Source organism: Nycticebus coucang, chromosome 7 (assembly GCF_027406575.1).
Source record: "Nycticebus coucang isolate mNycCou1 chromosome 7, mNycCou1.pri, whole genome shotgun sequence".
NCBI lineage: Eukaryota > Metazoa > Chordata > Mammalia > Primates > Lorisidae > Nycticebus > Nycticebus coucang.
The window spans coordinates 96,773,379-96,915,078 of record NC_069786.1 but is presented as its reverse complement, the minus strand read 5'-3'; the positions used below and the strand labels follow the sequence as shown (position 1 = coordinate 96,915,078).

General features: G+C 40.1%; 1 protein-coding gene across 12 annotated transcripts; it reads left to right on the top strand.

Annotated features, from left to right (window-relative positions):
• The first annotated feature begins 48,905 nt into the window (after positions 1-48,905).
• FTCDNL1 (formiminotransferase cyclodeaminase N-terminal like) lies at positions 48,906-119,916 on the top strand. 12 transcript variants are annotated; one of them, XR_008381160.1, is made up of 8 exons: positions 48,953-49,121; positions 51,630-51,751; positions 54,420-54,515; positions 55,726-55,878; positions 86,701-86,886; positions 88,077-88,144; positions 94,013-94,546; positions 97,443-97,468. XR_008381160.1 is itself a non-coding variant. In XM_053596844.1 (7 exons), the coding sequence occupies exons 2-7, from the start codon at positions 51,637-51,639 to the stop codon at positions 94,175-94,177; spliced, it is 783 nt and encodes a 260-aa protein (XP_053452819.1). In that variant the 5' UTR covers positions 48,953-49,121; positions 51,630-51,636; the 3' UTR covers positions 94,178-94,632. The 12 variants fall into 12 exon arrangements, 11 of the variants coding, with proteins under 11 accessions (XP_053452815.1, XP_053452819.1, XP_053452820.1 ...); XM_053596844.1 differs by lacking the exon at positions 97,443-97,468 and having other exon boundaries at positions 94,013-94,632; XM_053596845.1 differs by lacking the exon at positions 94,013-94,546 and having other exon boundaries at positions 48,956-49,121; positions 97,443-97,605.
• The last annotated feature ends 21,784 nt before the right edge of the window (positions 119,917-141,700 follow it).

Genomic DNA, 141,700 nt, shown 5'->3' with positions numbered 1-141,700 from the left:
AAAACTTGGCTACTTACCAGAGGATGAAAACAAAATGAGAACCAAATCCCTGGTTCTAGTCCTTTAAACCTTGGACTTTTGGTTTGGAAAATTATCTCAGCAGCCTTTTTTAAAGTACAACTTTCATACTTTATATTAAAGTGCGTGAATTTTACATTGCTTAATAAATTTTTAGTTAATAACTATTTTAGAATCGTTTTACTTTATAGAAAATTGAGGGCGGTTCCTGTGGCTCAGTGAGTAGGGCGCCGGCCCCATATACCCAGGGTGGTGGGTTCAAACCCGGCCCTGGCCAAACTGCAACAAAGAAATAGCCGGGTGTTGTGGTGAGCACCTATCGTCCCAGTTACTCGGGAGGCTGAGGCAAGAGAATCACCTAAGCCCAAGAGCTGGAAGTTGCTGTGAGCTGTGATAGCACAGCACTCTACTGAGGGCAACAAAGTGAGACTCTGTCACTAAAGAAAAAAAAGAAAAAGAAAATGGAGGGGGAAGTGCTGGAAATTCCTATACACTATGCATTATTAACCCCCCTACCCCAGTTTCCCTGTTACCTATTATTATCTTTCATAAGTGTGGTATATTTGTTATAATTGATGAGCCAATATTGTAACATTATTATTAACTGAATGTCATACTTTACATTAGGGGGCAATTTTTGTGTTATCTATTCTATGGGTTTTGACAAATGTGTAATGCCATGCACCCACCATTACAGTATTACTACCCTAAACATCCCCCGTGCTCCACCTACTCATCTGTCCCTCTTTGGACACCTCTGATACTTGTTACTGTCTCTGTAGTTTTGCCTTTTCCAGCATGTCATATAGTTGTAATTATACAGTATTAGCCCAGGTGGCTCCCATAGCTGAATGGGTAGGGCGCCAGCCACATACACCAAGGTCGGCAGTTCGAACCCAGCCCGAGCCAGCTAAAATCAACAAAGACAACTGTAGCCAAAAAGTAGCCAGGCATTGTGGCAGGTGTCTGTAGTCCCAAGTACTTGGGAGGCTGAGGCAAGAAAATCACTAGGCCCAAGAGTTTGAAGTTGCTGTGAACTATGATGCCATGGCACTCTACCCAGGGTGACAGCTTGAGACTCTCTCTCTCTCTATATATATATAACAACAACTATATATATAGTATTAGCACATTCAGATTGGCTTCTTTCACTTACAAAGATGCATTTAAGTTCCTTTTTGTCTTTTTGGCATGATTGTTTCTTTTTTTTCTGAATAATATTCCATTGTCTTGATTAAGTTACTTCCGTATCAGAATTAACATATTTATTCACTTATTGAAGGACATCTGGGTTATTTCCAACTTTTTGTTAATTATGAATAAAGCTGCATTTATGTGCAAGTTTTTGTGTTGAAATGTGTTTTTAGGTTATTTTAGGTACCAAGAAGTACAATTGCTGGCTTAAATAATAAGAGTACATTTAGTTTTGTATGAAAATGTCAAACTATCTTCCAAAGTGTCTACAACATTTTGCATACTCACTAGCAGTAAATGAGAGTTCCTGTTGCCCTGAATCCTCATCTGCATTTGGTGGTGTCGTGTTTGGATCTGGCCATTCTGATAGGTGGATGATGGTATCTCACTGCTGTTTCATTTTGTAACTTCCTGATGACATATGATTTGATTATCTATTCATATGTTTATTTCCATATAAATATCTTCTTTGGTGAGGCATCTGCTCAGATCTTTTGCCCATTTTTTAAATTGGGTTGTTTTCTCATTACATAGCTTTTAAGCGTTCTTTATACATTTCAGATATCAGTCCTTTACCAGATATGTGTTTTGCAAAGATGTTTTTCCTAGTCTGTGGCCTGTCTTTTCATTCTCTTAACAGTATCTTTCACAAGGCAGAAGTTTTTAATTTTAAGGAAGTCCAACTATCATTTTTTCTTTTATAGACTGTGTTTTGGATGATGTATCTAAAAGGGCATCACTAAACCCAAGGTCACCTAGGTTTTTTCTTGTCTCCCAGGGTTCAGTGGTTTTGCATTTTACCTTTAGGTCTATGATATAATTTCAGTTAATTTTTGTGAAAGCTGTAAAATCCATGTGTATTATTTTGTTTGTTTTTGCATGTGGATGTACAGTTTTTCCAGCACCATTTGTTAAAAGACTATCTTTGCTCCATCACATTGCCCTTGCGCCTTTGTCTAAGGTCAGTTGACTGTATTTGTTCCAGTCTATTTCTGGGCTTTCTAATTTGCTCCATTGAGGTAGTCAGTAATCTTTTAATAGTTTCTTTTTTATTTGCTTATGCTGATTTGAGTTGAATGTTTATCAGTAGCAGCTGAAATATCACAATTAATTCAAGCACTGTGCTAATCTCTTTACATAAATTTAATCACAACATTCTTTTGAAATAAATGAGGAAACTCTGACTTAGCAAGGTTAAGCAAGATGTTCAAAATCATAATACTAATAAGTAACAGAACCAGCATTTGAACTCTAGTCTGTCTCCCTGAGTGTATACTCTATTACCTGTCAGAGATGACCTCATTATTCCCTACACAGACTAGCACAGCTGCTCTAGTAGTCTGTCTTGTGGCAATTACTACCTTTAATTACAGTACACTTGCCTTCTAAATTAAATACTGCCTCTTTAGCCAGCATTGACAGCCTAACCTACTTTTCCAGCTTTTTCCAATATTCTATTAAATGCTCAGTGAGGCTACTCTATGATCTTATGTAACACCCTCTGTTTTATACATTAGTACTATGACATAACCTATTCCTTACACCTGTTAATTAATATCTCCAAATATTAATTTTTTTTTTTTTTTTGAGACAGTCTCACTCTGTCACCCTGGGTAGAGTCCTGTGGAGTTATCATAGCTCACAGCAACCTCAAATTCTTGGTCTCAAGAGATCCTCTTGCCTCCCAGGTAGCTGGGATTACAGGCATATTATTCTATGCTGGGCTAATTTTTTCTGTTTTTAGTAGAGATGGGGTCTCGCTATTGCTCAGGCTGATCTCAAACTCCTGAACTCAAGGGATCCTCCTGCCTCATGCTCCCAGAGTACTGGAATTATAGGCCTTTGAGCCATGGTATCTGGTCTACTAAAATTCTTTACTTCGGAGTCACCTCAATTGCCATCTTCTCCCTTGAACTTTCCTAATTCTGTTCACTTAGCCCACCCTAAAACTGGAATGAAAAATTCCCTCCAGGCGGCGCCTGTGGCTCAGTGAGTAGGGCGCCGGCCCCATATGCCGAGGGTGGCGGGTTCAAACCCAGCCCCGGCCAAACTGCAACCAAAAAAAAAATACCCGGGCGTTGTGGCGGGCGCCTGTAGTCCCAGCTACTTGGGAGGCTGAGTCAAGAGAATCGCGTAAGCCCAAAAGTTAGAGGTTGCTGTGAGCCGTGTGACGCCTCGGCACTCTACCCGAGGGCGGTACAGTGAGACTCTGTCTCTACAAAAAAAAAAAAAAAAAAGAATTCCCTCCTTAAAATAACTAAAGAATTCCATCTGAACCTCTTTTGTGGTACATCTTATGCCCTGTGTTTTGGTTATATGAATTTCATGTGTCATTAGAATGCCATGTAGAACCTGGCATTCTTTTTAAAAAATGTCTTGAGTCCATATTATTTATACCAAAACTGTACCAAATGCTGAGGTTGCAAAGATAATAAACGTGGCCATTGTATTAATGAAAATTTAGTCTCGTAGAAGAAGGCCAGAAAATAATTACTTTTCTGTAATTTAAGTTCTAACATGTAATTAAATCATCTTAGTCTAATTATGTAATATTCATCTATTCCTTTCTCTTTTTATTCTTTTGTTTTCTTTCTTCCATTTTAAAGCAATCCTAGATGTCACGCTATATATCCTCTATATTCTTCAAAGTCAGTTGTTCTGTTAAATATCCACATTCTAAATGTGTCTGTTTGCTTCTTTACAGGATCATTTAACATTTTCCAAACTCTTCTACATTTCCTGTAAATTTTGGATTTATTCCATTGTGTTTATATGACATGTTGAAATATAGGCCTTTTCAAAGATGGTTTGAAGATTGTTTAAAGATGGTTAACTTAATGTATCAAATTTACCACAGGGTGCCCAGATATTTGGTTAAACATTATTCTGGATGTGCCTGTGAAGGTGTTTCTGGATGAAATAAACACTTGTTTGGTAGACTGAGTAAAACCGATTGCCCTTCTTAATGTGGATAAACCTCATTCAAACCCCTGAAGGCCTGAATATAACAAAAAGCTGAGTAAAGGAGAATTTACTCTCTCTGCTCTTGTCTTTGACCTGGGACACCCTGCCTTTAGACTTGAACTTGGACTGTAACTTAAACCTTGGCAGTAATGGTTTTGAGATCTTCAGATTTTGACTGGAATTATACATGTACCACCAGCTCTCCTCAGTCTCCAATTTGCCAATTGCAGATCATGGGACATAGCCTTCATAATTGTATGAGCCAATGGCTTATAATATCTCTTCATCTTCATCTCTGTCTGTCTCTCACTATGCATGTATCCTATTGATTCGGTTCTCTGGAGAACCCTAACACAAAAGGTTATTGGTTTTTATTAATGTATTAGTTATTAATTAGCTATTTTGTGTACAATATACCACTTCTACATTTCCGCCTTACTTTCAATATATTTTTGTTTGTATGAAATAGAGTTTTCACACTAGGCTCTGCTATACGCATAATACAAGTCAGTTAATCTTGCCAAATCACAGATTTACATTTGGAAAAATATATATAAAAGAATGACAATTTTTTTTATTTTGGATTTATATGAGGGTACAAACCATTAGGTTATAATGTTTGCATTTGTTAGGGAAGGTCCCTGTTATAGTTGTGCCCCTCACCCAGGAGGGTATATCTGCCATATACCCTTACATTGTGCCCATTAGGTGAGAGCACACCAGTACCCCTCTGTCCTCTCCCCTCACTCCTCCCCTCTACTCCCAACTTGAATTAAATTGAATTTTTTTCTTGTGTTGAGAGAAGATACCTGGAGAAATTAAGGTCTAAGAGAACAGAGGTTTTCTCAAGGAGACCCCAAGGATACACCTGCAAGCTCCTCCCTGTGGTGACCCAGCTCTTAGGAATTTATAGACCTAACTTCCTGGGACCTGAAAACTAATGCTTGCTTCCCCTACTGTAAAAGCTGGAGCCCACTTCTCCAACTTGATTCAAAGGTAACCATGGGCCAAAACTTTTTCACTGTGGATAAAAAGAAGACTGAGCCAATTGGGGAGCATGGCCATTTTGAATTCTTCTGGGCTGTCACTTGGCCGGCTGAAATAAAGCCCTTCCTCTTTTAATCATGGTGTTTGGGTGCTTGTTCTCTCCTTTGGGCCTCATCTTCCCGCAACATTTCAGGCGTGTATTAGTTCATTTACTGACTTCATATGAGTATTGAGCACATTGGATACTTGCTTTTCCATTCTTGCGATACTTTACTAAAGAGAATGTTTTCCAACTCTATCCAGATTAATTAATTAAGATGTAAAGTCTCTATCTTTTCTATGGCTGAATAGTATTCCATGGTATACATATACCACAGATTATTAATCCATTCATGTGTTGATGGGCCCTTGGGCTGTTTCCACATCTTGGTCATTATAAATGAGCTGTAATAAACAATCTAGTGCAAATGTCCTTATGATAATATGATTTTTTTCTTCTGAGTAGATACCTAGTAATGAGATTGCAGGATAAAATGGAAAGTCTATTTTGAGTTCTTAAGGAGTCTCCATAATTCTTTCCAAAGAGGTTGTATCAGTTTGCAATCCCACCAACAGTATAAAAGTGTTCTCTTCTCTCCACATCTGTGTCAGCCTCTACAGTTTTGGAACTTTGTGATGTGGGCTGTTCTCAGTGGGGTAGGTGATATCTCAGAGTGGCTTTGATTTGCATAAGAATGATAATAATTTAAACTACAGGGAAACCTGCAAACCCTGAAGGTTAAATTTAACATCTGCAGCTTTCCAGTCTCACTAAAAAAACATATCCAGCTGGTTCTCTATTTTTTAACACCTGCTTTGTGAATGAATTCAACATATAATTTGGTGATGGTGTAAGGTTAATTCTTCAAGATCTCAAATTCTCTACACTTGGGAATTCACCTAAAAAGTCCTTTCTCATGCCAACTTGAAGAGATTCCACTGTATAAATTATCGGAATCTATCTTCTTACTTTCATCAGCAATTGCCACCTTGCCATGAGAGCCTCTACGCCAAAGGAACTCTCCAAGGAGGTTCTGCCTTATCACCAGAGGCTCTGGTACTGATAAAAGAACCCCTGCTCACACTACCAGAATTGAGACAGAATGTTTTTCCAAAATGAAAATTAGAATTTTTTTTTTTTCTTAGAAAGAACACTAAAAGCTAGGTATTTAGGTACATCATGTGTTAAATGACTTCTTTATGGTCTGTTCTAGGAACATAAGACTGTTTATGGCACTTCTATTACTAGTTCTGAACAATCTTCTCTTAAGAAAAATCTTTTAAGGGTGGCGCCTGTGGCTCAGGGAGTAGGGCGTCGGTCCCATATGTTGGAGGTGGCAGGTTCAAACCTAACCCCGTCCAAAAACCACAAAAAAAAGAAAAATCTTTTGAAAATTAAGTTGAAGGCATCTTATATATACTGGTATACCAAGGAGTGGGGAACAGATTAACTTAGGATACTTCATTGCTGGCTTTGAATTGATGTTCTAGGATGATAGTCTTAAAAAGGCAGACGTATTTTTAGTCTGTTTTATTATTGTTTTTAAATTTTCTTGCAGATAATGTGCATCTTGTTGCCTTCTTCCAGAGTGTAAGGCTTCCACTTTCCCCTCTGCCCCACTACTGTACCTCACTGCATATATATGCATTAGAAGTTGGGGAATAGGAATTGGAGTTATGTTGTTTAAGAGGGAAGAATTAGGAGGAAGAAAGCCTGGACGTGAATGTATGCTCTCTATTTTACCAATGAAATGACCCAAAGCTAGTAACATCCTCTCTGAGCCTCAGTTTTCCTTTCATTAAAATGAAGTTAGGCTGGGTACAGTGGTTCATGCCTGTAATCCCAGCACTTTGGGAGGCCGAGGCAAGGGGATCACTTGAGGCCAAGAGTTCAGCACCAGCTTGGGCAACATAGTAAGACCTCATCTCTACCAAAAAAAAAAAAAAAAAGTAAATTAAAAAAATAATAAAATAAAGTTAAAGATCTATTTTTATGAGTATTAAATAATGTAACTTAAACCATCTAGTACTTGGCGTATACTCTTATCCAAAATTAATTTTCTCCAGCCTGAGCTAGAGCAAGACCCCGTCTCTAAAAATAGCTGGGCGTTGTGGCAGGTGCCTGTATTCCCAGCTACCCGGGAGGCTGAAGCAAGAGAATTGCTTGAGCCCAACAGTCTGAGGTTGCTGTGAGCTATGATGCCACAACACTCTACCTGGGGTAGCAAAGTGAGACTCTGTCTCAAACAAATAAACAAAAAAACAAAATTAATCTTCTCTTAGAGCAAACATTTTCATATTTTCCAGTGGCCCCGGGATATTTTCTATGTTTAGGAAATATTTTCCTATGGTTTAGGACCATATTTTCTATGTTTAGGAAATTTTTAATCTTAATGTAAGTGCTGCTTGCCCAATGTAAGCTCTGAAAATGTTTTTAGACTCTCAAAGCTAGTCTGCAGACACAACGTAGATTTCACGTTCAGCACACGTGCAGAAGACTTTGATTTGGAATTGGCATATACTCTTATCTTGGTAGCTTGAGGAAGGAAAGAGTCTCCTTAGAAAACAAGTTGCAGATGAAGGCATCAGTGAAGCAGTGGCCTTACTGGGTAGTGGACATGGCAGCAGTTACAGTTAATGTTTGGTGGGGCGGTGACTTCCTCATTGGGCCATGTCTATGGGGTGGTTTTAAGCATTGCTCGGGGAAGCTGAGTTCCATGCCTGCTCTTCCAGCCTCCCATTGATTCTCTGAGGTCTCCCATCTCCTTTTTTTTTTTCTTTTTGCAGTTTTTGGCCGGGGGTTGGGTTTGAACCTGCCACCTGCATCATATGGGGCCGGCGCCCTACCCCTTTGAGCCATAGGCGCCGCCCTCTCCCATCTCCTTTTAATAAACTTCTTTCCTGCTCTCTCCGTCAGAATTAGCTTTTGTTGCTTACAACTGTGAGCCTTGACTAGTAACACACATTTGTATTTGAAGTATTCTTCAAGAAGAAGAAGAATATCAAGGTAGGGACGGCAGTGGTGATAATAATCTGAAATGAAGGTACAAAGGCTGGAAAACAAAGCCTAGAAAAGTTTAGCAAGCTATTTATTGTTGAGTCGAGATTGAAGAGTGTAGTTCCTAAGGAAATTAAATGTATTATCGGAATTTTTTTTTTACCACGTTTCTCTTTATCACTATTAGAACTAGTAAAGAGATTTTAGATGTTTTTGTCTCCAAAAAGAAATTATTTTAAACCCAGTTTCTAAAAAATTTCTAATCCATGATTAGTGATTCTGTTTCATAGTCCCAATTGAGTTTATCAATTCATGTTAAAGCCAGAATCAAAATAAATCAGGCATTATATGGCATATTAAATTTCTAGAGCTCAGCTCAGCTCAGCTCCCCTAATCTCTTAGCAGCAGCAACAGAATAGCAGCTCTCACTCACTGCAGTGGGGAAATTACAAAGCAAGGGTAAAATTGCTATTGCAAAATGAAGCATATCACCACATTTCCATCTATTGCATTATACTTCATGAGTCTCCCAGGAGCTAGAAAAACACAACAAAGTCTTTAAAAGTGAATCCAGATGTCAGCCATCACCATAGCAGTGCTTTAATTATCAAAAAACAAAGAAATAACTCCTTAGGTACATTCTAAGCAGGTGTTTGTTCACAGAAACCAGCATAGCTGAAGAAACAGCTGTGGCATTATAACTGCCTCAAGACTAGGGAAGAAAACCGAACCCAAATGGCAGAGGTTACCTAGAGGAGTGTAGGGAAATCACAATTTTTAGAATTTTGCAAGTATTAATCTATACAACATAGACTGATTAATATTAATTACTCCATTTTACAGATGATAAAACTGAGTATCTTGTATTATAGTGATTTCTAATCCAAAGTCTGTCAGTCTTTGACAAGTTCACTACATCATGAATTTATTTTATAAGGTCCATTATGCATACCATATAGCATGAGGCTGGCTTTTAAAAAACCATTTATATATTGGGTGGTGCCTGTGGCTCAAAGGAGTAGGGTGCCAGCCCCATATGCCGGAGGTGGCAGGTTAAAAAAAAAAAAGAAAACATTTATATATTTTAATACAAATTATTTTTTTTCATTTTAGGAAAATTAGAAATAAAAATTATCAAGAAGGAAGCTTTAAACCAATCTCTTATAACTGGTAAATTTTTCATATTGAGAGAATTTTGAATTGAGGTCCATGGCTGAGTTACATACCATCTGTGAGCTTCTGAAACTAAGCAAAAAAAAAGTAATATCCTTTTTTTCTGGATGAAGGTCTATATACCTCTCAACAGGTTCTCAAGGGTCTATCATTCAAAAATTAATGACTCGCTCTATCCTAAGGCTTTATATATGTGACTGAAAGTGCAAAGACTCCTAGCACTTATGAGTCTATGAGCCACAGCCTGAGAAGGAAGGTGGTCCTTGTCTAACACGTTAAATGGGCCCAAACAAATAGTAATTTCTAAAATTTGGATTAGCATTTATATAGAGAAAATATTTGGGAAAATATTTCCTTTATATTTGGGAAAATATTTCCTTTCTTCTTTAAGATTTTTTAATTTTTGTTTTTAATTTTAATTTTTTAAAATTAAAAATGTTTTAATTTTTAATTTTTTAATTTTAATTTTTGTTTGTATGATCTAACACATACCTGCTGGACCAAAGAATACACAGATGCTTTTGCAACTTACATTGGTGGGAAGATCTGGCATAAACAATAAAATATCTACAAGGAGCAGCAAAGTTAAGGTAGTAGCGTAGTGGATGAATAACTAATCCCTGAATATACTTGACAATGTTAGGGAAAAAGCCCATTGACAAGGAGAGAGTAAAGAGATAAGCAAATAAGGAAATGGAAGAGTTAAGTCCCTTGGATGGGTAAAAACAACTGAGAGTAAGGGCTTTGTGACTGAACATGAGAGGGAACTGAAGGACCATTTTCCTTCCATGTTAATGAGAAAGGAAACAGGAAAAATACTGAGAGCTACATTTTGGTGAAAACACATAGATGGATATGTCATTTGATGCATTACAGTATTTATTCAGCAAACCCTTAGCGAAAATTTACTATGTATGGAACATTATGGATTGAAACCTATATAGTAAGTAACATTTGGCAAAAGGAATTTACAGCATAATTGCTACAAATGTAAATCAAGGTAGCAGAGTCACAGATGAGGAATTGAAATGTTTGTGAGATCAAAGTAGTGGAAATAGTCAGAAAAGTCTTTAAAGAATGATACTCACAGCCGGGGCCGGGCGCAGTGGCTCACGCCTGTGATCCTAGCACTCTGGGAGGCCGAGGCTGGTGGATTGCCCTGAGCTCAGGAGTTCGAGACCAGCCTGAGCAAAAACGAGACCTCGTCTCTACAAAAAAAAAGAATGGTACTCAAAGTGGATCTCGAAATAGGGATATTCCCTGGCAAACAAGGGAAGAAAGGAGAAGATAGCAAGTACAAAGGCAAATAGGAGGGAGAAATCATGGCATGGATGGGCAGAAAATGCCCGGCAAACTGACATGGTGGAAAAACTAAGGGCTTAGTGGGGGAAGGGGGACCATGGCAAGTACTGACTCTGGTTTCTGCAACAGCCCAGGTAAAAGAAAATGAGGTCCTGAACTACAGCAGTAACAGTGGGAAGAGGGGAGAGAGGATTCACTAGAGAAATATTCTATACACTAAGAATCAGGATTTCGCACCTGTTGGGAAAGCCAGCATGAATTCTTGCCCCAAAGCTGCATCAACAAACTAAGATATTGATACCGCATTGTTAGAAACAAAGTCCATCCTCCTTTAAGAGACTGTAAGAAGGGGGCGGCACCTGTGGCTCAGTTGGTAAGGCGCCGGCCCCATATACCCAGGGTGGCGGGTTCAAACCCGGCCCCAGCTGAACTGCAACCAAAAAATAGCCGGGCGTTGTGGCAGGCGCCTGTAGTCCCAGCTACTTGGGAGGCTGAGGCAAGAGAATCGCTTAAGCCCAGGAGTTGGAGGTTGCTGTGAGCTGTGTGATGCCATGGCACTCTACCGAAGGCCATAAAGTGAAACTCTGTCTCTACCAAAAAAAAAAAAAAGAGAGACTGTAAGAAATAGTTCTATCATGTTTCACATCTCTTTTTACCTCTGTTTCTATTTTGGGGTCAAGCTTCTCCCAGATGTTTATTCTCATATAGCTCCAATTATTACCTCCCCGGCCCTTGTGTTGCAGAATCCAGGGAATTCATTGCAGTGTACATGAACTGAAAATAGGATATCAGGTGAGTGATGCCCTGCTTAATTTCTTCCTTAGCTTCCAGGTCCTTTCACTGTTACTTGGAAGTTAGACACTCTGGCGGGCAGACTGGCCCGGTGGCCTCAGCCTCTTCTCTGAAGTGGTTTGTCCCATGTACTGAAATCTGCCTGAACTCCATATCCCCGTGCTTCTTGCTTCTTCTGGAAGTTGTTTTTTTCTCAAACATACCAAGTACCTCAAGGCTAACAGAGGTACTTGGTGGAGTAGATACCTTTGTGTCATTGTTGCTTTCAAACCATTTCACTCCCTTCTTCCTACACATTAAATCTTTCCTCAGAACGCCTAACCCCCTCTACTCCCTCACTGTTAATGTTTAGTGTCCTCCCATCATCCACTGAAGACTTTAGCTTTTAGTTCAAAGATTTCTCTCTCTCTCTTTTTTTAGACAGTCTCACTTTTTCACCCTTGGTAGAGTGCCATACCATCCTAGCTCACAGCAACCTCAAACTCTTGGGCTCAAGTGATTCTCTTGCCTCAGCCTCCCAAGTGGCTACGCCCAGGCTATTTTTTAGAGACAAAGTTTTGCTTTAGCTCAGGCTGGTCTTGAACTCCTGAGCTCAGGCAGTCCACCCATCTTGGCCTCCCAGAGTGCTAGGATTACAATCATGAGCCACTTCGCACAGATTTCTCTTCACCTCCTTCTGCTATGTCATCCTTAGAATTTTATCCACATGAATAACTCATTCTCACCTGCTTTCTCAGTTCCTTGATCTTCTCACCTCCAACACCTTTTCTTCCATTCCACTCAAGGCACACTCCTAGATGGGAATTGGAAACAGCATTCTCAGAAACAAAGCTTGCACCATCTCTGAAATCATGGCTGAAATATCCGACTTTTTGACTAATATCCTTTTATCCTTTGCTCTTGTTTTCTTTCTACACCCATCCCTCCTCCTGCCCTGGGTAGAGTGCCGTGGCATCATAGCTCACAGCAACCTCAAACTCTTGGCCTTGAGTGATCCTTTTGCCTCAGCCTCCCAAGTAGCCAAGACGACAGATGCCTGCCACAAAGCCTGGCTATTTTTAGAGATGGGATTTCGCTCTTGCTTAGGCTGGTCTGGAACTCCTGTGATCAGTCTGGCTTAGCCTCCCAGCTGCGAGCCACCATGCCTGGCCCTCTGCTTGTTTTCTGCTGCACTTCTACAGCCACAATTCGTTGCTTTCATGGAGACTCCCTATACCTTGACTCAACTACACACTGTCATTATCAACCCCCTCTTCCTTCTGTCTGACTTAAGTTCTATGGGTGATTATAATAAGACTCCTTTTGTAATGCCTATTTTGCTTCTTTATTCGTTCTGCTTGGAGAGGTAGAGAAACTAGTCTGAGTGGAAATTTTAGGAAGATATACTGGACGTGCTCAACTCCTCCCTTTTGCCCTTGGTAGTAAGCCTGCCTGCAGAGAGCACGCTCTAAACTAAAGGCAGGCTCTGCCCTTGTGCCAAGATGGCAGGAGGCCTGCCTGGGCTGCGCTGTGGGTGGTTGAATATGCTAATTCTTTAGTTCAGTATTAGGAACCTACATATATGTAAAGTACATTATAAAAATGTGATAATTTGGCTTTTTCTACCTTATTTCTTTGTCTCCTTTCTCAATTGTTCAGAACTCTAGAAAGGAAGATGTTGGTTTGATTTCTCTCAGACTTCAAATTTCTGTGTATCATTAATGTAAATGTGAGCAACAGTATATACATTATTCTCTTTCTTGTTTGTTTACTCAGTTATTTATCTTGGAATCTTTCCCTATCATCACATACAAGTTTGCTTATTTCTTTTAGCAGTTAACCTAGCATTCCATTATGTAATGGTGATACCAGAATTTCTTCTTCAGTAGGTCTTTGGTCTCAGGGATTCAAAGAATGAATCCTGGGGCGGCGCCTTTGGCTCAGTGAGTAGGGCGCCGGCCCCATATGCCGAGGGTGACGGGTGCAAACCCAGCCCCGGCCAAACTGCAACAAAAAAATAGCGGGTGTTGTGGCGGGCGCCTGTAGTCCCAGCTACTCGGGAGGCTGAGGCAAGAGAATCGCGTAAGCCCAAGAGTTAGAGGTTGCTGTGAGCCGTGTGACGCCACGGCACTCTACCCGAGGGTGGTACAGTGAGACTCTGTCTCTACAACAACAACAACAAAAAAGAATGAATCCTGGATGGTGCCTGTGGCTCAGTGAGTAGGGCGGGTTCGAACCCGCCCCGACCAAAGCGGAACAACAACAACAAAAAAATAGCCAGGCGTTTTGGCGGGCGCCTGTAGTCCCAACTCCTTGGGAGGCTGAGGCAAGAGAATCGCCTAAGCCCAAGAGCTGGAGGTTGCCGTGAGCTGTAACACCACAGCACTCTACTGAGGGCGACAAAATTAGACTCTGCCTCTTAAAAAAAAAAAAAATGAATCCATGGACCAAAGATCAGTGGTAAGACAGGATTTATTTTACAGAAAAGAATGCAGAGAAAAAGCATCAGAGCTCGGGGCAAAAGGAAAAACCCAAGTGGGAAAAAATGTCTCTCTCTGCCTGGGTTCTTTGTCTAGCGTATATGTAGTCACACCGGTCCTTTGTAGTTACACTAGGCCAGGACTTGGTAACTAATGAATACAGGGCCTTCGCTGGGGCAAGATGAATGAGCTCAGCAGTCAATGGATACAGTGCCTTCGCTGGAGCAAAGCGAATGAGCTCAGCAGTGAATGGATACAGGGCCTTCGCTGGGGTGAGGCGAATGAGCTCAGCAGTCAATGGATACAGTGCCTTCGCTGGAGCAAAGCGAATGAGCTCAGCAGTCAATGGATACAGGGCCTTCGCAGGGGCAAGGCGAATGAGCTCAGCAGTCAATGGATACAGTGCCTTCGCTGGGGCGAGGAGAATGAGCTCAGCAGTGAATGGATACAGGGCCTTCGCTGGGGTGAGGCGAATGAGCTCAGCAGTCAATGGATACAGTGCCTTCGCTGGGGCGAGGAGAATGAGCTCAGCAGTGAATGGATACAGGGCCTTCGCTGGGGTGAGGCGAATGAGCTCAGCAGTCAATGGATACAGGGCCTTCGCTGGGGTGAGGCGAATGAGCTCAGCAGTCAATGGATACAGGGCCTTCGCTGGGGCGAGGAGAATGAGCTCAGCAGTGAATAGATACAGTGCCTTCACAGGGGCGAGGCGAATGAGCTCAGCAGTCAATGCATACGATGCCTTCGCTGGGGTGAGGCGAATGAGCTCAGCAGTGAATAGATACAGGGCCTTCGCTGGGGTGAGGCGAATGAGCTCAGCAGTCAATGGATACAGTGCCTTCGCTGGGGCGAGGAGAATGAGCTCAGCAGTGAATAGATACAGTGCCTTCACAGGGGCGAGGCGAATGAGCTCAGCAGTCAATGCATACGATGCCTTCGCTGGGGTGAGGCGAATGAGCTCAGCAGTGAATAGATACAGGGCCTTCGCTGGGGTGAGGCGAATGAGCTCAGCAGTCAATGGATACAGGGCCTTTGCTGGGGTGAGGCTAATGAGCTCAGCAGTCAATGGATACAGCGCCTTCGCTGGGGCAAGGAGAATGAGCTCAGCAGTCAATGGATACAGCGCCTTCACAGGGGCGAGGCGAATGAGCTCAGCAGTCAATGCATACAATGCCTTCGCTGGGGCGAGGTGAATGAGCTCAGCAGTCAATGGATACAGGGCCTTCGCTGGGGCGAGGCGAATGAGCTCAGCAGTCAGTGGATACAGGGCCTTCGCTGGGGCGAGGCGAATGAGCTCAGCAGTCAGTGGATACAGTGCCTTCGCTGGGGCGAGGCGAATGAGCTCAGCAGTCAGTGGATACAGGGCCTTCGCTGGGGCGAGGCGAATGAGCTCAGCAGTCAGTGGATACAGGGCCTTCGCTGGGGCGAGGAGAATGAGCTCAGCAGTCAATGGATACAGCGCCTTCGCTGGGGCGAGGAGAATGAGCTCAGCAGTCAATGGATACAGCGCCTTCGCTGGGGCGAGGAGAATGAGCTCAGCAGTGAATGGATACAAGGCCTTGCTGGGGAGAGGAGAATGAGCTCGGCAGTGAATGGATACAGTCCTTTCCGCTAGGGGAATGGTGAATGAACACGTTAATGAATGGAATTGTCCAGGCCTAGGAAACTTACATGAAATGGACCAAGCCTGGGAAATGGGGGGTTCCCTGTTCAGCCGTAAGTGCAAGGGGAGAGAGACAGAAGGCCAGGGCAGAGGCACCAAGTGCTGGTGGTGTCTCCTCAGATTTTTCTGGCCCATCTGGCTACTGGAGCTTCCTGCACCTCCCCACCCCCATCATCCAACCTGCTGGTTCCTCTGCCAGAAGCCCCCACACCTCCACCCCCAGGGCGGAGAGGGCAGATCCTTCGCTCAGCTCCTCCCAGCTGGCTGCGGCGCCATGCACCCTGTATCAGTGGCACCTCAAAAGCATACCCACTTCCTTCCTGCTGAACGTTTTGGTTTTCTGCTATTTCATAACACAAACAATATCACAATTGAAATTACTGTGTGTGCATTTTTGTGTACATGAGTACAACTGTAGGAGAGAAAGTTTCACATTAAATTCATAATTATAAACCCAAATTGAGACAATTAATACTAACAGTAAATATTTACCAAGTAAGTGTAGTTTTCTACTTTGAGTCAATTATTTCATACCTTCCCCAGGCCAACTGATAATAATATCTCATATTTCATTTAAGGAAATATAGTTCATCAGACAGTAACACTGTCCTCTTCTACCACCAATTCGTAAACAGCACTGTGATACAGGGAGGGTGGCGCCCCAGTTACAGCTGCGCGGGGCTCCCCCATAGGACCTGCCTCCTCTCCTGGGAGGCCACCCCAGGCTGTTGGTGCAGCGGGATGCAGGGAGGCAGGGCTGGAGAACTAAGTGGGGCAGAGAGGGGTGAGCCCAGAAGCCGCCAGGTCTCTAGGAAGTTTAAGGAGACCATGGTACAGCCTGCAATGCTGCTGGTGCCAACCCCAGAACCACCCGTGGACCTAGAGAGCCCTCCTCTGGCTGCTACCCCTCTGACCATTTCACAGGCCTAACGGTTGGGCATTCAGAGCTGAACAGGGACTCCCATTTACTAGGCCTGGACAATTTTGTGTAAGTTTCCCAGGCCTGGACAATTTTATGAAGGGACCATATCCATTGGTTAATGTGCCAAAGGGGAAGGGACTGTATCCATTCATTTGTTACCAAGTTCTGGACAAATCTAACTCCAAAGGACCCCAGTAACTATATATACCTCTAACAAAGGACCCAGGTGGAGATCTTCTGACTTGAGTCTTTCCCTCTCCCAGAAATTCTGTATAATAAATCCAGTCTTACCACTGATCTGGGGTCCATGGGTTCATTCTGTGAATCCCTGAGACCAAGGACCCACTGAAGAAATAAATTCCGGTAACAACTATGCGGAATCTTTTCTTCCCTTCCCTAACAATGAAGACGTTCCTTCTCCCACCATTAATGTTCTGGATCCTGTCTCCACCCTCCTCAACTCAAGGACTTGATCTTTACCGTTACCACTTTCCTTGTCTTATATCACCACTCCCTGCCATCCACATCTAAAAAGAATATTTTATAAAGCCATCCAGTACGTGTCATCCTTTAGCTACCATTATTTCTGTGAATCCCTTCACAATTAAAAAAGAATTTTTTTAAACGGAAAAAGTTAATTTTTTTCCTTCTTCTTTTCTGACAGAGTCTCTATCTGTTGCCCAAGGCTAGAGGAGTGACCCAACCTCAAACTCCTGGACCGAAGCTGCTCTCCTTCCTCAGCTTCCCAAGTAGCCAGGACTACAGGCAGCAGCACGGCCCAGCCAATTTTCCTGAGATGGGATCTCCTTGCTTAGGCTGTCTCCAACTCCAGAGCTCAAGTGACCCCCTCAACGTGGCCTCAGAGCGGAAGGATTACAGGCCTGAGCTGCCCTACTGGCGATGAAAACATTGGCTCTATCTCTCACTTCCTACTGACTGTCCGGCTCTGTCCAGCACGGTTGGTAAACTCATCATTCCGCTGGCTTTGCGCTTATCAGAATCACTACCCTGTTTCCCCGAAAATAAGACATCCTCCGAAAATAAGACCTACTTACAGGAAAGATAAGACGTCCCCTGAAAATAAGACCTAGCGCATCTTTGGGAGCACACCTTAAAATAAGACATTGTCTTATTTTTGGGGAAACAGGGTAGCTATGCTCTTGCTGCTAAAAGATGCTTCTGTATTTTCATTTATCCCAGCTTCTTAGCACTCTTTGAAATAAACCGTCTCTCCTTGGACACTCCTCAGGTTGTCTCTTTGCTTCTCAACTTACCCACTAGATAGGCCTACTTGGTCTGTTTAATCTACCCCTACCTTATCTAAATGTTGGAGTTTTAAACAAAAGACCATGAGATCTGCAGAGGCCAAAAGGAGAGTTTTTATTTTCTTAGAATTTATTATGCATCAATAGATAATCCTGAGCATAAACAGAACAAGCAGAAGTTCCAATAAAGACAACATGGATTAGTTTATGACTTCAGTAGAATGATTTGGGGAGTAATATCTAGTATGGACTGAATTACTTATTTTCACATTAGCATGAATGGAAGTTAAATATAACAAATATTACCATATATATGGAATTAATCCATCTCATAGTGTCTTATAAAGTAAATCAGAATACTTTATCCCAAAGTATATTTCTTTGACAAGTTTGAGATGGCTGCCACAGATCCAGCAGACAGAACTAATGCTGCAAATCTGACTTTTGTTGGGGGGGAGATTATTGATGAAATTGGGTCTTTCCTTACCGTATTCTAGGAAAGATTAACTGAGAATCTGACACCCTAAAGGTCAAAAAAGAAACATATGCCATCTAGGCTCTCTGAGGGGTGGTACCTATAAGGTTTCATTTAATAACAAGACCACCTTTGCTAGTCAACCCTATTCCTTTTTCCCTCCCATAACCTGTCCTTCTACTGAAACCTATTTTTTTTTTTTTTTTGCAGTTTTTGGCCAGGGCTGGGTTTGAACCCACCACCTCTGGTATATGGGGCTGGCGCCCCACTCCTTTGAGCCACAGGCGCCGCCCCCTGAAACCCATTTTTGCCACAACTCATTCTTTTTTTTTTTTTTTTTGCAGTTTTTTTGGCCAGGGCCAGGTTTGAACCCGCCACCTCCAGTATATGGAGCCAGCGCCTTATTCCTTGAGCCACAGGCGCCGCCCATCACAACTCATTCTTATAAACTTCTCTATCTCATTGGGAGATTGAGTCTTCATTCTCAAGTTTCCCATGTATATAAGTTAAATAAATTTATGTGCTTTTTTCCTACTATTAATCAATTTGCCTTATGTCGGTAATTTTTCAGCAAACCTTAGGGGATTAAGGGCCTTGCTCCCTATAATTGTAGACTGTAGAAAAACAGATAAATTGGTTAATTTAAATGCATCTGATAAAATTTTCAAGGAATATTTCACTAAATCATATCCTTTAAAACTTATTATTTATCAATTGATGTTTAATATATTATTCAAATCAATCCTTTTTATACAAGTTAATTTCTACCACACCTATGGTATATTTTACAAGAGTACATGTTAAATCTACTAAGTGTAGAATATAAATCTTAACACAATAACTAAGAAAATGTGGTGAAGGCTATGTTAACCAGTTTGATGAAAGTATTTCAAATTGTATATAAAACCAGTACATTGTACCCCATAATTGCATTAATGTATGATTAATGCTATGATTTAATAAAATAAAAAGTAATGAGTAAACTTTTCAAAAAAATAAAAATGAAGTTAATTTCTGTGTAGCACTACAATTAATTATACATTCTAACATTCTATATTTTCAGTATTCTAGATAAAAAATATTCGATTTTATTGCTTTGTCCATTATTATTTTGATCTAATAAGCCTTCTGTTAATACCAGTATTCATCATTCTCATATTCTTATGCAGGAGGAGCTAAGTTGTTCTTAGGAAATGTTTGTCATATACTGCTTGATTGCAAAAGTGATTATCAAGTTTTTTATACCCTGAACTTGCTACTATGTATTATCAACCTAAAAGAAAGAAGCTGAGACAAAATTAATATAAGTAGAGAATTTATTTGAGTCAAGATTGAACATATGTTCCTGTTAGCAGCAGTTAAGTGAATTTTTAAAGGAAAGGAAGAGCCAGTTTCTAAGTCGTTTACCAAGAATTTACATTAAAATAACGTAAGTTCTTGATTGTACAAGGTTCTTTCCATCACAATCCTGGGAACGTGAATTTGGGGGAGGCAGCTAATCAGGTGTCTTGTTTTGGCTCCAAGCATGGGGGTGGGTGGGGTGGGGGTTGTACAGTTGAAAGTCTCATACTCCTGGAGCTCTGGGCCTCATGCATTGTGCATGCCTCACATAGCTGGGCTAGTTTTCTTTTCTCACCTGAAAAGTATCTTTTAATAGTTTTGGAAGTTCCACTTACATACCTGATGGATTTACCTATCAGAGACAGAGGAAGTGCACTTGATGGGCAGTTTAAGACCAGGAACATCTTTTCTTGACTCCCAGAGATAAATCTAAACTGTCAAGAGAGCTTGGCTGAGTTGTTTTTCTTATTTGAATTTTGCTCTAGATTAACTTTGGTTTTAGTTTATCAGGGGTCCTCAAACTGCAGCCCGCAGGCCACATGAGGCTGTGTGATTGTATTTGTTCCTGTTTTGTTTTTTTACTTCAAAATAAGATATGTGCAGTGTGCATAGGAATTTGTTCATAGTTTGTTTTTTTTTTAACTATAGTTCAGCCCTCCAACGGTCTGAGGGACAATGAATTGGCCCCCTGTTTAAAAAGTTTGAGGATTCCTTATTTATGGCCAGTAAGTTGTTCTTCATTGGAAACCTGATTTTATGGTTAAATTATTTGATAATCTTTGTAAACAAATTAACAGTTAATGGAGGCTCAGCGCCTGTGGCTCAAGCAGCTAAGGCACCAGCCACATAACACCTGAGCTGGCGGGTTCGAATCCAGCCTGGGCTGTCAAACAACAATGACGGCTGTAACCAAAAAATAACTGGGTGTTGTGGCGGGCCCCTGTAGTCCCAGCTCCTTGGGAGGCGGAGGCAGGAGAATCACTTGAGCCCAAGTTGGAGTTTGCTGTGAGCTGTGATGCCATCAGGGCGACAGCTTGAGGCTCTGCCTCAAAAAAAAAGTTAATGGAGATCTCTCTGTTGGATGAGAGGTGACAGAACAGAAGGTTTGCTTCTCTTTTCTGTTTGTTTGTGTATTTTTAACTCAAATTGATAATCTGTACCCACTGGGAATAGAACAAGACTATGGCACACACGGATGAATTTATACATTTATGTTTGCTCATAACCATGGCTGAACTTCTAAAGTTGAAGCTATAGTCCCTCTCTACTTGTGTCTGTATGTCTTTCTATATGACTGTGACTCAGTAAGGTCTTTAACTTGTATTGCATGAGGGTATATTTTCTACCTCTGAATGAAATTAGTAAATTAGGTTATAAAATCTCTGGAATGAACTCTATTCTGATTGGCTTATAGAGACAATTAAGTAATTATATAAATCGAATACTCCCCAAATCCCAGAAAATAAAGAAATTAAACTTTTTTTTTTTTGAGACAGAGCCTCAAGCTGTTGCCCTAGATAAAGTGTCTTGGCATCACAGCTCGCAGCAACCTCCAACTCCTGGACTCAAGTAATTCTCCTGCCTCTGCCTCCCAAGTAACTGGGACTACAGATGCCCGCCACAACGCCTGGCTATTTTTTGGTTACAGCTGTCATTATTTGGCGGGCTAGGCTGGATTTGAACCCGCCAGCTCAGGTGTATGTGGCTGGCACCTTAGCCACTTGAGCCACAAGGGCCAAGCCAGAAATTAAACTTTTAATACTTTCAATATGCTATATTTAAAAAGTATTCTGGAGTGGCGCCTGTGGCTCATTCGGTAGGGCGCCGGCCCCATATACCGAGGGTGGCAGGTTCAAACCCGGCCCCTGCCAAACTGCAACCAAAAAATAGCCGGGCGTTGTGGCGGGCGCCTGTAGTCCCAGCTACTCGGGAGGCTGAGGCAAGAGAATCGCTTAAGCCCAGGAGTTGGAGGTTGCTGTGAGCTGTGTGAGGCCACGGCACTCTACCGAGGGCCATAAAGTGAGACTCTGTCTCTACAAAAAAAAAAAAAAAGTATTCTGGGGTCTTCACAGACAAATGGAAGTGTAGGTTATAATCCAAGACATCACTGCCAAGTTGAGAACTGGGGAGATGGTTGGGACTGAAAGGTGTTGGCTGCGGACCCCAGAGACAAGACCAGGAGCAGAGATGTTTGGGTCAGGTTTATTGAAAAGGAAAGGTGGGAGAAGATGGTGTCTGTACCCAGAGACAGTTAGAAGCCCCATTTACATGGGGCTGCAGGGGATGAGCAAATTCCACAGCTTGCCAGGGGGCTTTGGTGGGTTAGGGCCCTTTCATGCAAACTTCAGTGGTGAGGCTGTGTCCTGTGTCCTTCATGTTAGGAGGAGAGGACTTACATCTAAGTTCCAGAAATCAGAACAGTAACCACTATCACTTTCCTGTTAGAAATTATTTTAAATACAGAAAATAACAGAATAGCCTGATGTAATGAGGTGTTCGTTTGCTAAGGTTTTACGTGATATTCTAATACTTCAGTGGGACCCTGCATTATTTATCTACAATGGTGATCATAAAAACATCTGTCAGGATTTAAAAATTCAATTGCTCCATCTTTTCTTAGAGCAAGAAAGGGAGAAAAGGAAAAGAGACAATGTTAAGTCCATGTCAGTCACTTGGCTAAAAAAGGATGAATGACTTATATAGTAGGCTCAAGTTTTAAGAAGTACTATTTTACTTAAACCATTTCTTGCTTAAATTCTTGCAGAATACGAATGTATTACTGATTATAGAAATCAGGTAAAGTAACTCTTGCCACTCAAAAACACAGCGTCCGGTGTGCCAAGCCTAGAGGCCAATATTGATGATCTGGAAGGCAATCCATCCGGTGATCACCACAAAGTTATCTTATACTATAAAAAGTGGAAAAAATTGTAAAAGTTGAGCAATGGTATGGCACTTTATAGAGGGAAACTCCTAATGAAAACAGTACAATTTTTTTTAAGTTTCCTATATCACTAATCTTGATTGTTTGTATTGCAAAGATATATTAAGAAACAATTTGTCCTATTTGTAATTTACATAAGAAACAAAAAGAAGTAAAATCCTTCTGTAGTCAAAAGAATTCTCCACTATTACCTAACTACAAAACATCCACTTATGGGTCCGGTTGGTTGTGCTGAAGATTTAGCTCCTGAATGTCCCACTCAAGCTGGCTGTGACCAGACTTGCTGAAACCTGAGAGCAAAATGTACTTGGAACCTTGTAAATGGCAAATGAAAATGATATGGTGATTGCTGTTGTAGGAGAGTCAGGACTTTAGGCGGGTGGATTGCTTCAACTCACAGGTTCAAGACCAGACTGAGCAACAGTGAGACCCGGTCTCTAAAAATAGCCAGGCATTGTGGTGGGTGGAGGGTGCCTAAAGTCCCAGCTACTCAGTTACTCAGGAGGCTGAGACAAGAAAATGGCTTGAGCTCTCTATCAGAGGTGACAAAATGAGATTCTGTCTCAAAAAAAAAAAACAAAACCCAAAACCAAAACAAACAGAAAAGAAACAAAAACAAAAACAAAAAGCAGGCCCTTGGAAGGAGAAAAGTGAGACAGGAATTTATTCTGAATGGGTTGGCTAAGTATACACATATTCAACAGGTTGGAGAAGGATTCAGGAATATTTATAAGGAGGGTATGCTCACATGTAGTAAATAAACATGCGTATTATACACGTCCCGTGTTCACTTTGGGGTGAAGTCACATTTAAAATGCATTAAAATTTGGCTCTGTAAACCGAAAGGTAAAATGGCAGACGCAGAGGCATCCTGTGCACAGCCTCTGTAAACTGGCCAGAACCAGCCCCGGGGGTGGTCTCTTTTCAGGACTGAATTCTGGTCAGTTGTGTCCAAATAGCAAAAAAAGGAGGGGAGTCTGGCTGTACTGTCCAGTGGTTAGTTGAAATCAGCAGTGCAACAAGTCTTTCAAAAAGGTTGGTTTGTGTTTAACCTTTAGGGAAAAAAGTCTAATGGTGGTTAGCAAGGGCCGGAGTATGTCGAGGCGTGTGTGACCGTTCCTCCTGTCATGGTCAGGAACTCAGTTTTTAAAGTTTCTCTGGGGTTCCCTTGGCCAAAAGAGGGTCCATTCAGTAGGTTGGGAGGCTTAAGACTTTATTTTTATTTCACAGCAACAATTATGGTTTTTTTGTTTCTTTTTTTTTTTTTTTGCAGTTTTTGGCCGGAGCTGGGCTTGAACCTGCCACCTCCAGCATATGGGGCCGGCACCCTTCTCCTTTGAGCCACAGGCGCCACCCAACAACAATTATGTTTTATAGTATGTCCACTTGGCGATCATTTCCAAGATCTATAGATAACTTAAAACCTTGGACTGATGTTAAATTGAATTAATTAATGGCTATTCATTGGATGCCTGCATCATTTCTAAGTAATACTGAATAGTGAAACATTGATTACAAAGCGTACTTTTAAGATTGTGCTTTTGCTTCTTATTTTTATATGACATAGAGAGGCAACATGTTAGTGTCTGTTACCAGGTTCATTTTTGACATCTTGAACATTTACATGAAATACAGCGGTAAAAAATTGTGTTGTATGGATGTTCGTGAACTCTGCAGGATGACAAGGATGCTGGTAGGTCATGCTCATATGTCTACCTCCTTTACTTTCCACCCTCAATTTTCTCTGAAGATAAAGATTACTTTGTTTAAAAATGATAATTAACATATGTAAATGAGATGTTACTTAGCCAACGTTTCAGAGAAGTAGTAGACCCTTGAATAACATGGGGTTGGGGCACTCACCCACCTTGCAGTAAAAAAATCTACATATAACTTTTGACTCTCAAAAAATTTAACGATTAATAACCTACCGTTGACCAGAAGCCTTACAAATGACATAGTTGACTAATACATATTCTCTATGTTATATATGTTATGTACTCTATTTTTATAATAAAGTAAGCTGAAGAAAATGTTTTTAAGAAAATCATAAGGAAGAGAAAATATATTTACTATTTATAGTGGGAATGGATCATTGTAAAAGTCTTTATCCTCCTCATGTTCAAGGTAAGTAGGCTGAAGAGGAGGTGGTAGAGGAGGGATTGGTCTTGTTCTCAGCAGTGGGCTGAGGTGGAGGAGGGGAACAAGGAGCCAGGACAGGCAGGCAAACTCAGCGGGACTGTCATTGAAAAAAATCCACATACAAGCCAGCCTATACAGTTTAAGCTTCTGTTGTTCAAGGTCATCTATAAAACTGCATCTATAAAATTTCTCTCTGTTAAGGAGAAGAGTTTTATCCTAAAAAAGTGTTTTTTCCTCCAGACGTCTTTGCTCTTTTCAAGATTTTTTGTGTTGACTTTAATATGTTCTGCGTTATTTAAGAAAACAAAGGTTTTTCACTTGGTAAGAGTTAAGGTTTTTACATCATATTACCATCTGTTTATTTTTTTAAATGTTTTACTGTCACTTTGAAAATGAGTAGCCAAGTATTTCTCAGGTACCCATAATCTGATTCCTAAAATGTTAAAATGTTAGTCTTCCCTAGGTTAAATTTGTATGGATAAAATAGCACTGATATAAACCTATCATAAATTATAGAAGTTCCTAGAGATTTGTCAATGCCCTCACCATCCATGAGACGTTTCTATCAATCAGAGTCTTGGTGCTGCTTTGACTGGTAGTAGATAGCATGGGCTATTGGTCAGAATTTAAATTGTTTGTAAAAAACAATTTACTTTGTCACTCTTGGTAGACTACCGTGACATCATAGCTCACAGCAACTTCAAACTCTTGGGCTCAAGCAATTCTTTTGCCTCAGCCTCCCAAGTAGCTGGGACTACAGGTGCCCGCCACAATGCCCAGCTATTTTTAGAGACGAAGTCTTGAAGTCTTGCTCTGGCTCAGGCTGGTCTCAAACCTGTGAGCTGAGGCAATCCACCTGCCTTGGCCTCCCACAGTGCTAGGATTACAGGCGTGAGCCACCTCACCTGGCCTTTTTGTAAACTTTTAAACTAATTGCAGCTTTAATTTGACTCTGGCATTTTCTAATTGGGGATTCATAGCATTTGTCTACAAATTTTTTATTAATGTTTAGGATCTACTGCAGGCTTATTGAATCTTTTTACTTCATATCATTGAATATTGTTGAAAGAATATTCTTTCTATATCCTTAATATATTTATGGTATATCATGCTCAGGATTATTATTATATGTCAAAATTTTTTTCTTTGTAAAGATTATCATGTTCATCCATTTTTTTTTTTTTTTTTTTTAGTTTTTGGCCGGGGCTGGGTTTGAACCTGCCACCTCCGACCTATGGTGCCAGCGCCCTACTCCTTTGAGCCACAGGCGCCACCCATGTTCATCCATTTTTATGCATTAAATGTAATATTCATTGTCTTCTTTGAAAATAGGGCTAATTATTATGTTTATGATTTTTTTTGTCTAAAATGTTTTTGAGTTAACTTTATCTTATTTACATGGTACAGAAACAGTCAAATTTGTCAGCTGCATTATTCTTGTGATGAACTCTCATCAGATCTTTCACTTTTGAAAATTATTGGCATTTTAAGTGTGGGCTGTCTCCGAATACCATGGAAAAGGACTATGCCAGGTACTTTTGGGCACAGGCTCCTGATGGCATTGCTTAAACAACTTTAAAATCATAACATATATATAAGGGGACTGAATCTGGATTTCCTGAACTCTACTCAAGAGGCTGATAGTCTTGTGCTAACTGAAGATACAGTGAAATAAGAATTATTTACATAAGGGGTAGTGTCCATAGCTCAGTGGTTAGGGCACCAGCCACATATACACAGGCTGGTGGGTGTGAACCCAGCCTGGGCCAGCTAAACAACAACAACTGCACCAAAAAATTAGCTGGGTGTTGTGGCAGGCACCTGTAGTGTCAGCTTCTTAGAAGGCTGAGGCAAGAGACTTGCTTAAGCCCAAGAGTTTGAAGTTGCTGTGAGCTATGACGCCACAGCACTCTACCAAGGGTGACATAGTTGAGAGTCTGTCTCAAAAAAAAAGAATTAATTACATAGGATTGGATGAACTGATGGGTGAGCATTATAGTTTTTGTTTGGAATATTGTTGATGTTGTTTTAATGTTTTATTTTCCAGATATATAAAGAAGCCCTTTCTCTTTCCTTTCAAGTTATTTATAACTCATAAAAACTTAGTAAACTCTATTTTGGTAAATTAAGATTGAACTCACACATGATATTCTCCCTGTTTTATGCCATGATAATTTAAAAACTCTTATTGAATATTCTTCTACGTCCAGGTAGTGTAGGAGAGGAAAATACTTTTTCCTTAGCCCTGTGAATTGGATTGACGAAAAACAGATTAGTAAGCGAAAAACAGGCCAGACATAACGGGTGACACCCTGTAATCCTAGCAGCCACTCTGGGGGGTCAAGGCAGAGTTAGAGACCAGCCTGAGCAAGAGCAAGACCCCATATCCACTAGCCAGACATGGTGGCATATGCCTATAGTTCAGCTACTCAGGAGCCCGAGGCAGGAGGATTGATTGAGCCCAGGAATTTGAGATTGCAGTGAGCTACGATGACACCACTGGACTCTAGCTGGGGCAACATAGGGATATGCTGTCTCAAAAAACACACAAACAAGTGGAAGTTTATTAACTTATGCCTTGTTTATAGACAAGAAAGAACTCAGTTATGAGTAACTGCAAGGGGTGGTTCAAACTTAGGGCTTATATGATATTTTAATAAAGAGCCTTGAGCTCCTAGGGGCAGCAAATTGTGGGAAGGCAAATGGAGAAAGGTAGATGGTTGCTAATTTTGTGTGTGGACCTTTCCCAATGCCATCTCGTCTTCAATGATAACGTCGTTATTCACATCGTGGTACAGGAAAAGATGGGAGGGGGGCGTATTCACAGGAGAATTTACATTCTGCTTCAGGCGGATGGGGAAAGGCAGAAAGCTCATCCTGTGTCTGCTTCTCTTCAATTGTCTTTATCTCAAAATAATCCTTATGCTAGAGTGACATATTATGGTGTGGCATATTCAGAGTCCCTCGTTTTGTCATTTGAAACTCTAAGAAATGTCATATATTAAAAGCTAAGTTGGTAGCTGTGGAGAAAGATTTGGGGTAAATGTTGTGAGATGAGGGATCTGTAAAGGATGAGGAAAATATATTAGAACAAAGATGAATAAGCAGAAAATACCACAGTGTCTCCTATCTCTGTAAACTAGTCTTAGTCTGAGAACAGGATAATCCAGTTAAACACTGCGTCTCATTTCAGAAGGCATTGACTAACAACGTGTCCTTCTTTTTACTAGGCTGTGATTGGAAACAACAGTTATGTAACCAAAGCCTTGACTGTGATGTCTTACATAAGAATGATGCTCATTAATCCAACAGGACCAGACACTTTTGAGGAACTCAAGTTGTTTTCTGGTGCCAGTGCTTATACAGTTCACTTGAGAAAGGGGTTGGTACTTTGCTTACAGGGTTCCTAGCCTTATAAAATCCCCAGCTTTACAGGTGAGAAAAGAAGGTCACTTTCTGGAATGTACAAGAACCTTAGAAAGTCACCCCAATTAATAGGTACTGAAAGCACAATCTGGTGGTGACCTCTTTCCTAACCTTAAGAGTCTCATCTGAGGTTCCTTTTGAAAACTTTCAGCAAAGCAAACTTAGGAAGGCCCGTATAGAAAATTAACATTCTTGCTGTACTTATGTAAATAATCAGTCCAAACATAATGAGATCAATCTTGTGATCAAGAATAATACTTCTCGGCAGCACCCATAGCTCATTGGTTACGGAGTCAGTCACATACACCGAGGCTGGTGGGTTCAAACCCCACCCGGGCCAGCTAAACAACAATGACAACTGCAACCAAAAAATAGCCGGGTGTTGTGTTGAGCGCCTGTAGTCCCAGCTACTTGGGAGGCTGAGGCAAAAAAATCAATTAAGCCCGAGAGTTTGAGGTTGCTGTGAGCTGTGACACCATGGCACTGTACCGAGGGTGACATAGTGAGACTCTGTCTCACAAAAAAAAGAAGAAGAAGAAGAATATTTCTTGAGATTATTTTTCATCAGAAGTGGGGAGATTGTAGAAAAAATAAGTTTCAATGGAGAACTATGCATCTGACATAGCACACCTTCCCGGTTATCAGACTCTAGGCTTCTTTACTTTTGACCTATTTCGCCACCCATTGTAGAACGTTGGTATGAGACAGATATGTAAGTTCTGTCCTATCTTGTATTAATTTAATTTACTATCTCCCCTCTTACCTCATAAAGGGAAGATAATTTTGTATCGATTTGCAATACATCTCAACATTTCTTTACTCCTTATAAATTTTTGCTGTTATGGTATGAGTAAAATAAAATCTTTAACATGTGTTCATTTTTATATTTATATGGGAGACGTGATTTTACCTTTTCCTGAAAATTATCTTTCAATAGTAGAAAATATATGATCAAACATAATGAAAAAAGAATTAAAAATTATGAATATACTAATGTAGTCATAGAATCATGATCACATACTAGTCGTAATGATTGCAATGTGGTATTTTGGGTGAAACATGCCCCTCTTTTTCTCTCAGCTAACTGGACTATGAATGTAATAGCTGGACCTGGAGCAGCCACCTTGAATCATGAGTTGGAAATTGAATACATGTACTAGGAATGGTATGAAAAGCCTGAGTCTGTTAATACATAATATCAGTCTTGAACGTCTTTCAGGATTTTGTCTGATAAAAAGCTTTTATTTATTAAAACCCTATAATTTGGGGTTTTCTGGCCCTCACAGTAGAACCTGATCCTAAACAGTACTTTGTTAGAAAATTCTAAGGGTAGATATTAATGTGGAAGTTCATAAAGCCTAAGCTAATGATGAGAATGTAATATTTTGATGACAATTAATATGGTACCCTTTTTTAAATAGGTTCTCAGTCATAATTATTAAGAGTCTGTTTTATGGTTAGCAATACAACATAAAAATTGTTCAAATTCAAAATAAAGAAGATGGTGGCCAGGTGCGGTGGCTCACGCCTGTAATCCTAGCACTCTGGGAGGCCAAGGCCGGTGGATCCCCTGAGCTCAGAGTTTGAGACCAACCTGAGCAAGAGCAAGACCCCATCTCTATTAAAAATAGAACAACTAGTCAATATTGTGGCAGGCACTTGCAGTCCCAGCTACTCAGGAGGCTGAGGCAAGAGGATCACTTGAACCCAGGAGTTTGAGGTTTCTATGAGCCATGAGGCATGGCCTTCTACCCAGGATGACAGAGTGAGACTCTGTCTCAAAAAATAAAATAAAATAGCAGGGGCTCACGCCTGTAATTCTTATAATCCCAGCACTCTAGGAGGCCGAGGCAGGTGGATCGCTTGAGCTCAGGAGTTCAAGACCAGCCTGAGCAAGAGGGAGACCTTGTCTCTAAAAATAGCCAGGTGTTGTGGTGGGCGCCTCTAGTCCCAGCCACTTGGGAGGCTGAGGCAAGAGAATTACTTGAGCCCAAGAGTTTGAGGTTGCTGTGAGCTATGACGCCATGGCATTCTACCGAGGGCAACAAAGTGAGACTCTGTCTCAAAAATAAAAAAAAAATGAATAAATAAAGTAAAATAAAATAAAACAAAATAAAGAAGACAAAAAGGACATAAGTAGGTCTAGTACTAAAATAATTATTTTTAATTCCATGGTGACATTTTAAAGACAACTTTGTTGTATCAAAAATAAAATTAAGGGCAGTGCCTGTAGCTCAGTGGGTAGGGCACCGGCCCCATATACCAAGGTTCAAACCTGGACCCATATACCAAGGTTCAAACCTGGACCCAGCCAGCTAAAACAGCAGTGGCAACTGCAACAAAAAATAGCCGGGCATTGTGGCAGGCACCTGTAGTCCCAGCTACTAGGGAGGCTGAGGCAAGAGAATCGCTTAAGCTCAAGAGTTGGAAGTTGCTGTGAGCTGTGATGCTACAGTACTCTACTGAGGGCAACATAGTGAGACTGTCTCAAAAAAACAAAACAAACAAACAAAAGATAAAATTAAGAGTTTTCCATGATGAGTACCACATGGAGACAACAGGACTCTCGGTTTCCCCAAAGTTTCTAACCAGGTTTCTGACTATTGCGGCAAGCCAAATGTCCCATGTAGGTATAAAGTACTCTAGCAGATTTAGGATTGGAATGCAAAAATTACTTTGTAACACTGGATAAAACCGGGGCTAATGGGAGGAAATATGAACTCTTGGAGAAAATCCAAGTGTCAACTAGTCATGGAATTGTAGTTTATCATTCTAATAGATACTTAGGGGGAAAAAGTCTTAGGAAGAATAAAGGTGAAACTCTTACATTCTGGATTCTAGAAGTTGACACATTGTTTCTAGTTCTTCCTGTGTTTTAATGTTTTCCACTTCATTTCCTTTGCAGACAGACAGCATCACAGGCATAGGCGCTGTTACTGGTTTTTTTTTTGCAGTTTTTGGACAGAGCTGGGCTTGAACCCTGCCCGCCACCTCCGGCATATGGGGCCAGCACCCTACTCCTTTGAGCCACAGGCACTGCCTGGAGCTGTTATTGTTTTTTTATCTGTTTCTATTGTGTTCAGTGAGTGAGGAAATAAAGGAGAGTTGGATTTGGGAATCTGCAGAGAACATGAAGAACCAAATATGGTTTGATTTAAAGGAAAACTTTAGTGTTTTATAACTAAGGTAACAAGTTTTAAAGAATTCATCTTTCTTGTCATTATTGTTGAAGGCGAGATGCTTTCTTTGAACAGGTTGAAATAGAGAATCGGACTTCAGTGGACTAAGCTTCTGCAGTTAGAATAAATACTATCTATATTTTTCTAAAGATTCAGATTTTTTAAAAATACAATTATAATTTTATGAACTTAAATAGTTAGATTTCCCACCTTTATAATTTAGGAAAAGTATAAATTTCACCAAGGAAAATAAAGGTTGTCTCTGAAGCTATTAGAGTGACTGCAAACCGTAACACAAGGATTCCATTTTAAAGTCTTCCCTAGAGTACACATTTAGTGAAAGCTCAGTGTCTGATTTCCCTCCTATATAATGCCAGAAGACCAAACTGACCCTGTTGGGATTTGATCCTTTAACTTAGTGATATCTCACCTGAGATTTGGACCATTTAAGAGTGTTTTAAGTACTTTAGCAAGGCGTTCTTACGCTGCATTTCTAATCAGGGAAACATAAAACAAGGTCTGTCTTTAAGCTGTTTGACTTTGCTTTATAATGGTCTCTATTTCCTTTCATACAGCATTATGTTGATAAATTGCTATTTTTAAATATCACTTTTTGCCTGGAAAGTGGGCAATAGATCAAGCACCGAGGGTTCTTGTTGAGGTTGATATTTGGGACAAATTTTGCATAATCCCACTGCATACTATATTACTAGGCCACATTATTCCCGATTTTGCTCTTTGTTGTAATTTGTATACTGGATATTTTAGCAAATTTGTGTGTATTCTCCCAACAATAAAGCACATTTTTTTTTGTAGAGACAGAGTTTCGCTTTAATTGCTCTCCGTAGAGTGCCGTGGCATCACACAGCTCACAGCAACCTCCAACTCCTGGGCTTAGGCGATTCTCCTGCCTCAGCCTCCAGAGTAGCTGGGACTACAGGAGCCCGCCACACGCCCGGCTATTTTGTTTTTTGTTGTTGCAGTTTGGCCGGGGCTGGGTTTGAACCCGCCACCCTCGGCATATGGGGCCGGTGCCCTGCTCACTGAGCCACAGACGCCGCCCAATAAAGCACATTTTTAAGCTAAAATAGGGCTAAAAACCATGCAAGAATATTATTATACTAAAAAAAAATCTGTAAAGTACTGAAACTCTGTAGAAAGGAAGAAAGAAGGAAGGAAGGAAAGAAGGAAGGGAGGGACTAAGGGAGGAAAGAAAGAAAAAGGAAGAACAAAGGAAAGAAAAGAGAAAGAACAGTCCTATAAGTCAAGTCACATACCTTGAATTCAAACGTTAATTATTTCCAGTGGAAATGACTGTGGTAATTGATTTTTAGTGTATGTTAGAATTTGAGTAACTTACTTACATTCATCCCTAGAAATCTAGCCATAGTTTAAAGAAAACTTACATGGTAATTTGTCTGTACTTATTACACTTCCAGGAACACTTTAAAAACACTACACATAAAAAAATATATATATATGAAGCAAGCACGTCGCTGAGAGTACAAGCTCCTTGGAGTGACAATAACAATTAGTACAAAAAGAGCAGCATTGGCTTCATTGAGGACTACCATTTCCTCAAAAGCAAAGGAGCAATTTTGAGGAAAGCTATCAAAATTAGTCACCATATCAGTGATGTGATTGTTAAATAAGGCCTTGACCTGACTTTGAAATAACACGTAGGTATAGCAATGCTACTACATATGGGCAAATAGTAAAGAAACATTTTCTGAATTCATCTTAATTTACCTGACTTTTTTGTCAAATGTTTCTTTTTTAACCACCAAGAAGTCAAGAAAGCACCTGTCCCTCTGTTAATTTTTTTATAGTATTAGATTTATACCTCTATAAGAAGACTTCAAAACTGCTTTGTAATTATCAAAAACAGATCTCAAATTCTTATTTAAAAATAAAGTTAATGTCATGCCCAAAGTTATGCAGAAATTTAGAAGTGGTGTTTAAAATAGAAATTTAGACTACTGACTTGAAATCCCATGCTCTGACCACCAGACCACACTCCTGCCCAAAGATACTTAAAATTTTTACTGAGTTATTCTTCTTTGTAATTAGATGCAGTGATTAGAGTGTCTTTTGCATTACTCTGCACTTTTCTCTTAAGTCCGGGTTGTAAGCCACATAGGGCACTGTCCCTTGCAAAACTAAACAAGGGATTTTCAGTTTTGCAATACAATCTCCTGATATTTGTTTATAGGTTTCACACATCAAAAACAATGAAATCTGTAATTTTTCAAATTGCAATCTTCTCATTCTCTGAGAAGAGAGAATTTGCAAATCTTCTGAAGAGAATGTAATCTTTATGCTTACAAAATGTAGGCTTTCATATTTGGGTGCAATTACAAATCAAGGCCTTTCTTTCCATAATAATCAGTTTCTCCAAATTGTGGGTTTTCCTCATTTGAAAATAAATTAATGGGAATTTTTAAATATAATTCATCCAGCTATTCAATCTTTTGAATCTTTAAAATTGGAAACCATTTCTATTCTCAGTCCCCAAAGAGGCAATGACAGAAAATACTTTATGTTATAGTATATTACAATTTAATCTTTTTGATTGGGGAAATAAAAATAAACAGCTAAAACCAGCCGAGCTTAAGTTAAAAAAGAAACTTTTATGTGATTGCTAATTGTTTAAGGTTTTTTCCTGACAGGTATGTATCATGTGACTTAAATATTGAGTTTATTTCTATCAAGTATTTGTCATGAAAGAAAATCAATTTTGAAACAATGAAAATTCAAAGTGCTACAGATGGCTTTCAAAGGAATTTGAACTAGACAGAAAAAAAATGATATCTTTTATAGCTCTAAACATCAGTTTTTAAATTAGAGATTGATCTATAAAGGAGCTAATTTTGCATAATCATTATTCATTTTAAGATAATACATGATAGTTACCAAATTATACAGTAATTTTATGTAGAGATTTATACATATTTTCTGAGTGTCATCATCTAATTACTTAGAAATTTTAATCTAAAAACCATGAGTTTTGGACATAGGTTTTTTTTTTTTCAATCTTACTTTATTTTGAGATGAAAACATGGCCATTCTCATTTTCCCAGACCTGCTTGGAGCAATCTGTAGGGTATGGGGAAGGGTGGGATTTGAAGGAGTGAGGTTTCAAAAGACACACATAAAATTTGTTAACTTCCATATAAGAAATGTGGGCTTTAAAGAAAACATTATCATTGTTCTACATCATATTTATTTGATTCACTAGTTTGGGCTTTTTGTGAAGTTATAAAGGGTTTCCCAGAGGGAATATAAAGTGGAATGAAAAAGAACAATGCCCACACAAAGAGGTAATCTCCCATGTAATAAGTCTTCGCCTGCTGATCAGGAAACAAACTGGAGGGGGGGTTCTTTGTCTAATTCACTCAGCTCTAGTATCTCCAGGGTCTAGGACAAACACAGGTGTGAAAGAATGAATAGCGATTCCCTTGGACACCTTTTAAATCAAGTTGCCAAATTACCCTTATGCTGACAGTAAGGCCACTGACGAGTGGTGTAGGACACACATCACACACCAAAGATCCAGGAGAGAGCAGAGCCAAGGCCGGGGTCAAGGATCTTGGGGGCACAGGGCTCCCTGCCAATGTGACCACTTGGGTAACCTGAACTTTTCCGAAACACACAGAAGTCATGGAAAGACCAATGATCCTTACCTGAGGGCGGTACAGTGAGACTCTGTCTCTACAAAAAAAAAAAAAAAAGACCAATGATCCTGTCATCTCTAAAACCTCTCCTCTTAATTCTGTGGGTGAAATGTGATAGCTGGGCAGGGTGGAAGTGACAGGAAAGTGAGATGAGGTACAGATGAAATAAAATTGGCCACTTGTTAATAATTGTTGAAGTTAGGTGCATGGGATTCCTTGTACTTTTCTCTCTTCTTCTGTATTTGAATAATAAAAAGTCAACAAACGTATCCTCCTCCACTTAAGAGCCCGACATCACAAACATTTATACTGCTTAATGTGTAATTATAGGATAATCTTAGATATTCCTTCTTATAACAAGTAGATTATGGTTATTTTCTTAGAAAAAGTTGTTTGTCTTCATGTTAAGAAAAATTACTTTCACTTCGAGACACAACAAATTGGGCATTGGTACATATTGTTGGCAGCAGGTTTATAACGATCTTGGAAATAACTAGGGTATGCCTATTACTTACCTTTATGCACAGTCTAAATGATCCTCAGCCTGCATTATACTCCCCAGGACAAAGCCTGAGTAAGTCAGGGAGAGTTAACTGGAAAAGTGGTGGTGGAATTTATCAGGTTGTAATATTTTTGTAACTCTCATTGCTTGATCATGAGTTAGATCTACTTATCAAGTAAAATGAGTCTCAGATTCTTGTTTAACAACCCTTGAATAATTTTCCATTTCTCTTAAAGTCTGATTCCTCAACATGGGATACATGTATTTCCCTGGCTCTTTAGAGGACTTGTTCAGGTCTTTTATAGCTCAGTGATTAGTGACTTCATAAGGAAACATTAGTCTAAAATATATTAATTGATGAAAGGTGAGTTTGAATTCTCAGTTTATCTTTAGGCACCATTAGAAGTGATGTGATTTATTCACAGAGTAAGAGTTGACACCTCCTGGGTATGGGACACAACTACAATAGGGACCTTACCTAACAAATACAAACATTGAAAACTAATCTGTAATTTATTTTTATTTATTTATTTTTTTTTTGTAGAGACAGAGTCTCACTTTATGGCCCTCGGTAGAGTGCCGTGGCCTCACACAGCTCACAGCAACCTCCAACTCCTGGGCTTAAGTGATTCTTTTGCCTCAGCCTCCTGAGTAGCTGGGACTACAGGCGCCCGCCACAACGCCCGGCTATTTTTTGGTTGCAGTTTGGCCGGGGCTGGGTTTGAACCCGTCACCCTCGGTATATGGGGCCGGCGCCTTACCGACTGAGCCACAGGTGCCGCCCGAAAACTAATCTGTAATTTAAAAATAAGAAAAATAATAAAATATTTTTTAAAAAGTAGAAAAGTAAAAAGAGTTGATTAAACAGAGTAAAGGAAGTGATTTTTCTTGCCAGTCCCCACACTATCCCATTCAAAAGATAGCTTCAAGATTGATTTGTGAATGTTTGACATGAAAGCTTAAAAAAGCCATATGCTTTAGGATCCTAGAACTCAGGAATTATAATATTTCTAATTCATAATGTTTTCACTTTCTCATACCACCTAATAAAGAATTCGGTTGGGTGGTACACCCCAACACTTTTCTTTGAGATTATTACATCACTACCACCACACACCCTGACACAAAATGATTCCAATCTTTTATAGCATTAATCTGAAAATGCTGAAGCCAATGTTGATACTGAACTAAGAAAATATAAAATGACATCAGTACTAAGACCACAAAAAACTTTACTATAACAGAAAATGTCAAAATTTAGTGAGCTGTTCACTTGAAACTGTACTTTAACAGTCACACAGTATATTTTGTAGTTACCAGTTGACCCCTCCACCCCAAATTTATCTACTTAGAAAAAGAGGAGCTTATAATTCAAATGTTAGAGGAAGAGGAAATCTAATTTTGACCTTGAGTCAAATTGATGCCAAAGGGAGTTTACGGTTTTCTTTACTTTATAAGCTGTAATTGCAAATATAGTTTCCTTCATCTAAAAAACTATTCCACCCTAAAATTTTCAAACAAAAATAGTTTTCAGAAACATTGGCAAAAGCCATCTTCAAAGAAAACTAACTAGTTTGAATTAAAAGGAAAGGGAGGAGAGAGATGGTAGATATTTTTAAAGGGATTATGTTTTCAATATTTTGGGCCCAAGATGTCTAATTCCTACTTTTTAAAAGCATTTCTCATTTACAATTTAAAGTAATTTAAATGTGTTTAATTTGTAAATAAGACAAAAATAGCATGAATGTGTGTAAGACAACAGAAAAAAAACAGTAATATGAAAATGCTTTCTTAAGTATTAACTAGAAAAAAGTTGTCATTAATAAATGCCATAAATACTAAAATATAAGGGTTAATATTATAGAATTAATAAAGACCTAGGAATAGTTTGAAATCCAGTAACTAAAAGTATTTTGGCTATTTTTATTAAAATATTTGACAGTATAACTTCATGTTTAATTCCAATAAATAAATTCTGTTACTTGCCCCCAAAAGTATTTATTATGGTGTATCTATAGGTTAAATTTAAAGTCATGACTAAATTTGAGATTAACTGATTAATCACCTTTGCCACAACTACCAGCTAAGACATATTAGAATTCTAGTTTTATGAAGTTAGGATAATACATGAATATTTGAATTTTGGGGTGGGACAAGAGGTAAAGAGTCAATAGAAGTTCACTTCTTGTTGCAAGAGATTTCAATTTTGCACAATCGTCTTATTCCTTATTAATAGATAACCCTTTTCTTTGCATATGTGTGTGTTTATTTTTAAATTCTCACACTCAACTACTTTTGATTACAGGGATTATTAAACATGGACTTTTATTATCAAAACCATGTTTGGCCAAGGTAGAAAACCTACCTTGGGAATTCACCAAATTAGTCTCAAAATGTTTTTACTTTACTTGTGAATTAAATATGTCAAATATGAAGTGACAGCTGTAGTAATAAAAACAGGAGATACCCAAATCACTGACAGTACCTAAATACTGGACTGAAGACGTTCATTTTACTGTTAAATAGCCATCCTGATGGTAAAGAGAAAGAGGTTGACAGGTTTACCAAGTTTACAGGTTCTTACTTTTTTCTAGAAGGAAATAATTAAATGCAATAAAAAGAAAGGAGCCAGAAAAGATATCCAGATATCCAGAAAAGCATCAGATCTTCCCAGAAATGGTTCTGTGTTGGGACAAAGCTGAAGCAATGGATTTAGAATGGTAAAGCCATTGCCTAAAACGTTAGCAAAAAAAAAAAAAAGAAAAAAAAATCCTGCCAAAAAGAAATTGACTAACCAAAACAAATAAACCAAACTTAAAACAAAACCAATCAAAAAATGAAGGCAAAAATAGCTTTCAGAATTGTTAAAATTATAGCAGCCACTGTGAATGTCCAACAAGCCAATATGCCACGTGATAAGACCCATAGTTGACCATGACCATGGGACACTCCCCAGGGTGAGTGTTCTGCAGGCACCCTTCAGGAAAAGACTGTATGATGACAGCCTGTAAAATCCGTAAATTTCAGGAATTAGAATCTAGATTTTTGAACAGTAGAATTAGGATATATCCTCTGAAATTTGAAGAACATATTTACAAGTAAGATGAAGCCTTCCCAATGTGGCATAGGTGGAAAATAAGTGGTCTTAAGAAAACCTTTGCTCACCAGGAGGGGAGGTTAAAGACAGTCTTGTGAGATCCCTCATTTGTGCAGGACAACACTATTCAAATCATTCCTTGGTGTCACTCTGATACAGAATATTAGAGCTGGGCTATGCTCCTACCCAACAGAACAATTCATAGAACTTTAATATATTTAGCTGGAAAGAATATTTGAAAAACACCAATCCAACTGGCTCATAATTACCTATGGGAACTAAGATGCAGAGAGGCTGAGTCATTTGTCCAATGTGACAAATCGCTTGGTGACAGGCTGGAAATATGGCTTTGGATCCCAGGTCCCAAGTTCTTTCCACTAGGCAAATATTGACTAATCAAGCTATGTTCACTCAAAGCCAAGAACCACTTTGTTCATAGCATTCTTCTTACAGAGGTGAGTGGGTTAAAGGGAGCTAAATGTCATCACAAATACTGTGATCCTCTGATCATGCTGATCTGATCCACCTGCTGGGGCTCTATTTTCAACCACATAGGCAGGCACAGTAGTCCACTATCTTGTAATATAAAATGGTTACTTTGGGGTTGTATTCTTACCATTTCCCAAAGAAATGATATCTCATCTTAGAGAAGAATAGAGTTTAGATACCCACACATGCTGGGCTGAACCCAGTTGGTAAATCTTGATGTCTCCATGTGGAGAGAAAAGCAAAGGAGATAATCAAGGAACAGAATCTTTTAGTAGATGGCTTTGCTCAGTTTCTATCATAGAAAAGAGACTGTCTATTGGGATGAAAAATAAAAAATAAGGATCAATTAAACATTTTGCCTATAAAATTAGATTTTAGTTACATCTGTTAATGGAAATGCTTTTTTCCATATCAGTGATGCCCTACAGGCTCCTCATTATAGTCCTTAACATTTCATGCTCCTGGCATTTTGTGATGAATATTTTCTTTTAAGTCAGAAAGAAAAATCTCACATGTTTAAAAAAGAGGAAGGTACTTCAAATCCATTATGTTTGACATCATCTCCTTGTACTTCACTCTTCTTTTAGATGTAGATGGACATCAAATACATATTTAGGCTGAATGCCAAATGGCTAAGAATTAGATCAACATTTTTCAGAGGCTGATGCCAGATATCATTATAGATGAAACTTTGCATATAAGAAAAGAAATGTGAAATGTAGTTATTATTACATTTTATAATAAAAAATCTTAGTAATCAAATTGTAAAAGTTTGATGTTGCTGGGCTCAGTGGCTCACGCTGTAATCTTAGCACTTTGAGAGGCCTAGTCAGGAGGATTGCTTGAGCTCAGGAGTTTGAGACTAGCCTGAGCAAGAGCGAGACTCTGGCTCGGTGCCAGTAGCTCAGTGGCTGGGATGACAGCCACATACACCGGAGCTGGTGGGTTCAAATCCATCCTGGGCCTGCCAAACAACAATGACAACTACAACCAAAAAAAAAAAAAAATAGCCGGGCATTGTGGCCAGTGCCTGTAGTCCCAGCTACTTGGGAGGCTGAGGCAAGAGAATCACTTAAGCCCAAGAGTTGGAGGTTGCTGTGAGCTGTGACACTACAGCACTCTACCAAGGGTGACTTAGTGAAACTCTGCCTCAAAAAAACAAAACAAAACAAAAACAAGATTCTGTCTCTACTAAAAAACAGAAAAACTAGCTGGGAGTTGTTGGGGGTGCCTGTACTCCTAGCTACTTGGGAGGCTGAGGCATGGGGATCTCTTGAACCCAAGAGTTTGAAGTGGCTGTGAGTTATGATGATGTCACAGCACTCTATTCAGGGTGACATAGAGTGAGATTCTGTCTCCAATAAATAAATAAATAAATAAATAAAGTAATTAATTAAATTAAAAAACCAAATAAAAATTTGACATAGTGCAGGGATAAATATTATTAATCTATATCCCTATTTCTCAATTTAACAGTTTAAAGAATATTTTTTTCTATATAAGATTACCAACTTTCACAATATTCCTTAATTTTGCAACAAAATTCTAATACTTGCAGTGCACATAAACAATTTAAGTTAAAGCTAAGTTGTATCTGTTTATTCAGGATTTATTCAAGTGTTAAACCAGTGCATAAGGAAAAACTTTGTTCATGTGACCTGCTTTGTTAACCTCCACAGGGTAGACATGATGACCAGGCTGTAGGTCTGTGGCCACTTAACTTTCCAAAGGGCAAAGAGGAAGCTGAAACTGAAGCCAAAAACTAAATCTTGGCCAAATATCAAAATTGAAGTAAAACTTCACTACGTTCCTAATTCAGAAAGTTTAGTAGAACATTTCAAAAAACACAACTTTTTTTGTTTTTTTATACTTTCTTTATTCTCTTTTCCTTCTTTTGGGGGGAAATAGCTAAAGATTTTAAACTGAAATCAATGAATTCTTCTAAGATCCACAAGATGGTGCTATGAAGTGGCATTTAGAAAAATTTTTAAAAACCACAGTACTTCTAGGAGCAAATCGCAGGCAGGGTCAAATAAGTATCATTTAATAAAATTAACTACGGATAAATACCATTTTTAAAAGGCAATTGTAAATCATATTAATTGCTGTAAGATATCTAATGTTGCTTTTAAATAGTTTTATTGCATTAATTATGTTCTGTTAGCTCTTTTGGATCTTAGGTTTTAAGAATATTTTGTGAGGAAAAAAATCACTTACTATTCTTTTAATGTCTTTAAAAATTATGTTGTGAGAAGATTAAGAATTGAATTTGAATGTCAGCAGGGCTAAATCATAGTGGGAAAAGTACAGGGCTGAGACACAGATCAGATTGCTAATCCCCGTCCTCCATCTGAACTGTTGCATATGGCCATCTTTCCCTCGATTCTAGTGATTCTTGACCAGCGGTGACACTGTCTCTGGGGGGTATATGTCTAGTTGTCATAGCTACAGGGAGTAGGGCTGAGGGGAGCTGCTACTGGCATCTGGTGGGTAGATGTCAGGGACATTGCTAAACATTCTACAATGCACAGGACAGGCCAATACAACAAAGAATTATCCTGCCCAAGATATCAGGAATGGCAAGGTTGAGAAACCTGACCTATTCCTTCACTTCCTTGTTGCTTTGTTTGTTCATTCATTCTTCACGTGTGCATGTACTTACCTACTCATCAATCCATTAATTCATTCCTTTAACAAATTGTCATAAATTGTCTGCTGTGATTCAACACTGGACTAAGCTTTAGAGATAAAAAGAAAAGGATTATCTTATTCCTACTGTCAGGGGAAAGAGATGCTTATGAAATAATACAATAATAATATGATATGGTCAGCGTTTCATTCTTAAGTGTAAGATGTTCTGGGAGCAAGGAAAGTATATAACGAATCCTGGGGAAAGGAAGAATTTAAGAAGACTTCATGAAGATAGAGGTTGTTTACTGAGTAGTTGGGTAAAATCATAGGATAAAATTTGGGGCAAAGCACAAAGTCAGAAACCTAAAATAGACAAAAGTGTGGCAAAATGTAGGTAAATAGATGTGACAACACAATTTTTGTATATAAAATTTTGCAACAAAATTAGGGTATGAAATTAGAATGAGGGAGGTTAGAAAAAGGAAATGCAGAGAACTCTAAAAAAATCAGATAGGGACATTCTGGGAAGGGCCTTGGATTTCACCCCCCAGAAATTTAAAATTTAAAATAGAAGAGTGAGGCTCAGTGCCCGTAGCTCAGTGGTTAGGGTGCTGGCCACATACACCAGGGCTGGTGGGTTCAAACCCGGACTGGGCCTGCTAAACAACAATGACAACTACAACAAAAAAAATAGCCGGGCGTTGTGGTGGGCGTCTGCAGTCCCAGCTACTTGTGAGGCTGAGGCAAGAGAATCGCTTAAGCCAAGAGTTCGAGGGTTACCACAAGCTGTGACGCAACAGCACTCTACCCAGGGTGACTCTGTCTCAAAAAAAAAAAAAAAAAAAAAAAGAAGAGTGATACTAGACATGTAGCAATCACTAAACCTCTTTAGGACTGAGTTTCACACCTGTAAAGTATTTGATGACAGATATGTCAAGCTTCCTTTAGCTTTAAAACTATGTTTTGTAGTGACAAGTCAATCTATTAGATATATTAAATACTGTATATTATTAGATTTATCTACAACTATCAGTAAAAATCACATCTATAAAGAAAATATTTTTTATATACAAAAATTGTGTTGTCACAGATATTTACTTTCATTATAGTGAACAAAATATTACATATTTCTATTAATGTAGTTGGTGTTTGTTTGAAGACTGGACACTCTTGACAAGATCAAGTTATTCTGCAGAATACACACAGCCTTCCAACTGTTTTATTACTATTCAAAAACTAATTGAGGTTATACACAGAATACATTTAAAAAATATTTTTCCTTAACTTTCTCTACTGTTTGTACTTTTTTTTTTTTTGAGACAGAGTCTCACTCTACCCTTTTTAGAGTGCTGTGGCTTCATCATACCTCACAGCAACCTCAAACTCCTAGGTTCAAGCAATTCCCTTGCCTCAGCCTCCCCAGTAGCTGAGACTTCAGGTGCCTGCCACAATGCCCAGCTAATTTTTCTATTTTTAGTAGAGATGGGGTCTTGCTCTTGCTCAGGCTGGTCTAGAACTCCTGAGCTCAAGCAATCCTGTGTCTTGGCCTCCCAGAATGCTACGAATAGAGGCATGAGCCACCAAAACCAGCTGTTCGTAATATATTTTTCCTTACCCATTTTTTATATTTATAATTTAAATTCAGCTTTAAAATATGGTAGCTGAAAACCATGGCTGAAGACAGTTCTGGAGTCATTCAGAATTTAAGATCATAGATTAAATGGAGTTAACACGAGACATAACGTAAAACAGTAATGAATGGAAGTGCAGAATAAAAAATGGGCCCCCATCTGAATAAAATACAGAGAACCCAGAAATCTTTCACAAGGATCACTGCCATCCTTTTGCCCCAAATAGAGAAGTGAAAATGCTAATGTTAACAGTGACGGAGGCACTGGGAAGGGCAAGGCTGTATTACAGCCTTAGAACTGGCTAATGACACAGTAACTAAGCCACTTTCATCCTTGCTCGTTGTCTGAACTATAATTGTCCTCCTTATTTGATTGCATCTTTTTGAATCCTCCTTCTTCCTTCCCCTAAATCTTTATCCCTCTGGTTTCTGTACCACATTTCCTAGAGTATTAATTAAAGTCTTTGGTGGACAGATTTCACTATCCACTCGTCTTTACTTCCCTCCATAGAGATCATTATTAAGACCCCTTCCACATGTTACAAAGTAGTGTGGATTTTCCTCAGCACTTGCATTTGAGACTGCATCATGGGTGTTGTTACAAGAGAGAGGATTAATTTTCAAAAGGTAATAACTTCCTTTGATGGGATAAAAGGGGTCTGGAGCTCAAGAAAAGTGGTCAGACTAGTTCCTGGTTTTCCAAGTCACCTTAGGGTCAGGGAGAGGCGGCAAGAGTGTGACTGCAGGGACAGCCCAGCTGTCACCTCCCCCTGCTTCCACCAAAGCTCTGCTTCCATCTCTATCACTCCGGTCCGGGTGAGATGTGGAGAGGCCAGTGGATCTCCAGAGTCCCTTCTGCCCCGAGAGACCTTATTATTTTATTTTCAAGTCTTTTCCATGAGCACAGACCTTCAAGTTAAAAAGGGTTGATAATTGAGAGGCACAAAGTAGGATAAAGAAAACATTAAAAAAAATCAGAACCAAAACAATTCATCTTTTCTATTTCCTAAGGAATTAGGCATTTTACTCTTTTTTACATTTATTTTATTTTTTTGAGACAGAGTTTCAAGCTGTCGCCCTGGGTAGAGTGCCATGGCATCATAGCTCACAGCCATCCCCAACTCTTGGGCTCAAGTGATCCTCTTGCCTCAGTTTTTCTGTTTTTAGTAGAGACGGGGGTCTTGCTTTTTGTTCAGGCTGGTCTCAAACTTGTGAGATGGAGCAATCCACCTGCTTTGGCCTCCCAGTGTGTTAGGATTACAGGCATGAGCCACTACATCCGGCTGGCATTTTCCACTTAAATGTACTGAAAAGGTACATTAAAAAAGTTAAATGCCTGCAAACATCGAGATACACAGTAAAAGACAAACCAACTAACAAGAAAAACTTCATTTAACCCTTCAGTTTGAATGTCCTTGGAGATCTACCTAAGAGCCGCAGAACTGGTTTTCTCCAGAAGGGCTCCTTTCCAAAACAAGGGATGTTTCTGAACACACCTGAATTAGGACATAGCAAACGTTACATGATGCTCTGTTCAGAGTTTCTGATTCCTGTGCCGACAGGACCTTGCCCTCTTCTGTCAAGAAGAGTTGGCACTCATTTGCATGTACGTAGGGGCATTAAAACCAACAACAACTGGACTGTCACAAAATGTGTCATCATTGTCAGTGCAAGTTGGCAGTCACCACCCACTGGTTGGAATTTTAAAGGAAATATTTATTGACAAGACCTCATAATACAACAAAAGTTCATGTTACTTAGGGGAAATTATCTCTAAATATTCACAGCATTTTTCTGAATATAGTAATACCTTTTGTAGAATATGTATCCTATTACAATAGCTTTAGAAATAAAGCAGTCTCATAAGTTAAAACAAATTCTCAACACAAATTCAAAGTTTATTTTAGGAATTGCTTTTCATCTGCGGCATAGCTGATAGTTATGAAAAACCAGCTTTGGAGAGAGGTTCTAGGAAGTGCTCATTTCCATCTCTGCCTAGGTTCTATATAACAAAGCACGACTTCCGTGACTGTACGACCACATGGAAGGTGCAGAAAAGCAAGGAGTAAATGAAGGGGTGGATAGGTAGACTTTTAGCCTTTGGCCAGTGACATGAGATATTCCAGCTGCGAATGAATAAAATGTGGAACAAGTGATTCCAATTTAAGCTAATAACTATGCTTACATTCTCGTCTACTGGTCTTTCATGGTAAAGACCTCAACAGACCACAGAGAAAGAAACCAGTCTATATTGGGTAAAGGCAAAGACATTTCCAAAATATTAAGGTAAAAATGAATTTTTAATTCTAGAAATTCTACAGTCCTCCCCTTTCATTAAGACAAAAATGGCTAGAGGTCGCTTCATATAATTAAGACACAGATGTGTGGGCAATGGAGGTATTTCTGTTCCTGCTGTAACTTCTTTCTGGACACCAAGCTCCTTTTCTTCACTTAAAATAAATTAACAGCATAGCTTCCACCACTCTAAGCTAAAAATGGCAACAGTGAAACCCATTTGCTATTTTAGACAATGACTAATAGGATGCATATTTCATAATAACATGATACAAATAATTTAAAATTCACAAGTAATTGAAAACACATCTTTACTTAACTTATCCTAGAATGATAACTAAGGTCACTTTTTAAATTCCTTATTTATCAGACCACATGTATGCGAAAGAAATAAAAGCTTTTCATGTTCTATGAGGAGGGAAGAAGGCAGAATGAAATTTGACATAGTGCAAAATACGGTGGAAGTGAAATCTTCAAAGAAAAAAGTTGCATTAGGAATTAGTCTTTCTAAAGGTAATTCTCTACTCACATTTTTCTGAGCACAAATGCTAGAAAATGGAAATAGACTGTAAGTACAGAGAATTAATTTAAATTTTCTTTAAAACATTTTGAAGTTCCACAGCATATCAGGAAATATATTTATCATATTCTGAAATGTATCAGGCAAGCAGAGTTGATTCTTTTGTCTGTACTAATAAAGGTTTGCTTGCTTTTGAACTAAGTTGGCCTTCTCCTATATATGGAAGGCTAGAAACTCTTGAACAGAGTACAAATTATATGTCTCCACTGGCCTGGAAATGTCTACCCTTGACATTTCTGGTTTTGTTGCCCATTTTGGGGGCAGAAGAGAGGATGCAGGCTGGGCCGAGCAGTGCAGTTTCCTCTCAGCCCCCAAATCAGAAACAGGCCAGCACAGAGGGAAATGTAACCGCAGGGCTGAGTCGAGGGCAAGTGTAGGGCAGAATCCTGTCTTTGCTTAAAATTTTGATATTTTGTTCATCACAAATTTCTTTTTTGCATTAATTTTAATTTAAAAAACTATAGCATCATTGAGATTTTTGGCACCCACTTACATTTTGTGCCTGAGGGTGATTTGCTCACCTGCCTCACCCCACCGCTGGCCTTGCTCAACCAGACCCCAGGCTGTGGACTCCAGTCCATCTGTAGAGCCACAGGAGAACGCAACCCTCCCCTCACTTCTACCCTTCTCTGCTCAAATGGGTCAGAAAAGGCTCTTAGAAGAACTAAGAAAAATGAAAATGAAGGGTAAAGGAAAGTGTCCTTTTTGCAGAAAAAGGAATCAATAGGCATGTCAAGAAAAAGCAGTTGTCATTGACAGCACTGACTGTGGGAGCATTAATGGTTCTTTGTCCCAGTGCTTATTTGTTTCTGGATAGGAACCTTAACGAGAAAAGAATTAACACCCAAAAGGTGGACTTAGCAAGAGAAACATGGGTGATGATAATGCATTAACTCAAAAAGTATGCACGATCCTTCCAAAGAATGATAAGGTAAATAAAAATGAGAGGATTGATTTACACACATTATAAATGTGACCAAAAGCTCTTTTAAATAATGAAATGGGCAGGATTACATGCGGCACAGCTAAACTAATACCAAGTACCTTTTCGTTCTTGAAGGGAATGAAATACTACTTTCAGTCTATTGCTAAACTTTTCACAGGATGGGCTGGTCAGTGTCTCCTTGTATTTTCCAGAAACATTTATTACTGTCCTCAGGCAGGGGTAGCCACTGCCTGGCAGGAAAAGCCCTAGGCCCTGTTTTCTCTCCTGCGTAGAGTGGAGAAAGGGAAGCTTCTGAAAAGGTTATCTTGCTCCATGCCCTACTAGCCCTGTTAACGAAGAGGAAGTCTCTCGGAGAGGACTGGGAGATACTGGGGAAAAGCTTTCCTTTTGGCAGTTGCTACAGCTAGAACCAAGAAACCCCTAGGTGTCATGCTGTTTTCTCTGCAGGGTATGATAAGACGATAACGTTATTACAGTAGCACGGTACTCTCATTTTAGTCAGTAGTCCCATCATATGATTGTTTGGAAAGGTGAAATACAGGGGTTTTAGTTCTTTGCCCTACCGTGGAAGGATCTTTTGGTCACTGCAGTACTTTTTGGAAAATAGAAGCTAAACTTACAGGCAATAAAAGGTCTCAAAAGAAAAGACAAGAAAGTTAGGGACATCACTCTGGTTAAAAAACTCTCAAAGTGATCTAGTGAGTGCCGACATTAGATGAGTGTGGTCTTTAGGTATTAACATAAGTATATATGTACTTTATGCATTTCTATGGAGACTTAGTATAAAAAATACCTAAATATATATTTAATTCCATAGGATCCCAAAGCACTTTGGGGATTTAAACAGATAAGCCAACCTCAAAGGGACTGATTCTTGCAACTAAAACACAGACACCTCTGGGGTGAAATGTGGCAACAGTTTGACAGGCATAGCAGTAGCTTAGGCCAGAAAGGATTTATCCAATTAAAATTATGGGATGAATTTTGGCTGGCAGAATGTAATTACCAGCCTTGGAATGGGTCCAGGATCCTGAGGTTAACACCCCTCCTCTTGCCAACCACCCTCCTACCTGCCAACACTCTGAGATGGAGAAGGCTGGATCTGACAGAATCGCACATAATACTGTTGTGACATCTAAGTACAATGATGATGATGTGAGAAGCATCATGAACCTGATTTTTTTTAACACTCATTATGTTACTTATTTTTATGCCACATTAGGCTAGAAACCAAATGTCCACATAAATGTTAATTTCCTCAAGTCTGTGTTTAAAAATTATAATTAGAAAATAAAAAATAGATTTAAAAATTAATTTATGCCGTCAAAGTAGTTATTTAGTGATTATTTCACTACAGGAACAAAATTGGATCAAAACGGTGACATTTAATCCTTGCTACATTACAAAAAAACAAAAAAAAACAGGTCTTGATTTTTTGGAAGAGAAATGTGTTCTCAAGGTTGAATGGCCTAGAAAAAAAGGAAATGAGTAAGCCCGGTTCACATTCGTTGTAAGTTTAACTAAATGGGTATGTTCAGGCACTGCTTCTGTCCTGGGGTGAGTCCAGTTTATAGTTACAGGCACTTGGCGGGCAGTAATTTCTCAGGAGGGAATTTACTAGGAGTTGGGGGTGGTGGTGGGGAAGGTGTCCCTCCAAAAGAAACCAGAGAAGAGCCCCCTGCTGGTGCGTGATCAATGAGCAAGGACCTCATTATTAGATTCCCATGCCCTTTTAAAAAGTCATTCATTTACAAGAGAGGATTGTGGAGGAGAGCTCCGCGATGAAGAGCAAACAGGAAGGTGCAACCAAAAAGCCCTCGGAGCTTTCCGGGCGCGGGGGCCGGGAGGGCCAGGCCGAGACGCAGGCGGTGCGCGGCCGGGGAGCGCGCCCCGATCGCCCGGGAGGCGGAGCCGGCAGCGGAGGCTGCGCGCGGGTTGCGCTCAGCGACTCGGCTCGGCGGCCACGCTACTCCGCGGCCTCTCGGCGCGCGCAGGTCGGTTCCTGTCTCTGGCCACGGGCGGCAGGCGCTGCCGCTGGCTAGAGAGCCCGGCTGGGGCCGCGCGGCCGCCGGCCGCCCCTCGCTCCCGGGCCGCAGCCCGCACGCCCCGCGCCCCCGCCCCGCCGCTCCCAGTGGGCCTCGTGGGGCCCGGGAGTCACTCGAGTTGCCCCTTAGCCCACGTGGCCCTGGGATACTCCACCCAGGGAAAGAAGTCGGGACAGCGCGGTGGTGGTGGGGGGTCGCAACGGCCGGGTTCTGGCGCGGAGCACCGGTTCCCGCTGCCTCTGCGAGTCTCTTTGTGGCCTCCGGAGTGACAGTGGGGGTGCGTGCGCCCGGGCTGGCGAACTTCACTTTGTACTTTGCACTTGCCGGGCTAGCTCCTGGGGCGGAGGGGGTGGGGTGGCGGACCGTGTTTGTTCCCTTCACCGGAAGTCGTGAAAGGGTAATTTGAGGGATGGCTGGCCCGACTGGGGCTCCCTGTCCCCTGTCCTCCACCACTCAGAGAGAGAGAGAGAGAGAGAGAGAGAGTGTGTGTGTGTGTGTGTGTGTGTGGGGTGGGGCTTGCCTTTGGGTCATTTTCTTGAGAAAAGCCCTGTCCTCCACGACAGAGAGAGAGAGAGAGAGAGAGAGTGTGTGTGTGTGTGTGTGTGTGGTGGGACTTGCCTTTGGGTCATTTTCTTGAGAAAAGCCCTGTCCACGACAGAGAGAGACAGAGAGTGTGCGTGTGTGTGTGTGTGTGTGTGTGTGTGTGTGTGTGTGTGTGTGGTGGGGCTTGCCTTTGGGTCATTTTCTTGAGAAAAGTGCTGTCCAAACTCCTGTTTCTGCCGCTTGTTTCAGCTTTTGCTGTGAAGGTGAATTTTCTAACACCATCCTTGTGTGATTTAGCTGTCCACAGGGAATCAAAATGTGGAATGAGAGGATGAAACTAATCCTTTCTTTTGCACTGTTAGGGGTTGCCATAAACACCATTTGTTAAAAAGCATAATTATGTTGGGAAAGTGCCTGATGAGACAATTAAGCTACATAAACACTCTGAAAACAAATGAAAACCAGAAGACGCCCACACCCCTTGTGTAAAGCAATTTTTTGTTTACATAGAAATGAGAGGTCTGGGCTGCTTTATTACAACGATGTTATTAATGTCTAGAAGAACTTAATGATTATGTCTTCATGAATTTTCAGTGATGAGATGATGGTCACAGTATGAAAACCTACCTGCAGATCTGAACTAGCCACAAAGCCCTAAGTTTTCTCTGAGTTGAGATGACTAGGCCAACAAACAGTACTAGAGAAAGAATGGAAGCCCATGGGTTTATTCACAGAGAGGACCATTATTTGCACCAGAGAATTTTAGCTTAAACTCTTAAAGTTTGTCTTAGAGTTGGGCATTGTTCACTGCAGTGTTTTCCACATGGAAAACGTTACCTGACACAAAGTGATCATAAAATATTTATTAAATGATCTCATGGGGACCACATTCTATTAGTTGTGATATTTAAAGAAGGCCAAAATTATGATCTCTTGATCTGGAAAAGGGGAATTATTTTCTTACTATTTTGAGATATTTTGATTCCTTTAAATTATAATTCCATTTGAGGTATGAAAGATAAGTCAAAAAATGCCGTTCTAGAATATTAAGATTTCTAAGCAACCTCTAAAACTTGTGTAATTAGTCCATTTTCAACCTAAGGATCAGTCACATTTTTGGCATTGAGTAATATATTTCAGGGTATGTGTCACTTTTCAAGGCAGAGTCCTGTGAAAAGATTTAAATTGACTTAGAAACTTTGGAGATTAAAGTACAAGAAGCAACTTAGTCAAACAGTCATCATTTAAAGCTCCCAAATGGGTCCCTTTTAATTATTTATATATTGTCCATAGTATGGCCCATAGGGATATCTTTTCTTTTTGTCACAAGAAGAGTTATTTTTATAAGAGTCAGTTTATTAAGTATCACCCTCATTTTTCCTTTTTCTGTATTTCCCCAGTAAGTCTAACTTAACAAAAACAGCAAACATGCCTATTAAACAGCACAGATCTCCAAAACAGGGGTAAACTAAGGAAGTCCATGCATAAGGGTGGCTCCTGTGGCTCAAAGGAGTAGGGCGCCAGCCCCATATGCTGGAGGTGGTGGGTTCAAACCCAGCCCCGGGCAGAAACTGCAAAAAAAAAAAAAGTCCATGCATAAAATGGGGATAGCATACTTCAATGAAAAGTTTCATTTATGTGACAGAATTCAGGCTAAGTAATTTGCCAGATATTTTCTGGTGTTGTTTATACACATGTGCAAGGCCGTGTAACATGATTTTCTATTTGAGTCAATCTGAGCATTTTATCCTTTAGATGGTCTCTAGGAATGATATAGTGAAGTGTTCATGTTTATGACGGCCTGCTTTCCAAAAACGTTGTGACTTGTATAGTTAAAAAAAATGGATCAACTACAGCTGAAAAATGGATCAACTACAGTAGCTGAAATTAAGAATCATTTTTCTCCTATTCCAGAAAAATCATGTCTTCCTCCAGACTGGGGCTCCGTTTGGCTGCCTGTTTACTAAACATTTCAGAAGCTAGAAGAAAATGCGTTGTTGAGAACATAGCAAAAGCAGCTCTTCTTGACAAAAATGGTAGGAGCAACAGACAATTGAAGCGAATGTTGGAGTGTTTTGATAACATAGTAATTTTTGTACACTGCACAGTGTTATCTATAGAACACTTTTCTTTCTTCCTAGATTTTCCACCTTGTTACAGCTTCTGCACAACTCCAGGATGCTGAGATAGCTCACTCAGATGTGCACATATGCTCTTTTCCAAATGCCTGCATATGCTCAGCAGTGCAGCTCTTTACATTTGCCTGCGAGTCTCTGAGATGTGCGTTGTTCAGGATATTGACAGGCTGCTGAGGAGGATATATTTACATAAAAGTATAATGCTTCCCCTGTGGGCCATTTATTTGATTATTAATAGAATAAACATAATCATACCTTATTCTTTTTATTCAGCAGGTTAAATGAAAACTAAACTTGCCAAATACCAACTACTTTTCAAAGCACTCCTGCCAGCAAAGGCCATGCTGTCATTATAGTATTTTTATTCCTACTCCATTTTCTCCGCGTAAAGACTCTTAGGCAGTCGCATTTAAGTGATGCACAGTAAGATCACTCAGCAATCCCGTGACTGTAGACTGGAACTCAAGCCTCCTTACATGCGGGGCCAGTCTTACTGTGGGAGAGACTACTCTTCTTCATCCTTCTTAAAATGTTCATGCGATGGCACACAGCTTAGGTATCATTTGTGTTTACTTTCGCCCACATGTGCATACGCTGCACTCAGAAAATGGTGCAATTGCAGACTTACAATTATTAAAATAGAATTGCTTTGTTATTATATCAGTAGCTTTTTGGCAACAGGTGAGCATGAAGGTCGTAGCCCTGAAGCATTTGAGATAGTGTATTTTAATTTCTGATGGTTATTTTTGGCGTCTGATGTGGTTACTGCTTTTCATGAGAAAGACGTGTTTCTCCCCCATCTGTCTCTGAATACGAGCCCATATAAGTTACTGTCCTGCAACTTTGTGGGAGCTGGGAATGGCTGTGAAATTTCCTGATACTGGCTGATAAGGAAACTCCTTTGGAGTTAGTATGCAGCTGTGCTTTCTCATGCTCTTGGTGGAAAGAGCCAGCTTGGGCTCTTCATTGTCAGACAGTACGTCTAATGGGATTGAGTTGCCTGTCTCCGTGATTAAGTCAATGGGCAGAGACATTTGTGGAAGACATCCACTGATGGACGGCTGGGTCTCAACTCACGGTTTTTATCAGCTTATTAGTGGCAGCAGCTCAAATGGAATTATAGCTATTATACTCCATTACAAATACCAAACAATTTACTTCTGCTGAGATTCATACTGACAGCTTCTCTTGCCAGCAGTAATTTTTCCCTATATGCATGCTTAAGAAATTGCAGGAGAGAGTGTTTCATTCTTTCAGCATTTGATTCAATTGAATCGTATGAAACTGAGAATAAAAGCTTTTCAGAAGAAATTTTAGGATGAAAAAAATTAAATCATATCTCTTTTCTTCCAGGAGCTAGAATATGTTGAAAAACTAAATAAAATAGAAGGTCGCACGATCTCATTCTTGTTTCATCTTTATAGTTTTAAAAATGCATGGAAAGTAGCAGTAGTTAAGAAAATGAACCTGTTGTTTTACAAATATTTTAAAGGTACTTATTTTTAAGTGAGTGAAATAAAACTATATAAAGTTGCTTTTTTTTCTAATTAAGCAATGTGAGCACATTTAAATGGCCTGGAAAGGTCTTTGGTAAAGGAACTGAGTTATAAATTTTAGACCTACACCAGAGCAGGGCTCTATAGATGCTCGTTTGGCTATGAGTGAGTGACACATGTTTATCTTCTCACATTATTAAAATTAACAGTGTAGGGCTGCAGTAAGCTCTATAATTTCTCGTTGTAACTTATTTTCCCTTTCCTCTGAAAAGAATAATTGTTAGGCTGCCAGGGGACAGGGGACAAGGTATAATAGCAGAGCTAAAGATTTAATTACCGCCTGAAAACTTTTGTCCTTCACTTTGAATTTGCTTTTGTAGGCATAAGGAGGACTTGGAAGGAGCCTGAGCCAGGCTCGTAAACTTCAAAAATAACTTTGGGGTTATGTATGGCTGCCATACAACGGAATGGCAGCTTTCTCCTTCAGGTTACACATATTCAAGTGAGTCACAAGTCACCAAAAGCTGGAAGTTGTTAACATCTGAAGGCTGTTGGTGGCCTCTGAAAAGGAGATGGTGAAGTCAGAAGTTTCTAATGCACAGGTGCATGCGTCTCAGAAGCCTCTGCTCTAGGCACTAATTGGCCGATTCTAGTTTTTCCAGATGTCAGATTTTGACCCAGATAGTCTGCTATTTCTGGGCTGTGGAAGGAAATGTTGACAAGGAGACGAGGCTGATAAGGAACAGAATTGTGAGTGATATGATTTGGCCATTGAAAATAGGGGCTATCCTCTTAGACTGAGTTAAGAGCACTTTGGCAAATTCATTTCCAGGTCCAGGAGAAAGGTCTCTTACAGACATCAAAGGCTTGGGTCTGAGCTGAGCCATCTGGTTATATAATAAGGGGCGGTAAGAAGTGAACATTACTACTTCTGTGTTTATACCATGTTACTAACAAAGGTTACACCCCAGAATTTTTCTACTAAACTAAATTTAATTATATCAGAAGAAATAAAGCATTGAAGGTTCATCACAGAAAAACATTCTGGCACCTTGTGTTGTTTTCTATAGGACAGAAAAATCCTGAAGTAACAGTGCTCAATGTATTTTCTGATGAAGACTATAACAGATCAGTCATTACAATAGCAGCTTCTATTGATAAGTTGGGTAAGATTTCAGTTTTTTTCTTTACATATATTATCTTTTTTTTTTGATGAAGAATAGGCTTTGGTACCTGAATGTTCTATAATCCTTGATTTCCTGGATAAATCTGAATACTCCTCTCCATTAAGTAAAGAGTCTACTATCAAACTACTTTTCATGATTTTTCTGAACATGTTCATCACAAAACATTCTCCATTTTTCTTTATTACAATGAACCTTGGGGACCAAGATTTAATGACATTCTTTTCCCGAAGGTGATCACATATCCCCTGTGGCTAAGAAAAACATTTTTAGGTTTTAACCTGTGAAGTAATAGTGTTGAAGTCAGCCTACCTCACTGAGAAGTTGGCAGACAATGAAACATGATGAGCAGTGAGTTTTGGGAGCCTGAGCTGTTGAGATGTGCCATGGGTTGAAATGAAATGGGCTCTAGATCTCACAGGGATGTTGAAAGGAAGGTTTAGTAGGATAACTTAAATCAAAAGAATGCAGTTGTTTAACCAATAACCCATATTATCTTAGTACCACTTAGTAAAGAATGTTTGATTATTTTCAAATAAATATGTTTTCAATTTGGCAGATTGTCTTCTTTCAAAAGGCACATTTGCTTGGACGAGAAGGAAGAGTTAACTGATAATTCCATGCAGGCATAGGACAGATTATCTTGTAGTTACTCTCAACATAAGACTAAAATCTGCTTTTATCTGTCTCGCTGTACTGCTAATGAAAACTCAGATCTATAATATAAAGCTCTTCTGTGTCTAGAATATGTATTTATATATAATGATTCTAAGAAAAATTTAATCACTAGACAAGAGCAAAAGTAAAATAAGTATGGTTTTAAAAATTTATGTTTGTGTGTATATAATAATTACTCATAAAGCATGCTGAACATAACAAGGAATTTGATCAGATTGGAAAATAGAAAAAAACTAAAGTAACTACTTATAAAAAAATAATAATATGGTGCGGGATCAATACACTTTGCATAGTTTGTCCACTTTGGGGCAGAAAAAGCTAGAAGAAATGTCAGGTTTTGTCTCTGTTGAGAGATGGGGACAAGGAGAAATGTTGGATCATTTTTGTTATTTTAGGTGAAAAAAATCTATGCAGATTATGAGAGAAAAGCTACTAGTGGGACAACAAAATCAGAGCTTTTTCTTTAGATGCAACGAAAACTTAATGATTATTTTTCACAATTTTACATTTTTAGGCAGCTCCGTTCTGGCTACTTGCTTGGAGGCCTTCCATGCTATTGATATGGAAGTTCAGGAGGGAATCCACCCTTGCCTGGGCGCTGTGGACCTGATTCCGATTTACCCTCTCTCTGGTGTCGGAGTGGAAGAGTGTGGAATGGTGGCAAGAAGTAAGAGAAAGTTTGAGGTTGTGTGTTATTCCTTCCTGGAAACTGTTCTTACGAACCAAAGCAACTGTGACAATCTAATCATTCCTCAACTCCCTGGGAAAAGTTGATCTTGAAGAGTTCTGTCAATAAGTGCTCATGGGTTGCTGTGGTACCCTGTGCCTTTGTGACCCATCCTTCCACTTTCCATTCATGACATTACAGAACACTATTTGCTGTGAGATGTGGCAAAGAAAAATCAATTAACAATATTTTTTTTCCCTTACAAATTCACAACAGAGCATGAGGCAACAGCCGTAGTTTCTAATGAGTCCCTTGGACTCGTCAGGGCAGAATGATGGTGTGTTTTGGCCATCTGTGTCCTATTTTCTTGAGCAGGGGTAATGATGAGGTTGAAAAACCACTTAAATGTTAACTCTTACCCTTTTCTCCTCTGATATTTTTTCTTCTTTCCCTGTGTACAACTCTCTCTAAGATTTTCTTTAGAGCCCAACTGTAACATACCTGATTTCAGCCCCGGGGGTAAGGTTAATTTGGAAAATTTGAGCTGTGTCACTTAAGGTGTTTTTGAATTAGGCAAATTGGGAGAAAAGAAAGACCTTTAGGTTGGACTGACTCTAGCGGTACCACGGTTAATTATGAGATGCAGAAGCTCATAATCTTTGGGGGAAAGTCTGCCTTAGGATAATTGCGTTCTTTTCTGTATGACCTCAGAAACCCTCTATGATGTAGCTTCATTTTTAATTAATGGTGAATTGTCTAACATTTGGGATGTAGATTTGGACTTTAGCGGAGCTACAACAAGCACCAGAAATAGGAAATGAGACTTGTTTCCAAAGGAGTTCCTCACTGCTGTGCTGCATTTTAATGTGACCTGACAGTTGAGGGGTTATTTCCCAGGAAAATCTTGGCCCCTGCATTAGGTTTATTTTTTGTCAAGAAATAGTTAAAATTCAGATTGGGGGAAAATAGGTTTCACACAAGAATGAAGAGTTCAGAATTGTCCAGACCAGAATAATGATTTTAATTGTCTTCAAAACAATTACAGACAATTACATTAAATCTCAAATTAGCTGGTACATGAAGTTCTTCATTACATCAGGACTAGTCCACCCCAGATGTTCATCCTGTGCAGTAGACAGTTGAGGATCAGTCGGCCTGGACACAGCGTCTCTCCCCTCCCTGCCCTTTGCTTCATTGGCAGCTACTATACCTCATGATTTAAACATGGACATTTCTAATTAAATGAGAGCTCAGCTGCATTCTTGAACTAATTTATAACATTTGATTTGAAATGTAATAGCTTCAATCTTCATCTGATTAAAAACAGTCATATACTGTACATGGTTACTATTTTGATGCTCCAACATGCAGTTTTTATTTTTACATTCCCTTTTCTACACAGCTGTTCATCTAATATCATCCAAAAATTTTTAACTTTTTTTCTTTCTTTTTTTTTTTTTTTTTGGTAACAGCATGCTCAGGCATTCTTATGAGGCCGAAGTATTCACATTCTAGGATCCCGCTGTTCTCGGAACAGTGAAAGGATGTTTTCTACTAGAACCAGGCTTTCCCAGGGAAACCAACTGTAAGATAGTTTAGCTAACCTTTGTTGGTCAAAGGTCAGTGGATAATACTCTGGGGGCATGAAAGATAGTTAATATTGATATGTATAACTTATATGTGCTTTGTATGCAAAAATGATGAATAATATACTATATTTCAGAACTTTTTGATATTAGTTAGAAGCTTGCTTATACACTTAAGGAAGGAGTTTTTGAGGTGGGTCCAAACTTGGCGTTTAGGGGATTTATAAGTACTGTCAACATTCTTTACAAGTTGTTTTCTTTTTTTTAGAGACAGAGTCACCCTCTGTTGCCCAGGCTCCAGAGGGCCTGATCATAGCTCACTGCTCACTGTACCTTTGAATTTCTGGGCTCTGGTGATCCTCCCTCTTCAGTTTCTCAAAGCACAGAGATTACAGACATGAGCCACCTAGGCCCGCCAAACTCGAGATGTCTAAATATCACGCTTTATATTGGGACTTGTTGGTCTTTCAGTTTTAAAGCATTGTCTATGATTTCTCACTGCAGAAGTTGAGAATTTACCTCCCTCCTCCCTGTCCCCTTACTTCCAACACACACGTACACACTCTTTCCAGTCTTCCTTTTTCTATATATGTTTATATTAAAATTTGGATCAACAGTTAGTGGTTATATTAAAACCATGGGATCCTACCTTTGCTGTTGTCTTAAATGTTCCTTTCATCTTTCTCCTTGTGAGACCCCTGGTCCTTAACCTGAGTCCCTTTTCTCTCTCTTTTTTTTCTTAGTTTATATTCTTGTTTCATCCTCTGGTAGCTTTCTTTAAAAAAAAGTAAAGTACAATTTTGAGACCTAGCCTTAAATGTCTGAAATGCCATTATTTTGTCTTCACACTTAATTGTTAGTTTGGCTAGGTATAGAATTCTGAGTTTGTAATAATTATATTTTGAACACATTGTATCATTGACTTTTTATATCCATGTTGCTATTGAGACTTCTGAAGCCTTATGATTCCTGATCTTTTGCACGTGACCTGTCATTTCTCTCTGGAGGCTTATGAGAGCTTCACTTTTGTTTTCAGTGTTCCGAAATTTCTACGATGTACCTTTGTTATGGGTCTGTGACGCATTGTGCTGGATACTTGCTGGGCCCTTTTAAGCCTTGGAACTCTTTGTCTTTCAGTTCTGGAAATTCTCTTGAATTATTCCACTCATGATTTCTACCATTTTCTCAGTTTTTTCTGGAAGCTCCATTATTTGGATGTTAGGACTTTTGTATTCTATATTTCTCATACTATCTCTCTTATTTTCTATCACTATATATGTATACATATATATATATATATATATATTTTTTTTTTTTTTTTGGAGACTATGTTGCCCTTGCTAGAGTGCTGTGGTATCACAGCTCATAGCAACCTCTAACTCTTGGGCTTAAGCTTTTCTCTTGCCTTAGCTTCCCAAGTAGCTGGGACTATAGGTGTCTGCCATAGTGCCCAGCTATTTTTTTGTTGCAGTTGTCATTGTTGTTTAGCAGGCCCGGGCTGGGTTCGAACTCACCTGCCTCAGTTTATGTGGCCGGCGCCCTAACCACTGAGCTATGGGTGCTGAGCCTCTATCACTATATATTTTATGATACTTTCTGGCAAATTTCCTTTACTTTATATTTCAAGCCTTCCATAAGTTTAAAAATTTTTTCTACATTCATTTCCAAGTGCTTTTCTTGAGTCTCTAAATGTTCCTTTTATTTTCTTTTCTAAAATAGCATCCTTGTTTATGTCATGAATGTATCATTAGTGGATAATTTTGGCATTTCTCTTCCTGGGTCATCCCTCTCACCACCCTACCCCTCCGTCCTGTTGCTCTTTCCTGTTGGCTTTACAGCCTTTCCTCAGATGTCTGATGATGCCTGGTTAGCTGCTTACTCTAAGAGTAGATGCTAGAGGCTGAATGGATACTCTGAGTATGTAGGTGGGGGTTATCACCTCCATACTGGGTTTTTTTTTTAAGTGAAGTCCACTTAAATACTTTTTTTGTCTTTTCTCTTGAGCTGTTCAAGTTCCCCAGAGAAGGAACTTCTAGTCTTGAGCTTGGAGTGTAGATGCAGCTGCCAGTGGTTTAAAAGCTGACTTGCGGAAGAGGCTAATTCCTTTCTTTCCATTACACATCAGTGCCCTGAGCTGTGTCCAGTGCTCCCCAGTCCGGACACTTCATGCTTTACCTCTTGCGTCCTACCAGGGTGGGGCAGAGATGGGATCTGTCTGCTGCTTACACGGGTTTCCCATCAGTCCTCCTGTTGTGAGCTCCCCCTTTACTTCCCTTACGAAGTGGGGTTGTCCCTTCTGGCCATTGTCAGGCTGCTTCTCTGCGTCTCGGGTCTTGTTAAATCACTTCCCATGGGTATGTCTGCTCTCTGACTTCCAGTGTGATTTCCTCCACCTCCACTTCTGTTTGTTTGAGCAAATGCTTGAAAAAATATCCCTTTACCATCTTTCCTTGGGGTTTTTGGAAGAAGTGAAACAAAAATAAACATTTCTATCTTTTTCTGGAACTCCCTACTTCTTTAATTCTTGGCAATTCTTGAATCTTTCAAGAAGAATGAATCCACCTAATTTGGAATCATTGCTCCTTCTCAGGAACATTCTCCTTTTGTCTGACTTCTGACTTAAGATTGAGAATATTTCGTTTTCATCTCTGGACTGCCGTAAGGTTTTCATGGACAGGTTCTCTGCAGGATCACTGAGGGGCCGAGTGCTGCCTGTGTGTTTTCTGTGTCTTCCTCACTCAGGGTTTTCACGTGTGGAGCCAGTGTTTCTGTGATGTGACCCTTTTGCGCATTCACGTACAACGTTCTGTGAGAAGGACTGAAGGAAAAAGGAGAGAAGGGGACAGGGACGAGGTTCTTAGGCAAATTCTCCCAGTGACTTTCCAGTGAAGATAAGCCTACCTCACATATAAGTTCATAGTATTCAGCTTTAAGAGTCTGGACCACTGTAGTCCCAGCTGCTCGGGAGGCCGAGGCAAGAGAATCGCGTAAGCCCAGGAGTTGGAAGTTGCTGTGAGTCCTGTGACGTCATGGCACTCTACCTGGGGGCGGTAAAGTGAGACTGTGTCTGTACAAAAAAAAAAAAAAAAAAAAGAGTCTGGACCAGAGTTAGGAATTTTGTAAAATGATATAGAAACTTGATTTTTGTTTTATGTCATTGATCAAATGAAATAATATTTGCACAATGCCCTGTAAATTGAAGTTATTATTTAGAGGACTGGAAAGATAAAATGCTAGCTAAGTAAGTTATATGAATAAAAAAGTAGCTTTTGCATTGTTGATTTTTATTTTTTGATTTATCTTAAAATATATAAAACATTAATGAATTTGATCAGATTCATCAGGCTTATAGATGTTTTTCAAAGTATTTTTATGACTTAGAGGACATGTGCCATGACAAATTCACACAGCAGTCAACACTTGTGTGGTAATCTTGAGACCCTTTGATTACCTTATTACAGATTGTCAAAACATGGGCTGATCTGGCAAATCGGGAGCAACTTTTCACTTTAAGAATTTCTACTCTGATTCTCCAGTTGCTATGGAGATTGTCTCATAAAACAGTATTGGATTTGGTTGAGACCAGTCAATTTAGATGCTGGATCCTGACATTGTTCTTGCCACCATCAGTGTTACCCTTGTGGCCACAGCATAAAAATAATAGTTGATTTTACAAGTGTGTGTAAATGTATTTAGATTTAGTATTTGACGTGAGAATTAAAGGATACTGCTACCATATAAAAAGCTGAAAAAACAAGGGATTGTGCATTGGGAAAGTACTTAACATATTAAGATTGATTTCTGGTGACTTTAGTACATTTTAACTATGAAGGAGCATTACCAGGTTATTCATAAATGCATGTATAGCCACAGGCTTAATAAACGCAAGAGGATTTTATCTACCACTGGAAAACAAAGGTACTAATGAGGAAGGAAAGGCCAAATGGAAGAACCAGGAAAAACTAACTTAATCTGCCATAAATGATTATGGAGGAATCGGGCCATCCCATGTTTGGAAAAGCTGCACTCTGCTCTCTGACTCTGGCTCTGCAGCAGCCTGAAGTGCAAGCAAGTCAACACCCCCACTTAACCAGTGGGGACCTGGAGGTGGGGGATAAATGCTCTACTCCTTTGCCCCTGAGATGGACAAACTCCTAAGCCCATCCCAGCAAAATAGTCTTAGTTGCACACAGCTGTGACCGGTTTGGTAACACACCCTTGTACTGGCTTTTTCTCTTTCCCTGGCTCACTCTTGATATATACCGAATAGGGTTTATTGAAATGTTGATGAGAAAAAATATTCTATAACAGTCTCCTAACTGGGACAAATAGGTGGAGTACTTGAAATCTTCCCTGCCTGACTGTACACTTCTTGCAATTTCTTTCCTAGTCTAGAAGCCACACGTAAGATTTAGAGTTTGAAACGAGTCTTCCCTCCCCCACCAACCACTTCACCTAAGAAAAGAGTCTCTTAGAATACTCAGGTGTGAGCCTGGGCCACCGTTCCATGCCTGAGACATTAAACATCTGCCCCTCACTGACCAGGACAGCCCTGACAAGCCTCAGAGCTTAGGGACTTCAGGTTTTCTGATTTTCAGTAGGTAACTACATCACACAGAGGTTAGTATTTTATATGCTGGCTGGTTGTGTTATTTTTTTTAAAGATAGAGTCTCACTCCATTTCCCTGGGTAGAGTATGGCATCACAGCTCATAGTAACCTCAAACTCTTGGATTCAAGTGATCGTCTTGCCTCAGCCTCCCAAGTAGCTGAGACTACAGGTGCCCACCACAATGCTCAGCTTCTTTTTGTATTTTTAGTAGAGATGGGGTCTCACTCTTGCTTAGTCTGGTCTCAAACTCCTGAGCTAAAGCAGTCCACCTGCCTCAGCCTCCCAGAGAGCTAGGATTATAGGTGTGAGCCACTGCCCTGGCCGCTGAGGTATTTTAGAGAATGTGGACCTAGAAGGGGATTTATAGCAGGTGACTATATACCAAGCACATTTTTTGAGCCCAGGCTGTCTAACTTTGGAGATGCTTTTCCTGAATTCCATTTCCTTTTTATTTCATCTTCCTAGCCTTTATACTGACATCCAGTGTCAAGGGCACTAGGATTAGATAACTCTGAAGAAATGGCATAATGATATAGGTGGCATTGATAGGCCTGCAGGATTAAGTGCATAAGCCCAGTTCTCCTCTCTCCACACCCTTATGCACCCACCAACCTGTCCACCTGTTCTCTGTTTGGTGTAGTAAGGCTGTACTTCTCAGGAGACTCAGAGCATATAATAATGACAACATAAGGTTATAGTATTTTGAAATCACAATAATTATAGCATCATTATTAATTAAATTAAGTAGTCTTCATTAAGTGACTATTAAAATTACATATATAGGTGGTGCCAATAGCTCAGTGGATAGGGCGCCGGCCACATACACCAAGGATGGAGGGTTAGAACCGGCCTGGGCCAGCTAAGACAACAATGATAACTGTAACGACAGAAAAAATAGCCGGGCGTTGTGGCGGGCACCTGTGGTCCCAGCTACTTTGGAGGCTGAGGCAAGAGAATTGCTTGAGTCCAAGAGTTTGAGGTTGCTGTGAGCTATGACGCCATAGCACTCTACTGAGGATGACAAAGTGAGACTCTGTCTCAAAAAAGAAAAAATTACATGTATAAAATAACTCATTCATTTTTTTGTTTTTTATTTATTTATTTATTCATTTTAATATTTTGGGATTCATTGAAGGCACAAAGAATTAGGTTATATGGTTTGCATTTGTTAGGTGAAGTCCCTCTTGGAATTGTGTCCCACCCCCGTGAGGTGTGCCACATGCCGTGACTCCCGATCCCCACTCCCTCTTCTCTTCCTGCTCCCTTGTTCCCCTGCCCTCCACCTTGAATTGATTTGAGTTTTCCTCCCATGAGGGTATGTATTAGATCATCTCCGGGCTTCATATTAGAAATGAGTAGATTGGATTCTTGCGATGCTTTACTGAAAAGAATGTGTTCTACCTCAATCCAGGTTAATACAAAAGATGTAAAGTCTCCATCTTTTTTAATGGCTGAATAGTATTCCATGGTATACATATACCACAACTTTTTAATCCATTCCTGGGTTGGTGGGCATTTAGGTTGTTTCCATATTTTGGTGATTGTAAATTGAGCTACTATAAACAGTTTAGTGCAAATGTCCTTATGATAAAATGACTTTTTTTCTTCTGGGTAGATAGATGCTTAGCAATGGGATTGCAGGATCAAATGGGAGATTTAATTTGAGTTTTTTGAGTTCTCCATACTTTCTTCCAAAAAGGTTGTATCAGTTTGCACTCCACCAGCAGTGTAAAAGTGTTTTCTTCTTTCCATATCCATGCCAGCATCTGCAGCTTTGAGACTTTGTGATGCGGCCTGTTCTCACTGGGGTTAGGTGACATCTCAGAGTGGTTTTAAGTTGTATTTCTCTGATGATCAGGGATGATGGACATTTTTTCAAATGTTTGTTAGGAATTCGTCTGTCTTCATCAGAGAAGGTTGTTCATATCTCTTGCCCAGTGGTAGATGGGATTGTTTAGTCTTTTTTTGTTGATTAAAATAACTCATTCTTGGGCAGTGCCTGTGGCTCAAAGGAGTAGGGCACCGTCCCCATATACTGGAGGGGCCCCGGCCCTGGCCTAAAACTGAAAAAAAAAAAAAAAAAAAAGAGAAAAAGAAAAGCTAAAATAACTTATTCTTTAAAGTTAATTAACCAAAAATACATGGTAAGATAATATCCCCAGGTATTAATTATGTGTTTTCTTTTCCCACTAGCCTATGCAGGACAATCTGAGTTATCTGCTACCTCCAGGGGCTTATAGGATTGTTGTAGTGAGAATGAGGATATCAGTCAGTGTTCCTGTTTCAAGTTTTGACAGTCAAAGGCAGAGTGTTTGGGAAAGCAGGCTACAAATTTTATACCATGGTAATAGAATTAGAAGGAGAAAGCAAAGGAAGGAGGCCCCCTCGCTCCTTAGCTCCCTGCCCCCAGGAGATAAGAAGTTAGGGTGGGTGGGGGTTCAGAGAAGGGCACCATAAAATAGTTCACTTCTTTTCCCAAATTTTGAACTAAGTTCACAGGAGACCAAGACAAATGAGAAATAGAATACTGCCATTATCACTGATAAAACTAATATCAGCGGCTGTACCTACCCAACTGGAGAATTAGACAGGCTCAGCCAGCCAGTCACAGATAGCGCTGGCCAGCACAGGCTGCCGCTGCACAGCTGTCTGGCAAGGAGGAATAGCCTGGATGTGTCTCCTGCGGGCAGCTTGTGCTAAGAAAGAAGAAGGTGGCAGGGCCAGGCCTGTGCTCACCAGTTTCTCTCCCCAACTCCCCATCAGAGAATGAAAGTGGGGAGGGAGCAAGGCCAGCATTTTAGGTTTCTAGGGCTGCAGTAACAAAGAACCACAGACAGACGGCTTAAACCAGAGGTGTATCACAGAGGTGTCTCGTCTCAGTGTGGAGACAGGAAGTCTGCTGTGGGGTGTCACAGGGGTGTCTCTGTGAGCTGTTCCATCTTGGCTTTCTTTTTTTATTTTTTGAGACAGTCTCATTTTGTTGCCCTTGGTACAGTGCTGTGGCGTCTTAGATCACAGCAACCTCAAACTCTTAGGCTTAAGCGATTCTCTTGTCTTAGCCTCCTAAGTAGCTAGGACTACAGGCACGTGCCACAACACCTGGCTATTTTAGTGACAGGGTCTTGCTCTGGCTCAGGCTTGTCTTTCTTTTTTGAGACAGAGTCTCATTATGTCGCTCTCAATAGTGTGCTATGGCATCATAGCTCACAGCAACTTTAAACTCTTGGGCTTAAGCGATTCTCTTGTCTCAGCCTCTCAGGTAGCTGGGACTATAGGCGCCTACCACAACACTAGGCTGTTTTTTTGTTGCAGATGTCATTGTTGTTTAGTAGGCCTGGGCTGGGTTCAAACCTGCCAGCCTGGGTGTATGTGGCTGGTGCTCTACCCACTGAGCTACAAGTGCTGCCTGAGGCTAGTTCAAGCAATCCACCTGCCTTGGCCTCCCAGAGTGCTAGGATTATAGGTGTGAGCCACCATGCCTGGCCTATCTTGGATTTCTTCATGTTCATGTAGCATTCTTCCTGTCTATCATATGTGTCCAAATCTCCCCCTTTCCATTGAGAGAGGATATCTGAAAAGGGTGAGATCTAAGAGAATAGGTCTTCTCAAGGAGACCACAAGGACACACCTGCAAGGTCCTGTCCATGATTACTCAGCTCTTGAGAATTTATAGACTTAACTTCCTAGAACTTGGAAATTTCCACTTCTGTGAATTCCTGTAGTTCTGTGAGGGCCGGAACAGCATCTCCCGCTTGATTCAAATTGGCCAATGAAGGAGGTACCTATGGGTTGGAACTTTTGGACTAGAGATAAAAAGGGAAAGACCAAGCCAATTGGGGAGTGCGGCCATTTGGAATTCTTATGTGCCATAAGCTCCTGGACGGTGAATAAAGCCCTTCCCCTTATAAACGTGGTGTTTGGGTGCTTTTTCTCTCCATTGGGCCTCGTCTTCCTGCAACATCTTGAGGGACACCAGTCATATTGGATGAGGGTCCCAACCTAGATTAGTTGACCTCTTCTTAACTAATTATACTTGCAATGACTCCGTTCCTTAATGACATCCCACTCTGAGGTACTAGGAGCTAGGACTTCCACATGTCAGTGGGGGTACACAACTGGGGGGACATGCTTCACCCTGTAACAGACAGCAAGCGGGATGCTGTTTACACAGAAGGACACATAAGGAGCAGGCAGGAAGCACTGAGCGTGTGGGATGGGCGTTGTCTGAGACATGCCGAAGATGGGTGTGGGAAGGGGGAGGGCAGGGCTGTACATTTCTAGGGGGCAGATGGTGAGAGGCAGGGCCAGGTTTGAGCCACTGAGAGATAGTTGAGCACTGTCCACAGCCAGGGAGATGCTTGGGAGTTGAACTCACCTCTAACTCATGTCGACCATTTGTTTGCCATTAGGGAGAAGCACTGAATGGGTGGAAGAACCAAGTCAACTCTTTGTTGCTGTGGGGAGTGGGCTTTGTGTTGAAGGCTGTGTGCACCTTGCCAATACGTTGTCCAGCAGAGGGATTTCTGGCCATCCTCAAGGCTTTGCCATGGCCCATCTGAACTACTTTTGGGGGCGCCCTCAGCTTTGGTACAGCCCCCTTGAAATAGAGAAAGAGGACCTTAGCAAGGGGCAAGCAGTAGACGGAAGTGAGTAACAGAGTAATAGCATCCTGTTAGAGTGGTTATGAAAAAGGTTGGCTCTGCCTCCTCCTAGCTGTTACCATTTTTAGATTCTCTGTGGTCTTATTGAGGAGGCTGAAGATTTGGGGCCTAACCTATTCCCTTCCCTCCTCTCTGTTTTATGTGTCAAGATGCCAAATAAGGAGCTTTTTGAGTAAAGGAATTGCATGACAAGATGTTAAATGTTGAGTAGGAGCTATCTAAAGTGCTTTCAGGCTGGGTGTGGTGGCTCTCTTTTGTAATCCTAGCCTTCTGGGAGGCTGAGATAGGAGGATCATTTGAGGTCAGGAGTTCAAGATCAGACAGAGCAAGAGCGAGACCCTGTCCCTACTGAAAGTAGAAAAATTAGCCAGGCATTGGTGGTGCTTGTCTGCCATCCCAGCTGCCTGAGAGGCTGAGGCAAGAGGATAGCTTGAGTCCAGGAGTCTGAGGTTGCTGTGAGCTAGCCTGATGCCATGGCACTCTAGCCTGGGCAACAGGGTGAGACTCTGTCTCAAAAAAAAAAAAAATGCTTTCAGTTCCAAAATTCTAAATTCTATAGCAAACATCTTCTTTATCAGTTCTTCATTTGCAGAATGATATTCAGTACTTATTTCAGAGAAATGTTATGAAGATAAATGGAGAGGTATTTGTGAAAGTCCAAACAGTACTGGAGTGCCTGTTATGTTTTTTCTTCTTTTTTTTTTTTTTGAAGAGACAGAGTCTCACTTTACCGCCCTCGGTAGAGTGCTGTGTCGTCACATGGCTCACAGCAACCTCCAGCTCTTGGGCTTCCGCGATTCTCTTGCCTCAGCCTCCCGAGCAGCTGGGACTACAGGCGCTCGCCACAACGCCCGGCTATTTTTTTGTTGCAGTTTGGCTGGGGCTGGGTTTGAACCCACCACCCTCGGCATATGGGGCCGGCGCCCTACTCACTGAGCCACAGGCGCCGCCCGGAGTGCCTGTTATGTTTAATTTCCTTTAGTAAATGCTACTGTCAGTACTTCTCCCAACAGAGCTGGGATCATGAAATCTGTACATGAAACAATTAGAGAGTATCACAGGACAGAATAAAATAAGTTGCTGAGAACAATAAATTAAATATGTTAGGTCACTCAGGAAAATGTATTTCTTTAAAGAATGATACCGTGTCAGCATGAAGTGGTAAATATTTGCACATTCCCTGCAAAGAAATAACAAGCCTGTTGTGTATATACAGATATCCATGAAAGTATTTGTTACATAGAAACAAGGGAGTAACAACTTATTTGGATTACTGGATATGAAATATATATGTAAAATATGTCCCAGACTACTAATGAATGGACATCCATATCTCCATGAAAGCATGTGATATATTAAAAGTTTTGGAGCACATCATTCTTCTGTGTATAATAAGGGTAGTGCATAGTTCCAGTTTTTTCATTCTGTAGCTGCAAAACAGGCCTAAACACATCAAGAAACTCACTCATAGTTTTCCATAAAGATAGCAGCAGAACAAAGGATCCTTACAACCATTTATTTAGCCTTGCCTGGAACTTTTTTTCATTAATCTTCTTTTTCAAAATTTCAAGTATGAATAGTAAAGTTAAAATTCACCTGCGATCTCCACTCTCATTGCTGATTCCCTGAATCACCCCTTGCCAAGTTATGGTTGAGTATAATATATCCCAATCCAGCATTTTTTACATGCATGTACTTACATATACGTATGCTTTGGGAAAACACTTCTTAGACTGTGCTTTCCTCTAAACTCCATAGTAGGCAACGCAGAAGAGGACTTCTGTGACCAGATGTGGTGTTTCCCCCCACACAGCAGAACATCAGCTGGGTGTCCTTTATCTCAATCCTAATACTCTACCCAGAGATGGTGTCAGATCCTACAGGGTCTTAGCCCCCCAAATGCTCCCTCACCACCATCACAAGCCCAGGCTTCTGGAGCTACTGATTGACCAACCCGTTGGGGCTCCCATGACCCTTCCCTCTTTGTGTTAAGTTGATTTGCTGGAGCAGCTTACAGAACTCAGGGAAACATGTTTACTTATTTATTACAACAGCCATTACAAAGGATACAGATGAAGAGATGCAACTGGGAGGTGTGGAGAAGGAGTGCGGAGCTTCCATGCCCTCCATAGGTGCACCACCCTGCAGGAGCCTTCTGTTTTCAGCCATCTGGAAGCTCTCCAAAGCCAGTCCACTTGGGTTTTCAGGGACGCTTCATTACTTAGGCATGATTGACAACTGTGTAGAAATGTGATTGGACAGAAAGCACAAGATCTAAACCCAACAAGGCCTGTCTGTTCAGATTCTTCCTGGGATTCTATGTAGCATCCTTCTTCCAGAGTAGGAGGCAGGACCCTCTTTGGAATGAAGGTCTTTTAACTCACAGTCAGGTTAGAGTCCTGCTTTGGGCAGTGAAAGGAGGACAGGAGAAGTTTAGGGAGAAATTCTATCTCCTGAGATACTGCTTCTGAAGCCTAAAAGAACCTAGCATCATAACAAGGACTATGGGAGTTAAGGAACTCCATAGGAACTGTGGATGAAAACCAATGTATATATATATCATAACAGCACTATATATACACCATAAATCCAATATAGTGTTGCTTGTATATATTTGTATTACAAATGCTATCATATTATAATTTTTTCAGTCACTTCTTCGGTACAAATAACTGCCTCTTTGAAGGACAACCATAACTGATTGGCAGCATGAATTAGCCTTCAGCTAATCGGCAAGATACCTTGGAAATGTATCTGTCTTACTTTGCTTCTGGTTCTAGTTCAGGGGTGGGGAGCCTGCAGCCACAGGTGGCCTTCTAGGTCCTGAAGTACAGCCTTTCGACTAAATCCAAATTTTCTGAACAAATCCTTTTATTTATATTAATACAGTTTTGTTTGGTTTTTATGTTTTTGTTGTATTTTAAAAATGGACATATTTAAAATTCCAAAGAATAAAATAAGTTCCAACAAAATAATCCTCCCAGATCGACCAGCACAATTAGAACATTAGTAAGCCATAAGGGCTAAATTGGCGGCTGCCATACTCACAATTTAGTTCTAGCTTTCCCTGCCTGACTGGTACCACTACTGCATGAGACTGGGTGGTGAGATTGTGAGGATCCTATATACCAGTCTGTTCACAGCTGTTGGCAACAGTGCACTGTGTTTCTGTTTGAAGTGGAATTTGTGAATAATTGCACAGCTCGATAGTATTTTTCAATTCTGCCTGCTTAACAGCCCATCATGTCAAAGAAGAACGAGAATGCTGAAGGAAGAAGACAGATTTTGTAAAGAAGATTGGGAATTGCAATATTACCTTGTTTCTGCTAACCATAAGTTGATTTGCTTGCTTTGTGATACTGCAATATTGATATTAAAGAAATTCAGTGCTCATCAGCATTATAACACTCATAAGAACCACACATATTTTAAATCAGAAGGAGAGGCACTCAAGGTCGTATTGCAGACATTAAAAGATGAAAAGCAAAAGCAAAGACAATTCTTTCAAGCAGCAACAAGACCTGGAAATAATACCACTGAAGTAACTTATAAAACAGCTTATATACTTGGGAAAAAGGAGCAGCCACTCAATGATGTAGCAATTCTGAAAGAATACGTTGTCAAAGTTATAGGATGCTTAGGCCCTGACAGTGCTTCAAAAGTGCAAACAACTGCCAGTCGGTTATGGTTGTCTTCCAATGAATTAGCCTTCAACTTTATCACACCAACTTCATACAAGATTTCAAAAGGAAAATACCTGTATATATTATTCAATCGTTTTGGATAAGTTAACAGTGCTACTGACTTGGCACAGGTTTTATACTCACTTTGGGGACTCTTGCGTACAGAACACAGAGAATAGATGCCTTCGACAACTTTCAAGATAAATGTCATGAAGTTGGACTGAATTTGGAAATTTAGTTGAGTGTATGTGAGGACCGTGTACCTTCAATGACAGGAAGACATGAAGGGTTCATTGCACAGATTAAAATGAGTATTAACAGATGCAGATGCTCTCATTTCTTTTCCTTGTAGCTTTCATCAGCAAAATCTCTGTGTGAAAGCTACTGTTTTATAAGTGACACTTTGCAGTAAGTTTTGTTAATTATATTCATGGTAATGCAACACAGCATTGTCAGTTTTATAACATGTGGATTTCCCATATCATTTAAGGTGTGTTGGGTATCACAGAGACAGATGTGAGCCAAAATTTTATCTCTGTGAGTACAGATAGTTAAATTTCATGAAGAACAGAAACAGCAATGTGAATTATTGAAAGAAGATTTCTATAGAAATTGAATGTTCCTAAGGTAAAACTAAGTCTATATTATGATATGTGGCAAAAAATGCAAGCATTTTAAACAAAACTCTTTTTCAGAATACTTCTTGAAAAGGAACTTTGGGGTGAATATTTTCCCCAATTATCAAAGGTCATTGAAGACCGGGATGATATATATGAAACAGTTGAAGAATATGCAGCTCTTAGAGATTGTTAATTGAAGAATACAATGAAGGGTTCATTGATTTGGAGAATCATGACATCACACTCAAATTAGCATTTCAGCCTCACTTAGTTGATCTCACCAAGGCATCTAAGGAACTACAGATGGAATTGGTTGAGTTCTCAGGAGATGACATTTTAAAGTCAGTATTTGATGCTAAGAAAGATCCAATTAAAATATGGAAAAATGAAGTAGAATACCCACGCTTCCGTCAACATGCGTAAAAAATGCTTTCCTGCTTTTCAACCACTTCTTGCTGCAAATCTTCATTTCTCCTACATAACCCAGATCAAGACAACTCTTAAGGTCACAAATGACTGATACTTACCTAGAGGATCAACTGAGACTGTGGACCACCTTGCTGCCACCAAATAGTCAAAGGCTTTCCACAAAAAGATAATGAAGTCATTGAAAGGTTAGTTAACTTTAAAATTAACAAATAGTTTTCATTTTTTGAAATTATTAAATACATAGTAGTTCAATTTTTAGCCAACAATGTACATTTTTAAGTGTATCTCATTGACATTTTTTGAATGCAGCCTTGTATGTTTACAGCTAAATTAATGCGGTCTTCCAACATGAAAAGGTTTCCAACCCCAGTTCTAGTTCTTTCTTTTTAACTACTGTATAATTATCAAAGTATGAATATTTCACATTTTATCTATTCCCCTATTTCTAGGCTTTTAGATTATTTCCCCTTTTTCCTAGTGCAAATAATGTAATGATGAACACTCATGAATAGTCTCTCTGGTGCACAAATGCAAGGCTTTTTCTAGAGCAACTATAAAGGAATGGAATTTTTAGGTTCAAACACTTAAAAATGTTTTTCTGCAGATTAATTTTACATGAAAATCAATCAAGTGCTTATCCTGACCTCATTTCCATAATAGATAACAAGTTTTTTTCTTTGCATTTTATTTTTTACTGCCGTGCCAATAATAAATTGACAACTCAGAGACACAAGTGAAATTATTTTTTCTTAGCAAGGCCTGTTCCTTTCAAATCATAGATGTTGTCAGCATATCATTATTTGTAAGCTTGTTATTTATCCTTCGGAAGTGAAACACGACAGAGTAAACAGTAGCATCCAGTGATATACAGTGGAGTTTTGTTGCCCCCTCCTTTTAAATTGTTTTCGACTACCTCAAGAAAGAGCAGGCAACAGAATGCGTCAGTTAAAATGTGATTTAGGAGTTGCACTTGATCTCTTTTTTTCGGCCTAACATTTCTGCTCTTTCATCATAAGGATCAGCTGCATTTTATTTTTTCCAGTCCCTTAGAATAACATCTAGTTCTAGTCAGCATGTTTAATGTACTTCTCACTGATGTTCTAGCACAATAAATTTTTGTATCTCGTGCCTGTGTACATATGGTAAAAATTTCTTCAAGTTCTGGCCATGTGGGGGAGGAATATTGCGGTTGCTTTGTTAATGCAGTGTTTGTGTTAGCGTGGTTAAGGCCCCACGCTTTAGCTCTCAGCACTGGGCGTAATGAGACGGCTTTGATGGTGGTGTAAGAGTCTAGAGGGATGGTCACAGCTTCACACTTCAAAGCGGAGCATATGGGGCGAATACTGGTTAGCTTTGTACTCTTTGGGGATGGTTGGGAGACAATTCTCAACAGCTCTGTTTAATGAAGACATTGGAAAAGAAATGTTCTATCTTTAAAATAATTTTGAATTGCAAAAAGAGAAATTTCTACCAATCCCCCCACCCCTTTCATAGACTAAACTGAGAATAATTTTTCCTAGTCTGCACTTAATTAGAGGCAGTGCAGCGCCACACTGCTATGCTGTATCTCCAATGCCGCTCTTTTTAAATGTGCTGTAGTGAGATCAATTGGCCAGTTTTAGTTTATGTGTATGAGTTTAGGCAAAACCTTTCAGGGCTATCTGTTTTGTCATCTGGGATTTTTATGGCTTCTGGTGGAAAATTTTTTCCCCTTTCTCATTAAAAAATACATAAGTTAAAAAATCAACTAAACAAAAACTTGGCTATAGGAATAGAGCTGTACTAAAACTAGAGGATGCCTGTAAGATTTTAAGTCTAGCACCCAGTTTAATTTTTAGATTTTGTGCTTTTTCCCTTCTTCTTGATTTGAGTATCAGGTGAGAGGGGTTGGAAAATACTCTTTTTGATTGGTACGTGCTTAGGAAAAGATTTGATACATTTTTGAGTATCATTAGACTTCAGGTTTAAGAATAATAATGACAAACCACCTATTCATGCAGTGCATCACCGGACAGAGAATTTAACCATTCCTAGGGGAAAGGGATTGACAGACTTGAGGGCTTTTTTTCTAAAGGGTATTTTTTTTGGTGCATTTTGGCTGGTATCAAACATGTAACACAACTAATGCGGTATGTTCCTTGAGTGGCTGAAATGCAATTCTGTTTAACAGTTCGGTTTCAATTCCATTTATAACAGGAATGCTAATAGCTCCTGAAAGAAACTAAAGCTCCTTTTCCAGAAAGGAAAAGGATGATACTAAATACCAGTCACCGCAGACATGAAGCTTGTGTTAGAGTGAAGCAGGCAGATACATTTAATTAAGCCGAGTCTCACGTCCTATCTTCATGGATCACTTTTACTATTGCGTATTCTCTATAAAATACTACATTTCAGCCTCAGTGTTGTCTGTTACAGGCTTAGAGCATACATTTGTGTTAAGAATATGAAGCTTAAAGTTCTCATCACACTGAGAAATGCCTCACTGCACTGATTTTTCTTTGCAAAGAAGAATAGAACCAAACTCACAGACATCTCTTAACGTGGAGCCTGAAAATAAAATGCTAAATATACACGATAGAAATGGCTAAAAATATTTTTTTAGTAAGTAATGTCAGCCAAACATGACAAAAAAATGTATTTTTAAAAAGTATTGTCATTAAATACTTTCAGAGTATGACTAGAGAAAATGGAAGCATCCAAACTATTAATACTGGTGATGGAAGAAACTCAAAATAGAAGAAAAACCAAAAAAAAAAAAGAAAGGGGGTCTTTTATTAAAGAGTGATTAAGGAAGCTGCAAGAGTTTTGTTTTGCCTATTTCAAATGGTAGCATCCTAGTCTTTCTGAACAGGTGATTCAGACGTATGGCTTGTCTGACCAACTGGCTTGGTTATCCCACGGGTATGTGTGGCTTTGACAGCTGCAGATGGGACCAGTATTCCTAAGACAATGGTGGAAAATTGATGCTACGGTTTCTCACTAGGGAGATGATATCCTCTCGCGGATGCTGAATCTCGTTCTTGTTTTTTAGCATAGTGACTTCTTACTGTCACTCGTGAGTTTGGAAAGCACACTGATATCCCAGGATTGCAATATCCAGTGTCTGCAAAGTCGGTTCACTTAACAAACATCTATTGAGTCACTACAGGGCACTGCCTTCCAGGAGTGTGAAACCGAGCATGGCAAACAAAAGCCCAGGATCGATGATTTAATATAAGTAGGTTAGATTTGATGCGATAAATAAAAGCAAAGAAAAGCTGTGAAATATTCTGCAGCACAAGAGAGAGAGAGAGATGAATTCCGGTGGAGAGAGAACGCAAGTAGGAAACCAGGCTGGAGTTCTGCTTTTTTGGGACTTGTCGAGAATGCCAGAGAGAAGTGGGGCAAACAGTTAAGGAGCAACAGTGAACAGTGGCTTTACAGCAGATGTCCACAAAACCATTGCTTTAAATAATAATTCCACTCAGCCGGAAACTAATGAGACGTAGTTTCCCACAGGCTTGACCTTTAGAATTTTTATATTTTTTTAAGAGACCTGTTGGATTTGTTTGCTGTGGACATTTGAAATTACAAGGGATGAGTTTTTACTTAGGTTGAGAAAATTAAATAATAAAGCTAACTCTTTTGAATATATAATTTATATCACAAATAAAATAGCTTGCTGGTAAGTAACCTTCTCTTGAAATATGAGACACTTCTTTTAATGCAGGCTATCTAAATTTGTTTTTCAGGATAGACTGCAATCATTAGAAACACAAATATTATTTTCCTGAGCACAACGTGTATATTGTACTGTCTTTATCATTAAATATCATTTTCTACTTGGGTGTTTGTTCATTGTAATGAGAATAAGGTAATATTTCATTTTCTTGCATCCTTAGAGAAAAAAAATCAAATTTGACTTTTTCCACCATGAATTTATGTAGAAGAGATAATGGAAGAGGAATGTTGGTAAAATATAGGAAGGTTTTTAGTAAGTAGAAGCCTGCCAGTCCAGAACGATATTCAGGATTTTCAGAATTTTGATTCATGTGAGTGATGTGGTGTCTGCGAAGGGAAGGGAAAGTTGTCTTTACTAAGTAACTCCTATGTGCCAGGCATCGGGCCAGGTTCTTTCCTAGTTTATCTAATCTGTCTATCCGTTGTGTGGGGGAATTTCTTTTTTCTCTTTTCTTTTTCATTAATTTCTGTTATTTTTCTTCCTTTCAGTCTCTATTTTTTCCTTTGGTTTAACTAAGTAATTTTAAAGCAAATTTCAAAAATTATGTTATTACACCCCTTCATAATTAATATCTAAGCAATATAGCTTATAGTTGTATCGCTAAGCAAAATAACTATTTTCTTATATAACTACAACACTATTATCATATCCAACAAAATGATAATTCATTGACACCATCTAACACCCAGTGTGTAATCCATGCATACGTCTTTCTTTTTTGAATGTGAATCTAGGCCTAACTAGTTCACACGTCACATTTATTGTTATATCTTTAATCTCTCTTGATCTCTCTCTTCCTGTCCCCCAGTTTTTCCTGACATTTACTTGTTGCAGAAGCCAGGTCAGATGTCCTATAGAATTTGTATGTCTGACTCCCTTTGCTTCCACGTGGTATCATTTAATTTGTGTCTTTATCCTTCACATTTCCCGCAAACTCTGTCAGCTTTAGAAGCTTGATTGAAGTTCAGATTTTTTGGCAAGAATTGTTCACAGGTAGGTTGTGTGCTTCCTACTTCATCACATCAGGATGCTGTGATGTCTGGGTATCTCACTTCTGGTGATGGAAACAAGAATTGCCTTATGTCTGCCAGTGTAAAGTTCCTAATTTCGTTTCATGAGGATTTCATTCATTGATAATCTTTGTCTAAAATATTTTATTTTTAGGGGTTGCAAAATGGTGATTTTCTAAAATCATCACTTCCATGTTTATTAGTTGAATATTTTTCTTCAAAAAATGTTTTTTTCCTCATCAGCTTGGGCTATCTGGCTGTCCCGAAATACTTTTTACATGTACAGGAAAAGGAGGATAAGTGCTTCTTTACTTTTTTGGTTGACAGATTTCTAGATAAGGAGTTAGTGCTTGCCCCTCCTCCCCCTATTTTACTGATAGGAAAGTTGAAACTCAGAGATATCAAGTAAATTGTTCACGATCCCACGTAGCTAGTAAGGGGTAGAAATGGTATTCAATCTTGTATCTTGTGGCCTCAAAAGCATATGCTGTTTCCACGAGACCAAAATGCCCCTCTGCCCTGGAACGCCCCCATCACAGAAAGCTGGAGGTTGATACTAAAATACCTCCCAGTGCTTTTCCCTTTAGGAACCAAGCTCCAAGAATCCTCTTTTTGCAGGCATGCTGGCCGTGCAAACTTATGCCATACTCCAGACCTGTCGCTTCAAATGGACGTGCTGGTTTGGATAGGCAAAGAGCCTGACAGGGCTGGGAAACTTGTTACAGCACCTTGTGTTTTCAGCTACTGCAGTGGCCAAAGTGAGAGTCTCTCTAAATTGTGGTTAGAGCGGATACATGTGACTAGGGCAATCTGGAGAGTTGTCAGATGTTCAGATGTTACCTTTCCCAGCAGTTCTCCTATTTTTCTTGCCACCTTCCTTACCATTTTAGATTTGAGGGGAGAATTTAGCTAATGGTCTAAACCAGTGATTTTCAACATACATGCCGTGGCATACCGGTGTGCCGTGAGAGGATCTTAGGTATGTTGCGAAAATTTTAAAGATCATTAATTAAATTATTTTTGAACGAAGTTCAAAGCACAGTAAGTATATCCTTTTCATTACTCTTTTCTTTATTGATCAACCTAATTGAAGTGTGCCATGGAAGTTTAACTTAGGTTCAAGTGTGCTGTGAGATAGAAAAGGGCAAAAAACACTGGTCTAAACATTACTTTGTAGTTTCCAAACCTCAACTGACTGTATCCCAGGCACCTGGCCCCAACCACCGCATGGAGCTATGGCCTTCATTCACTACAGGCGTAACTTATAACTTGTGCATTACCCTCCACTTTGCTGGGCTTTTTGCAAATACTACATTTTTTTTTTTTTCTAATTGAAGTTTGTGGCAATCCTGCGTTGAGCAAGTCTATAAATGACATTTTTCCAACAACATGTGCTCACTTTGCGTCTTTGTCGCATTTTGGTAATTGTTGTGATTTTTAAACTTATACCTGTTATGGTGATCAGTGATGTTGGGCGAGACTACTGTAATTGTTTTAGGGCACCACAGACTGTGCCCATATAAGATGGCAAACTGAATTGATACGTGTGTGTTTTCTTACTGCTCCACTGACTGGCTCTTCCCCTGTCTCTGTCCCCCTCTGTGGGCCTCCTTATTCCCTGAGACACAACAGTATTGAAATTAGGCCAGTTACTAAACCTTCAGTAGTCTCTAAGTCAGGGGTCCTCAGACTTTTTAAACAGGGGGCCAGTTCACTGTCTCTCAGACCATTGGAGGACTGGACTATAGTTTAAAAAAAAACTATGAACAAATTCCTATGCACACTGCACATATCTTATTTTGAAGTAAAAAAAAAAAAAAACACCAAAAAACAAAATGGGAACAAATACAATATTTAAAAGAAGAACAAGCAAAGTTAAATCGACAAACTTACCAGTATTTCAATGGGAACTATGGGCCTGCTTTTGGCTAATGAGATGGTCAATGTCCGGCTCCATACTTGTCACTGCTAGTCGTAACGAGTGATGCAAGTGTGCATCAGTTAGTCTAGATCTGGTTGGAGATTTCAGATGTTTCATTCTGGAAAAAGTCTGTTCACAGACATAAGTGCTGCCAAAGATGGTTGCCATTTTGAGTGCATGGTTTCTGAGATTAGGATATGTCTCAGAGGGGAGAGATGCATAGAAATTAGGAAGGCTGTTTGACTTGAATGCGTCTTTCAGAGAGTCACAATTCTGCAGTTCAGCCAGTTCCATTTGGTAAATCATATCCACGTTTTCAATGTCAATAGAAAATGGGTTATGGAAAAGCTGTATGTCCTGTTCATGGAGATGAAGCTCTTTAAATCTAAATTAGAACTCCTTTTGCAACTTTTCCAGTGAATTCACACGTTTTATTTGGGAATGCAACCAATGGATTTTCCACTAACAGATTTTGAGTTGTGGGGAGATGGCAGAAATTTTCCTCCTTCACTTGTTTGACGAGGAGGCCTAATTTTACTTCATATGCTTTCACATGTGATTGCATATCACAGATGAGCTTCCCCTTTCCTTGAAGTTGCACATTGAAACTGTTGAGTAGCTCTGCTACCTCTGTCAGAAAGGCAAGGTGCCATTTCCATTCTGCATCATTGAGCTCTGGTACTTCTTTGTTCTTTGAAAGCAGAAAAGCTGTGATCTGTGGAAGTAAGTCATAGAAATGTTTCAAAACTCTCCCTCGACTCAGCCAACAGACTTCTGTGTGGTACGGGACATCTTCACAGGCAACATTTAGCTCAGACAGAAATTCCTGAAATTGTCTGTGGTATAGCGCATTACCTCTAATGAAGTTAACACAAGATACCACAATTTTCTTAACAGAGTCCCACTTCAGTGATTTACTACATAGCGCTTGTTGGTGGACAAGGCAATGTATGGCTATTTGATGAAAATGGTGATGTTTGTCCATCTCTTGGTTAATGCAAGCAATTACTTCTTTCTTAGACCCCACCATGCTAGGAGCACCATCAGTTGTCACACTGGCTAGCTTTGCCCAGTCCAGCTCCAAACTATTCATAGTTTGGCAAACTTTTTCATAATTATCCTCTCCTGTAGTTGTTCCTTTGATGCTTTGCAGTGCAGCAAGCTCTTCTGTGACTTCAAAATAGTCATTCGTCCCAAGAATAAAAATTAGAAGTTATGCAGAATCACAAACATCATTACTTTCATCGAGTGCCAAGGAAAAATAGGAAAGTTTTTTTGCAGAGTTTTGCAAATGCTGATGCAAATTGTCTCCCATTTCTTCAATCCTTCATGTAATTGAGGGTCCTGAAAGACTCATTGCACTAAATAAATCGGCCTTCTCTGGACACATCTCTTTGGCAACAGAAAGAAGGCATTCTTTAACAAATTCTCCCCCCACGAATGGTCTGCCAGTGCACGCTATCAGCTTGGCAACTTGAAAACTTGCTCACAGTGATGAAGTATTTAGCCGTTTCTGCTTCACAAAAGTATTTTGCTGAGTTGTCAATGTCTATTTCAGTTTTAATATTTTATCTTTTCTCACTTCTCTGACTAAATAATCATATTTATCTTTATGTTGAGTTTGATAGTGTCGACACAAATTGTATTCTTTGAACACAGACACTATATTCTGGCACATCAAACACATAGCTCTTTCCTTGTACTGCATGAAAAAGTAATCATAAGTCCACTGTTCTTTGAATATCCTACACTCCGAGTCAACTTTTCTCTTTCTTGATATCACTGTTTCCTAGGGATTCCAAATTGCTATTAGTAAAATACCAATGTATATATACAGCACTCCAAAAACAATATACCAGCAATAACTCTGCCCACACAGAGACATATAGATTGCATTGCCCATCAACATAGTCTGATCAGTGCCCATCAATGCAGCCTGGCCAGTCCACATCATTTCAGCCTCGCCAGTGCCCATATGGTGGAACTCCGCTTTTACCTCAGGCTCACACTGTTGCAGTACTGGAATAGGCACAATTACAGAGGTGGTTCCTGCACCACCTTTCCAGTTCACACTACCCTGTGCGAACCGCACTGCGATCTGTGAACTCTCACAGGAATCTGATTGCATGGGTGAGAAGACTTCCTTTTTTCGGAAGAAAAAAGGCATATGTGCCTTCCCTTTTCCTGCAGTGGAATCTGATCACATGGGTCTTCTCACCCATCTCTGAGCAGTGAGAGTATGGCCATAGCTGAACTCGCACTGCTCAGAGATCGCAACAGTGTGAACTGGGGCTTACACAGCACACAACATACAACATCATACACAACTGAATAGCGATCAGAATATAAATGCTCTTACTCTCAATTAAATTGGGTTTCCTACTCCTCAGCTGTCTGCAGAGCTGAATTAAGTTCCCACAGGGCCCTAGGCAGATTACCAGTTTGGGGCCTCCATGTGGTAACACTGAGCACTGACCATTTGCATTAACACTGACCACTGACCATTTGCGATAACACTGAGTGCTAACAATTTGCATTAATACTGAGTGCTTACGATTATCATTACCTCTGAGCACTGACAATTTGCATTAGCACTGAGCGCTATTTGCGTTATCACTGTGATGCAATTCCCCTAGAAACCACCCCCAACCAACTAACCAACTTAAAAAAAAAAGGCTCTCCTAACTCCAAAAAAAGGCTCTTCTAATTAAAAAAAAAAGGCGCCCCCATCTGCAAAAAAAAAAAAGACCTCCTAACTTCAGAAAAAAATGGCCCCCCTTAACCGCAAAAAAAGAGGCCCTACTAACTGCAAAAAAAAAAAAAAAAAAGAATAGATCTCCTAACTTAAAAAAAAAAACAAAATCCTAATTTGTTCTTACCTTGGTCCTTAGGCAGCAGCAGACTTTGCACAGGCAACCTGGTGACTCCTCCGATTACAGCAGAGACTGAGAGGAGGAGTCGAGAGACAGACAGAAGGAGGGGCAGGGAGAGACAGAGAGAAGGAGGGGAGTTGGAGAGTAGGAGGGGAGTCGGAGAGTTTGGGGCACATTCCACACATGTGCACTGCAGCCCAGGATGAGTGAGCCACTAAGTGGGACAGGCAGGGTGGCAAAAATACCCAGCGGGGTGGACAAGTTAGCTGCTAAGCAAGACAGGCAGTTGTGGCAAAAACACCTGGCGGGCTGGATTAATGTCCTTGGCGGGCTGCATGTGGCCCGCAGCCGTAGTTTGAGGACCCCTGCTCTAAGTGTTCAAGTGAAAGGAGGAGTCACGTATCTCTCATGATAAATAAAATGCTAGAATGATTACGTTTCGTGAGGAAGGCATGTCAGAAGCTGAGATAGGCCAAAAGTGAGGCTTCTTGTGCCAACAGTTAGCCACATTGTGAATGCAAAGGAAGAGTTCCCAAAGGAAGTTAACAGTGCTACTCTGTGAACACATGAATGATAAGAAAGTGAGCCAGCCTTATTGCTGGATAGAAGCTCAAATCGATCCCAACATTCCCTTAAGCCAGAGACTAATCTGGAGCAAGGCGAAAGCTGACGCAGGTGAGGAAACTGCAAAAGGAAAGTTTGGAGCTAGCAGAGGCTGTTTTATGAGGTTTAAGGAAAGATGTTTCCATAACGTGAAAGTGCAAGGTGAGACAGCAAGCACTGACGTAGCAGCTGCAGCACGTTATGCAGAAGGTTACTGAAGTCATAAGAAAGCTGATGGAGGTGGCTGCGCTAAAAACAGATTTTTGATGTAGATGAACCAGCCTTGGATGAAAAATGCCATCTAGGACTTAGCTAAAAAGGTGTCATTACCTGGCTTCAAAGGAGAGGCTAATGTAACTGGTGACTTTAACTTGAATCTGAAAGAACCAGACCAGCGCCATCTTAAGAGTTAATTTTCGCTTTCCCTGCCATTTCACTCAGTAAGTTCTACTTTCCAGACAAGCCCAGGCAATTCCCGGAAATCATGAGACAACCGCCCACCAATCAGGGACCTCCCACCTAACCAATCCAGAAGCGCCCGCTTTTTTTCAAGCTGTGCATGCCCACCTGCTGCACGGGACCATAAGAACCCCCTGCTCCAGAGCTCAGGGCTCCTGGCTCGGATCCGTTGCAATGGAGTCCCTGGGAGCCCAAGTTCGAACTTGCAATAAAAGGCCCTTTTGCTTTTGCATCGGACTCGGCTCCCTGGTGGTCTTTGTGGGGGATTTCAGATCTGGGCACAACAAAGCCAGTGCTCACTTGCTTTTCTGAAAACCCTAGGGCCCTTAAGAACTATACCAAATCTACTCTGTGCTCTAGAAATGGAAGAATAAAGCTCGACAGAAGCTGGTTCTGTTGCCTACGGTGAAGGGCAGAGGACCATCATAGCTCATTGTATCCTTGAATTCCTGGGCTCAAGTTATCCTCCGTGGCTCAGCCTCCTGAGTAGCAAGGATTACGGGTGTGCACTACCATGCTCAGCTAATTAAAAAAATTATTTTGCAGGGATGGGGTCTTGCTATGTTGTTCAGGCTGGTCTCAAACTCCTAGCCTGAAACAATCCTCCCACATTGGCTTCCCAAAGTGCTGGAATGACAGGTGTGAGTCACCATGCCTGACCATTTATTTAATATTTTAAACCCATGTTTGACCTACTACTAAAAAAAAAAAATTCTTTTCATATATTACTGCTCCTTGACAATAAACCTAGTCACCCAACAGCTCTGATGGAGGTACACAATGAGATTAATGTTGTTTCCTGTCCAACTGAAGCCCATAGATCAAAGAGTAATTGTGACTTTTCTTTTTTTTTTCTTTTTATTTTTGTAGAGACAGAGTCTCACTTTATGACCCTTGGTAGAGTGCCATGGCATCACACAGCTCACAGCAACCTCCACCTCCTGGGCTTAAGCAATTCTCTTGCCTCAGCCTCCCAAGTAGCTGGGACTACAGGCGCCCGCCACAACGCCTGGCTATTTTTTGGTTGCAGTTAAGCCAGGGCCGGGTTTGAACCCACCACCTTCGGTATATGGGGCTGGCGCCCTACCGACTGAGCCACAGGTGCCACTCTAATTTTGACTTTTCAAGTCTTACTATTTAAGAAATACATTTTGTGAGGCTATAGCTGCCATAGATTCCTCTGATGGATCTGGGAAAAGTAAACTGAACACCATTTGGAACGAATTCACCATTTTAGATGATATTAAGAATGTTTGTGACTCATGAGAGGAGGTCAGAATACCAACATTGACAGGCATTAGGAAGAAATGGATTCCAGCTCTCATGGTTGGCTATGAGGGGTTCAAGACTTTTGCAGAGGAAGTACCTGCAGATGTCCTGGGAATAACAAGAGGACTGGAATTTAAAGTGGAGCCGGAAGATGGGGCTGAACTGCTGCAACTCATGATAAGACTTGAAGAGATGAGGAGTTGCTTCTTACAGATGAAATGAAGAATCTAGAGAATCTTGAGATGGAGTCGACTCCTGGTGAAGATGCTGTGAACATTGCTGAAATGACAACAAAGGATTCAGAATAGTACAGACACTGAGTTGACAAAGCAGTGGCAGACTTTGAGAGGATGGACTTCAATTTTGAAAGTAGTTCTATTGTGGGTAAATGCTATCAAACCGTATCACATTCCAGAGGGATCTTTTGTGAAAGGAGGAGTCGATCATGCAGTAAACTTCAGTGTTGCCTTATCTTAAGAAATTGCCACGGCCTTCCAGAACCACCACTCTGATCATTCAGCAGGCATCAGCAGGGCGGCAGAAACCTCCACCAGCAAAAAGATTATGATTCACTAGAAGCCCAGATGATCATTAGCATTTTTTAGCAATAAGGAATTTCTTATTTAGGTATGTACATTTTTTAGACATGATATTGCACACTTAGTAGACTATAGTAGAGTATAAACGTAGCTTTTATATGCACTGAGGAACTGAGAAATTTGTGACACCCTTTATTGCAATGTTTGCTTTATTGCTGTGGTCCTGAGCCACATCTGCAGTATCTCTGAGGTGTGCCTGTATCTTTCTTGGCTTCATGGTGTCTACAACATCACAGGCTTCTGATGCTAGAGTCCCTGCCTGACTCAGAGAAAGAACTTTTCCCAAGACATTTTATGCCCCAGCAGTACAAAATATTTTTTTTTGGTATCTTTCACATTTCACTTCTTCCATTAACATGGCTGCCTACATTAGAAAGAGCCCAACAACAGATCCTGAATTTGCTGTTAGGGCCTCCTGTGCTTATTGTGGCCAGAAGCCCCCATCTCAGCTTTGATGTGCTGTGATGGACCTCCAGATAGAGAAGGCCCATGATCCTGCTGTCCCAGGCTGCTACTGAAATTCCCTAAGCACCTGCATTTTGTATATCAGAAAAATGTATGCTATCTCTGCCCTCGCTTGTAGATAGCCCCTTGAAAAGATGACATAGCACTCAGCACAAGTCCTGTGAAGCAGTGATCTCAGAAAAAAACACGGAAACAATTCCATATTTTGCTTTGGAAGATAAAGTCAGATCCTGAGAATCCAAGTACAAAAAATGGCAGAGGAGGATGAAAAAATATTTTGCCATTTAGAGTATCCTCTAATTACATTTAACACCTGGCCCAGAGCTGTCAGATAGAACTTTCTGTGATGATGGAAATATTCTTTATTGGTTGTTGTCCATTGTGGAAACCACTGATCATGTGTGGTTATTGGGCACTTGCAATGTAGCTAGTGCAATAGAAAAACTTAATTTTAGTAAATTAAAATTAAATTTTAGTAGTACATGTGGTGGGGTTATGGTGTCAGACAATTTAATCACTGGCCTTTGCATTCTTGACTCTATATCTTCTAACAATATATGCAAATTGGGAGCTATTATAACATTGTTTAAAAGCTGAAGGCACCAATATCATTAATGGAAGTGATAAATTTTCTTTGTGAAATTAGATTTGTAATGAGCTAGAAATCCAAGCCTCCTTGTATGAAGGCAAACTTTTATTATGAGACTAACTTCAATGGAAAGGTAATTATGGTCAGACTTTGATTTTTTTTTTTTTTAACAAATCTCTTTTTTTTTGCAGTTTTTTTTTTTTGGCTGAGGCTGGGTTTGAACCCACCACATCCAGAATATGGGGTCAGCGCCCTACCCCTTTGAGCCACAGGCACCACCCCCAGACTTTGATTTTTTTTTTTTTTTATTAAATCATAGCTGTGTACATAGATAAGATCATGGGGCATCATACACTAGCTTCATAGATCGTTTGACATATTTTCATCACAATGGTTAACATGGCCTTCCTGGCATTTTCTTAGTTATTGTGCTAAGACATTTACATTCCACATTTACTAAGTTTCACATATACCCTTGTAAGATGCACTGCAGGTGTAATCCCACCAATCCCCCTCCCTCCCCTCCCTTTCCCCTTCCCCCTATTCTTAGGTTGTAACTGGGCTATAGCTTTCATGTGAAAGCCCTAAATTAGTTTCATAGTAGGGCTGAGTACATTGGGTACTTTTTCTTCCATTCTTGAGATACTTTACTAAGAAGAATATGTTCCAGCTCCATCCATGTAAACATGAAAGAGGTAAAGTCTCCGAATTTCTTTAAGGCTGCATAATATTCCATGGTGTACATATACCACAATTTATTAATCCATTCGTGGATGGATGGGTACTTAGGCTTTTTCCATGCAGACTTTGATTTTTAATCTCCAAGAGGTGGAAACAACCCAAATGCCCATCAACCCAGGAATGGATTAATAAACTATGGAGTATGTATGCCAGGGTATATTGTTAAGCCATAAAAATAACAAAGATGTTACATCTTTTGTGTTACTTGGATAGAGTTGAGACGCATTTTTTTTTTTTTTTAAGAGACAAAGTTTCACTTTGTTGCCCTTGGTAGAGTGCTGTGGTGTCACAGCTCACAGCAACCTCCAACTCTTGGGCTTACACGATTCTTTTGCCTCAGCCTCTTGAGTAGCTGGGACTACAGGCATCTGCCACAACGTCCGGCTATTTTTTTGTTGCAGTTTGGCTGGGGCTGGGTTGGAACCTGCCACCCTCCATGTATGGGGGCTAGCAGCCTACTCACTGAGCCATAGGCACCGCCCAAAACACATTCTTTATAGTAAAGTATCACAAGAATGGAAAAGCAAACATCCCAATGTATCCAATACTAATATGAAACCTGTAGAGAACTAATACATGCATAAGAGAAAAGTCTATTCAATTCAAGTAGGGGAGAGGGGAGGCAGGAGGGGGAGGGAGAAGGAGGGAGGGGATTGGTGTGTTCTCACCCAGCAGGCACAATATACAGGTATGTGGCACACCTCTTGGGTGTGGGACACAACTACAACAGGGATCGTACCTAACAACGCAAACATTGTAACCTAATGGTTTGTACCCTCATACTAATCTGAAATTTAGAAAAACTTTGATTTTTTAAGATTCGTATAGGTGATGTATATAACTGGATTATATACACTTAGTCATGGTTAAAATGATAAATTTTATGTTAAGTATATTTTACCACAGTAAAATACTATACATTTTGTTTTATTTTAATGGACCTGATTTTGATTTAATTTTGTTAAATTTCCCCCTGCTGTAGGCCTGGCCCAGGAGCTGGCCCTGCACATCCCCGGCTGCAGCGTGTTCCTCTTTGGGGAGGCTGACCTGCCTGAGAAGCGCAGTCTTGTCCAGAGAAGGAAGCAGCTGGGCTGGTTCACAAGGAGGGACTTCAGTGCTCTTGAGCCTGACCTGGGAGCTGCCCCTGCCCGAAGATGTGGTTTGACAGGTTCTGAGTATGGTTTCTGCTCTGTTCTTGTTTCTTTAACTTGATGTTAGATACTGAGGTCCCCTTTATTGGGTCACACCCTCACAATGCAGGGAAGTTTGCAGTAGTGGCTCCGTTTTGGATCAGGTGATGGTTTCCTCTCAATTCTTACTCTAACGCAGGCCTTACCCGGTAAGCCTGGAAACTTCTGTCAGTTATTTGATGAGGGCCCCCAGGAATGCTGTTCACGAGCCATGTGTAGAACGAGCCCTGTGACATGCCCACTGGTGATGAGCATGTGCACAGCTCCTGGCCCTGGGACAGGGTCCGGTGTGTCGGGTCTGGTGTTACATCCTGGGGTGAGATGGAGACGCCTGGGTTGGGGAGACTTAGGAAGAGGCTACTGCTAGTTGATAGGAATGAATTTCAGTCCTTGAACTTCCAGTGTAGCCAAGTTGATGCTTACAGCTGGAAATCAATTTTTCTAACACTGAAGAGAAGCTTTTCTAGACAACAAGCTTGGAGAACTGAGAGAATTAATAGCAGGGAATGAAATTACTCCTTCTCCTGTGTCTCACCAGCATTTGCCTCTTCCTGCTGCTCCAGCCCACACCCCTGCCCAACTCCTTAAGGATTGCTTAGAACCCCACCCCTGTCACCTGCACTCCACCATCCATCCTAGTGTCATCCTCAAATATTTTCTGTAAGGGTCACAAATTAAACCACATCAGATCACATTTTGGTGGTTAGTGAACGCCTTGGCAATTACTAAAATACTAGATAGGCAAGGGGCACAACTCATGGTGGGGGGTGAGCATAAGAAATATGGTGCAGTGTTGCCAAAGCCTTCAGGATCATTTGCATGTGGGCCTTTTGTTGCTAAACCGTGGTACAGAATTCTGATCTTAAATGAAGAATATCTGTAATCAAATTAAGTTAAAAAAAAATGCAGGTTTTGAAGCAGTTCTCAAATCCTGCCTTGCTGTTTACTGGCTGTGTGACCGTGGGGAGTTCCTGAGTCTCATTAAGTCTCAATTCCCTTACCTGTTAACATGGACATAATTGTAATTTCTCCTTGTTAATATTGTAAAGTTGAAATCACGTCTGTAAGGTGCCCAGCACAGTACTAAAGGGCTGTTTTTTCCTCCCTATGAAGAGGAGATTTATAAAAATGTTACTATAAATGTATTTCATTCAGTATTTTGTTGTAGAAGAAAGGAAGCTCTCTGCCAGTTTAAACCTCACATTTCCCCATGATTGGTCTCACAAATGGAGAAGTGTAAGTTTTATGACTAAATTTTCAGAAATCTATTTCCTGGTTTCTAATTTGAGCTTTCTAAAGACTTGCAGGGATTATGCTGTGAATGTAGTCAGCTCAGTGCCAGGTGGACTGGTGTTGCAGTCAGGCAGATAGGAACTGGAAATAGGTGTGCGGTATCAGAGCACAGAAGTACCGGTTTCAGCATTGGGTTAAACAGACACTTGAACCCCTAAATTCTCATTTTGTCAATGTCAGAATAAGTGGGTGGACATTTGAGAAGAACTTTAACCTGATACAGAAGGTATTTCTGGATTAAAGACCAAATGCCAGTATTATCACTAATTGTATTCAGTCTCCTAAGAACAAACTTGGTATGTGGTTGTTTAAGCCACGGTGAACAAGGCATCCCAGAATAATCTGCACCTCTGCTCCGGCATCGCCTGTTTATGTTGTTTGATTTGAAATGGACGACTTGTTGGGATTTCTGATTTTTCTCTATTTTTATTCCACACAGAGATCTGTAATTTACCTAGAGAATTTCATCAAAATTGCAAATCCCAAGTTTAAACTTCAAGGTGCCAAAATTGACACAACAAATGTTTAAGCATGTATTTTAAAGGTAATATTCAATACTAGGGAAGATGAGTCAGAGACGCTCGTGTTGCTGATGGTGGCGTAAATTGGTGTAGACTTTTTAGAAGTGAGTTTATGATATGTACCAGGGACTCTAACTGCTTTTTAGGAATTCTATTTCTAGTGATAGATCCTAAGGAAGTAAAAAAGACACATGTACTTATTATGTAAAATTATGTTTATTAAAGCATTATTTATAATAGGAATTACTGAAAACAACAGAAATGTTTGCCATTGGGAATGATTCTATAAACTATGGCATACCCAGGCACGATGTTGTAGAAGAATTTTTAGAGGCATGGAAAATATAATCTAATGTAGAGAGAAGTTGTAGTTAATTAATTAATACAACAATTTATTAAGTACCTACTTAAAAGCCTGGCAGCATCATCCATGGGCAAAAATATAACCTTCATACCCTCAAAGAATTTTTATTATAGTTGGGGGAGAGGTGAGAAGACAATAAATAATAAGCTTAATAAATGAATTATGTACTATGTTAGAAAATAATAAGTTCTATAGCCAAATGGAAAATTGAATAAGACAAGGGCATTATGAGTTCTGGAATGGGGCTGCATTGTGACTTTAAATGGGATGATCCAAATTAAGCATTATTATAAGGGAGGTATTGGAGCATGGACTTGAAGGAGTGATCCAGGAGCCATGAGATGGGGAAAAGTTTTGGGCAGAGGGAATAGCCAGTGTCAGGGCCAAGGGATACAAGGTAGTATTAACAGTGTGATCTCAATGTTGTAAAATATATATGCATATATTTTATTTACATCATATGTTCATAAAAAAATTTTAAATTCTTAAAGCTCCAGTTTATTGTCATAATTATCCATAACCTGATTTTGTGATTATTCCATCATTTTCCTCAAAGGGTAATTATTGAAGTTTTATTAGTGAGACATTTTTAAAAAGTTAGGTTTTAGTGCACTCATTCAGATTAGATTTCTAGGAAAATTCGTGATAAGGAAGGAAAAGTAGCACAATGTTTCCCCATATATCGTTTTTTACTAGTATCAGCTGACAAAAGGTAAAAACTTTAGTTTGTGGAAGAATCTTGAACATTACAACTTGCCGAGGTTAGGCAGACTATACATCCCTCATTTAGTAGGCTCAAAGTGGTGCTAATGCTTTTTAGGGGCAAGACACAATTGTAAGAGGGACTTTACCTAACAGATGCAATCAGTGTAACCTGGTTTCTTGTACCCTCAATGAATCCCCAAGAAGAATTTAAAAAAAAGCAGGTGCTAATAGCAGAAAAATGAAATATTTCAAGAAGGAACAGTGAATATGGGAGGTGGATAAACAATTTCTTCACTGAAATCTTAGGTTACTTCAATTGCACAAATCCTTCCTTAAAAAAATTGTATGTAGAAAGGATTAAATTCCTTTCATTTTTCGAAATAATTTCTATTGAAGTTAATCTATAACACCTCTTTCATTAGGGCAGAAATGTTATCCATCTAATTTTTTCAATGAATTTGGTTCCTAGCAGTAGTGATTTCTCCCTTACTTTTAAATTCAATGGCTTTATATATTTCCTAAGTTTTGGGGGGGTTAAGTCAGTGTTCCCCAATATACTTTTCTTCCCACTAAAACAGAAAAGCCTCAATACATTGTTGCTGTGTTTATTTCTTTTCCTACAAAAATTAAATAGAAAAGATTGGTGCTATCAACTGATTACTGCACTCAACATTCCAGTGACAAATTAACTTAAACAGTACCTGAGAGGAAGCAGAATCTATACGGGAACAGGTTTCTGTTTTGAAGTTCCCGAAGAATATTATAAACAGAAGAGAAAAAAAGAAGTGAGCTCAGAAATGATTAACACCCACAGTCAGTGCCAAACACACACAATCTTTTAAGCCAAATTCCTTTTAAAAGTTTCTAGTCGGCCAGCTTGTGAGGAACATAAATAAGGGCAAAGCAGTAATAGTTGATACTCTAAGATCTATAAATAAATACTTTATGCATATATATTTTAAAGCCCTAAACATTTATGGGATAATTTAAACATGGCTGTCTGATAGGTCGTATGAATGGGCTGCATCATTGTTTGAAAATGCAAAGGAGAGTCTTTGAATTAGAGTTGCATCTGATGCCTTAGGAATCATAGATGGAGGTAATTGGTAGAGCTTGGGATGAGGGCCTTCTGTCTAGTTATTTAGATGGGTTACAGAAAGCTGCCTTTCTAAGTTCTTTCTATTATATATAAGAAAGGCATCATCAAGTACTCTTCTCGACATTATATAATCCAACTTACTCCTTACCCCAAATTTTACCTCGTCTTTGAAAAATAAAGCCGAGTTTTAGAATGAGTCCAGTTTTAAGGAGCCCATTTTCATTATTTCCTGATTCTAGCAAGTCTAATTAGGATGGTGGAAAATGAAAGTCTCTTCTGTAGCTAAGTATGTAACCTGTAATCGAAACACCAAGGACTTAGACTTGGCTTGAAATGAGGGTGGGCCCTGTTGCTCTATTGAAAAACCTGGGAGGCGGCACGTCGCCTATGGTTTCCCTCGTCTGGCCTGGCTTCATTACATGAGGGGGATGTGTACCTCTGTCTGTAATTTCCTCTTCTGAATTATTGTTACTGTGAAAGATTCAAAGTCAGTAAAATGAGGTTCACAATTCTTTGCAGGGCTGGAAAACATCACTGCACTTTCTTTTCTGTGTATTCAGCCACATGGGTAGAGTCCTGCATTCTTCCTGCCATAGGAGTGTTGGGCTTAGCAATTATGTTTGAGTTTTATGCGTTTGTCATCAAATGTTCTGTTTCAGCTGTGGTTTCTCTTTAGTGCATGTTCTTAAAAAATATGAAATACCAATATGTAATGATAACTAATTGCTTTTGGTATAACAACTGCTTTGAACCCACGTTCTGAGTCTGATAGCTTACTTTGTTTGTTACTCTGAAGCAAAGACCACATTTAAGCTAGGGCTTTACTTTACTTTATTTTTTGATGTCCAGTGAATTCTTTTTATTGGTGTAAGGGCATGCTGCTGCTGCTGCCTCAGTGCCTCATAACTTTGGCATCGGTGGTATCAGACACCACTTTGCTGTCCGCTACCCTGCAGGTGGTGGTCTTTGGATGGTTTACATGGAGGTGCCGCTGTCCAATCTTCATCAGCGAGATTGAAGTCCTCCACATCTTCCAGCAGGAGGTGGTAGGCGACAATCTTAGCCTCCAGCTTGACCTCAATGTTCACCAGGGCCTTGTCTCCCGGGCCTGGTGCTGCCCCTCTGTCCTCGTTGAATTGCTCCATCTGCATGGCGGAGCGGGCCCCCACCTCTGCCAGGCTGTTCTCCAAGCTGTCCTTCATATTTCTCCTGGAGTCCAGGCTGATCTTTAAGAACTGGACTTAGCTTTGTGAGTGTCATCTCCACGGCTCTGATCTCAGCAGCCTGAGAGGTTGTTGCTGTGTCTCTCCTCAATCCACAGTAACTTTTCCAGTTCCTGTCAGTTCTTCTGAGCCAGCTCATCACATGGGCCCACATGTCCGCCATGATCTTGCTGAGGTCCTGAGATTTGGGGGCATCTACCTCCATGGCCAACCTAGAGCTGGCATCTGGGTTGCAGGCCTTTTACTTGCTCCTCAGGGTTCTCCTTCATGAAGAGCAGCTCCTCCTTGAGAGCCTCAATCTCTCATCTCCAGCCTAGTGTCATTGGTGTCATCAGTGACCTTGCAGGGCCCATCAATGTGGCTCTCTACAGATTGGTGCATGGCCAGCTCTGTCTCACACTTGACTCTAAAGCCATCAGCAGCAAGACAGGCCTCGTCAGTCTCCAGATTAAAGCAGGCATTGTCCTCAGAATTTGCAGAGATCTGAGCCTTCAGGTCCTCGAAGGTCTTGAGATAATGTCCCCTCCCCTGTCTCTGATCTGGGGTCCCTTCTTCTCTAGATCTTCCCACATTTTGCTCTCTAGTCTCTAATTAGTGGTCTCCAGGCTCCTTCCTCTGTCCAGGTAGGAGGCCAGGTGCTCGCTGGGGTATTGCACACTCTCCTCTCAGTCTGGATGCCCCCCATTCCCACCAGACTCCTGGCCATCCCCTTAGCCAGGACTCTAGACCCCCAGCCACTCTAGAAGCTGGTGGAACAGGTCATAGAGATCCAGGAGCTTGAGCCCCCAGTACCTGCGTAGACGCTGGCCACACTGCTGATGGGCCAGATGGAACCTAGGGACTGATTATCAGTGATGTAGTGAGTGGTGGAGCTGGTACTACCCAAGGAGGAAGGTGAGAGGCTAGCACTCAGGGTCAGGCCTAGGATTTTATCTAATGTTAACTTTATTCAGGTTTTTATACCCAGAAACCTGCATGGTTCCTGGTACTCAGCAGGTTTTCAGTAAAAAAGTATTAAATGAGGGAACTATTAATTTTCGAACTAATCGCAGAAAATCTATTTATTCAAACTGTAATGCAGTCCACAAATTCGAAGCTTACTCTTCAGATACAAAAGTGCTAAATATCCTAAAACACCACCTCAGTTCTCCCCTCGTGCGTGTTGTAATCCTAGCCACCAAAGAAGAGCTTAATACAACAAACAGAATTTCTAAAGACATCCCTGACCAACTTTTGATCTAAAGCGAAATTAAAATTTATACAATTTTTCTCATCTTTGATTGATTGAAAGTGATGGTTCCTGGAGCCATTTTTGAGAATAATTTTGATCTAAAGGGAACAAATACATGTGTTTCTTCTGAGTGCGGCTTTTTCATTTTCCTAATGGGGTCTTCACTATTGTTTTGTCTGAATCCAATTTTTTATTTGTGTTATTCCAGACGTGGTCCTACCACAAGCAGCTTTAAACCAGACATTAATAGCATAGTTCACAGTCATTACTGCCAGTGCTCAAACACAAATATTGCATTTGTGTTTGCAAAAGCTACACATCAGATGTTAATTAAGTGCATTTGGTTTTTTTCTGCTTAAACAATCTGGCATAAAGAGTTTATATCTATATCAGTTCACCATAAGGTCTCAACAATATCTGAATCACCAGCCATGCAGTATATGATAAATACAGTGTTTCCACACAAGAAAATAACAGGATTGTCAGGAAAACATCAGGCCTGTTATATTTCCCTGTGAAATAATGGCAACTGAATCTCAGTTTCTTTTTCTTTTTTTGATTAAAAAAAAGTCTTTAGGAGTAAACACCAATATTTAGAATGATAAATTTTTCATTAAAGAACACATGGAAAGTGAAATCATACCAAAGATTTTTTTCCTTGTTTTTAGCTTGCTTCGGGGCGTTGTGACAGTTGTGTTGGAATAAAATTGGAATTTCAGCCTTGCAGCGAGGGGATTGGTGCTGCCACCAGAGCAGCCCAGTGCCAATCTGCGGGAGGCAGGAGCAGAGCGAAACCACAAGCTGAGAAACAAACTTTCACATCAGGTTTCTAATTTTAGAGCAAAAAATGGAATTACTTTAATTATATGACATTTAACTAGAAATACGATTTGCTGGGATTAATTATCTCTCTCATTTAAAATACCTTCTTAGTAGTTTAAATTAACATAAAAAATTAAATCCAGCATTTAAATAAGGTCAATGGGACTGCAGGATTTAAACACAGACTCTGATTCAGTATAATTGGATCACCATATTGGCTTTGACTTGGAACGATTAAATGGAGGAAATTGGAAAAGCATAAATTTGGGCAGAAAGAGAAATTTTCTTTTCTTTCTTCCTTTTCTTTTCTTTTTTCTCCCAAGGGAGAAATGGATCATGGCCTCATAACCACTCAGAAGAGAAACTACTACTCTGGTTAGGTCGGAAACATCTCAGATTCATTGACTGTCTCTGTTTGATCACTGCTTGAATAAGATATGATAATAGAACAAAATAAAATTATTGTATAAGTAAAGCTTAATAGAAAAATTTAAAACATACACAAGGGCATTAATGAAAAATTATTATTTTGTGTTAAGTGGTTCCTTCCTTCCTATTTTCTTTCTTTTCTTTTTTGAGACAATCTTGATCTGTTGACAGGGCTAGAAGGCAGTGGTGTCATCACAGCTCACTGCAACCTGAAACTCCTGGGCTTGAGTAATCCTCCAGGTTTAGCTCCCTTTTTTTTTTTTTTTTTTTTAAATTTTGGTGGAGATGGGAATCACACTCTGTTGCTCAGGCTGGTCTGGAACTCATGGGCTTAAAGCAATGCTCTCACCTTAGCCTCCCAAAGTGCTGGGATTACCTCTTATTTTATATAAAAGAACATTTAAAGGTTATTTCTGATGTTTAACTTTATTTTTCTAGAAAAAGTTAATTTTAACGTATGCTTTTGAGGGAATTTCTAAAAACAGTTACAATTAAGTAAATCAGTATTGGGATGCTGGACAGAATACATGTTTATTCTTCATGAAATGCTTGTGCTTAGAGCTTAACATCTAAACTTGTTCTATATTTTGGGCGATGAGTTCATTTAGAGCAAGAATGATCAACTTTGGAAATTCTAAAAAGGGAACTATTATTGGCCATATGGTGGCAAAAGATGCCTTAGAATTTCCTGGGTGGCCAATTCAGGAAGAGTCCGATGGTTATAGGAGTGAGATGACTCAGGCCATGGTAGTGTGCTGGAGAGCCCTGGGTCCATATGAAGGGACTTCCTTTGAAAGTGACTCACTCCCCCAGGCTGATAAGTTACGTGTGAATGTCTGAATGATGATTGGACATATCAAAGGTATGGAACAGCAAAGCACAACAGTGATGCACTATAGATCATTATGGATTTTAAAACCTGAGTGTGATCCAGCTATTTGTTGGAATGATAGTAATGATGTTACCACATCTTGAGTCAAAATAGGGTACATATACCAGATTTTAGGAAATGGGACTGTTTGTAACATTACCTGTTGAAGGGTAGATGAAAGAGAAATTATGTTTGAAAGTTTTCTGTTAATGAATGGCAACATTAGCATTGACAAAAACAATTCCAACTGTACTCTGTTAAATGTTAAAACTGATATACTTCTCAAAGATACTTTAAGTGATTGGTGTATGAGATTATGAGAAAGAGATGTATTGACTGTTAGGAAATTTAATTTTTATGAAATCAGCATTATGGGGAAATACTATAATCTGATTCATTCCTCCAGAATTCCCAGTAGGAAGAGGCCCAGCCTCAGGAGTTGAAATATTTCAGTATGTACATGTGTGGGAAAAAGATGAGATGTGGTTTCCGTGTGCTGATTTTCTGTGAAACGTCTATTAGTGTGAGAGTAGCCAGGCTAGTCAACAAAGCCCCCAAACCACTGTGGTCTCAGGAAAAACGAACCCAGAAGGCACATCGCTGATGGATACTGACATTATAAGCAATAAATTTGAAAGTAGCAAAAAAAAAAAAAAAAAAAGCAGACACAGTAAAATAATGTTGAAATAGTAGCTAAGGAATGATCATATGCTGAAGATGAGGTCAGCCTTTTATCCCCATCTATCCCTAGTTAACTTCACTTTTAGAAATGGCCAGTTCCCCCCAAATGAGGAAATTGCAAGCCTAAGCTTTTTATGCCAGTGCTAATTTAACCAAGTTGTCCATCTTATAATGTAAACTATAATTAGAGCAGTGCTATTTATGTAACGTGAGCTGTACCATCCCTGAAGCAGGAAAAAGTGAAATATTTGCCCCTCAGTGTTAGAGTAACAGGGCTTTGGAGTGGCAATGGCAGTCCTAGTCTATTGAGAAACTGGAGATGGAAGAAAGAGGTGCCTTCAACAGGTTAAACAAAAGAAGGGCATGAGGTTTCTAAGTCCATGTGAAGGGACTCATGGGTTTTGTTTGGCTTCAAATCCTGCCGAATTCAGAGTCCCTTTGCTCTTCCCCATTCTAAGGCTGTTTGCTACTTTTAGTGGCCTCCTTCCCTAACCAAGATTGGTTTTGAAGTTCACTTTAATCTGATACAATCTAATTCAATAATGACAGGTATTTGTTAGTGAGGGAAAGGATAGGTACCGAGGTGTGATTTGCTACCGTCTTTGAGACCCTTCAGCCAGGTGCTGAATTCTAGCCCTTGTAAAGATAGCCTTGGAAATGAATGCAAGTCTAAGCTGCTGATGGTACTTAATACTTTATTTTATTTTATTTTTTGAGATAGGTTTTCACAGTGTTGCCCTCAGTAAAGTGTCGTAGGGTTACAGCTCACAGCAACTTCAAACTCTTGGGTTTAAGTGATTCTCTTGCCTCAGCCTCCCAGGTAACTGGGACTCCAGAAGCCTGTCACAACACCCGGCTATTTTTTTGTTACAGTTGTCATTGTTGTTTAGCAGGCCCCAGCTGGGTTCTAACCCACCAGCCTTGGTGTATGTGGCTGGCGCTTTAACCACTGAACTATGAGTGCCCGAGCTGGATGGTACTTAATCCTTGAGTGTGCTTGTTTTGTTTCTCTTGTGGTATTTTGGAAAGTATAGGCTCTTCACAGCTCTTCTAGAAAAAAAATCCTCCAGATGCTTTTAGAGTAGATAAAATTATCTGATTATAGCTTAAAAGCCTTTGTTACTAACCAAAAAATGACCTTGAGAAAATTCTGGAGTTGAAAATGAGGAATATTTGTATTATTTTAAAATAAAACCAAGAAAAGGAAACTCCTCTGATTAAAACTGGCTTAAAGATAGAATCTTTAAAATGAGGCTTTTTCTGGGCTTGACTAACATGCTCTTCTGATGATTTAGGTGTTGGTGCTAGCCCGTACGTGATGAACTGCAACATTACCATTGATTCTCAAGACTTGCCAGTGGGAAGAGAGATCGCAAGTGCCATTCGGGGCTCCAGTGCAAACGGATTGAAAGGTGTCCAAGCAATGGCTTTTCCCCACAAAGGGAAAATTGAGATAGCTTGCAATGTAGAGTGCTTTGAAGACCAACAAGCTACAGAAATCTCAGAAGACTCTCAATACGTGGTTTACAGCGTCCTCGACAACCATTTTTCGTATGTGTCTCCTCATTACATAGAAGCTCAAGTTAAAAAGTTGGCAGGTGATCGGGGAATTGGTACTACAGGGACAGCATTAGTTGGATTTACACCCCAAGAGTGCAAGGACTGTGCTGAATATGCTATAAAGGAAAATATTGGGGAATTCTGGAAGATTCGGGGAGGTATTTTCATGTGATCCGATCTAAGGCTTCATTGAAATTTTAGGGAAAGTTATTAGTCATTGCAAATTTTCTTTTGGCCAGTGAAGATATGGGGAAGCTACAGAGAGCTTAGGTGAAGCTGTGTATTGGAAAATTGGAAGCATTCTTTGTTTAGCAACAACAAATGTTCATATGTTATCCATGATTGCCCTATGGAATGTCTAGTCATCATTAACACTTTGAAAGAATCTCCATACTATGTTCTATAGAGGTTTTACCAGTTTGCAGTCCCACCAACAGTGTATGTGTTTCTTCCACTCCACATCCACACCAGTGTCTACTGTCCTGAGACTTTTTGATAAAAGCCATTCTTGGGGTATATGGTATCCCTTTGTGCTTTTGATTGGTGTTTTCTTGATGACATTAAGCATTTTTTATCTTGTTTATTGGCCATTAGCTTATCTTCTTTTAAAAAGCTTTTATTCATGTCTTTTGCGCACTCTTTAATGAGATTGTTTGATTTTTTTCATGATGATTTTTTTGAGAAAATAGTGTTGAGATTCCTCCAGGAACTAAAAGTAGACCTACATTTGAACCAGCAATCCCACTACTAGGTATTTATTTCAGGAAAAAATGTCATTTTATCAAAAATACAACTGCATTAAAATGTTGAGTGCAGCACAGTCCACAATCGCAAACATGTGGAATCACCCCAAGTGCCTATCAGTTCATGAATGGATTAATAAAATGTGGTATATGGATACCGTGGAATACTACTCAACTATAAGAAAAAATGAATTGATAACCTTTTGCAACAATCTGGGTAAAACTGGAGACCATTCTCCAAAATGAAGTATCACAAGAATGAAAAAACAAGCACCACCTGTACTCAATGCAAAATTGGAACTAACCGATCAGCACTCATGTGCACAGATAGAAGAAAAGTTCAATGGAAATTAAGCAAGTAGGATGAAATTATACCTAACAGGTACAATGTATACTTTCTGACTGCTGACCACACTTAGAACTTTGACTTGAGCAGTCCAAAAGTAATCCATGTAACCAAAACATTTGTACCCCTGTAATATTCTGAAATAATAATAAATTAATTAATTAAAAAACAATTGGAATGCATCTTCTTGTCACAAGGTATAGTAACTTGTAAATATTAGAAACTCTGCTGAATCAGCTGGGTAAAACGGCTGTGGGGGCTAATTATTAGGGGAAAAAGCTAAAATGGAGTTGATTTGGTTTTCCTGAATGAATCTTAAGTTCTGTATTCAACTCTTGTTTTATGAGTAACCATTCTTTTAAAATACGCATTTTAAAAAATCAAGTACAGGGTGGTGCCTGTGGCGCAGTGAGTAGGGTGCCGGCCCCATATACCCAGGGTGGCGGGTTTGAGGCTGGCCCCGGCCAAACTGCAACAAAAAAATAGCCCAGTGTTGTGGCAAGCACCTGTAGTCCCAGCTACTTGGGAGGCTGAGGCAGGACAGTTGCCTAAGTCCAAGAGCTAGAGATTGCTGTGAGCTGTGACGCCACAGTACTCTAACGAGGAAGACAAAGTGAAACTTGTCTCTAAAAAAATAAAAATAAATAAAAATTAAAAAATCAAGTACTAAGTGAGCAAAAAGTGGGGGGAAATTATAAAATAAAATCTGTCTTTGGAAGCATGATTGTTCTTTTTTGGCTTTGTTCATTAAGAGATAACACCATAAGTCAGTTTTGTCTAACCATAGTGCTGTGACGTCACAGCTCACAGCAACCTCAAACTCTTGGGCTTAGGCGATTCTCTTGCCTCAGCCTCCCAAGTACCTGGGACTACAGGTGCCTGCCACAACGCTCAGCTATTTTTTATTTAGTTTTATTTTTTTGAGACAGAGCCTCAAGCTGTCGCCCTGGGTAGAGTGCTGTGGCATCACAAATCACAGCAACCTTCAACTCCTGGGCTTAAGCGATTCTCTTGCCTCAGCCTCCCAAGTAGCTGGGACAGGGCGCCTGCCACAATGTCCAGTTATTTTTTGGTTACAGTTGTCATTGTTGTTTGGCAGGCCTGGGCTGGATTCAGACCCGTCAACTCTGGTGTATGTGGCTGGTGCCATAGCCGCTTGAGCTACAGGCGCTGAGCCCCGGCTATTTTTTAGAGATGGAATCTTGCTGTTGCTCAGGCTGGTCTCGAACCTGTGAGTTCAGGCAGTCCACTTGCCTCAGCTTCTCAAGTGCTTGTCTAACTTTTTAATGTTTATAGAGGGAGATGGCATGGTGGTGTGGGCTTCATTCAAGGGAGTATTTATTCTTTTTGGAATTTAAATGGAAAGTCTAAAGTTTTAGGAAATATATTGCTTTTGACCAAAGAGAAAGGTAAAGGTGGAAGAAATTTTAAAGGTGGAATGAAATAAAAATTGTTGATTCTGGCAATTTTATGTAAATCTTTATTATTTACATTGCTTTAGTACAATATGCTTTCTATCCATAAAGCACAGAGAAATGAATATTTCCACAAATTATGTTTAGCAAGAATGCTTAACTTTTTAAATAAGAGCACAAAATGTGAATTTGTTTTAAGGAATTGAAAATAGAAGAGGCTGAACTCAAATATTTTTATAGGATCTTGTGATCAGTCCTAATTTTTTAAAGCTTATATTAGACTCTTGAATCTGATTGCATTTATTTTGTTCCAGAATTGCAATTCTGTGGGCATTTTCTTTTCTTTGTTAATATAATTACAAAAATATGGAAAAAATGATGGACTAGGTATGGTTTGCAGACTTAAGGAATGTTAGTTGCTCTGGTGAAGAGAGAAAATGCTGTCCGGTTAGACCCAATGCATCATTTTCTCAGTCTGGTGCCCAGTTCTTCCCTTGCTCTGGCAGAGGCCACATGGTTGAAGAGCACTGGAGGATGGATGGGAGCGCATGGGTTCTAGTCCTAGCTCTTACCTTCATGTAGCAGTAGTTCCATTACCTATAAACAAGGAAAATAATTCCCACCTTGACTGAGAGCTGTATTTGGGGGAAATAAATGTCTATAAGCTGATTTTTTTTTTTTTTTTTTTTTTTGAGACAGAGTCTTACTTTTTCACCCTGGGTAGAGTTCCATGGCATTATAGCTCACAGCAACCTCAAACTCTTGGGCTCAAGAGATCATCTTGCCTCAGTCTCCTGAGTAGCTGGGACTACGGGCACTCTCCACAACTGGTTATTTTTAGAGACAAGGTCTCGCTCTTGCTCAGGCTGGTCTCAAACTCCTGAGCTCAGGCAATCCACCTGCCTCAGCGTCCCAGAGTGCTAGGATTACAGGCATGAGCCACCATGTCTGGCTTTGTAAGCTGTAATGTAAAAATAAAATGTATCAATGGTCTTTTCAGATCTATTGTAGAGCCTACTTCAGTTTTGGATGTCAGTGTTAAACGCGCAGGCATGGGTGACAGCACATGATGCCAAGGATTGATTGATCTGGGGAAAGGCAATTCAGTTGCCAGCTGCCTGAATCAGCCTCTCCAGGTCCCTGGGACTGCATTCCAGACTCTGGCTTTCAGCAAGGCTGATTGAAAACCAAACTTCTATTGATATTTAATGGGTACAATATTTCAGTTTTGGAAAATGAAAAACGTCCTGGAGATGGGTGGTTGTGATGGTTGCACAACAATATGAACGTACTTTATGCCACTCAATGACATCCTTAAAAATGGTTAAAATGGTAGTGAATTGTATGTTCTATATAATTTACCACAATTAAAAATGAACAGAAAGTATATATTTGTTCCAAGAAGTTAAAAAAAAACAACCCAATCTCAGTAAAATAATTTTACTAAGTCCATATGTTCTAAATAAAATGTTGGCAAATTCCGAATATCCGTTAATGTATACAAATATCTAAGACCTGTTTTCCCCTTTTTAAATCTATTTTGGTGGGTTCTGATGTTACATATAGTTTAGTTAATGGTTTAAAAGAGAGTTAATTAAATTTGACCTTTGATGCAGCTATCTATTTAGAAATAACCATTTCCTATTTTTTATTACAAATAAATACTTTTCAGACAATCACACTTCTTTCTTCTCACTCATACATGTATTCTGACCCCTCTTTTCTCTTTGTTGCCCTTTGTCCTCGCTCCATCCTGGTTCTTTAGAAAATCAGAACCAGCTGTAAGTGCTGAGGCTTTTTCTGGTGGATGGATGTGGTACCATCAGCTGTCCAGGCGGGAGCTGACGGAAGGAGCTGGGGGAGGTCTGTAACGACTAACAAGCATTATCCCCGTTGGGTTGGGAAAAATCTGACAAAATGAACTAACGAACACCCTGCCTCATATTAACCTTTTCTCAGATTGGGCTCCTAGAAGCAGACCTACAGTTTGTGCAAATGTTTATTCAGTATTTTTTAAAAATCTTACCACAAAGTGGACGTTGTATGAACTGTAGCTTCATCGTTCATGTAACCTCCGCCTCCTGCCAGTTGACTGCCCACGACTTAACACCAGTTGTGAATAGGCCAAAATCGGGGTGGACAGACAGAATTGACTTTCTAATCAACCTTTTTGTGTTTTCATTCTACCCAACTTTAAACTTCGACTTTTAGTTTCTTAAAAGAGGGATAGGGAGAGCCACAAGCTCGGCTACGTGGGTGACGGGGTTTTGTGTGTGTGAGGGTGGGGAGTTGTCATTTGTTTCCAACCTCAATTTGGGCTTGACTCACGATAAATTAAAACTATTTAAACATAAGGGGGGTGGCGTAAGTAAAACATAACTGTGAAATAAAACAAAATGGGGGGTAATATTTTCATTCCTTGACATAATGAAAAGCCTTGCTCCGTAATTGGTTTGTACTGTCTTGAAAGTGGCGTCCGTGGTCAGCAAAGGCCACTCTCTGAGCACTCTGCAAGGAATTTCTCATTCCCTCTGGCTGAGCCAAAGCAGGCTTGATATACAGTTTTGTTTCATATAAATATTCTCATGTTACTGTTTACTCTGTGGGACTATGAGGCTCTCACTGACAGGGTACGTGCTCCACTGCCTTGCTTTTAAAGGCATTTATTTGACTCTGTTGTTTGTACTTGCCCAGAAACTTCAGAGAACAGCCCAGGAACTTGTTTGATAAGCATCCGGACCATGCTCCCGGAGTGTGTTGTGCTTGAGGGGTTAGAAAAGCTTATTGTTTTAAGCCAGCCTGCACATGGCTTCCAAGGAGCCCATTTTTCACAGGTAAAACAATTAGGACACTGACAGTAATCTTCTCTAAGGTGTAAGCAAATACCCTGGTGAGCATGGCTCTGATTGAACTCAGACTGCCTTTGGACTAGTCTGCCAGTCGTGTGTCCTTATTTGTAGTCGTTTGAGATAAATTAACACATTGTGAGTTGAGGTGTGAGATACGGACCTGAGAGTGAGATGGAGCTCTCTTTCCGCGTTCTTAGTGTGTCAACCTGCTGTCCCAGCACCACACTTCCCCTTTGGCACTCTGCTTTCTGACACTGGGGCTCTGCAAACCACGTTTCTGCTTTGCCACGGCTCAGGCTGTGCCACTGGAGGGTGGATCGGGGCTGAAGGAGGGTGAGGGATTCTCCTTCCTGTTGACCTCCTGTTTTTGCAAGCCCCGCCTCAGCAGTGGCTCTGCACCCTGATGGTGGCTTTTAGTCCCAGAGCTTTCAGAGCTAAGCTCATCGTGTCCCTCACATGACCCAGTATCAGCTAGGCAGTACCGCCTCTTCAGACGTCTGGGCTCTAGGGCTGCAAGGCTCTTCTTTAAAGCTTCTGGGCTCCGAGGATAGCCCTTCCCTTGGTTCCTTTAGCCTTGCAGGGTAATGCTTCCTGCAGTCCACCTCTGTGATCTTTTTGCTTTTTTAGTTCTCCAGCAACCGTTAACGATTTTTTGTGTGAACTCTCTCTCTCTCTCTTTTTTGGTTTGGTATTCATTGAGGGTATAAAAAATTAGGTTGGGGCGGCGCCTGTGGCTCAGTCGGTAGGGTGCCGGCCCCATATGCCCAGGGTGGCGGGTTCAGACCCGGCCCCGGCCAAACTGCAACCAAAAGAATAGCCCGGCGTTGTGGCGGGCGCCTGTAGTCCCAGCTACTCGGGAGGCTGAGGCAAGAGAATCGCTTAAGCCCAGGAGTTGGAGGTTGCTGTGAGCTGTGTGAGGCCACGGCACTCTACCGAGGGCCATAAAGTGAGACTCTGTCTCTACAAAAAAAAAAAAAAAAAAAAAAAATTAGGTTACACTGATTGCATTTGTTAGGTAAAGTCCCTCTTATAATTGTGTCCCACCCCCAAGAGGTGTGCCATACACCGTGACCCCCCAACCCCCTCCCTCCTTTCCTCTCCCCGCTCCTGCATTCTCCTACCCCCCACCATGTATTAGCTCATCTACTGCCTTCGTATTAGAATTCAGTACATTGGATTCGTGGTTCTCCATTCTTGGGCTGCTTCACTAAGAAGAATGCGTTCCATCTCAATTCAGGTTATGTGATCTCTTTTGAAATACTTTGTGTGGTTTCTGTTTTCCTAACTGTGCCTTGACTGGATCCTGTCAGAAGCAAACCTGTCCTCAGACCAAATGGGAACGGAAGGATCTGGAGGGGATGGAGAGGGAGTGGAGAAGAACCAGAAAACACTGTGTTCCAGTATTTGTTCCAATCCCATTGGTGGGTACGCTCTTCAAATTCCGTGTTTCTTTGACATTCTTTCTATTCTTTCAATAAGTAGGGGGTCTGAGTGTCAATTTGAAGAGAAGGCAGGAAATAACATGGCAAGCCAATGGGTGGACTTTCCAATGAATGTCATTCATATGGTAGCTTATTGCACCATTTAAAATATAGATTATGGTAATTATATAATTAAAAAATGAAAGCTTTTTCAATCTTATGATAGTTACTTGTCTTTCCCTTTGTAGCCATCTTTCCCTGCTACATAGGTGATGCTTTTTAGATAGTGGCAGGCCCCCAGCCAAACAGCTTTCCCAAACCTTCTGTGAACCATCTTGTCCCCTTTTTCTTAGGAAACCTCATCTGCAGCCAATCACTGTTTCCTAATTTCTTAGCTACCTGAGGAAGTTAGGTATCTAACTTGACTTCATGAAGACCAACCACTTTGGAAAAAGTAGTAATTGATATTGGTATAGTCTAGCAAAGACCCTTTGTTGTAAGTGCAAAGGCTTTTTGGTAACTGATCAGTAGTATTTCTCCCTGCTATCCCAAAATTATGTTTAGTATTCCTCTTCCTTCATGGTATCCACTCCAACAGTTCACAAGAACAAAGCAAGATAAAATGGGCTATAGGAAAGAACGTCTGGAGTGAACCCCTGTGGCATCATTATTTGTAGCATTTTTTTGTTGAGTACCAACTTAGTGTTGGTACATTCCAGGTTTTTCACAGCACAGATCATAGCACAGATTGACTCACCCCTGTATGGCAGTTTTATAGGATGACCCAGCTCAGGACCCTAAGACTTCTTCCAGACCTTAGACCAATCTCTAATCCTTCTATACTCTTTCTTCATTTAAAATTCCTTCCAGATCTGTCTTTTACACAATTGTCATATACTGAGTTCTTTCCTATTTCTTCTTTCTATACCAGAGAGACCCATCAGCTTCTAGCTTTACAGCTGCCTCTTCTGGACTGGCAGTTCCTTCTCTGCAGGACTATGTTCTCTGCTAGCTACAACCTCTTTCATTAAGTGGGCAAGTGAAGGAGGAACCCCCACAGCCCCAGATTTCTCTCAGCCAGATTTCTCTGAGTTGAACCACAAATTTGCTCCACCTAACTGGGAGATGCCTGGAATCATCCCACTATCCTGAAACGGCCAGGTCAGCCACAGGACCTAGAATGGTCCCCATCAGTATTTAACACCAGAAGGAAAATTGCCACCAGGTGAGGCCAGCACTGCTGCTAGGACCAGGATAGATTTGGAAAGGGCAGCCCATGCTCCAGAACTTCTGGCTGGCTTTACTTTAAATTCACATCCCTACATTTTATGCTATTATTGTTTTTGGACTTGACACATTGTGGCAAGATTTTATTGATTTTCTTTTGTTTTGCTGACTAGACTGTAAAGCTTTGTTCACAAGTATTTATTGAGCACCTGCTGTATTTCAGCAGGCGCAGATTTACCCTTATGCTGTTGACGCAGCCTTTTAGCTGGAGGTGCCCTCATTTGCATGAAGCCTTTGCAAGCCTTGGGTCATATGTTCACAGGATACAGCAATATGCTTGCATGGTTTTATGCCTTTGTAAAAATTGCAAAAGGCATATTTTGTTGAAAGTGCTGTCTCCTCCCACCTCTGCTCCATTACAATTCCCTTCATGACAAGTGGCATTGGAGTGACCAGGGTTAGCTTCATGGGCTTACAGCCTGGGCAGCAGCAGCACAGGGTCCTGTACCTGGTTCAATGTTCTGCTGTTGTTCTTGTGAATACTTTTAAAGAAGAAGACCTTCATTTTGCATGGAGCCCTACAAGGTATATGGCTGGTTCTGGGAGTGGCTATGGACATTTTTGAACCCCAATAAAGGGGAAGTTGAGTTGGGGATAATTAGGATTTAATGGGATATACGATGTGGTTCATATTCCACTTCCACATGTAGTTAAGTGATTGCCAGATCATCTACTGCAGGAATGCTCCCCTCAGTAACCTGTCACGGCTCACCCGGCGGTGTGACACCCAAAGGAGGGCCAGAGGGTTATCACAAGTGAGTCCTCTGGTGTTTAGCATCAAAAGTGCCCAAGAAGTTAGAGGAGAAACAAGGTTCAAAGCTGTGGCTCCTGAAGCTAGTCTATGGAAAATCTTTCTAGTCCTGGAAGCATAAAGTTGTAAGCAAAGGATATAATTTTAATAATATCCATCCTCAACAGAAGCTCTGTGCTATAGGAGTCTTTCTGTTGATGTAGCTCGTACAATGATAAATATATAAATTATTTTGTTTTTCATGGTAATCACGTGAAATTGGATTGATCAGAATTCCTGATTTTAGGGGCACAAATCTGGTAGAATTATAAAGAATAAGTATGTCTTTGTGGGAAGTTGCATATTGGAAAAGTTGTATCCCAAACATCACTGACTAAAAATAGATTTTTGTCATCCATTCTAAAAAAATGAATTAGCTGTAAATTTTCTTCATATAAAATGAAAAATAATTATCATCTGAATAGATGATCAAAGAGTATGTAGCCACAAAAATGTGGAAAACATATAGGTGACAAATAAACAAAACTTTTTTTTTTCTGGAATTTATAACAATGATAGTATCTCTATTTTAAAAAGTGTAGTCTGTCATGACTTATTGTCTCAATATAAATACACATACAATCTTTTCTTTGGGTTATTTATCTTAAAGATGGTGCTCAGAATTGTATAAGCTTCAGGCTTCACAGAACTTAACTCTATCCCTGTTTACTAGACACATGCTGAGTGCTTGCTGTATAGGTTGTTTTATTTAATTCTCACAACAACCCCTTGAGATCAATTTTATTCCCACTCTCCAGGAACAGAAATGGAAGCTCAGAGAAGTTAAGCGACTTCCTTGAAGTCATGCAAGTTGCAGGACAGGGTTTCTGTCCTTTCTGAAGCCTTTTACCCATTCGTCTGTAGTTCCTAGAGCGACAGAGATGTCATTCTCAGAAAAGTCTCTTAGGACCACCAGCTTAGGTGACGTGTTCCATCATGCCTATTTTTTTCTCCCATAGCTCATATCACAATTAATTTCTAAAGGGAACTTGCAAGAGTATGTGTCAAATCTATGAAGAGTAGAGTATAAATGTCTTAACACAACAAGTAAGGGAGGTGAAGGCTGTGTTAACTAGTTTGATGTAAGCATTCCAAATTGTATATAAAAGTAGCACATTGAACCCCATAAATGCATTAATGTACACAGTTATGATTTAATAAAAAAATTAAAGGGAACCTCCTGTAACGGAGCTGTACCTCCCTTCATGGAGGGAGCTGTTTTATTTACAGCATGGAGACCTGGTGTGTATATTCAGTGACTTAGAGCCTTTGGGTCTACTCCTTTCCAGAGGCACCTTGGAGCAGCTTCGTGGTTCAGACATTTTCTTTCTCACCTTTCCTTCTTCTAGGCAAGGGAGGGGCCTGGAAACTACAAACTATTCGGGCTCAGAATTCACACCCACCAGTGTTGGGGGTGTGCAGTTGATAATGCAGAGATGTTATAGTTCTTGTGTCCACACCTTCAGGATTGTCTGGTACCTGTTTTATGTACCAGATATCCAAAGGGTGGGGAATTCATACCATAATGTGTCTGTTTCAGAGTTTCGTACTTTTATAAACTGAGTCATCTTAAAAATGGGAGAACACCTGTATTCAATTTTCCCCGGAATGTACAACTGAATTCTCCTTTACCCCTCATTTCAGATGAGGTTTTCTGGATGACACCATCTGGGAAATGTCACTTTGATTAAAGTAAATATGCAGCACAGTTAGCACTGGGAGCCTATTTGAATTTCTCTAAGTAGCCACATCTTACAGAAGCAGAAGGCGGTCGGCTCTTGGGGCTGGGAGGACTCGAGAGGGAAGCATTCCACAGTTGGTGTCAGTCGATGGCAGTGTGTGGCCAACTGAGCTCCGAAGGAGTTTGTGTATTTTCCTTTTCTTACCACTGGGCTATTTTCTTTTTCCTTTCCAGTTTATTTTGACACTAAGAAGAAAATATATAAAAATAAAAAACTCAGCTTTATGATTGCCAATGCTTTTTTTTTTTTCAAACTAAGAAAAGAAACCAGTTGTTGAAAAATATGATGAATGGCATCCTTTGTTTTATTTTCAGTATAGCAGATGAGGGCACTGCCGTTGGAATGAGGCCAAATCCTCCAGGCAGGAGGGAACCTTGGGCTGAAAGGAGTCCTAGTTCTTTTGGAGGTTGGTGTGTGGGGATTGCCTCTCCCCTCAGCTGTTGCAAATATCTCTTTCCTTTCTGCAAGGTTCCCTCACGGGCCCACCCCTCCCATCCTTCAGTCAATCCTTGCGTTTTCAGCACTTGCTACTGATGGGGATGTCATCTATTTGTAAGAAAACAACATTGGTACGATGTGGGGCTTTCAGCATTTACGTTGTGGTTTTCTCGACTCCCACAGCTGCCGACTTATTTGACTGTGGGATCATGTATGGCTGAGGGCAACAGGCAGTTGTTACTGTGCAAAGCAATCCCTGAGATTGTCAGCATTAGTCCTCCTTATTGTTGTCTTTGTCACCAAGTGGTTTCAGGGGCAGAGTCGAAGCTCCTTGTTCTGTAATCCAGTCTCAGGGCAGTCCCTTTGGGAACTCTGCCTCCGATCAGCTAGAATTAAGAAGGGGTGGACGGGCAGGGTCATTGTACTCTTTCAAGAAAGTGAGGAAAATGTCTCGATGCCTTTAAAGCATCCTCTTACTTCCTATGTAGTTAAATCTAAATTTGCTGTGAGGACATAGGCAAACTATAACTCAGCAGAACCTATAGCACTTCCCCAATTTGGAAAGTCTTTCTGGAAATTTTATGCACCTTGGCTCAGGTATTTAACTCATTTATTATAAATTTTGTTTGCGAGGGTATATTTTTCCCACTACACTATAAGCTCTTTGAGAACAGAGACTGTTTTATTCAACTAGGTAATTCCAATGTCTGGCCTTAGAAGATATTTGTTGAATAGATTAACATACAAATACCTGAATTCAGATCCTGGTCTGGGGTCAGGGCTAGACAATTCTCTAGGTGTAGATAGTTTGACCATTTATCAACTAGCTTGAGGTTTAATTGAAATTGAGTTATGTTTTTGAGGTGCAGTTAAGGAGAAGAACTGTTTGGAATGTCTAGGGAACAGAAAGTCTGGCTCAGTTGGGGACATGGGAGAGAGACACTGGAATTCCTTATGAAGCAGACCTAAAATGGCTCGAGACTGCAAACACCTGACTTACTTCTTATGGCAGTGCCAGCGGGAGAAAGTGAATTAGAACTCCTCACATCTCTTCCTATTATCTTTGCCTTTAAATTCAGGCTGTCTTTTAAATGCCCCACGATCCATTTGTAAACTCTTTAAGCAAAAACGATGCCAGGTTCTGTTCTGTGGCTACCAGATTGGAGTTCTTCTCTCTCGGCTTCATTCAGCTAATTGAGCTGTGTGGAAGGTTCAGTAATTTATTCTATGGAATCTTTCTATGCAAACAATTCCAGGCTGAGGGAAAGAGACTTAAACTGAATCTCTCCAACACTTGAAATGCAGAATTCCTGTTTTGGAAAACACCAGTGAGTCAGTGTCCTCAAATGTAATCAATAAAAGACACTCTCCTTCATCAGCTTCTCATTAACTGAGCTCAGAGTTACCTCCTTTTATTGCTTTTTACATGTTTACAGTATCTCATTCTTTCCTTGATTCTGGATTTTCACACCATATGGCCACATCTTTAAGTCACTTTTCAGCTGCTCTATTAAGTAGTAAAATGAGATTCAGAACAGATTTCTTTGATTTTAAAATAGCATTTTGGGTGTGTGACTTTTTTGTAAATAAAAAAAGAATTAAGGCACTCAAAAGCATGAAATTTCAGGTATTTCTCCCCAGACAGTGTAATAGGTAGCTTTCCACTTACTTAGAATAAATATATGTTTATCTTGTGGAATTTCACCTGCAATGTAAATTGATTCGTTCATTATGCATATTGAAATTCATTTCTACTTAAACGAGATTTAGTCTCCACTATTGCTAATGAACATAGATTGGAAATGAAATTGAAAGTGTATCTTTATTCAATATTATACTGTATTTCTCATTAGAAATGATTGCTGTAGCTTACAAGCATACACACCACATATCAATAATGCTCTATGTGGCATTTTTATGTTTTACTTTTTTTCCCCCTGGACTATTTAGTAGTCAGTTCCTTGAGAAGCTGCAAAAGAGAGAGTGTTACTGCTAAAACTGGATCTCACCATTTAGAGTTGGTCAGTGAGGGCTGAAGGAATATAGTCCTGCAATTTAATACAACTTACTTCATAAAGGGTTAGACATTTAAAAGGCTATTAAATATTTACTGCTTTTTAGGGGATAGTACTTAAAAAGAAACTGCTGCATGAGCAAATTTTGGAATATGAGTAAATTTGCCATTGATCCAGACTTTGCAGAGGGGACTGTCTCAATCACTATTAATCAGCGTATGAGTATGTGATTTGAAATCTTCAATTACCCATTAAAATCTGGACATTGACTTGAAGAGGAGACTGACCTGCAGTTGATTGTTTAAAGTTAAAACCAAGTGCACTCAACATCTAGATGGTCAATAGTCTCTTTAATTGTAATTCAATGAAGTCAATTTTAAGTGGTTTACAATTTGTGAGTGTTACAAATACAGTTCACTTATTCCGACTCCAGCTATGGTACTGTTTACTAGAGAAATACGCCTCAGTTGAACATCTTCCCATTGAAGGTGTATACTTTGATGACTACCAATAGTTTAAAGCTCCTTACTTCATATGAATAGGAAAATGGCAATTTAGACCAATCATTCCTAAACAATTCAGATGAAGTTCTCCTTTTCCTTGAATTATCCTGGTATTATTCATTGTTTTTACTGTCACCATGACAAACTTACATAAGATTTTTAAGTGACAATAACAAAAGGGTAAAAATTTATTTTTAATCCTGTTTCAGTATTTATCTATTTTTTCCTTTCAAGTCCAATTTATTTAAATAACACAAAGTGGTGCTGAGGGAATCCAGCTACGCTGCACTCAATGTAACTTGTGGCTTGGTGCAGCATCTTAAACAGAATCATCAAAGGAAGTCTTTGCCCTGACATGGACCCTTCTCAGCACCTTCTCCTTTGTATCCAGGTGACCTTCACCCAGTGCACCTCGGTTGTCAGCAGACAGTCAGCAAACTTCCCCCTGGGTGCCACTATTGGGTGTTCTCAATCCTCTAAACTCTCTTTCTTACAAAATTATTTAGGTCAAAGGATCCCCTAGTCTCCAGTGAAGACCATTCTGGAGAATGAGCTTTATGAATACCTTCAATACCATTTATTGAATACCTTGTATGTCAGACACTGGGCCGGGTATATTGCAATAGTCCACGTTGAAATTTTTATTGTTTCCTTTTTTTTTAAGTTTATTTTTTTATTGTTAAATCATAGCTGTGCAACCAAGGGGTACAATGTGATTTTTTCATATACCATCTGAAATATTCTCATCAAACTGTTCAACGTAGCCTTCATGGCATTATCTTAGTTATTGTAAGGGAACTAATGCTTAACTAAAATTAAATGACTTGCTCAGGCCAACATGGCTTTGAATAGTGGAGCCAGAATGTGACTCTGGGTCAGTTTGATTACAGATTTCCTGCATGTTGTCACTTCTTCAGAAGGGCAAGGTGTTTAGGAGGACACCATGAATGGATTATCAAACCATGCTCAAAATGTGGCTCGGCAGCCATAGCACAGTGGTTATGGCGCCGGCCACATACACTGAGGCTGGTGGGTTCAAAGCTGGTCCAAGCCTGCTAAACAACAATGAGAACTACAACAAAAAATAGCCAGGTGTTGTGGCAGGTGCCTGTAGTCCCAGTTGCTTGGGAGGTGAGGCAAGAGAATCACGTAAGGCCAAGAGTTGGAGATTGCTGTGAGCTGTGATGTAACGGGACTCTATCAAGGGGGACATAATGAAACTGTCTCAAAAAAAAAAATATATATATATATACACTTAAAATGTGACAAATCTCAAAAATGAGCTACACGAGTGACCTGAGACCAAGGTGGATAATGATGAACTGAAAGTTGTCCTGGAAGTGAATTCATCTCAAGCTATTCGTGAATTAGCAGCAAGATTTAATGTTATTATTCCAACAAAACTGGACCACTTGGAACAAATCGGCAAGGGAAAGAAGCTGAATAGATAGTTTTCCCATGAATTAAAGAAATGTCAGAAGAGAAATTATCTTGAAGTTTCCCTTTCTTTGCTGTCACAACATAAAGGAGAACCATTTCTACACTGTACTGAAACCTGGTCAATCGATTACAGTGGATGTCTACTGCAACCGGTTGGACAAAATAATGAGGATGCTTGAGATTAAGCAACTGAGATTGGTCAATAGAGACAGGCCAATCCTCGTGCAAGACAATGCTGTCACACAAACAACACTGCTCAAGCTACAGAAGCTGGGCTTGGAAACCCTCTGACATCTACTTTATTCACCAGACCTTGTACCAGCCGAATACACCTCTTCTTCCAGGCTTTGGCCCTCTTCTTGCAAGGAAAAATATTCAGTTCTCAAGACGTGGAAAACGCCTTTTGTGATTTTATCGCCACTTGCTTTTCAGGCTTCTTCGCTGGTGACACACACAAGCTACTGTTAAGATGGCAAAACTGTGCCGATGGCTTAGGTGCACACTTTAATTAATTGTACTACTTCTGTGTTTGAGATATAATAAACTTTTGATTTGAAATCTGATATTTCAGATTTAATGAACTAATAGTAAGCTTGGAATCTTTAGGCTTGGATCCATGAAATCCAAGACTATTCTCTGTTCAAAAGCAAAATATTTGCTTTGACCACATTGCCTTTTATTTTTAAACTTTTATATAATTTATTGGAAATGCTGTCTTGTATAGACAAATATTGCCAGCCTACTGTTATGAATAAAAACTATTCAGTTCCTTTAAGGAACATTGGAAATATAATAAAGATCTGCCAGTTCTCAAAATTTCTACTAGTCTATACTCAAAGAGTATATAATATCATATATCAAAGAGATTAATATCATTACTACTCATCCAGAATGATAAATTTTTCATTGTGTCTGTATTTTCACTGATGAAATTTAGGGCATTTCTATCCATCTGAGACACATCAGAGTCCATTGGAGGGCTGACTCATTTGAACATCAGCGTATGGAAAAGTGATCTTTAACTGGGATAATTACAAGTGCAGGTCGTCCTTTCTTTATGTCACTCCTTTCTATACAGTTTTGTTCCTACACTTTGAGCTAACCTTGCGGAGAAAAAAATAATAATGAAGTGAAGTACGTATATAATGAGTATCTGGTAAAAGAATAACTCTGGAAAGAAACTAAAATTTAATGCAACACAGGAATCTTCTCAGCTTCTTTAGCGATTGACATTACAGCTGGTCTCAGGTGTTGGCCCAAGAGGTTGTGAGTTCTTGATGTCAATGCCATCTGTTTAGGAGGGAATATCAATCAAATAGCCATTTGGATCTTTCTTTCATTTGAGTGTGCTATGTATTTATTCTAACATTGGACTCTGCTTTTTTTTTTTTTAATGGAAATGTCTGTATTAAAATTGGCATTCTTTTTTTTTTTGGCTTAAATTTTAAATTGTCTTTTTTGATCAAATAATGATCATTTTTGAAGAATGGACAAGATTTTGTATAAACATTCACAAAATGTGTAAATGCACTGCACCAAACTTCAAAATACTTTTATCCCGCTTTGTTTTCCAGTTTGGTTTGGCAACTGTTTGTTGATGGTGACTATTATGCTTGGTACTAGATTTCTGTTCAGGATCTTGCTTTGCATACGTAGGCTGTGCACGTGGAATATTTAGCAATTTAAAGCCATGTATGGGCACAAGAAGGAGATCAATCTCTATGTTGGGTATAAGGGAACTGGAGACTTAAGAGATCAGAGTGAAATACGGATTAGTGGTGCATAGGTGGGCACTGGCAGACAGGTATGTGTTGAGCACTGAATCTGAAGATCGGCTCTTGGTTTTTGCTCTCAAGGAGTTCAAGGCAAGCAGGGAGAAGAATATGCCAGCAATCCACTATAGAACCAGTGGCAAGTGAGGACAAAGGTAAAAGCGGGAGGTCCTCTGCTGAAGGGAAACAGGGAAGTCTCCTCAAAGAAGTAACATCTCAAGAATGAGACAGGAAGTACCATATTTGTTTGGATAAAACAGAGCTCTAGTGAAATAATCTTCAGTGTACTTTATTCTTTCTTAAAAAAATATTTTTTATCAGTGTACTTTAAAATCTGGTATAAATTATTTCTAATTACTGAAAGACCTACTACTTTATGAGCTCTTGTTGCACAATTGCTTTGGGCTTCATATTTCAAATATTTGTGAAATCTGATTCATCAAGTGGGGTAGAAAATTATAATTTTTCTGAAATTCCATCTTGTACCATTTTTAGGTTTTACTTTCCAAAAAATTCACTGTGACTTTTTTTTCACACATAAAATTGAATGAATGAAGAAGATAAAATTCATAAAGGAAAACACTCTACATTATTTACTTACATATTATTATCTTCTAAAGGAGGTAACATAGCTAATTATTTTAGTACCATTATTGAAATTAATTCATTTAAGTGCTATGATTTTTAAAAGGTAATAGCATATACAAATATAGTAATAGTATAATATATAAACTAAGTATATATACACACTAATAGTTACACATACGTATGTGCGTATTTGAAGGGTGCACATTATATTTGGTTATAGTCTCTCTCGTCATTTTGTAGCATCACATCAACAAATTTTGTTTATAATATTAGGCCTTTAGAAACCACAGTCATCAGAGTAAACAAAAATAGATGGCCCTGACTGCATAATGTTATATGGATTTTAACATAAATTTTATATTATGTACAATGACACTATTAAATGTGTTAATACAACACATAAAATGACCAATTCTCTTTAAATTTTAGTGTTTAGCATATTTGTTTTGATTGTACGTGTGGGAGCTGTGAGAACAGCCCTGCAAAAATACTTTGCAAGTTACCATAGTGACTAAATTGTAGTGCTTTACGATGATGTCTTTCCCCTGGGTCTTAATTCAGTTGCATGTTTTTTAAATCATAATCCAATAGTTGACATTTAAATTTTCTTATTTAAAAAGTAGTATATACACATTCAGGTTTATAACTTCATACAAATGTACCATTTGATCATATTACACATTCAAGTAAAATCCTGCTTTTCTCGTTCTCTTTTCTCTAGGTTTCTGAATCCCTTTTTCTCCTTCTTCCCCTTTCCATCCCAATGACTTACATAAATGTTATATACCCCTTTATTTTTATATTTTTCGTATTGTTTTGATACAATTACACAGTGACCTATATATGCCAATACAAAGATCGAAGCAGGATTTTTATAAGTAGGATTTTGTGACAATCCTTCTAAAGTAATTGATACAGTCTATTTATTCCTTTTGATGGTTACTTAATATTTTGTGTTGCAAATGGATCATAGTGTAATTTATCACTTTGTTTCTGTTTTTCTACTATGAATAATGAATACTTAGACAAACATCATCATTCATGTGTCTTCATTTGCTGGTGATGTGTTTATTTCTATGGGGTAGGTTTTCAGGAGTTAAGGTTGCAGGGGCAAGGGGCATATTATGCATTTTAAATTTTTATACAAGTTACATATTACTTTTCAAAAGGGAAGTTAACATATAACATTTATACCTAGCAATGTTTTGTGAGTATCTTTTTCCCATGTCTCCACCAGCAATAGGAATTACATAGAATTCTCTTTAATTTTTGCCACTCTTAAATTTTCATTTTTCTATATATGAGTGAATTTGGTGGTTGACAATTTGGTTGTATTTAAAGAATATGTTTGTTGAAAAATTATATTTATTTAAGAATTATTTAGTCATATCCTTGCCCATATATTAGATCTTATCAAATTGTGACATCTCTCTCTATTACAGATATATTCTTTTGATCATATGTGCAATTTTTTCTGTAGCCATTGTTTCTCTCTTGCCTTTCAAGTGGCATATGTTAATACAGAAGTTTTAATTTTTAAAAATATAGTTCTTCCAAAGTATTTTAATATAAAATTATCTAATCTTCTTCCCACCTCCTCAGAAACAAAACCTTGAATTTCTTTTTTTTTGTTGTTGTTGTTGTAGAGACAGAGTCTCACTTTACTGCCCTCGGTAGAGTGCCGTGACATCACAGCTCACAGCAACCTCCAGCTCTTGGGCTTACGCGATTCTCTTGCCTCAGCCTCCCAAGCAGTTGGGACTACAGGTGCCCGCCACAACACCTGGCTATTTTTTTGTTGCAGTTTGGCTGGGGCTGGGTTTGAACCCACCACCCTCGGTATATGGGGCCGGCACCCTACTCGCCAAGCCACGGGTGCCTCCCAAAACCTTGAATTTCTAACCGGAATTGCATGCCATTATATTCATATAATTGACGTACTTATCAAATTAAATACTTAAAGGACATCTGGTATGTCCTTCTACTCTCTAGACCTTGTTTTATGTCTTCAGAAGTGTTATGGTTCCCTTCACGCAGTTTCTGTACCTTTCTTATAAATTTTAGTCTAAGTATTTTATTGCTTGCTACGTAAACGTGTTTTCCTGTTTTCCATCTCTAGGTATTTAGGTGAAGAAAAGATGTTGATACATAGATAGTTATCTTATATCCAGCTACCTTGCCATTTTTGTTGATTTTTATTATTATTATTATTAAACTTGAATTTCTGTGGGCTCCTAGGCATGGATTCACCTTACCAACAGAAAAGGCATAGTTTTATATCTCCTTTTTCAATTTTTATGCCATAAATCCTTAATCCTTTAATTTTTATTTTTATAAAAATCAGAGATAATATTAAATTATGATGAAGATACTGGGTATACCCAATAAATTTCTAATTTTAATTAAGATGGTTGTGATATCTTGCTATTAAGGAAAATAAATGCACTTCATTTGTTATAAATAGACTGTATTGTAAATTGCCTTTTTCTATGACTATGATTCTTAGAGTTTTTATAATTAGAGATAACTACTGAATTGTATCAAATAAGATTTTAGCATTTATTAATATTTTCAATGATTTTTCTTTTTTAATGCATTGATTTAAAGGATTATGTTGACAGATTTCTCGCCATTAAACCATCTTGCATTCTTGGAATAAAATGTGATACTACTACTTTGGCATTTTACTCTATTTTTGCTGATGTTTTATTTGGTATTTATACCTATATTCATAGTGAAATTGATCTATAGTTTCTTTTCTTCTTTTATGTTACTGTCTTTGACAGGTTTTGGTGTTTAATGCTTGCTATATGAAATAAATTCAAGAGCTTTCCATGTTTTTCTTATAATCAGTAATGATTTAAGTAATTTTATAACTGTAACAGATTGAAGATTGAATAACGTTGCTCTAGTGACTTTCTTTTTCTTTCCTTTTTATTTTATTTTATTAAAAACATTTTTTTTTGTAGGGATCGGATCTTGTTTTGTCACCCAGGCTGGAATGGAATGGCCTGATTTATAGCTTACTGCAGCCTCAAACTCCTGAGCTCAAACAATTCTCCTGCTGTAGACTCCCAAGTAGCTAGAACTATAGACATGGCCCACCAGGCCCAGCTAATTTTTGTTATTTTTTTTGTATAGATGATGTCGTCTAGGCTGGTCTTGAACTCCTGGCCTCAAGCAATCCTCCTGACTTAAGTCTACCAAAGTGCTGGGATTATAGGTGTGAGACACCCACCTCTGTTGACTTTTTCAAAATGATATTTCTTTTCTACGGCAATTACCATATTCAAGGTTTCACTTAGGGCAATTTTGGTGATTTATATTCAGCTAGGAAATCATCCATTTCCTCTAGATTTTCAAATCTGTTTTTCATGACATTACACAGAGAATTTTCATGATTTATAATCTCTTTTCTATCTGCAGTTATTATGCACCCCTTTTTTCTTTTTTTAATGATCTCTATCTTTAGTCAGGCTTTTGAGTCTTTTTTTTACATCATCATTTTATAGTCTTTTCAAGAATAGGGTTTTTATTACATTCTTATTCTTCCTAATGTTTATATTCTATTTCATTAATTTCACCTGCTATTATTATTATTATTATTATTTTGAGACAGACTCTCACTGTGTCGCCCTCAGTATAGTGCCATTGGCATCGCAGCTCATAGGAACCTCTAACTCTTGGGCTTAAGTGATTTTCTTGCCTTAGCCTCCCACGTAGCTGAGACTACAGGGGCCCACTACAATGCCTGGCTACTTTTTGGTTATAGTTGTCATTGTTGTTTGGCAGGCCCAGGCTGGGTTTGAACCTGCCAGCTCCAGTATATGTGCCTGGTGCCTTAGCTGCTGAGCTACAGGCACCGAAACCACCTTTTGTTATTATTAATTCTTGCTTCCTAGTTTCTTTAGGGTTATTTTATTTTTATTTTCTTATATTTTTAAGAAGTGCTTAATCCTTTAATTTTTGGGCTTTTTTTGTATAATAGCAAATATTTTAAGGCTTTAAGTTTTCTTCTGCAAAGATTTTGCTATACCTCATAAGTTTAATTATCAACATGGTTTCTAACTTGTCTTTTATTTCATCTTTGGGATGAAAGGGAATCTTTTAAATTTCCAAGCTGTTAAGATGATTTTGGTCACACTTTCATTATTTATTTTAAATTCTATTCTATTGCAGTCATTGAGTATGCTCTGTTAAAATTTCTACTTAGGTGTTGTGGCGGGTACTTGTAGTCCCAGCTACTTGGGAGGCTGAGGCAAGGGGATTACTTGAGCCTAAGAGTTTGAGGTTACCATGAGGTATGATGCCACAGCACTCTACTGAGGGTGACAAAATGAGATTCTGTCTCAAAAAAAAAAAATCCCCCTTTTTCTTAAAATTTCTCTCTTTCTCTTCCCCTCTACTAGAATGCAGATCTACTGGCCTTTGCTTTGTTAAAGGCACAGTTGCCCCTGGAGAGGGCAGAGCAACAAGACAGAAAGAATCTGGTCCTTGAAGAGCCACTTGGAAAAAGTTGCATCTCTATTAAGACTGCTCACATTACCGCTATTGTGTGAAATAAGCATTCATCTTCTCATTTTGTTGTGTTTTCCTTGTCATAGCATCTTAGCCCTTGTATTTGCTCATATGAGCCTTACCTGCAAACTCATGTTCACATTACATCTTTTATGTTTTGGCTCTTATTTTTTCAATGCAGAAATCCAGTTTCTTGCATGGAATACAAATACATAAATGCTTACAATTCCCATTTTGCATTTAGTGGTAATGGTACTATCCCAATAGGGATACAAAACAAAATTATGTCCTTGGAAAAATAGAAACACATTCATATATACTTGTATGTCCTTGGAAAAATATAAATGCATTCATATTTATTTGTATATTTGATGTTTTTATTTAAATATGAAAATATTAAAATTGGCTGAGCGTGTACTTCGTTTTATTCAGTCTCAGATGCCATTGAGTCTAGGATTAGAGTCAAAAGATTGTAAATTATAGTTGATATTTGTATTTTTCCCATATAATATTATCCTCTATGATAACAAGTCTTGGAAATATAGAATATTTTATGTATTTATTTTCCCAAGATGTAGAATATTTTAAAGAGATGCTTCATTGCTATTTTTGTTTTATTCCAAACCTCCGGCATCAGTTATTCAAGTTTTGATATACATGTGGATGGTAGGCAGAATATTGCCTTCTCTGAAAGGTGTCAACATCTGAATTCCTGCAACTTGTATATTGGTAGGTTACATGGCAAAAGGGAATTAAGTTTGCACATTAAATTAAGGTTTTTCAATTAATCAACCTTAAAATATGGAGATAATGATGGCCCATACCTAGAGAAGTTGAAATACTGGAAGTGTGGCAGTGAATAGTTGATGGGGGTAGATCAAAAGACCCAGAGGTGTGGGCGTATCAGAGTGGATTTTCTACATAGGGCCAGAAAACTGATCCGCCCACTGTTTGTGTGGGAGGGCCTGGAGAATACTTGCCTGCCATATCATAAGAAAAGTGCTGATGAGAGGGGCCACAGCCTGTTTGGGCCATGTCTGGGGGCTGTCTTCCAGAGTCCAGGACTAACAGTAAGCCTTGCTGCTTCAAACGGGACTCCCTGACAGCCTTGTGTCATAGGATGCAGGGTGGTCACATTTGTCATAGGGCACAACAAATCAGAATGACACCCAAGAGGTGCCAAACCTTCAGAGATCTTTGAAGATGGTTAACAGAATATAGACAGTGAATGGACAATAAAATAAGTCATCAGCAGGGGGATTACTTATTCTGTGCAATCAGAAGACGTCAGAGATGAATGACCAAGAGGTTAAGGCCAACCACCCAACAAATCTATGGAGCTGAGATAGATTTTAGATGTGAAAGCCATTGACTGAAGGAGAAAGTGGATCTTAGAGATTAAGGACCCTGAAAATCCATGAATGACTATATTATGCAGTCGTGATACAATGGGGGAAAGCGAATTTTCAGACATTTTGAGGATCCTTGAACACAAGTTATGGATATTGAGACATTATCTTGATATGTCTGTGTGGCCCTTCTAAGGAGCATATGTGGGGGGCCAGGTAAGAAATGAAAGCATAGTTTAGGTTTACTGGTTCCACAGGCCCCTCTGGTGGTCAACTCACTAGGCCCCCCAGGACATTGTTGGACTGGACAAAGTTTAGAGTTAGCAGAAGTTCCATGTTGATTCTTAGGCCTTTAGTTTAGGAACCCTCATAGTAGACAGCCTAAGTGGAATCCTATGAAACTTCCTTCTTCAATCAAAATAGTAAATTGAAAAGGTCACAAAAGAACACACTGGAGCAATGAAAATGTTACATATTTTGATTATGGTGATAGTGATTACAAGAATTCATACATTTATCGATAATCAAACTATTTACTTAAAATGGGTGCATTTTATTGTATCTAAGGTATTCCTCAATGAAGTTGATTAAAAATATTTTTTACAAGGCAGTAATAGACATTAAAGACTTAAAAAATCATATCTCCATTTAATTCAACAATTGGGATCCTGGAAAATTCAACTAGATCCCAGAGCATGAGAGTGATCTATTACAAATTCAACAAGTGGTGGTCCCAGTTGCAGCTCTTGTGTCAGTTGTGATATCTTTGACTTGGCAGATCAACATTAGCTCATATGCATTGTATGTGTCCATTTATCTGGCAAATGTATTCTATTCTATCTACTTCCACAGGAAGGAAAACCAGAAATAGCTCACGAGCTTTGAGATCAACAACAGTATTTATGGTTTTGCCTCAGGTCTATGTTAACTTTCCCACCCTCTGCCATACTATAGTCTGAAGAAATACAAACAGCCTAGACATTCTACAGAATGTCTCACTTATCCATTGTGTCAAATATGGTGACTTTGTGCTAATTGGACTAGATGAAAGAGAAGTATCAAGTTGGTTGGAGGCTGCAGGGACTGGGAAATAATACCTATAAATGATTCAGGGTCCCATCAGATTGGTGAATTTTGGGGGGCTTTAGTGTTCTGGGAGATGTCCTCCAAAGTAAGGAAAACATTATTACATCCTGTTCCTCCCACCAGTAAGAAGGAAGCACAATGCCTGAGGAGTGTCCTCAGATTCTGGTGGCTGCATATTCCACTGAGTAGTTAGCTCTCAGATGAGAATAAATCTGTACATACAGGTATTGGTAAATATCCTATCTGGTTGGTCAAATGCCCAGAAGAAGAAATATTAAAGAAATGAAGACAAGGAAGCCTGGCAAAGAGACTCGTGATCAACCTATGGGAATGAGCATGAAGTAAGAGATCTGTGAATTGCATGTTAACATCTAGGTGGAAGGGAAAGCTAAATAGTCAAACAGAAGCAAAGACCTGGCCAGTTGCCATCAGCCAGCCTCTGATATCAGTCATTCCAGTGCTGGTGCAATGGGTGCACATGACTGGGGTAGCCCTCACTCAGGGATGGGAGCTATGTGTGGGCCCAGCAGTGTGGGGTATCACTAGCCAGAGATAGATTAGCTGCTGGTGCTGCTGAATTTTCCAACCTACCATCAACAGAGACCAATGCTGAGTGCTCAATACTGAACCATCCCTCAAGGAGAACAACTAGTCACCTTGGTGGCAAGTTGAGTTTTATAGACCTCTTTTATCTTGGGAAGAGTAGAAGTTCACCTTAACTGGATTTGAAAAACATTCCTGGTATGGGTTTGCCTTTGCTGCCTAGAGGGTCTCAGCCAGCCCTGCCATGGTGGGCTTACAGAGTTTTGAACCAGTGATGTGGGATCCACAGATCTTTCATATGAAATAACTATATCAGGCCCAGATAATTGGCAAGAATACTTACATAATTGTCCAGTAAATTTGGAAAGTTTAGCTTCCTTGGCACACCAAATAACTCCTCTAGAATATGGTTTATTTCAACTTTGTATTCTAGTCTTAAAATTTTACTTGAGCACCTTGGTGTGTGTTACACTTTATGAGGGCAAGACATGATTGCAAGAGGGACTTTACCTAACAATTGCAATCAGTGTAACCTGGCTTATTGTACCCTCAATGAACCCCCAACAATAAAAAAAAAAAAAATTTTACTTGAGCAAACATTTATAAAGTGTTTTGCTCTGCCGATTTAGCCAACTTATAAAACAATAGTCTCTGTATATGATTTGAATAGAGTAGTGAGGTATTTTATTTGACTTTCTCTTTAGTTCAATAATAAGAAAAAATAGGCTTTGTTAAGTCTTTATTTTACTGCCAATCTTTGCATTTAGGAACTTGGAGAGGTACCTTTTAAGATGGAGCAAATGTATCAATGATTGTCTGACGGAAAATCACATGACCAAGTGCTCCGCCTTAGCAGAAAAGTTCTCGTGCTGATTTACTTGATTCTTGTCCACTGAGAGAGGCCACCCTGAGCCATTACTCATGGGCTTTATAGAGCATTGCAGTCAGTAAATATTGTTTGCCTGTCACAAGAATTTGCAATTATACTAGAATGTCATCATTTCAGGAAACTATAAAGCAATGAACATGTTTATTTTCAGCCACAAAGGAAAAAAAATATCATGAGAACCAGATTTTCTTGGCAGTTTGAGGTATTTATTAGAAAATCTGTAATTTCTCTTTGTAATCCCACACTCAGTGGGCATCCCCTTTAATGGAGGCATGTCAAGTCTGGAGAATTGTATGGTACATTCTGAACTTGCTTTGCTGGGAAAATAGGACTCATGACTTAATTTATAGGCTTGTGGAGTTCACCACCCTCCTGGCTTCCTGGAAGGAGGAATTAAAATCTGCTAATGGCTTAAGGGGACCTAACATGTCCCAAGGTGCCCTTAGGCCCTTGGAATGGAGGGCACTGAATTTTGGCATTTGTATCTTAATGGTTTCCTGCAAAATGGACTTACCACTACAGAGATTTTTAGGTAATCCCACTGAGTGGAGATTGTCTCCATTTTTCTGCATTTCTACTACATTCCCAAGTTTCAATTTCTCACCTAGAAATGAAATGGCTTCAATGCATTTTCTCCTTCGCATATGTTATCAAGGTGGAGAGGACAAGAATCATTGAGGTGTTAGGGACATAATACCTAGTTCTTTTCTGTACCTAAAAATGCACCTGCTGACCGCACTCCGTGTGCTGGCTGTGGCAGGCTGGGTCGGTCTCCTTTGTGTATGGGGAAGGCTTCCATTACAACGAGAAAGATGTCTTGGATTCCTTATCTAAGTGGCAGGTTAATATTTCTTCCTCTTGGTTCTCTACTTCTCTCATTGTATTTTCTTATTCATTAAACTGAGTGAATTGGTATTCCCTTTTGTGACAGAGTGTGGCCGCTCTTTTTGATAAGTGATTGGTGACATCTTTTAGCTGCACTCCATCTTCTCTTGTACTCCACCTCTAAACATCCTGGCAAGGAAGGCCTGGACGTTCCAGGTTCGATCCATGAAAGCCCCTGCCTGTGAATGCAAGCCCTCCCTGGTCCACCTCCTTGCCACCCCAACAGCCCCAAGTCAGTCTCTTTCCCAAGCTCTCCCATCGAGCCACCCTGTTCCTTGAAGCAAGCCTTCTTATGTGAGTGTGATGCTTTATTTTATGTGTCAACTTGGCCACAGTATCCAGTATATTTGGTCAGACATTAATTTAGATGTTTTTTGTAGGTATTTTTTAGATGAATTTAAAATGTAAATTTCAGTAGACTTTGAGTAAAGCAGATTCCCCTTCCATAATGTGGGTGGGCCTCATCCAGTCACCTGAAGGCTAGAAAAAGACTGACTTCCCTCCAGGAAAAGGGCATTTTTCTTCTCTGGGTCTCCAGCCCACTGGCTTACCCTGCAGACTTTGGACTTGCTAGCTTCCACAATTATAGGTAAACCAATTCCTTACAATTGGTCCTGTCCTTCTCTCTCTGTCTACACACACACACACACACACACACACACACACACACACACACACACATTTGCTCTGCTTCTCTGGAGAATGTTGACTAATGATACAAGAAACAAACTTCCCCGTATCTTTTTGTTGCAAGTGGCACTATCAGTCTCCACGTCTGAACCGTAGACGCACGGTTGGTTGGGCGCACCCCGTAACTACAGTGTCCACAACACCTTTAGTCTTACAGGACACTTGGCTTTCACCTCCCAGCCTTCCCTTGCCAGGGTGTGGGTTGTGTGCAGTTGTGGAAATGTGAGACATGGAAGAGGACGCAAGTGGTACCTGTGGTGTCAAGATGCTCAGTGAAATCCTACATTTGGGTGGGAAGCTTTCAGTGCAGGAGGAGCTATGTCATTAGATGAGAGGCAGCATCTCTGCCATTTGTGGTGGGGCCTGAGCTGCTGGAACTAAGGGCTGGCAAGGTGAGGACAGCACAGTGCTGTGGTTAAAATTGACATGTATGTGGCAACATGTTGCCTTTGTAATGTATGTAAGCCTTGGCTAAAACTTGTTTATTGGAGCCAGCTGTCAGAAACCTGTACCCTTGTTCTCATTACACCATATATACAGCCCTGAACCTAAGGTTCTTTGGGCAAGATCAGTTTCTGGTTTTCCTGCATTATCTCGGGATTCCAAGAGGCCATGGACACTTAAAAGGGGATCCTGCTCCCGTGACACTCTGAGCCTCAGTTTCATTGGCTTGAGGGACAAATGAAGAAACATACTATGAATTCACACTGAACCAGGGACACATGAGGTCCTCAAGATGTATTAATTTCATCTGCCTTCTCTCTTTTCTTTCCTGCCCACCTTTCCTTCTTAAGTTACTTTATTTTCCAAGCTTGGCTGTGGGAAGGTGGGGAGTAGAGGATGAGTAGATTTTACTCTGTCCTGTCATTATTGGCAACAGCCAGAAACGTAGCACAGGTGCCTGGAGCAGCAAAGGGAGACTGGTGTCCACCTGTGGGATCATACCTACTGTGTAAGGACCACTCCCACCCCTCTCCCCAAACATCTCTTGCGGTAGAATCTGAGCAATGCTGAAACTCTCCCAGAGTTGGTGGGAGAACCACCAGGGACATACTGTACCATTTTGAGCAGCGTGGTTTAGTGGACAGACTATAGGATTCATACACACCTGGATTCAAATTGCCCAAGGGCTGTGTGTCCAAAGGAAGATCAGTTTTACTCTTGTTGTTTCAGTCTTCTGATCTGTAAAGGGTGGTGGTGGTGTGAGTGTGGTGGGTCACCCACATTTATGTTGAAGCCACCCATTTCCCAAGCTGCTGGGTTTCCCACTAGTCAATTGCTCTTGGCCATAATGGAGTGGCCTCACTTAAGTTTTCTTTTTTTTTTATAGAGACAGAGTCTCACTGTACCGCCCTCAGGTAGAGTGCCTTTGCGTCACACGGCTCACTTAAGTTTTCATCCATTCCCAGGGAAATGAGCAGTCAGTGTCAGGAAACAAAGACTAGACTCCTGGCCTTAATTTGAGAATTCATCTCAAGAACTTTCTGGGGGAAACAGGTGAGTCTTTGTCACGGCAACATTGTGCTCAGCTTTTCCTTCTGCTTAATCTTATGCTCCTCACTGCTCACAGGTGTCATTCCTAACAGTGTTCTACGGTAAATTTTTTTTTTTTGAGACAGACTCACCCTCAGTATAGTGCATTGAAGTCACAGCCCACAGCAACCTCAAACTCTTGGGCTCAAGAGATTCTCTTGGCTCAGTCTCCCGAGTAGCTGGGACTACAGGCACCTGCCACAATGCCTGGCTATTTTTAGAGACGGGGTCTCACTCTTGCTCAGGTTGGTCTCAAACCTGTGAGCTCAGGCACTCCACCTGCCTTGGCCTCCCAGAGTGCTGGGATTACAGGTGTGAGCCACCATGCTTGGCCTGCAATAAACTTTCTCCATAATGAACTGCAATCTCAGAATCTATTTCTTAGAAAACTGGATCTAAAACGGTTGGTGTCAGGAGTGGTTTGAGAAAGCAGACAACGGAATGTGATTTTGGAGCTGTTTTACTTGGTGCTCCCTGGTAGTCTGTAGCATTGAAATTGTTAAAAGCTGGTGCAGAGCTGTGGGATGATGGTGGGAAGGAATGCACTCTTAACATCGCAGGGGTTGTGAGATACTGAGGATGTGGTACTTATGAAGATGATGGAATTGACTGGCTGCTGAGTGCAATCCCGGAGAAAGACAACGAAAGGCCTTGAGTAATTAAACATTAATTTAAGAGATAATGTGAATGCCAGGGGAACTCTTTAGGATCATACAAAGAAATTCTTATGCCCTGTTACAAGGACAGAAAAGCCTGAGGGTCAGCTCTAGGCCAAAATTCTAATGATAGCAGAGCTCCAGGGAAGGTTGAATTCTCAACCCCAGAAAGTCTGTTAGTTGGGAAAATCTTAGAAAGAGGACACCTGGTTGGATGCACTGAAAAACAAAAAGCAAAACAAAACCTTAAAACCTCAGCTTCCCTGGGCACTTTGGGCTGGTAAATGTCCATTTGTCCCTATTCAGGGCTAGCATGCCCCTCCTCTCTATCTCTCTCACGGACTGCTAGACATACAGTGTCAATTCCAGTATAATCTGTCCAGGAAAGTGTGGGCCTGCTGAGGGAGGAAAGGAACAATATTACAAAAGGGCTGCAAGACTTGGCCACATAATCTGTATGGGACTAGACCCTGTCGGTGCTGGTTTTATAAGGACAGAACATGATCTTGGGTGAGGGAGAGTGAACTCATAATGGACCACCATCCTCATCTATAAGATTTAATGCTCTGACAAGGATGCTGGTTATATTTACACATAGTCACACTGCTAGGATGGCTGCTGGTAGATTGGAGAAAATTATCACCCATGCTAAATAAAAAAGCCAGAACTTTTGGGTGGCAGGGGGTTGAAAAGAACCAAAAGACTCAAGGATGAATACATTGAAGATTGGGTATATTACATAAGATTCAAAAGCTCCCAGCTGACTACATTCCATGGACTTCCCCAAAGACATTTCACTGACCCTAGTTATAAGGAAGGCACTGGCTAGACAGGGACCAGCCTCATGGAGAAGCTCAGTGGTTGCTGTCCTCTGTAAGCCAGGTACATGCTATTAGAGAGCTGGGCTCCCTCATTGCAACAGAGATGATGAGATCCTGAAATAATAGAGGCCAAGGGGGTGCGTCACTTCAGAAGCAAGGTGCAATGCTGCTATCATAAAAAGCAGCAAAGACATAATAGTAGCCAGGCGGGCTGTGACCTCCATAGAATCATGGAGACGGTTAATTGAACATAGTAAGAGAGATTGGCAGTCATCAAGAGAATCAATCTACACAATTAAAGAAACCATGGAGGCTAGAGGTAAGCATTTCCCCCCAAAGTCACAATCCCTTCCCAGTGTCCCAGCATGAACTCCTCAGATTGGAAGCCATTGGAAGCCAAAGGAGAGGCTGGGCCTCCAGGGCAGGGAGACATGTCACCATGGCAAGGATGTGTAGCAATGGCTTATCCGTATTTCCCTTGAAGGGACCTGTGACCATTTACTCAGGTAGCTGCACACTGGAGAAAGTGTGGCACTCAGATGTTTGTGAGGATAACTGGGTGCTCACGGGATGACTGACACCCAAGGAACTGAAGGGTATCATGGCCTCCCTTTTGTGTGTGTGTGGGTTGTATGGGGACTGCTGATAAAATAGGGTCCTGGCTCAGGCCCATCTATTGGTGAGTCCACTAGGTCCAAGGTGGAAAATGACCCAATGGTGATTTTCAATCCTTAAATGTATATTTGGGATTTAAATGCTTGGTCATTAGTGAAGCTTACTACACTGATCCTTTGGCTTGAGTGTTAAGAGCTGTCATAGTGGGGAAATATTTAAAACATTTAAAACATTAGTTTCATGTCCCCATCAAACTAATCAGTTTCTGGCCTCTTAAAGAACCAATGAATGAAATAAAAAAACCCCAAAACGAACAAAAAAAAATCAAAACTGATGTTGAAGCAGGAGTGTCTAACCTTGTTTTCCCCCCTCTGATGCACATTGAATGAATAAGAGTGTCTTGGGCTGAACATTAAATACACAAACACCAACGAAAGCTGATTAGAAAAAAAAGGTCAAAACTTTTCATGATATTCTACACTACAGATAAGTAAAACATGTCCTTACAAATCAGCATGTGGCCCACAGGCTGCAGGTTTGGACACCCCTGTTTGGGGGATGACAGTGGACTCCCGCAAACTCAACCAGGGAGTCGCTCTAATTGTAGAGCGACTCATTCAGTGATTCATATGAAGTGTGCGGCAGAGGTCTGGCAAATGTGTTCTTTCCCATCTTTTTCAGTAAGGAGGAGTGGAAGCAGATCACATTCACGTGGAACAGACAACAGCAATGTAGAGGTGTTGTCTCAGGGCTGTGCTAACTGTTCCCCCTCTGTCATAATATAATCTGAAGGGGCCTGGGTCATCTGACTGTCCTGAACATCATCACATTGATCCACCACATTAATGACATTTAGTTAATCAGACTGGGTCACTGAGGAGAGGCAGGTGCTTTAGAGGCCTTGGTGAGACATGTGTGCCTCAGAGGCTGGGAGACAAACCTTACAGTGATTCAGGGAGGATTAGAGTCCACAGGTGTAAATGTAGACACAATGTCTGACAGTGCATCTCTCTAGTTGATATTTACTCAGCCCTTACCACACGCCATGCCTTGGGAATATGTCCCCTGCTCTTGGGGACTCTAATAGAGAAACCAAGAGTTAAGTGCTTAGAAGGAAGAAGCCCAAGGTGTTATAGGATGATTTCAATTGCAGTAGTCCCCCCTTGTCTGTGGTTTCGCTTCTCAAGATTTCAATTACCTACGGTCAACTGCAGTCTGAAAATATTGAATAGAAAATTACAGAAATAAACAATTAATAAGTTTTAAATGGCATACCAGGCCTGAGTAAGGCAATGAAATCTCCCATCGTCTCACTTTGTCCTGTCCAGGGGTGATTCCTCCCTTGTCCAGTGTCTGCGTGTTATATATGCTACCTGCCACTTAGCCCCTGCATAGCTGCCTCGGTCATCAGGTTGACTGTAGAGATATCATGGTGCTTGTATTCAAGTAATCCCTGTTTTACTTAATGATCGCTCCAAAGCACAAGCATAGTGAGGTTGGTGCATTGTAGCAGCCCGTATAGCCTATGGCTAGGAGGAGTGAGAGTTACAAGAAATACCCGTATAGCTCAATAATGGAACACCTTGGTGGAAAGGGCATGGAGAGGGATTTAGCTCTCCTAACAAGCATGACAGAGCTCACGAGATGAGAGCAGTGGTGAATTGGCAGTCTCTACACCTGTGCTGTTGAGAGGCACGAGATCAGCCGTATATTAGGCTGGGGGAGCAGGCAGTGGGGAGCATGCGCATTCTATCACGGACAGGTTACTCTGACTCTGTCTCCTCTCCTGCCTGCAGAACCCCAGCACGGGGTCTCTGCTGAAGATTACCAAGCTCTGCTAAAGACTAAGATCTATCTTTCTAAGAAGACTGCTTTACTTTCTCTAAGACACACACTCTCTCTCTCCAGCTAAAGTAGATAGCCCTCAGGCACCTAACAGACCTGAGCAAGGTAACTTAGCGTCTGCGTCCCGAACCTAGTTAAGCAGGGCCTGAGACCTGGCCTGTCCTGGGCCCTGACCAGTGGTGTCAGGAATGAGATGTGACAGTGCATTATTATAATTGTTCTATTTTATTATTTACTATTGTGGTTAAGCTCTTCTGGTACCTGATTTATAAATTAAACTGTATCATGGATGTGTATGCATAGGACAAAACACAGTGTATATAGAGCTTGGTATTATTCAAAGTTTCAGTCATCCACTGTGGGCTTGGAATGTGTCTCTCTGGATAAGGGAGGATTCCTGTATTCTAATTCTAATGTTTTAATTGTAGGTACTATTCTCTTAAAATCTAAATGACATAAAACACTGGCTCTCTACAAGAAAATTACAACATTGCTCGATGTTATTGGGTAGTGCAGAAGTGTCCTTTTGGCCAGAGTTTATAAAGGATTTTATCATTTAATGAGCTAAATGACCATGCATAATACATTTAAATTATGACTTACACTTTTCTCATTTACTGCTTGTTTTTCTTTAATACCGTGAGAAATTAATGAGGCTGATAGTCTTAAACTGTGCTTTGTTTTTAAAATAATTATGATTAAGGTTCTTTTACACATGTGTGTTTATCATGAATTCTTGTTCAAAGAACTATTTTTCATGGTTCAAGGAGCAAAATTAATTTAAATCGGCAGCTAATGCACAGTTCTCAATTCCATGAGTCAACTGGATGTTGCTGGCATTTTTATGTGGTGCCTCCTTTAATGTAATAAGAAGTGATGCACTAAACGATGTGTCCGACAGAGGAAGGGGTGGAATGCTCATTGTCTGAAATCCACTCAGCGATATTCTGGGTCAGGTCATGGGTTCATGGTCATGCCAAGAGCCAAGCACAGGGATCCTGTTGTCCTACAGCTGACAACTGACTGACTGATGCAATCAAGTGCACATTTTTACATTCATATCTGGTAAAACTCAAGGTTACCAATCTATTAATGCACATGCCTGTCTTTTCTTTTCTTTTTTTTTAGGTAGAGTCTCATTTTGTTACCCTCGGTAGAATGCTGTGGCTTCATAGCTCACAGCAACCTCAAACTCTTGGGATCACATGATTCTCTTGTCTCAGCCTCCTAGTAGCTGGGACTACAGGTGCCTGCTACAATGTCTGGCTATTTTGTTTTTCTTTCTTTCTTTCTCTCTCTCTCTCTTTCTCTCTTGTGGTCTTGCTATTACTCAGGCTGGTCTGAAACCTGTGAGCTCAGGCCATCCACCCACCTCGGCCTCCCAGAGAGCTGGGATTACAGATGTGAGCCACCAAGCCCAGCTATGCCTGTCATTCTTCATTGGAGCAGGAAACAAAGTCACCAAGGCATGTTCAGAATCCCTAGCGCACGCCAGCCAGCGGATTGAGAGGAAGTTGGCTCCACCACTGTACACCACTGTGAGCTGACATGTGATCTGAATATTCAGAACTCCAGGTTCCGCCTCTGCAGAGGCTGGACTCCGCCGCAGAGAAGGCTCCCAGCTCCGTGCGGTTCTTCCCATGCATCTGCTGGCAGGCGGCCAGGTTCTCCTTGTAGGCCAGACTGTGTGATTACGAATATTTTATATATAAGTAGTTGATCCCTTTTCTATTCAGCATGGAGCTGTGAGCGAAGCTGCAGATGATGGCCAGAATACTTGTGTTAGCTGGAATTGATCTTGGAATATTGACGTAAAGAGCCAAAGGGCTCTGTTCTCTCTTTCCCAGATGTGCAGGGAAGAATAGGACCCAGTCTTTGTGGTTGAGTTAATTTTTAAAGTGCTATGTGCAGGAATAATGCAGGAATAACTAGCTGCTTTGGGCCTCAGGAAAATTGTATTTCACTAGGAGGAACAAATACGGTATATGCTGTTTTTGAAAGAGAAGGAATATATGAGAGATTCAGATATAAAGAAATAAATTTTTTGATAAGAAAACACCGAGATACTAAAAACCAGTATCAGAAGCAACAAAAAGTTTATTCAAAAAATTTCAGCTTTGAGCCCCCAATTTGCAACTCGCTGTCTATGAGATGCTGGACTGTTAGATTGCCTCTCTAAGCCTCAGCTTTATCACCACCACAAGTTGGTGATGAGAGAGATTTGGTTATTATTTCCCTAGATCCTTTTTCACTCATTATCTGTGATCCTGTGACATGCTCTTAAAACTACAGGTGATGTGTACCCACACCTCCCCTCCAGGGAGGGAGTGGCCTCTACAGCTCACAGGACCAAGTGTTAAAGATACGAGGGGAGTCTGTTATCAACTGTCCTGGTGGTGCTGAGATGAGAGAGACCGACAGAGAGGACCAACTGGGCGATGTGGATCACAGGCCGAAACATCATCGGATGGGCGATATCCATGTAGATGCCAAGTATGAAGGTGAGATTGGAACTGAAATGTAAGCTGCGCTTTAGAGGATACGCAGGATGTGGGTAGGTGGTGAGAGATTAGTAGGTCATTCCCAGTCAGAGGGTGACTCAGTCGGCTTACTGGCAGGAAACAGATGGTTGAGTCAAACTGGAGAGTTGAGAAGAGTTTAATAAAGAGACAATTTACACAGGTGTCACCAGGGCTGAGGTAAAATAGCACAGGTGGCGCAGTGTCCTGGTCTAGACAGTGGGGAGCTGTTTCCACCCTGAGAGATCAAGGGACAGGAGTGGTGAGCCTGACAGGACATAGTTGTCTGTCTGAAGGGCAGGGAAGCCTTCTGGGGGGAGATTGATGGAACCAAGTGATTGTAACGGGTGAGCAGGGATTGGAGGAATAAACACCCACATCTAATCCTCCCCACCCCCCTCCAATTTCCTGCTGGAGCTTCTTCCTGACTGAATCCAACTGGAAGCCAGGGAAGGCCAGCACCAGCAGGGAGTGGGGGAAGGGATCTGAAGAAGCAACTGGAAGCCATTCAGCAGAGCAGGAAAACGAGGATTCACAGACACACAAGGGGAAACCAAAATGAGTGGTGGGGGCTCTCCACAGAGCACCTTCCAAGTTGGGTGGGGAGTGTGCACCTCCACCACTGAGCAGCGGCCCTTATTGCAGGACCACGGGAAAAATCTGGTGTGGAAGAGCCTGGAGAACACCCCCTAATATTCCTGGCTGCACACTCATCCAGACCTTCCCTTTTTTGAGGGACAATCTTAAACCACTCATCCCTTCTCATTCCTACCCCAGTCTCAGGAGCCAAGTGTGTGCTAAGGAGAGAGGGAATGCTGGAGCCACAGCAAGCAACGATGAAAGTCGAACGCTTGCTTTCCCCGCAGGACTGTGCCCCCGTCGCCTTTGATGCCCTCCATTGAGGATTGTGTTGGGCTTGGCCCAGCACCACAGATGCCGGCAATCATGCTTTGACTGATGGGCCTGCCTTCATCAAACATCCTTCCTGCTAATTTCCAAATCAGAAAAAAAAAAAAAAAAACCACCAAAACCCAGAAAACCTAATACCAAGATGGGAAGATGGAGAAACGTCAAATACCAAGCTTGTCTTTCTCACAGTTTTGCTCTAGTTCAGAAAAACGGAGTGGGTTTGTAGATTGTTCCTACAGAAAGGCACTGAGATGACAGTACAAGGCTCCTGTTTGGAAATAAGTAAATGCTGTAGATATGAAGGCACAAAATGATGCAGAAGACCACGTTGCTTCTTGCTGCCCTTTAATGTGATAGTGATTGGGTGAGATACGTGGTGGTCTTATGGCAGCCTAAGAATGTTGTATGGAGAGTTTTTATACATGCAAATGTAAGAACGAAATAATAATCTTTTATGCAGGATTGGCCTTTGTTCTTATAAAGAGTTTACCACTTCCAGAACATATCCTGGACTTGGTATAATTCATTCCCACGTTTTACAGCTCTTTCCATCCCATACTCTGTTGAGAATATGTATAATGAGGCGCAAAGCCCTTTACTGTCCATATACATGCTGCTTACCAAGCCTAGGAAATGGGCCACACATTAAACGTATATGTTTCAGGTAACACTGGATTCTAGTAACGTCGTTAATAAATTGAGAAATCCCTTACTTTGTAAATGTGCTTTTAATTCATTGAAATAACATTTGTGAAGTGCTTATCTGAAGGTTTGAAGAGTTAGATTGGGCAAAAATAAATTGTCCTGCTATAACAAAAAAAACCCCAGATGTATAAATAACAGACATTTCTTTCTCACAGTTTTGGAGGCTCAGAAGTCCAAGATCAAGGCACCCCCAGCTTCGGTGTTTGGCAAGGATTCTCTCTGTGCTTCTGAGATGGTGCCTTGTTGCTGTCCTGTGGTGGTGACAGGTGCTGTGTCCTGTCATGGTAGAAGACACAGAAGGGACATAAGAACCAGGCAGCAATTGGAAGCCTGTTTGCATTAATTCCATTTGTGAGGGAAGATCCCTCATGGCCCAATCACCTCCCAAAGGCCCTACCTCTTAATACTGTAATACCATTGAAGTTGATGTTCCAACATATGAATTGTGGAGGCAGATATACATTTAAACCCAAACATGAATGAATGCAGTATTCTTTTTTATTGTCCTACAAAATTGAATTAAGAGTAATGGACGTAAGTTAATTAAAACCAAGCTATTTCAAATAAAGTAGGGTGAAAACTAAGAGTTCCAGTAGGGACTGACTAGCTTAGCTGTTAGACCATGAGATAATTTGGGGGTTGAATGAAAAGGTCAGGCTCAAAGTGGTCTGAGCCCTGAGTTCCAGGACGACCTGGAAAGTAAAACTGATAAACTCATTTATAAATTCTCATGGAAAACATGGGTCTCAGTGTGGAAAAGACTCCTATTTTTCAACAGTCTTTTTATTTTCTAAATGATTATTTGGCCCTTTTCTTAGAAAGTCATTTTGATTTTTATCAACTCCTTTCTGACTTTGTTGTCATCTTGAGCTGATTTAATTCTTTTACATAGGAATTTTGTGATCATTAAATCCTGTTTACATCAAAATGGTTTTATCTGGAAACTTAGTACCAAGCCACAATATTGCTCTGTTTTTCTGCAAAAATGTCATATATTTTTCAGAACTTTTCTTATTTTACTCCCTAAGCATTTCAGTTAATCATTATTGTCTAGACGCCAAGAGGAAGTCAGAGAACATTGCTGGAAGTGAAAATTCTTTAGGGATTTTATTCAATAATAGAGCAATTAAATAGTATATATTATTGAACAACAGAAAGTACTTTCTTTATAAGCTGTACACTTAGCAGACACATCATTAGCTGTCAAGCAAACATTGACGTTCAGTGCCACATACGCTCATTGGAAAGCACTATTTTGTACATGGTTACGTTATCTTTCTTTGGAAAATATTTAATATTTTAAGTAGAAAATGAAATATTGAATTTTAGACTGGAGCTATAATTACTATGGTATGTTGTGTTTATGTATTTCTGATACCTAAATTATATATCAGGAACAAAATTGTTAAAGTCTCATTACAATCTTGCTCATTTAATCAAAAGACACAGGCCTAAAAGATGCATTTCTTATGGAATTCAAATCTACTGCAGTTAAGGCAAATCTTGCTGAAAGACAGCGAGTTTCTGTCCATAACAAAAAGGGCAGGAAAGTGGTGGCGAGAGCTGAATGCAGTTTACAATGTATTTATCCTGACAGGTTTAAATTAGGTCATGTGTACAAATGCTTGTTTATGGAAGATATATGATATTTCAAAATTTGTGCATAGTGCAAAGCTACGTGAATATTAGAAGTGCACTATTCTCAAGTCACACAATGGAATAGTGTGTGCAATTTTCGATTTAAATTGGTGCTTATATGATGTCACCTTATTGCATCAACAGCTTGTCCAGCTATTTGACGTTTTAAGGTGGTTTTCACGGAGGCCCTGCCCAGGTTGTCCCTATATGGTTGAGCTGACAGGGGTAAGTGAGGGGTTTGAGGAAAGCAGCAAAGTCAGTGGAGCTCCACTGACCTGTGTGGGAAAAGGCTTGTCACCACCGGGGTTGGGCTAGGGAGGTGGGGCACACCTATGTGTGTGGACCTGGAAGTAGAAAGAGAACAAACCACGGGGGACGGAAACTGCAGAAGAGACCCGGAGAGAAGGTCCAGTGTGGAGGCAGGAGGAGCACCGCAGGCGGGCCGAAGTCAAAAAAAGAGGAAGACAAAAGAGATGCCACGCGGTGGGAGTTTTGGAACAGGATTTCCTTTTTGCCTCTTCCTCAAGAGATGAGATAAAAACCCATTTTATTATTCCTACTTTTTAATAGACTTTATTTTTTAGAGCAGTTTTAGGTTTGCAGCAAAATGGAGCCGTAAGTACAGAGAGCACCCAGGTACCTCTCGCCACCTCCAAGGGAGGCCCCCCCTTTCTCACCTTCCCCCCACAGCCTGGTGCCTTTGTTACAGCTGATGGCTCTGCGCTGACAGCCAGCACACAAACCCACAGTTTATGTTAGGTTCACTCTCAGTGTTGTATAGTCTAGGGGATTTAACAAACCTAAATGACATATATCCACCAATGTTGTCTTGTACAGAATAATTCCACTGACCTAAAAATCCTCTCTGCTCTGCCTACTCCTCCCTACTCATGTTATTTATTTTTAATTAATTAATTTATTTTTATTGTTAAATCATAGCTGTTTACATTAGTGCAATCAAGGGGTACAATGTGCTGGTTTCATATACAATCTGAAATATTCTCATCAAACTATTCAGCGTAGTCTTCATGGCATTTTCTTAGTCACTCTATGTAGGCATTTGTATTCTGTATTTAGTAAGTTTCGCCTGTACCCATTCTAAGATGCACTGCTCCAGCACTGGGCTGGGGCAGTCTGAATGCCCAGGTCAGGGGGGTGGGGAAAGTGGGAGCAGGGACAGAGCTGGTGGGCATGGTGTAGGGTCTTTGAAGGCCTCGTGCACACACAGAGTTGTCCCAGAAAGCACATCTGGATTCCAGGTTGCACGTGCCCAGGTGCACTATGGACATTGTCTTTTTGGCATCTGTAGTAAATTCTCCTCTTGTAAAGTAAATGGCAGGCTGACTTCTTTGGACCTTTTCAATACCTCTCAATGCTTATGACAAAAGAGTCCTGACCCCACTCACACTTAGTCAGAAAGTAGACTTATAAGGGAGGAAGCAGAGAGAATCTGGCCAATGGATCAACCTATTTTATGAATATTAGACATCTTAAAACACGGAAATGAGGCTCTCATCTCTTAACGAGCTGAATCATGGAGGTTAGTACGGCAGGAGACTTTGGTGGTAAGCTAAGTGGCAGCACAGCCTGGTGGCTGACAGGTGGCCCCTGAGCCAGGCTGCCTGGTTTGGAGCCCAGGTCTGCTGCTTTGTCATCTGCCTGACTTTGGGCAGGTTACTCAACTTCTCTGTGCCTTAATTATTTCTTTTTTTTTTTTTTTTTTTTGTAGAGACAGAGTCTCACTGTACTGCCCTCGGGTAGAGTGCCATGGCGTCACATGGCTCACAGCAACCTCTAACTCTTGGGCTTACGCGATTCTCTTGCCTCAGCTTCCCGAGCAGCTGGGACTACAGGCACGCGCCACAACACCCGGCTATTTTTCTGTTGCAGTTTGGCCGGGGCTGGGTCCGAACCCGCCACCCTCGGCATATGGGGCCAGCGCCCTACTCACTGAGCCACAGGCGCCACCTGTGCCTTAATTATTTCATCTGCAGAATGGGAATAACAGAAATTCCCCCAAATGCTTTTGGGAGCATTAAACAAAGTAATGTTTTAGGAACTTATTAATGTTCTATCAACTCTGCCATGTTTTGGTCCAGTTTATCTTGTTGGACATTGCCTGGCACAGAGTGTGTGCCATCACAGTATTTGTTAAATAAATATTCCAACCCTGTCATTTAGCAAATGAAGAAACTTCTCTCAGACATAAATTTTCTCTAGATTTTCATAGATATTTCTCCAGGCTGACCATAAAGCCTTACAATTATGCATCGTTGTGTCGGGAAGTTTGAGATTTTTCTTCCTGACATTGATGGGGGTGTGTGTGTGTTCTTGATTATGAAATGGGTCTCTACATTCAGATCTTCAGGTTGCCCCGTCCCTCATAGGACTACCAAAACCAGGAGGCTGGCCAGGCAGATCCAGCCAGGGAACAGAGGAGGATGACTGAAGCACTGGAGAAGCGTGAGCAGGAAGCTGGGAGGAGGTTTCATTGTTTCTTCTATAAAGATCCCCGGAGAGGCTCCAGTGAGTAGGGATATAAAAACATTTAAAACTGGGAACTTCCTGTCCCCTCCTACCCCTGTGATATTGTGTCAGATTCGTTTTGTGAGAATGCAAATCGCACATACTGCAGAGGCTCTTCGAAACTCGGGACAAACAGCAAGTCCTGCGGGGGAGATGATGGTGTGAACATCCCAAACCCCAGATGGTGCGGCCAGCAATGGGCCTGGTTTTCCTGTGTGGTTGATGAAATCTACCTCATTAGTGAGGGTGAAGCCCTGGAAATCACTGGAGTGTCGTCATCTCTGCATGATGTCTCTATAATTGTAGTGACTTAGAAATGCTTGTGCCCTTAGATGTACTTTTTGGTTAGAAGAGAGTGATCTGTTATTACTTAAAACTAGATGTGTTGAAAACTAGGCATAGAAGGAATATACCTCAAAATAACAAAGGCTACATATGAGAAACCCACAGCCAACATCATACTGACTGGGGGAAAAGCTGAAAGCACTCCTTCTATTAACTGGAACAAGGCAAGGATGACCACTGTCACCACTCGTGTTCAACAGAGTACTGGGAATTCTAGCCAGAACAAGCAGATATTTAAACTGATTTAGACATTTAAACGATCAGACATTTAAACTGCATCCAATGGAAACAAGGAAATCAAATTATCCCTGTTCGCAGATGATATGATTTTACATCTAGAAAATCCTAAAGATGCTCCCTCAAACTCTGAGGTTTGATAAATGAATTCAATAAATTTTCAGAATACAAAATCAATGTGTAAAAATCAGTAGCATTTCTATACATCAGTGATCAAGCTGAGAATCAATCAAGAATACTATTCCATTTACAATAATTACAAAAATAAAACAGCTAGAAATATATTTAATAAAGGAGGTTTTCTCTGCAAAGAAAACTACAAAATACTGATGAGAGAAATCGTAGACAACAGAAACTAATGGAAAAGCACCCCATGCTTATGGATCAGAAGAATTAATATTGTTAAAATGACCATACTTCCCAATGCAATCTCCAGATGCAATGCAATCCCTATCAAAATACCAACAGTATTTTTCACAGAGTTTGAAAGACAATACTAAAATTCACATGGAACCAAAAAAAAAGAGCTTGAATAGGCAAAGAAATCCTAAGCAGAAAGAACAAAGCTGGAGGCATCACATCACCTTTGTAGTATAACTTCAAATTACACTACAAAGGCTATCGAAACCACAACGGCATAGCACTGGCATAGAAAGAGACACACACATCACTGGAATAGAACAGAGAATCTAGAAGAAAGCCGCACATCTACAGTCAACTGATCTTTGATAAAGTTGACAAGAACACAGGGAAAATACACCCTTTTCAATAAATAGTGCTAGGAAAATTGGATAACCATATGCAGAAAAAGGAAAACAAATGCCCATCTCTTGCCGTATACAAAAGTCAACTCGGGCAGCGCCTGTGGCTCAAGGGAATGGGGCGCCAGCCCCATATGCTGGAGGTGGCAGGTTCAAACCCAGCCCTGGCCAAAAACTGCAAAAAAAAAAAAAAAAAACAAAACGAAAAGAACAAAAAAAACAAATGTCGACTCAAGATAGAGTAAAGGTTTAAGTATGAAATTATGAAAATATTAGAACAAAGCCTAAGTGAAACTCTTCTGGACATTGATCTAGGCAGAGAATTCATGGTTAAGATCTCAAAAGCACAGGCAACAAAAGCAAAAATAAACAAGTAAGACTTAATTAAACTAAAAAGATTTTGCACATCAAAGGAAATAATAGATTAAACATACAACCTGAAGAATGGAAGGAAGTATTTGCAAACTGTGCATCTTACAGGGGATTCGTATACAGAATTCACAAGGAACTCAAACAACTCAATTAAAAAAACTCCACATAATCCCATTAAAAAGTGGGAGGACAATTAATGACAATTAAGGTTATGGGGGGGAGGAAAAGCAGAGAGAGGGAAGGAGGGGGAGGGGTGGGGCCTTGGTGTGTGCCACACCTTCTGGGGGCAAGACATGATTGCAAGAGGGACTTTACCTACCAAATGCAATCAGTGTAACCTGGCTTATTGTTCCCTCAATGAATCCCCAACAATAATAATAATAAAAAAAAAGTGGGCAAAGGACATGAGTAGACATTTTTCTTTTTTAATTTTTTTTTTATTAAATCATAGCTGTGTACATTGATATGATCATGGGGCATCATTCACTAGCTTCACAGACCGTTTACCAAGTTTCACATATACCCTTGTAAGATGCACCGCTGGTGTAATCCCACCAATCATCTTCCCTCTACCCATCTCCCCCCTCCCTCCCCTTCCTTTCCCCCTTCCCCCTATTCTTAGGTTGTAACCGGGTTATAGCTTTCATGTGAAAACCCTAAATTAGTTTCATAGTAGGGCTAAGTACATTGGGTACTTTTTCTTCCATTCTTGAGATACTTTACTAAGAAGAATATGTTTCAGCTCCATCCATGTAAACATGAAAGAGGTGAAGTCTCCATCTTTCTTTAAGGCTGCATAATATTCCATGGTGTACATGTACCACAATTAGAGTAGACATTTTTCAAAATAAGACGTACAGATGGGATATGAAAAAGTGCTGAACATTACTAATCATCAGAGAAATGCAAATTAAAACCACAATGAAATATTTTTTATACAAGTCAGAAAGGCTATTATTAAAAAGACAAAAAATAAAAGATGTTGGTGAAGATTCAGAGAAAAGAGAATGCTTATACACTTTTGTTGGAATGTAAACTAGTACAACCTCTGCAGAAGACAGTATGCAGATTTCTCAAAGAACAAAAAATAGAACTACCATTTGATCCCGCAATCCCACTACTGGGTGTCTACCCAGAGGAAAAGAAATCATGTGTCAGAAAGACATCTGAACTCATGTGTTTACTGCAGCACTGTTCAGAAT

Coding starts and splice junctions, on each gene's coding strand:
- FTCDNL1 (XM_053596840.1), top strand. CDS start 51,637: ATGTCTTCCTCCAGACTGGGGCTCCGTTTGGCTGCCTGTTTACTAAAC. Junction 55,879..86,700: donor GTGTGGAATGGTGGCAAGAA/GTAAGAGAAAGT, acceptor CCCCTGCTGTAG/GCCTGGCCCAGGAGCTGGCC. Junction 86,887..97,442: donor CCGAAGATGTGGTTTGACAG/GTTCTGAGTATG, acceptor CTGATGATTTAG/GTGTTGGTGCTAGCCCGTAC.